Source organism: Schistocerca cancellata, chromosome 3 (assembly GCF_023864275.1).
Source record: "Schistocerca cancellata isolate TAMUIC-IGC-003103 chromosome 3, iqSchCanc2.1, whole genome shotgun sequence".
Classification (NCBI taxonomy): Eukaryota; Metazoa; Arthropoda; class Insecta; order Orthoptera; family Acrididae; genus Schistocerca; species Schistocerca cancellata.
In genome coordinates, this window is record NC_064628.1 from 457,031,209 (window position 1) to 457,175,387 (window position 144,179).

General features: G+C 39.9%; 1 protein-coding gene across 1 annotated transcript; it reads left to right on the forward strand.

Moving 5' to 3' along the window:
* The first annotated feature begins 26,769 nt into the window (after nt 1-26,769).
* LOC126175226 (lariat debranching enzyme) lies at nt 26,770-112,781 on the forward strand. Its single transcript, XM_049921858.1, has 10 exons — nt 26,770-26,951; nt 40,743-40,941; nt 62,031-62,322; nt 78,803-78,903; nt 88,071-88,197; nt 94,638-94,715; nt 98,066-98,208; nt 109,100-109,472; nt 109,792-110,038; nt 112,124-112,781. The coding sequence occupies exons 2-10, from the start codon at nt 40,745-40,747 to the stop codon at nt 112,237-112,239; spliced, it is 1,674 nt and encodes a 557-aa protein (XP_049777815.1). The 5' UTR covers nt 26,770-26,951; nt 40,743-40,744; the 3' UTR covers nt 112,240-112,781.
* Nucleotides 112,782-144,179: the final 31,398 nt, after the last annotated feature.

The following is a 144,179-nucleotide window of genomic DNA, read 5'->3' on the forward strand; positions in this document are numbered from 1 at the left end:
ACTGTTTCTGGTCTGGTCCTGCTTCCCTGCTCGCTTTTTTCTACATCCATCTCCAGACTCTGGGATTACAAGAACAAATATTTTTTCGTATGGTTTGTACACAGCAGTATCCTACCGATTGCTCAAACAACATAATTCTGAAGATGCAGGTTGGGAATTATTTCGCTACAAACCCAAAACTTTAGCTACGTGGAGTATGCTCTAGACCATTCAGTAACTAGAAACTTATGGTTCAAATGGCTCTGAGCACTATGTGACTTAACTTCTGAGGTCATCAGTCGCCTAGAACTTAGAACTAATTAAACCTAACTAACCTAAGGACATCACACACATTCATGCCTGAGGCAGGATTCGAACCTGCAAGCATAGCGGTCGCTCGGTTCAAGACTGTAGCACCTAGAACTGCACGGCCACTCCGGCAGGCACTAGAAACTTATCCCGTCAGTGAAGACCTTTACTTGCCAACTCGAAACAAAAAGAGGAAACTGATATTTCCACTCTCGAATACCGATGTCAGTGATGTAGTAGATTCCAAATCATTCCTATAATATACAAGGTCTACTAAAGTGTTTCTCAAGACTAGAGAACTGGCAAATATGTCTTCCACATGCTAGATGAAGGCACCACAATCGATGTTCTCTCAGCTAAATAAAGGCGTGAAATGTGCAGAAGCAATCAACCAAACAAATTAAATGGGTGGGAATAATGATATAGCACAAATGCACCTCCATATTCATTCTCAAATTTCCATGCGTTCACGAAAGCTTTCCAACACATATTAACTATTAGTTTGCTATTTGGTCGTCTAGAGGACAACACGGTTAATTCATATACATTCCTACACACCAACAGGCATCTCCAGTGAGACAGCTCCTACCGTTAATGGGAAACATGAATCATCCCAGCACAGTTCACCAGTGCTGCAGGCCTAGCACGTACAGGTAGAATGTTTAAATGGCTCTGAGCACTATGGGACTCAACATCTTAGGTCATCAGTCCCCTAGAACTTAGAACTACTTAAACCTAACTAACCTAAGCACATCACACACATCCATGTCCGAGGCAGGAGTAGAATGTTTATCCTAAGAAATCGGTCACATATATATTTTATCCCTGTACATACAACTAAATGTTATGATCGCAGTCTCAGCTGAACGACATTCGACAATGAGCGAAGTATCGGAAATACGCTCTGTTGACAGCTGTGGCTTTGGAAATACCAGTACCATTCTTATGACTTGACATACTATTCCCATGCCATCACAGTACTCCACGTCAAACCCATACCTTCCTTACGACTGGACATAGTCATTTCCTTTACACATGTCAGAACACAAACACATACTTTATAAGGCTGAAGCTCAAATGCGAACATATCATGCTACCCCTACTACTAAGTATAGTACTTCGTCAATAACTGATTACCTACGATACAAAATAATACTGAGAGAAAATCAGCCATGAGTGGACATGTCTCATACGTTTTCTTGTGAATGCCACCACCGTGTCCTAGAAAGAGAGGTTTAACCACCATATGTTAAAAAAAACTCGATTGCAACAATTACAGTGTGTTACTGTCACAAGAGGTCATGGTTCTACAGGTGAACACAAGTATCCATGTTAAAAGCTATACTGGCATTATAAATCGAGGTACGACATTACCTCTGAATAAGGTGGATTTTTGTCCGGACAAATACCATGACAGCGATCGCAGGAGTATATAGTAACAGACCAGCACTCCAATTACACCTCGCCTACGGTGCAACCTCCTAATAAAATCGCTGAATTTTGAAAGTGATTCAGCTACGGAACATGGTATGTAAGAGGTATTTGCGACTTCCCCACGCTGCCCCAGTTAAATATTTCTATAGTACTTGTAACAATTTCTGTCTCGATACCATATCAGAGTTATGGCGATATATCCACTGAGCTATAGGTGATGACTGATTGAGAAGGATCACAAACAGTAGTAGTAGATGATGTGCTGATTGACGTCATATTATACATCGATGGTGTATTTTCCATCCCACCCATCCACTGGTACGATGTTGATTACCACATAATGACTGACATCACTTGTTTGAGATGGAGAAACAATCTGGTGGAGGGTCATCTGGGGACGGTCAGCAGAGTCTCCAGCAGTAGCAAATGTAAACGAAGCCCATTCACCGTTTCAGGAAAGTGATGAACACTTTCTGCTTTCTCTCTCTCTCTCTCTCTCTCTCTCTCTCTCTCTCTCTCTCTGGCAGTGTCTTCAAATGAACTGCTAAAACTCGAAAAGTGGCGAGTGTCCTGTTTGTAGAGTTACAGAAATATTTATTTCGACTTTAAGTTTTGACGTGTAAAATCAGATATTGCAGCTGATATCGGTTTCTGGATCAGTTTCCCACAAAAGCGTGTGAAGTGTCTCAGGGAGGTCTCACAAGTGTTTTGCGATAGTTTTAGAGTCCACTATCGAATGTGGCGGTATACATCGCAAAATGGAAGAAACCTACTGTACATGGATCTTTTTGAAGGTGCTTTTAGAGACATTTTCAGTTTGATATAGTAACTCCTGAAGCAGTTCGTGCTCAAAGCACAAAAATTGCGGGAAGCGTATAAGGAACGGTTTCACAAGCGTGTCGCGATATGTTTCTAGAGTTCAATTGCGAGTTTTGCGGCATGCATCACAAAATTGAGGTAAAGTACTGTGCATCGATCTTTTTGAAGCGTATTTACAGACGTATTCAGTTGGACTTAGTAATTCCTGAAGCAGTTGTTGCTCAAAGAAAAGTGTACTTCCTACAAAAGCGAGCGAAGGTCTCTGGGATGGTTTCACAACTGTGTAGCTATCTTTTTCTTTTAGAGTCCGTGTTCAAGAGTGGCGTTATTCCTCAGAATAAAACGCGTAATTGTTTAAATATTCTCGCGTCATCTGCAAAGTGCTCCCTCTCTTTCTCTCTCTCTCTGTGCAGTGACACTTTCAGTTCATGTGATGTCTTCAAGTAATGTATACGACAATATTCCTCAACACCAGATGCAATAACTCCTGAAGCAGTTCGTGTTCACTGACAAAGGGTATCCGTGCGCCAGTGATGAGGACGAGGAGGAAGGCCTCGGGAATAACAACGCGACAGAAAGTGCTTAACAGCTACTGCGTGACCATGCCATTAGCTGGCACGCTCCCTGGCCGCAGCGTGAGCCTGCACGGAGACTTGGGGCAGGGACGCAGGCACGTTGCCTCTCTTGCAGCAGGGTGCAGAAACTCTGGGGTGAACGTCTTGCATCTTGGGTTTCGGCTGGACTTTTATCGAATGATCTACATTTTTACAGCGCACACATTTATCAATATGAGTTGCGAAGCATAACTTAGCCCATATTCGTCATCACCAAATGTCAATGCTACTAGACTTTTATCGAATGATCTACATTGATAGCACACGCATTTAACAATATCAACTGCGAAGCGTAACTTAGCCCATAGTCTTCTTCACTAAATATCAATGCTATCGACACAATCCTCAGAAGCTAATATACTCCTCCTTCTCCAGCACAGATGTCTTGTCTGTTGAACAGAGTCGTCCGTCCACCCAGTCCGGCAGCTAGACACACACTGAGTCCTTTTCCCGTCAATCCCTCCACAGACCGCCATCTTGGATTATGTCACAGGAGGAGAGAGGGGGAGAGACGGCAGCACCCTCAGGTAGTGGGGTTGTGAACTAAGTCAGTTGGACTCTGGATCTCATGGTGAACACCTTGGATTGAACTGCTTTCTAGAACAACTCAAAACATTTCAATAAACAATGCATGCAAAATAATGACTTACATCCTTCCTACCCAGCAGCCCAGCACAGACTGAGTCCTTTTCCCGCCTATTTCGAGATTGGGGAGGGGAGCAATGCATACAAAATAAAGACTTACATTCATCCTATCTGGCAACTCAGCACAGATTGAGGCCTTTTCCCACCAAAGAGAGGGAAGCGAGGTGTGGAGAGGAGGGGAAGGAATGGGAGGGTTTGGTAGTGGGGAGGGAGTGGTGGGTAATGGGTGGAGGGGAGGTGGTTAGGTTGGTGGACATAGCCCAATTGACCTATTTTCCCGCCAAAATTGGAACTTCCCGATATGATGTTTATTTATTTATTTATTTATTTATTGTTCCGTGAGACCAAATTAAGGAGAAGTCTCCATGGTCATGGAACGAGTCAACACATGAAATTATAACACGATATTAGAAACAGATAAAATGAAATATAAAAAAAAAACATATTCAGGTGACAAGTCGTAAGTTTAAATGAAGACAATCAACAATGTAACACTGGAATTTGCTTAATTTTTTAGCTCTTCCAGGAGCTCCTCGACAGAATAGGAGTAAGCCATAAGGAAACTTTTCAGCTTAGACCTAAAAGTGTTTGGGCTACTGCTAAGATTTTTGAGTTCTTGTGGTAGCTTATTGAAAATGGATACAGCAGAATACTGCACTCCTTTCTGCACAAGAGTCAAGGAAGTGCATTCTACATGCAAATTTGATTTCTGCCTAGTATTAACTGAGTGAAAGCTGCTAACTCTTGGGAATAGGCTAATATTGCTAGCAACAAACGACATTAAAGAAAATATATACTGTGAGGGCAATGTCAGAATTCCCAGATTTTTGAATAGGGGTCGACAAGAGGTTCTCGAACTTACACCACATATAGCTCGAACAGCCCGTTTTTGAGCCAAAAATACCCTTTTTGAATCAGAAGAATTACCCCAAATAATAATACCATACGACATAAGCGTATGAAAATATGCGAAGTAGACTACCTTTCGTGTTGAAGTGTCACTTATTTCAGATACTGTTCTAATGGTAAATAAAGCAGCATTTAGCTTCTGAACAAGATCCTGGACATGGGCTTTCCACAACAGCTTACTATCTATCCGAACGCCTAGGAATTTGAACTGTTCCGTCTCGCTTATAATATGCCCCTTCTGTCTGATCAAAATATCGGTTCTTGTTGAATTGTGAGTTAGAAACTGTAAAAACTGAGTCTTACTGTGATTTAGCATCAAATTATTTTCCACAAGCCATGAACTTATTTCATGAACTACATTATTTGTTACTGTTTCAATATTACACACAAGATCCTTCACTATCAAGCTGGTGTCATCAGCAAACAGAAATATTTTTGAATCACCTGTAATACTAGAAGGCATATCATTTATATAAATACGAAACAGCAGTGGCCCCAGCACCGACCCTTGGGGAATGCCCCACTTAACAGTGCCCCATTGGGACTGAACATCACTACCACTCTCAATATTGCGGAGAATTACCCTCTGCTTTCTGTTCTTAAAGTAAGAGGCGAACCAATTGTAAGCTACTCTGCTTACTCCATAATGGTCCAACTTCTGCAGTAATATTTTGTGGTCAACACAGTCAAAAGCCTTCGTTAAATCAAAGAAAACACCTAGCGTTCGGAACCTTTTATTTAATCCGTCCAAAACCTCACAGAGAAAAGAGAATATAGCATTTTCAGTTGTTAAACCATTTCTAAAACCAAACTGAACATTTGACAGCAAATTATGCGAATTTAAATGCTCCAGTAACCTTGTATATACAACCTTCTCGATAACTTTAGCAAACACCGATGGCATAGAAATAGGTCTAAAATTGTCAACATTATCAATGTCTCCCTTTTTATAAAGTGGCTTCACTACCGAGTACTTTAATCGGTCAGGAAACCGACCACTCCTAAAGGAAAAGTTACAGATATGGCTCAGAAGTGGGCTAACATACATAGAACAATACTTCAGTATTCTGCTAGATACCCCGTCATATCCATGAGAGTTCTTGGTCTTTAGTGATTTAATTATTAACTCAATCGCCCTCTTGTCAGTATCATGGAGGAGCATTTCAGGTAACAGTCTCGGAACACTTTTTTCTAAGAGCGCTATATGATTCCCTGTTGGGACTAGGTTTCTATTTAGTTCACCTGCTATATTCAGAAAGTGATTATTAAATACTGTACATATATGCGACTTATCAGTAACACGGACATTCCCACTACCCACTGATTCTATATCCTCGACCTGTCTCTGCAGACCAGCCACTTCCTTTACAACTGACCATATGGTTTTAATTTTATCCTGAGACTTAGCTATTCTATCTGCATACCACATACTTTTTGCCTTCCTAATAACATTTTTAAGCACCATACAATACTGTTTGTAATGGGCTGCTGCATTTAGATTTTGACTGTTTCTAACGTTTTGATATAATTGCCACTTTGTTCTACAAGATATTCTTATCCCTCTAGTCAGCCACCCAGGCTGCCTGTTTGTGCTAGTACCCTGTTTTAAACGTTCTAACGGAAAGCAACTTTCAAAGAGCATGAGAAAAGTCTTGAGAAAAGCATTATATTTATCGTCTACTGTATCAGCGCTATAAACATCTTGCCACTCTTGTTCCTTTATAAGGTTTACAAAGGTCTCTACAGCAACTGGATCAGCTTTCCTGAACAGCTGATGACTATATTTAACACGTGTTGCAGCATAAAAATCTTTTAAAGTTAAAATTTGCGCATCATGATCTGAAAGGCCATTCACCTTTTTGCTAACAGAATGTCGTTCTAGTAATGAGGAATGAACAAAAATGTTGTCTATGGTTGTTCTACTGTTTCCTTGCACTCTCTTTGGAAAGAATACGGTTTGCATAAGATTATATGAATTAAAGAAGTCTACCAGCATCCTCTTCCTTGCACAATCACTTATACAATTAATATTGAAGTCACCACATATAAAATCAAGTGGCTCTGAGCACTATGGGACTCAACTGCTGAGGTCATTAGTCCCCTAGAACTTAGAACTACTTAAACCTAACTAACCTAAAGACATCACAAACATCCATGCCCAAGGCAGGATTCGAACCTGCGACCGTAGCGGTCTTGCGGTTCCAGACTGCAGCGCCTTTAACCGCATGGCCACTTCGGCCGGCTCACCACATATAACTAACTTTTTGTATTTCCTATAAAGTGAACCAAGAACCTCCTCTAGCTTTAGCAAAAATGTTGTGAAATCGGAGTCTGGGGATCTATAAATAACAACAGTTACAAGTTTAGCTCCGTTAAATTTAACCACACCTGCACAACATTCAAACACCTTTTCAGTGCAGCACTTTGAAACATCAATTGACTCAAATGCGATGCCGTTTTTCACATACATGGCTACTCCCCCACACCGCAAAGAGCTCCTCGAAAAGCAGCCAGCCAACCTGTATCCTGGTAAAGGAAGCCTCTGAATTATCTCCTTATTTAAGAAGTGTTCAGATATACCAATAAATTCAGAGTCAACATCTATAAGCAGTTCACTAACTTTATCTCTAATACCTTGTATATTTTGATGAAATATACTAATTCCCTCATTACTCGGATACCTAAGCTTTGTCAAAAGTGATTCCCTTGTTAGAGAGACTTCCCTTAAGCAGGAATACCTATCAGCTGACTTCAATCTAAAAAAGGTGCTGCTCTAACACCCTCTACTGCAGGAATTTTCCCATGAGTGATCCCACCAACCCCACCTATGCTGTCACCTATAAGCTTTGCCAACCTCCCCTCCCATACCTGTTGAGGTGCAGGCCGTGTCTATTGAAACCCGTCCTGCTGATAGACTCCACCGACACCACTGAAATGTGACCCATGCTTTCTGTCATCAGCGCACCCCCAAGTCTCATGTTATTACGCCTGATGGCTGTATTAAGATGAGGTCGATCATGATGCTGAAACAGTTCCACGAAATGCACATTCGTGTTGCCAGTCTGAGTGGCTATCTTTTCCAGGTCACCATCTATGTTATACTCCCCATCCCTATCAATACTATTACCAGCCACAATCACTACCTGATCCTCTTTAGTAAAATCCCTACATAACCCCCCTATGTTAACAGTCACCTGAGCCAACCCTGCATTAGGCTTCACAATGCTGGTGACCTGGTACTCACTCCCCAGCACTTCCTGCAACTGCTGGCCTACACCTCTGCCATGAGAACTACCTAACAGCAGAACCTTCTTCTTCCTTTTCGACTTTGCAACTGTTCTAGGCACAGTAACTACTGAGGTCTGCTGCATACTTCCTACATCTACAGCTACTAGAGATTCCTCTCCATTAGACTCTGACAGTTGGTCATATCTATTGTAAACACCAATAGTAAAACTATCTGAAAATCTTCTTCTGCTAGCAGATCTCTTGCCAACAGCCAGCTCCCATTTCCCAACCCCCTTCTCCCTCCTCATCCTATCTAGCTCCTCCTGTGCGTTTTTCAGCTGCACCTGAAGGGCACAGATCTTACGCTCCTGGTCCTCTATCAACTTACTCTTGCTACATAACCTGCAGTTCCAGGAGAGGATCTCACCAGAATGCCCACTGGCTTCCCCACTGCATTCCCCCCAGTGAAAATACTTCGAACAAGTCTCACACCGCAATCCACTACTCACGAACCTACGGCAAAGCCCACACTTCTCACTCATGGTAAAATTTTACTTTTGCTAAGTTCCACTACTACAATAAGAAGATGTTAAAAACCTGACTACAATAATCACAAACTTACTCCACAAGGGAAGTAACCACTATTATTAACAGTATTAATAAACAACAAATGTGAATATAACAAAAGACTAATACAGAAAGAGAATCAAACGTCTAATGACACAGTAACGAAGCTGTAAACAGTTCCCAAAAGGTTCTTCTGAAATTATTTCACCAGAAAACACCAAGAACACCGGTTGAAGACTACTAAAGTTCCTAAATAAACCACTATACACAAACAATTAAATAGTACTTAGCTTTCGATGCGCCGCTACAGCTGCAACTGGTCAGCGCGGAATGTAAACACAGGCAAGAGGTTAAGTTGCTCGATACGAAACACTCACAAATATCAGGTCACAACACAAGAAAGGCAGAGATGAATGAAGAAACCACTAATACGTCACTTATATAGTAAATATTATCACAACAACCGTTAAAATATGTATCTGAAACCTAATCATATATGAAAACTTAGAGAGCGATCTCACACGCAGTCACTCGCTTATGACGTCACACCAAAGATTTTCAAATGTGATTGCAACATTGCCACATCTGTAGCCCCCATCTGGAATCCGCTATCTTGAATAAATTTGACAATAATGCAACGTGAGGTGACGTCCTTGTTCCCCTGCTACTTAATGGTTGGCAGCCACATCCCCCTAACAGCAATACCAACAGGAGCAAATTTGATGAAGGAAAGGTACAAAATTCTATCGAGGGAACAAAAATAGCCAAATAAATTCAAGAAAGCCTTCAAAAACAATAACCAAGGACAGAATTTCAATCGGTCAGGATTTAATGGCCAGAGAGCAATAGTCAGAAAAGTACGATGCGCCGCCGGCGACTGGCGACTGGCAAGCGCAAGCGCAGAACGCAAACGAGCGACAAAACAATCCGCCGCCGCCTGGCCATAATCAGTACAATCAAAACTACGTTTAGAATAGCGGCCAGGTACAACAAAATTTCGAATCGAGAACCGTGCGAGATACTAACTGGCGAAACCAGACACACAATGTGTACATAGTTGAGGAGGTCTGTGCTCAAGGTAATTCGCAAAACTCGAATCAGACTCGATAGGTCCCCAGTCATGACCAGTATTAGGGGTGGATGTAATTAAAAATGTTTTCTTAGGTACAGCTGCGGTGATATAAAAGCCGACCGCGGTGGCCGAGCGGTTCTAGGCGCTTCAGTCCAGAACCGCGTGACTGCTACAGTCGCAGGTTCGAATCCTGCCTCAGGCATGGATGTGTGTGATGTCCTTAGGTTAATTAGGTTTAAGTAGTTCTAAGTTCTAAGGGACTGATGACTTCAAATGTTAAGTCTCATTGTGCTCAGAGCCATTTGAACCATTTTTTTTATATCAAAGATAATCTTTGTCAGGAAGATATTGTAACTGTGTAGATGAAAATGAAGAGTCAGTACAAGCAGTAATTAGTGCACAAAAACCTGGTTTAATGGTATCCATAGTATTAGACACTTGAGCTACCACGAATATAATTTCACAGGGACTGTTTGACCAATTACAGAAACGAGGACACAATCCGACGCTTCCAGTCCAAAATTATAAAATTCAAACAGGTGTAGGTGGTAAGTCTAAAGGCATAAAATTGCAGGCATGGGTTCCTATTCATATTGATAGCCTCTATTTACAATGCATTTTTCTTGTGCCTGAAAGGCTAACAGTGTACTGCCTTATCGGCATGGACACCATTATGATGTATCAAGCACAAATTGACATTGGTAATGGGAAGTGTCCTTTCGTTGTGGACAGTCAACAATATTTAGTAGACCTAGTCAAGTCAAATGCCAGAGAAACCAAACCAAAACGCACTGCTGATGTTCGAATACAATTCTTCTATCCTACGTCTTGTTTGTAAACACACGAGGATTTTAGCAATCACAGGAAGAGGAAATTGGCCCTGAGATCGTATGCGCCAAGGTAAATGTGTCAGCTTGTCTTATAGAAGAACAAAAGGAAGAACTGCAGGAGCTTTTAATATGTTATGCTCATATTTTTGAACAGCGCCCTGGCATAATCAAAGGATCCAAATAAAAAACTGGAAGTGTACCCATATGAACCCTTTTGCTTTTCGTCTTGCTATATTTCATGGTCCAAGAAAGAGGCTGTTAGGAGAAAGGTCAATAGAATGTTAAACGGGGAAATAATTCAGTCATCCTTATCTCCACTATGTAGCTCCATTTTGGTCATTAGCAAATCAGATGGCAGTGTCTGCCTCGTGCTCAACGCCCGAGGAATAAACAAAATTATTGTTCCTGCCAAGATGCAGCCTGACAACCTGGGAGAACAACTTACGAAATTCCATAACGTTAAGTACCTCGCCATAAAAGATCTCCGAGCCTCATACTGACAAATTGCACTACATGAAGATAGCTGTAACTAAACAGCCTTTGCATGTCAGTACAGATGCTATGAGTTCTGAGTTCTCCCTTTTGGTTTAAATGTCAGTGCAGGCGCATTTATTCCTGCTTTATATCGAGTCTTAAGAACTTAATTTTTTAAGAAGAGTCAATGTGTATGTTGATGATTTACTTTCTGCTAGCGCCATGGGATCACAACACTCAAGGCTCTTGGCTCAAGTCTAGTGTAGGTTTTCAGAATACGGAGTCACAGCCAACCTAATGAAGTCACATTTCGGTAAAAAAAGGGTTACATTGCTTGCACACATAATATCACCTCAACACATACTTCCAGATCCTTAGACATTCGATGTTCACAGACGCTGCCCTGTGCCTCAAAATAAGAAACAATTGAAGGGATATCCTGGATTAGTAACTTTCTTCAGAAAATTTATACCACAGCAGCTTTTAAACAGTGATGCTCTATTGAATCTTCTACAGAAGACCCACCCTTGGTTATGAACCAAGCAATGCCAAACTCATTTTGACAACATTAAAGAAGCTCTTTTGAATGAACATCTTACATCATCCTTACATGACCCAGGATTTTTGTCTGTGTAGGAGACGCATCTTCGCAAGGACTCAGTGCTTGGTTATTCCAAACCACTGACACAAATGTGGAGCTTAATTTTGTTAGTAGGATCCTATCTGAAGCTGAACGATCATATTCTGTGACCGTGTTGGAAGCTCTCGCACTAATATGGGCTTTCAAAAAGTTCCAATATTACCTGTGAGGAAAGTATACCAGCGTGTATTGCTACCATCAGTCTTTCTCCTTCCTTCTCACTTGTAAATTCTTATACAGGAGGATCGCTAGGTTTCGTTTGTACAGGGCGACAATAACTACATGAAAAAAAAGTAAACTAGTTACAAATTACGGCATCCACACACTTTACTCAACATGCAAACGTCACTACAAATATTCGGATTTTGGTTATGATATGTTCGATATGCCTGCCATCGTCGGCGGTGATGTGGCGCAAAGGAATAGCGAAATTCTGCTTGACCTGCTGAAGTTTCGGAACATCGATGCTGTCGGTGACCTCCTGAATGACTGTTTTCATCTCAGCAATGGCTTGAGGATTATTGAGTACACCTTGTTTTTAATATAGCCCCACAAAAACGAGTCGCATATGTTCAGATCCGGAGAATATGGCGGCCAATTTCGGCCATGCCAGCGAAATTTGGGTACCGCAGAGCCAGAATGCGCTCCCCAAAGTGCTCCTCCAGGACAACAAACCTTACTAAAAGAGCAGAAAAAGGAACAACTGAAATAAAGAACTTAATCTGGAAACAATAACAAACTTATTCTCAACATTTGATCCATCAGCTGCCACCTTTAATTTATCATCAAGCTAAACTAGAATCCCTTCACTATTTTGAGTTACAGTGTCATGGATTAATATTATCTGAAAAAATTAAATTTAACCTTTCACAATGAATTTAAAGGTCCATTAGGCAAAGGCAGTTAATGAAATAACATTCATCTTCATCTCAGTTTTTATTTTAATACTATTTAACAACTTCATAGGATTATTTGGATATACTTTTACTAGAACTGGACACCTTGCATTAACATTCACAATCCTATACGATTAAGATTTATAAGATTTGGATGAATTAATCACATCAATGACATATCATGCACATAGTTCCCCAAGATGCACCTCCTGCACTAAAATCATTTATAGTTCTAATTTAAACAATTAGAAATGTCATCAAACCAGGAACATTAGCAGTATGATTAGCCATAAATATACCTACTGAACACTTATTTCTAACATTATTGTGAAATATAGGATCCTCTACTAATTATTGGACAAATGCTATTATTAGTTTTAGAATAAACAATTCCAATAATCCAAGTTTATGTCTTCTCAGATCTGAGAATCCTATATTTTAGAGGATTATATTAAACTTACATTAACAGCTACTCAAACCATCTTTTTCACTTAGTACATTATAGATCATGACCATAAACAGGAGCAATTGGTGTAATAGTTCTGGTATCCATATTAGTAAAATATATTCACTTATTTAATATTAATCTATTCATTATTGGAACTGGAACTGCATTACTTAAAATAATTCAATGATACTAATATGTTGTCTGAAAAGGTACAAAATTAATTTCAATTGGATTACATTGAGGAATAATTTTATTTTTAATTATTGCATCAGAAGTTTTCTTCTTTGTATCATTCTTCTGAGCTTTTATTTAAGACATCACTTTGGATTTGAAATTGCAGCATGATAATGACATTTTGTAAATGTAACTTGATTGTTTCTATATATCTCAAATTACTGATGAGTTAATAATTGTTTTCCTTGTGTAAATAGTACATTGGACTCCCAATCAAAAACATTGATTATCAATCAAGTAATACAATTCGAGTCTTATCTACTGTGTCATTGCCTTATATATTGTGTTATTGTTCCAATAATTGTTATAATTCTTGCAGAAATTCTTTCAAAAATTAATTAATGGCTCATGAAAAAGGTCACCATTTGACTGCAGGTTTGACCCAAAAAGATCAGCACAAATACCTTTCGATCTTCGATTCTTTTCACTGCCATAATCTTCTTGACCTTTGATAAAGAAACTGCATTAATTTTATCAATCATAATCATTACAAAATAGTCAAAAATTATAATCTGAACAGTATCAATACTATCATCTTTTTTAGTTCTTCTAGGAGGATTATATGAAAGAGTTATAGTTAAGTGTAACATTTGAGTTGCATTCAAAAAGTAGATATTAGTCGACCGACCTCATATACAGGGTGGTCCATTGATAGTGACTGGGCCAAATATCACACGAAATAAGTATCAAACGAAAAAACTACAAAGAATGAAACTCATCTACCTTGAAGGGGGGAACCAGATGGCGCTATGGTTGGCCCGCTAGATGGCGCTGCCATAGGTCAAACGGATATCAACTTAGTTTTTTTTAAATAGGAACCCCCATTTTTCATTACATATTCGTGTAGTACGTAAAGAAATATGAATGTTTTAGTTGGACCACTTTTTTCACTTTGATGGCACTGTAATAGTCACAAACGTATAAGTATGTGGTATCACGTAACATTCCGCCAGTGTGGACGGTATTTGCTTCGTGATACATTACCCATGTTAAAATAGACTGTATATCAATTGCGGAAAAGGTCGATATCGTGTTGATGTATGGTTATTGTGATCAAAATGCCGAATGGGCGTGTACTATGTGTGCTGCTCGGTATCCTGGACGACATCATCCAAGTGTCCGGACCGTTCGCCGGATAGTTACGTTTTTTTAAGGAAACAGGAAGTGTTCAGCCACATGTGCAATGGCGACCACGACCTGCAACAAATGATGATGCCCAAGTAGGTGTTTTAGCTGCTGTCGCGGCTAATCCGCACATCAGTAGCAGACAATTGTGCGAGAATCAGGAATCTCAAAAACGTTGGTGTTGAGAATGCTACATCAACATCGATTGCACCTGTACCATATTTCTATGCACCAGGAATTGCATGGCAACGACTTTCAACGTCATGTGCAGTTCTCCCACTGGGCACAAAAGAAATTATGGGATGAAGACAGATTTTTTGCATGCATTCTATTTAGCGACGAAGCGTCATTCATCAACAGTGGTAACATAAACCGGCATAATATGCACTATTGGGCAACGGAAAATCCACGATGGCTGCGACAAGCGGAACATCAGCGACCTTGGCGGGTTAATGTATGGTGCAGCATTATGGGAGGAAGGATAATTGGCCCCCATTTTATCGATGGAAATCCAAATAGTGCAATGTATGCTGATTTCCTACGTAATGTTCTACCGATGTTTCTCCAAGATGACAGAATGGCAATGTACTTCCAACATGATAGATGTCCGGCACATAGCTCACGTGCAGTTGAAGCGGTATTGAATAGCATATTTCATGATTGGTGGATTGGTCGTCGAAGCACCGTACCACTGCCCGCACGTTCACCGGATCTGACGTCCCAGGATTTCTTTCTGTGGGGAAAGTTGTAGGATATTTGCTATCGTGATCCACCGACAACGCCTGACGACACACATCATCGCATTGTCAATGCTTGTGCGAACATAATGGAAGGCGAACTACTCGCTGTTAAAGAGGAATGTCGTTACAGGTATTGCCAAATGCATTGAGGTTGACAGACATAATTTTGAGCATTTATTGCATTAATGTGGTATTTACAGGTAATCACGCTGTAACAGCATGCGTTCTCAGACATGATAAGTTCACTAAAGTACATATATCACATTGGAACAACCGAAATAAAATGTTCCAACGTACCGATATTCTGTATTTTAATTTAAAAAACCTGCCTGCTACCAACTGTTTGTGTAAAATTGAGAGCCATATGTTTGTGACTATTACAGCGCCATCTATCACAAAGCAAAGAAAGTGGTCCAACTAAAACACTCATATTTCTTTACATACTACACGAATATGTAATAAAAAATGGGGGTTCCTGTTTTAAAAAACGTAGTTGATATCCGTTTGGCCTATGGCAGCGCCATCTAGCAGGCCAACCATAGCGCCAGCTGGTTTCCCCCTTCACACTAGACAAGTTTCATTCTTTGTAGTTTTTTCGTTTGATGCTTATTTCATGAGATATTTGGCCCCGTCACGATCAATGGACCACCCTGTAGATTAAGAAGCGAATTATTGCAGTCAGCTTCGATCTAGAAGTTTGGTAAAATATTACAATTATTCTATTTTGATTGAAGGCAAAAAGAGTTGTATTACTGTTAATAATGTAATTGAACTATTAAGTCCTAGTTAAGGAAATATAAAGTCAATATGAAAGCTATTAATTTTTCACATTACTGGTTAAATCAATTTAACATCTCTGACAATTATGTAGTTTAAATAAAACATAACATTTTCACTGTAAAAATAATACATTTATATTTATGAGCACTACCTAAAAATAAAAATATTTCCTTAAGACATTATTAAAATAAAATGTAGCTAAAATAGATGTTAAAAAAATAAAAGTTAAAAATATAAAAAATTACATGAATTAACTACATAAACCCTGACCACCAAATAACTCTCCCCAGCCATAATCAAAAGACTTTATGAAAGATAACCCATCTTTAAAGGAAAATATCTAACAAACTTAGTTGAAAGAAAAGGTGTAGATCATATGGAATCAGCAAATCTAACAAAATGTAGTATTTTCAAGGAAAATTAATCCTACAAAAAATCAAACTTAGAAATAAGGTAATCAAAATAGGAACATAAAACAACAGTAATTGTTAGAAAATTTGAATAAGGAAAAGCAATTATATGAGAAATAGGAAAATCAGCCAAGAGTTGTGAGTTGCATCAGCACAGCTGTTGCAAGCATGATCGTTGTCAGCTGGATGGTGCATTACCTGAAGACAGCCTACCACTTGAAGTTGAAATCAGTCATATTTGTAATAAACGACTGTGGAAGTGAGATGGTTTTTTACCTGTTCGTTATTTGGCTTATTTGTCTGGTTGTTCCTGGTACCTCATCGAATGTATTACATTGCTTTGATTAATTTTTTGTAGTAAACAATCCATAACGAATGTTTTTTTTTTTTACTGAGTCGTAAGCAGGAGATTCAGAGCTAGAATCCTGGTTCGGTAAACATTTTCGCTCGATGTCCCTGATTCTGTTTAATGTCCTGCTGCAGCTGACAGCAGTCATCCCTCTTCCATTTACATATAGTATTTCAAAGCTGTGGGATCTGCATGGTGTCTTTTCCTTCAAAGGAACAGACATCACGTATTCATATAGCTAACAATCCTGGCTGAGCGACCGATCCAGTTTCTTCAGTGCAAATGCATGAAAGACGTCCGGCCTCCTGTGGGAATATCTGAGGAGTGAATGGGAGTATAAGAGCAGGGACTGCTGAGGTGGCGCTTGGTGGGAGTGTGGATTGCCCTTGAGTTGTACCGAGATAGTCCATACAGTTGTGATGATGCTGTGTCCTGGATGTCCCAGTGGTTACCGCACCTGCCTAGTAAACAGGACATCCAGGGTTCGAAGCCCAGTCCAGTGCACATATTCAGTCGACGCCACTGATACGGCTTAATGTCCCACTTCAGCTGACGGCAGTGATCCCATTCAATTTACATACAGATTTGCAGTCCATTGCAGTCCACATGATGCGATTGGTTTGTGTAGATGTGATTTGCACCCAAAGATTTGAGCAATTCCACTAAAACCTACAGTTCCTACTGACACATGTGCACACAATTCACATTTTCATAAATTTCTGGTGCACACGCTATGGTTTGTTTGCACAGATGTGATGTGGGATGACATTTTCTCAGACAAATCATTGTGTACTTTAAGTTAAATGGCTTTTTAACCTTTCTGACTGTCAGGGCAGCTGACATGACAGTAAAACATCATGTGTTTCCACTGGCCACTTGACCGGCAGGAGCAGTGGTAGGGATGAAAGTACAAGCATAGTTCAATAAATGAAGTCATTACACTGCCTGGTGCGAAAGTTTTTACCATTTGACAGCTGGAGGGGCACTAGCACACCAAGTGGTGACAAGACAGATAGTTACATACATGGAAAGGATAATGTTTGTTTTTCAATTATTTTCTATTTAATTAATGAAATGTGTGTTCCTAAAGTTAGTAAATTGCCAAGAGAACTGAATTACTGTGAAATACATGTAAAACCACCCGAATCAGATAGATTCAATGACATAAGATACAGCTTAATCATGAAAAGCTGCTTTCGCATATGTGTATGTTTGCAGCTTACTCCACTGAAAGCAAGAGAATATATGTTTATATTTCATGCATGTGAAACCTATATTTCTATTGTTGTCTGTAGTTATTATCATTTGTAAATGTAATTATCTTTTGATTTAGAAATGAATGTTTTGAAAATAGCTCAAATTTAGCAACAATTGTGGAATTGGTTTATCTGTCTTGGGAAAGTTTTTTGCTTTTGACGGTTTATTATCATGTCTGTGTTGTTTTCTCTTAAGCTACAGATGTGGTGGCTTAGTTTGTACATTAAATAATGTATTACATTCTCTGTAGGTCTGCTATCACCCCAAATCCATTGATGTTGGCTGAAAGTGTAATGAACAAAACTCCACTTTGTTTGGTAGATAGGCTATGTCATCCTGCAAAAGATCATCTCTTCCAGTGCTTATCAGCAATTTTTTGTTTTGAAAGCAAAACGACATTATTCACGAAATATCTATACGTTACAAGAGAATAAAAAAAACTTTTCTATAATGTACTTTCCAGGGTCCTTAAGAAACTAAAGAATGACAAATGTGGAGTCATTGTGTAGTTACTGTCGATTTTTATAGCAGTAAATAGACTACCTATTGTAAAAACTATGTTACAAATCAATATAAATCTTTAGTATTCGCACTCATCTGCTATTTTATTAGAAGTGCTGCTTGCTTGCTACTTGGAGCACTGTTATTGTTGTAGGTAACAAGACCAATACAGAGTGTCACTACTCTTATGTCTTTTTTTGCTTTTGTTTTTTTTCACTTTTTTATTAGTTTCTAGCATATAAACTTTTTATCCATCACAATTTAAATATATTGGTACACAAACACATGGCAAGCTAACATTTGTCTTCAAATCGAAATTGTTCTACTTATATCACAAAGACACAGCTGATAGCTAACCACTTAGTGATTAATTCAGTCCTTTATTTAAGTTCAGTAGTCACAATTCCGTTTAAATTTTTGTCTTTTTTAGCTATAAATCTGGATATCGCGTCGTAGGTTCTCCTGGCTGTATCTCTGGGAACTGTAACCGTACAAAGTGACTGCCAGAGACCAAGTTCTAAGTGTTCCTTTAAAAAGTTAACTCTGCCTTTCTCATAGCTTCTACGCTGAATAAGATGCGGTTTATATCACTAATTGTTTCTTCTTCACACTGATGGCTAGGTTGTCTCCGATACGCTGATTTTATATATATGGGTAGGGAAAAATCCATGATCGAGATGCATTCTCACACTGGGTGTTATAATTTTCCTTGAATGTTTGAATTTCGCAAACCATGGCTGTCTTGTTGTGAGAGTCTGTATATGTGCACGGGTTTTACCTCTTTTTTGTTGACTTTCATTCCATTCTTCCTGCTATGAGAGAAGCTCTTGTGCTCTTATTACAGGCAGTATTCGGTGTATGGGAATTTAATATTCATAGGTGTTCCGCTGCTAATAGCATCATTCGCTAGTTGATCGGATTTATCATTGTATCGAATCCCAGAATGTGATTTGACCCATAAATATCCTGTAATTTGATCAGTCTTCTTAACTTTGTGGTAATGATCCACTATGTCGAGAATGGATTTATTAGTTCTTTTTTCCCAGTTCTTGTAACTAATTGCTTTCAGAACGCTTTGAGAATCGGTAATTATTACTGCTTTGGGTGCTTTGAGAGACCTTGCATATTTGATTGCCTCTATAATAGTGAAGGTTTCAGTTAGAAATATGGAATTGTCTCCTGGTAATTGAAACTTTCTTCCTTCTGTAGATTTTGGGGAGAAGAAGACGCATCCAATATGATTTTCCATCATCATTTTTGTGCCATCTGTATAGAATTGAAGATATCCTGCCCATTGTTTTGCCAGGTATGAAGTGGGTGAAAACTGCCCATATCCTTTTTCTTTGGTGGAACAGTCGACGTATGTTACAGGTAACTGTATAGGAACGTTAGGAGACCCTCACTTAGGTCTATTTTATTTGTAGGTATTTCCTGTGTTCGTACTGATCATAGAAATAAAACTGCTGTTTCCTCATGTTTTGTTACTCCCTATTTGGGAGAGCGTTTTCCAACCTTTATCAGTGAATGTCTAGTGTCCTCAGTTCGCTGTAATATATAACGATCACACAGGATTGTTCCGCGAATACGTAAAGGCATTTCTGATGCTTCCTGGAGAAGGTCATTTGTGGGAGAAGAATGCATAGCTCCAAGACAGAGGCTTAAGCTTCTGTACTGTAGTTTATCCAGCAACGCTAGGTACTTGGTAGAAGCAATGTGATAGACTGTGCATCCATAGTCTATACAGGAATAAATCAAGATGTGATATAGAGTGAGCAGAGTGCTGGAGTGAGCTCCCCACCATACTCTTGTCACCGATTTGATAAGATTCAATGCTTTTTTGCACATACTGACGATACTTTTAATATGAGGGACCCAACTCACTCTGGAATCGAAGAGAACACTAATAATCCTTGTCTGAGAGTTTAGTGGTATTTTATGTCCAGGTAGCCTTGCATGGTTCAAACCTCTTGGTATAGCTTGGTTTGTGAAAGGGACAACTACCGATTTTTCTCGTGAAATATGTAACCCACATGTATATCATGTTTGATCCAGTGCGCCCACCCCTTTAATAGCTCACATACAGCCTGATTCATCCCACGGGATGACACATACAAAAAATATCATTTGCATACTGGAGGGGTTTAACTGGAGAAGGGATAATTCTCTTCAGCTCCTTAGTATATAGTGAACAGAGTAAGCAGCTGAGGACAGCTCCTTGTGGAAGACCTTTTTAAGACAACATGGTCCAATTACTTTATTTCGGAAAGTGCCTTTCAGCAAGGAAGGTGCTGATTCTATAAACCCTTTGTGGTGGAATTCCAATGGATTCCAATTCCATAACAACACAGGTACATGAACATTATCATACGCTCCAGCTATATCCAGAAAGATAGTGGTTACATTCTCTTTTCTTGTTGTTGCGTCATAAATATGTGGGGTTACGAAATTAAAATTATCTATTGTTCCCTTGCCTTTTCTAAACTTATATTAATTCGATGACGGTACCTGATTTGATTCTAACCACCATTCCAAGACGACTGTTTAACAGGTGCTCTAAGGTTTTGCCAATATGGGAAGATAGAGCAATAGGTCTAGATGGGTCGACCTGCTCTTCATCTTTATGCAGTTTTGGTGTAGGTTCCACTACTTTGAGTTGCCCAATCTTCTGTTAGTGTGTTGTTCATCCATATTTATTTATTTATTTATTTGTCCATATAAATCTCTTTTTCAGTACGTATATTGTACACAGGATCTTGGACAGAAAACCTTTTTAGCTAATGGTTTTTCAAATGTCAAACATACATTATTTAATTTTTTATGACAAATTGGATCTATACAGTTAATAATTACAAAATTCTGAAACACTGTATATTTATAACTTATTTCTACAATTAAAGATGCAAATTACATTTTTTCTTGCATAAGATACTGTGAGATTGAACAGTAGCAGTTTTTCAGAAGATAGGCTGTCACAGATTTTTTAAAGCTTTGTAGTTCAGGAAGAGATTTTATATGTCCTGATAATCTGTTGTAAATTTTTGTTTCTGCATGATATACACCTTTTTGGCATAATGTTGTGTTACAATGATTAACATGTATGTCACTATCTGACCTGGTACTGTAATCATGGACACTTTTGTTTTGAGGAAAAAGGTTTTCCTTCTTCAGTATGCGTTTTTTGAAATGCATGACTACTTCCAGTATATAAATGCAGGGAAGGGGTAGGATCTTTAGATCTTTAAAGAAAGGTTTGCATGGTTTTCTGCTGCTCACTCGTTTCATTATTCTTATAATAGCCTTTTGTTTCCTGAAAACTGTTATGGCCTGGTGTACATTTCCCCAGAAAATAATACCGTACTTCAGTATTGAATGTACACGAGCAAAGTATACAGCCCTAACTGTTTCTACACTAGTATTGTTGCAGATAATTCTTACTACATACCACATTTTTGCTAGTTTTGTGTTTAGGAATGTGACATGAGTGTTCCATTTCAGATTCTCCTGGATATGAATCCCAAGAAATTTAGTTTCATTGACAGCACTAATGTTTTGGTTATCTATAAATATTACAGGTAGCGCCGGATTTTTAGGGTGTTGTGTCGTCCTAATCATCATCATTTCATCCCCATCGATGCGCAAGTTGCCGAAGTGGCGTCAAATCGAAAGACTTGCACCAGGCGAACGGTCTACCTGATGGGAGGCCCTCGTCACACGACATTTCATTTCATTTCAGTGTGCAAATTCATGAGTACCGTTTTTTGGGGACTAACTCAGCCTGTTTCTGGTAAAACATTCAGACACTCTTTTTGTAAAATATGTTGCAGATACAGTAAGATTTTCTTCTTTATTCCCTTCAATCAATAGACTGGTGTCATCTGCAAACAGTACTGGTTCAGAATCCCTAAGGTGTGATGGGAAATCATTAATGTAGGCCAAAAAAAGGAAGGGACCTAAAATGGAGCCCTGTGGAACACTATGACTTAGTCCACATGGTTCTGAAAGGTGTACCTGGAGTTCATTTCCTTCCATGTACTTAATTTCAGTTACCTGAGAGCGATATTCCAAATATGATTCAATCCACTGATTTGGCATACCTCTTACACCATACCATTCAAGCTTCCTCAGGGGTATAGAATGATCAATCACATCAAACGCTTTTGTTAGGTCCAAGAATGAACCTGAGATATTTCTGTGGTTGTCCACTGCATTTAAGACATGGTTTATCAGATTGAAAGTGGCTGTTTCAATTGATCACTGTGGTCTGAAGCCATGTTGACATCCAGAAATAATATTATTCTTGTCGAAGAGTGTAATTAGTTTTGAAAGGAACACTTTTTCATTAATTTTCGAAAACGCAGACAATAGAGAAACAGGCGTATAGTTACCCATACATTGATGATCACCTTTTTTATATAGGGGTATTACTTTTGACATTTTCAGTTGCTGAGAGAAGACACTGCATGATAAGGATGAATTGCATATGTCCAATAAAGGCGAAAGCATTTGTCTTGCTGTTATTTTTATAATATAATCTGGAATATCATCAATACCAGTTGAATACTTACTCTTCAGTGAATTAATGGTATTTAGGAGCTCTGTTGGGCTTACTGGACTGAGGAAGATGGATATATTATTTATTTTGATAGATTAAAGTTGCATAATAAGAATTGAAACTATTTGCAACTGCTCTAGGGTCAATGACATTCTTGCCATCATGTGATATTTTTGTCAGTTGTCTTCTTCCCCATAAGATCCTGCACAGTGTTCCACATGGACTTACTTTTATTGGGTGACTTCATATTATATTCGTCATTTTTCTTAGTTTTTGCCTCTTTTATAACCCCCTTCAAAACTAACTTGTATTTTTTGAAATAATTAATAAATTCTGGATTGCTGTGAGTTTTTGACTACAGAAAAAGTTACCGCTTCCTCTTACGAGATACTCTAATGCCTGATGTAATCCAGTTTTTGAATCTGTCTGTGCTTTTGGAAATCACTTTCTTTTGTGGAAAGGTTATGTCAAAGTTATGCTTGAAAATGTTCAAAAAATTTTCCATCTTTTCGTTGGTACTAGAGGTATCATATACTTCTCTCCAAGATTTTTTCGCTGATTAGGTACTGGAAGTATTCAATATTTTTCCTACTATAAATTCTGTTATGGATGACGTTTTCTATACTGGTCGAAATGTGATTTACACATATGGTCAGTAATTGCGAAAGGTGGTCACTATAGCTGGTATCAAAGTTGTCTGATGTACACTTGTCCGTGTTTACACATACCTGATCAGGGAGAGGGAAACTAGTTTTTGTTACATGTGTTGGGGAGCTAACAGTCAGACAAAGATTGTAGGCTTTTATAATATTTAAAAACGTTTCCCTGTGAGGGTTAAATGTCTGTAACAGTTTTCTGAGTGCCACGTCTTGGATATTTTCTACCATCTGGTAGTGTTTGAAGACTGTGGTACAAGTATATAGAAATTTTCATTGCCTTTGGAAATAGGACTATATCACAGTCTAACATAACAGTTGCGACACTCACTGCTGTAATAGTTGTTACCATTTGACAGCAGGAGCGACACTAGCGCTCCAAGTGGCAAGAAAGGAGAACGCCAGATGCATCGTAATCATAATGTTGCATCTCTTTCCCACGTCATATACGAAATATTTGGATTATTTTTTTGCCTCCAAGAGTTTGCGTAATATCAGAAGACGTAGATGTTTTTAAACATGACTCTAAAATGAGCACAAGTAGGGATAAAAATCATGAATCCAGTGGCAAATTAAGACACGTTCTTGAAGAAACACTTGTGACGTTGGATAGAACTACAGCTCACCAAGTTGATATCAACGGATTATAAACACATATATTCACACGTAAGAAGCACAGACATTTACCTCCATGTGCAAAAGGAATCGACGCACCGTTTGTCATTCCGTAGGCCTACTGTCTTTTAGCCATTGTTGCTTGTCGCCACAAGTACGACCTTCACCTTTTATTATTCAAAGTCAGACAAGCAACTGCCAAACAGTGGGAGAAATATGCTGTGAGTGTAATCCCCTAGTCCTCAAAGCCAATAACACTGTGAGAAGTGCTGTACCTTCTGCTTTAAAAGGTGGAACATATTGTCATTTATCACTTAGCGCAAACAGCTTATTTTCTTCTTTCCATCTCGCAGATGGCACCTTAATCTGGCTTAACAAGTCAAGGGCATCTTTTTTTAAATGCCGAGGTCCTATAGTCTTCAAATTTTTTTTGTGCTTCTTCACTTGATCCTTCTGATACAGTTTCTATTGCTATCTATACTTAGACTGAAAGATACTTTTCTTGTCCCGTAATAGTTTTGCACGAGGTATAGCGATCTGCATATTCCGATACTCCACTCGCTTTTTCTAGACACGAATAACTGTACTTAATTCTTCCACTTCATCATCAAAGCAGGTCTGTGTTGACGATTCAGATGAATCTGGCACTGATATGTGCGGAGTTGAGCTGGCTGCCACTGTGCCATAGGAGTGTTTTACAGCTTTAGATTGTCGAACTTTTATGGCAGTTTCCAATTCATCGTCAGTTAAGGTGGCTTATTTGGGATGTCAAACAGTGTGGTTACTGCATTCCACATGAGTTTATTATTTCTGCATTCATGAACTGGCTTTCTTCGACCTGTAGCGAACAAAACTTAACATTATTATCAAATTAAATAAGGTCTTTTTCATAAGATCCTCTCGTCTGCTATTCTCTAGACGTTTTATGCTCCTAAAACGAAACATTAATCATCGTTATACATATAGTTTGCAAGCGAATCTTGACCATACAATTTAGTAACGTGATGGTATAGACCACAGTCTAACATTATAGTCGCGACACTCACTGCTGTAAAAGTTGTTGCCGTTTGACAGATGGAGAGACACTAGCGCTCAAAGCGGCAGGTAAGGTGAACGTCAGACGCGTTGTAAGCATAATGTTTGTTTACATCCATTTCCTACGTAATTTCCGAATTATTCGAGTTATTTTCTTGCCTCCAAGAGTTTGTTTAGTATCGGAAGGCATATATGTTTCTATTAATGATTCTAAAATAAGCGCAAGTATGGACAAAAACCATGAATAGAGTGGCAAGCTACAACACATTCGTGAAGAAACACTTGTGACATTGGACAGAATTGCAGCTTACCACGTTGATATCAAAAGAATATAAACACAGATTCACATGTAAGAAGCACAGACATGTACCTCTACATCCAAAAGCGATCGACAGCTCGTTTATCGTTCTGTAGGCCTACTGTGTGTGTGTCATTGTTGCCTGTTGCCACAAGTAGGACCTTAATCTTTATATTATTCAAAGTGGGTAAAGCCACTGCCAAATAGTGGCAGAAATATGCTGAAAACATTATAATGAGCTGATTACATTACATTTCACGAAAAACCAAATATTTGAATAATTTTCAAACAATCTGTCTGTAGGCACTTTCCTTGTCCCGTAATAGTTTCGATCGATCTGCACGATCTGACACTTCACACACTTTTGTAAGACATGAACAGCTGCATGTAATCTAACCACTTTATCGTCAAAGCACGTTTGTGGTGACGATTCGCACGAATCTGGCACTGATACATGGAGAGCTGAACTGGCTGCTTCTGTGTCATCGACTGTTTTACAGCTTTAGATTGACTGTCGAATCTTTGTGGCAGTTTCCTCTTCATCGTCAGTTGACGTGGCTTATTTAGGATGTCAAATAGTGTGGGTACTGCATTCCACACAAGTTTGTTATTGTCTGCGTTCATGAACTGGTTTTCTTCGAAATGTAGTGGACAAAAGCTAATATTATTATACAGGTAAACTGGGTCTTTCTTCATAAGGTCTTCTCGTCTGCTATTAACAAGCCATTTTCTGCTCCTAAAACGATACATTCATCGTTTATACACATATAGTTTGCAAGTGAATCCTGACGATACAGTTTAGTAACATGATGGTATATACCTCTCACGATCCTTAGGAAACCTAAAAAGAGACAGCTGTGGTGTCTTCTTCCTGTTGTTGCTGCAATTTATTGCGCTACAAACGCTCCCGATGGTATAAACCATTGTATAAAACAAAATAATCAATCACTATTCGCTTTCACTATCGCGCCGAACTTACAGTTCAATCTACCAGCCGCTTGGGGGCGCTGCTGGCGCTGTAGGCAACAAAATCGTGGCGAAGTGTCGCGACTGTTATGTTAGACTGTGGTATAGACCTTCCAGGGTCGATAGGAAACCTAAAAAAAAGAGACAGATGTGGTATCTCCTTCTTGTTGTTGTTGCAATTTATTGCGCTACGCTACGCTCCCATTTGTAAAAACTAGTGTACAAACCACAGTAAACAATCACTATTTGCCTTCGCTTTCACGATCGTGCCGAACTCAACACTTTTACTAACTGGGCGCTTGGCGCGCTGCTGGCGCAGTAGACAGCAAAATCGAAGCGAAGTGTCGCGACTATACTCTCGATAACACTTTTGACCTGACGATGCTTAACTGTTCTCTCTTTAGCGTCTAGCGATGAGAAGTGCATTGGAATTACGAAAAGTGAAGAGTTTTATTGTGCAGAGTTGGACGAAGATGAGGTTAGCTGTTATGTGGTTATGACGCAGGTGGACATAAAAAACCATTTAATGGTTTTGTTTAATCTATATCAACAAAATTCATATGCATAAGGTAGGCAGACCACGCTATGCGATTAATTCTCGTGGAAAAATAGATTCATTTTGAAGGTAGCAGCTACAGTTTGGTATTGGTTTCGGAGGGAAGTTTACAGTATTTGTGTCTTGGTCTTAATTTCAGTTGGACATTTAGCGTATTTGTATTTTCGTCTTGGATTCGGTTTACCGTATTTGAAGCAGTCCGGACGCTCCACGGCTAAGGACTTAATTTGTCATTTCTTTTTGTTTACAGTGGTGTAGTATTTTCAGTATTGTAGAAGAGAAAATGCAATAAGTGGGTTTACATAATAGGACATTGACTCCATATTTTTAGTAAACGTAAAACTGTTTTTATTGAATATTTACCATGCGTGGCCCCATGTATGGTATGATAAACATTGTGACACTGAAACATTATTAAACACACCCTCTTCAGTTTTCAGTTAATTTGCAACAAATTACGATTTTCAATTCTTATTCTTCCGGACTCTTGTGTAGATATATTTTATCCGACATATTTGCCCTTGAGATATATATATTGTTTACATAGTTGTCATTCTTATTGAAGTTGACACTGCAATTTCCTTTCTTTAATCAAAAATTTAGGTTGTTATTGTTTATTGACACATACCTGTGGAATTAATTTGCTTTCTTCTACATACGTTCACTAGGATATTATCTCTCTGTCCCAATTTATCCGAAAAGTTGTTGATGTACTAAGAGTAGCATTGGTTCAAATATTGGTAAATCCATGATTGAGCAGTGACAATAATATGTAAAGGATAGATTTTTACTCACCATATAGTGCAGGTGAATTGCAATCAGGGATAACAAAAGGGCTGCTAAACAAGTGACCTTTCAGTCAGAAGGCTTTCTTCTGAAGTGAATAACACCACCACACACACATTCACGTGAGTGAGTGTCCACGTGCATGACCACTGTCTCTGGACACGTGAGCGCTGAGGCCTTGGTGAGCGACAATGTGCTTGTGAGTTGCGCATGCATGAATCTCTCTCTCTCTCTCTCTCTCTCTCTCTCTCTCTCTCTCTCTCTCTCTCGTTTAGCAGTCGTTTTGTTGTGCCTGTCTGCTACTTGATATCTCCATTATATGATGATTAGCAATGTATCCTTTCCACAATACTGTCATTGGTCCAAAATAATTTGTAGAATGTATGGTTAATTATACTGATTCAGATTGATGGCCAAAAGTAACAACCTGAGTGACACCATAAGTATGACTTAAGATTTTTAAAAAGCCTTCAAAATCTCGTAATGGATTTTATACTTTCAGCAAATCTGCTGAAATGCTTTAAGCTTATGCAGTACTTGTTTTTCTAAAACATCCCAGTATTATTAAGGGGAATGCGAATGCTGATGCTTTTGTGTTGGACCCCTTATGCATTAATTTGTGCACCCTGTTATCATTAGAAGTCACTTTACTTTTGTGGGACAGCAACATTTTACCTACAGCAGTTAATTTTGACAACTTAGAGTCAAAAATATATTCGCTTGATACTTTTTGTTAAGTGTGATGTAGGTCATATATCACTGTGCACAATATACAGCTGAGGGTGGGAGGAGAATTGTATCTCACTACAAAATGGAGTAAATATAATTTACATAGCTGCAGCACAGCTTTGTGCGCCACAGCTGAAGTTGTCCCAGGGCACGAGCTCTATCCTAAATTCGTTTACTCATTTACTTGTTTACTGACTTCACAGTTTTGTGTGTGTGGGGGGGGGGGGGGGGGGTAGAGACACTTCCTTCATGAGTGACTGTAAGGTTTTAATTTTATTCCTAGGAATTACCTATTCTATTTGCATACCACATGCTTTGTGCCTTCCTAATAACATTTTTAGAAACCTTACAATACTGTCTGTAATAGGGTATTGCAGCTCAGTTGTGATTACTTGTAACTTTTTTATGTAATACCCTTGATATCCGTATATCGTTAGTTAGCCACCCAGGTTGCCAGTTGGTGCTAGCTCCTTGTTCTAAACATTCTAATGGAAAGCAACTTCAAAGGAACACAATAAATGTGTTGAGGGAAACATTATAAGTATTGTCTGCATTATCAGCACTATAAACATCCTGCCATTCTTTTCCTTTAATGAGGTTTAAAGAAGTCGGTGTTGCCATGTGATTAATATTTCTAAATAGTTTGTAATTATATTCAATGCATGTGTGGTGGTTCATGGTGTGGGTTCCTGTAGTCATGTCCTAGTTCATGAACCATGGGCAACGTATGAGTGGCCAAGTAAGTGGTCCCGGCAGTCGGGATACCAGTTACTTTGGAATAAGGCTGGGCATCTCGGACATATTCTGAGTCGTGGTCACCTTTGTGCTCATACGGCAAAGACTACCAAATCCACCGGTTAGTCCCTCAGCCGTTAGGGGTATAACCCAGTGGGACTCGGGGCAAGTAAGGCTAGCAACCTGATTCCCTGGTACTTTAAATATGATGCTGGCAACAATCAGAGCAAAATGCCTCGGACCTTTGGAGGTGACGGAGTCCCACCTCTAACTGACAAACCAGGGACTCCTAAGATACGACTTGGCAAACAAAAGGTAATGAGATGGGGAGCTATTAATATCAATGGGGGCTACTCTGGGAAGAAGGTAGAGCTGGCAGAGGCTGCAAATAAGATGGGGCTGGACATTTTAGCTGTTAGTGACATTCGGGTAACGGGTGAGAAAGAAGAGGAAGTGGGAGAATACAAGGTCTACCTGTCAGGAGTCAAACCAGGAATAGCACAATGGGGTGTAGGGCTTTACATCAGGAAAGAAATGGAACCCAGCGTAGTTGCAATAAGGTATGTAAACGAACGACTGATGTGGGTAGATTTGACAGTGTCTAGCAAGAAAATTAGGATTGTGTCAGTATATTCACATTGTGAAGGGACAGATCAAGATAAGATGGATAGTTTTTATGAGGCACTCAGTGATGTAATTGTTAGAGTAAAGGACAAGGACAGTGTTCTGCTCATGGGTGATTTTAACACCAGGATTGGAAATCGAACAGAAGGGTATGAAAAGGTTATGGGTAAATTTGGAGAGGATATGGAGGCCAACAGGAACGGGAAACAACTCTTGGATTTCTGTGCCAGTATGGGCTTAGTAATCACAAACTCCTTTTTTAAACATAAGAACATTCACCGGTATACTTGGGAAGGCAGGGGAACCAGATCTGTCATTGACTATATAATAACAGATCAGGAATTCAGGAAGGCTGTGAGGGACACACGTGTATTCAGGGGATTCTTTGATGACACTGATCATTATTTAATCTGCAGTGAAATTGGGATTGTGAGGCCGAAAGTGCAGGAGGTCAGGTCCATATGTAGGAGGATAAGAGTGGAGAAACTTCAGGATAAGGAAATCTGGCACAAGTACAAAGGTACCAGTTAGTTGAATGTAGTCAATTATAGTCATTGGAAAAGGAATGGACAAGGTACAGGGACACAGTACTAGAAGTGGCTAAAGAAAGTCTTGGAACAGTAGTGTGTAAAAGTAGGATGAAGCAAACAGCTTGGTGGAATGATACAGTCAAGGCAGCCTGTAAAAGCAAAAAGAAGGCGTATCAAAAATGGCTACATGCTAGAACCCTGGTAGACAGAGAATGTTATGTTGAAGAAAGAAACAAAGCCAAACAGATAATTGCAGCATCCAAGAAGAAATCTTGGGAAGACTTTGGAAACAGGTTGGAGACTATGGGTCAAGCTGCTGGAAAACCATTCTGGAGTGTAATTAGCAGTCTTCGAAACGGAGGTAAGAAGGAAATGACAAGTATTTTGGACAGGTCAGGAAAACTGCTGGTGAATCCTGTGGATGCCTTGGGCAGATGGAGGGAATATTTTGAAGAGTTGCTCAATGTAGGTGAAAATGCAATCAGTAATGTTTCAGATTTCGAGGTAGAATTGGATAGGAATGATGATGCAAATAGGATCACATTTGAGGGAGTGGAGAAAATGGTCAATAGATTGCAGTGCAATAAAGCGGCTGGGGTGGATGAAATTAAGTCGGAACTCATCAAATACAGTGGAATGTCAGGTCTTAAATGGCTACACAGGATAATTGAAATGGCCTGGGAGTTGGGACAGGTTCCATCAGACTGGACAAAAGCAGTAATCACACCAATCTTTAAACATGGAAACAGAAAAGATTGTAACAACTACAGAGGTATGTCTTTAATCAGCGTTGTGGGTAAAATTCTCTCAGGTATTGTTGAAAGGAAAGTGCGAGTATTAGTTGAGGACCAATTGGATGAAAATCAGTGTGGGTTTAGGCCTCTTAGAGGTTGTCAGGACCAGATCTTCAGCTTACGGCAAATAATGGAGAAGTGTTATGAGTGGAACAGGGAATTGTATCTATGCTTTATAGAGCTAGAAAAGGCATATGACCGGGTTCCTAGGAGGAAGTTATTGTCTGTTCTACAAGATTATGGAATAGGAGGCAAACTTTTGCAAGCAACTAAAGTTCTTTACATGGATAGTCAGGCAGCAGTTAGAGTTGACGGTAAGTTGAGTTCATGGTTCAGAGTAATTTCAGGGGTAAGACAAGGCTGCAACCTGTCTCCACTGTTGTTTATATTATTTATGGATATATGTTGAAAACAATAGACTGGCTGGGTGAGATTAAGATATGTGAACACAAAATAAGCAGTCTTGCATATGCGGATGACTTAGTTGTGATGGCAGATTCGATTGAAAGTTTGCAGAGTAATATTTCAGAGCTAGATCAGAAATGTAAGGACTATGGTATGAAGATTAGCATCTCCAAAACGAAAGTAATGTCAGTGGGAAAGAAATATAAACGGATTGAGTGCCAAATAGGAGGAACAAAGTTAGAACAGGTGGGCGGTTTCAAGTACTTAGGATGCATGTTCTCACAGGATGGCAACATAGTGAAAGAACTGGAAGCGAGGTGTAGCAAAGCTAATGCAGTGAGCGCTCAGCTACGATCTACTCTCTTCTGCAAGAAGGAAGTCAGTACCAAGACTAAGTTATCTGTGCACCGTTCAATCTTTCGACCAACTTTGTTGTATGGGAGCGAAAGCTGGGTGGATTCATGTTACCTTATCAACAAGGTTGAGGTTACAGATATGAAAGTAGCTAGGATGATTGCAGGTCCTAGTAGATGGGAACAATGGCAGGAGGGTGTCCACAAGGAGGAAATCAAAGAAAAACTGGGAATGAACTCTATAGATGTAGCAGTCAGGGCAAACAGGCTTAGATGGTGGGGTCATGTTACACGCATGGGAGAAGTAAGGTTACCCAAGAGACTCATGGATTCAGCAGTAGAGGGCAGGAGGAGTCGGGGCAGACCGAGGAGAAGGTACCTGGATTCGGTTAAGAATGATTTTGAAGTAATAGGTTTAACATCAGAAGAGGCACCAATGTTAGCACTGAATAGGGGATCATGGAGGAATTGTATAAGGGGGGCTATGCTCCAGACTGAACGCTGAAAGGCATAATCAGTCTTAAATGATGATGATGATGATGATGATGTGGACACAAATTCCTTTTAGTGTTAAAATTTGTACATCATGGTAAGAAAGACCATTTATCTGTTTACTAATGGAATTCCCATCAGGTAAGAGTTAATAAAAATGTTTTGTGTAGTTTTGCTACTCTTACCCTGTCTGTGGGGGTGGTCATAGGGTTTTAATTATCATCTATAAAAAATAAAGTGACATAGTTAAAATTGTTTGTTCGTTTTTAGGTACTGTGTAAAAACTGAAATGTCCACCTCATAGTACTGTAGGACACCACTAGAAGAACCGAAACAAAACAGCACAGCCCATTGTCAAGTAGTGATGGATCGCCTCCTCTAGTGTCATGCCACAGTACTGTAGTATGGGCATTTCACAATGTACCAGGATTGCAGACATGTACTTTCAAAGAGAGAAAAATTAATTATGTGTGTTAATTTTTTGATGTGGTAAAGCTTCGCCTAAGTCATATACAGGGTCAAAAAGGGAAGTGTTAAGAAGGTTGCTTAGCTTTGACATTGGTAGAGAGGGGCGAATTATCAGAACTAATATAGAACTCTTTAGGAAGAGTGCTAGAATTTTTAAGCCAAGTAGAGGGTTCCATGATGTCAGCTGCAATTTAGGCTCTTCGGTGAAGGATCTTGGAAATAATAACAGGAGATAAGGAATAGTTCGGTCCACAATATGAATTGTTCATTTGAGGATGAGTCTTTAGGCACACTGCTGTCAGTGCTCCTCACACTAGTGTGTAGAGTAGAACTGTTTCAGCATTATGCAGGATGGAGCAGTCTTTGGTTTGTGTTAATTCAGAGAGTCAAAAAGCACAATGACTCAAGGGAACAGTCTCACAAGAATGTGCTTGGTATATCATTCCTGAATTGATGAAATGTAACCATTACAGGTTTCAAGTAACAGTAATACAGGACAGTAACCTGCTTTGTAATTCTTAGTTCGTTGATTGGTATAACAATGAATCTATAATGCAGCAATGTGCCAAACATATTTTTTAAAAGACAGAGGGAGCAGAAGTTTTATTGCTCACCTAAAGAAAGAAAGAAAAAAGAAATATTCGAGCCAAATTTTTGCATCCTAATTGAAATTACACCAAAATGTAAATCAGCTTTCGTAATAGATTTAAATGTAGTCCTACTCTTTTCATAGCTGTTTACAATTAGGAAATCTGTTGTCAATTTTAAGATACTTGATGTTAAACATAGAAAAAAATGTTACTTTGTTAGTTTTGGGCACTAATAACTTCATGAATATGTCTGTAGCATAGCTCATAATCCACTATTTTATGACAGTCAGGCAGACAATGCACTGACAAATAATCATGTTGCCAGTGGCCTTTCATAACTACCAATTCCTTGTTAAAATATGGGGAAAATTTGTCCCAACAAAATTTTTATGAAAGTTTGAAGAGAGGATGTGCCTTGGGCATTGCATTCTGATCTTCACTTATATTATTTTTGTAATCTGCACAAAAATCTGATCCAGGATAGTGGGTTGTGTTGTCTTAACTCTTATTAGGTCAGAAAATGTGGTTTGCCAAACATAATTTCTTTCACATATTTCCATTTTGGAAATAGCTGCCCTTATACAAACATCTGTAGTACTTATACCACATTACATATGGGCTAAGATTTTGCAGAAGTCCAAGTAGGATCGTAAAGTTCATTCTGAACACATTTCAACCAAATTGAAGATGGTTGAGTTGGGAGCATATTACAGATTGGGGCACTTGGCGCAGAATGCCTCAGCAGTTACCTATATTTTAGTACAACACAGCTAGTCCAAGTAGGATCGTAAAGTGCGTTCTGAACACATTTCAACCAAATTGAAGATGGTTGAGTTGGGAGCATATTACAGATTGGGGCACTTGGCGCAGAATGCCTCAGCAGTTATCTATATTTTAGTACAACACAGCTAACTTGGGGGCATGGTTCCAGTTGCAGGTTTCCTATGTAATAGTTGACGGAGGCAAGAAAAAGTTTGATTTTCAGTATTTCATGCTGTTATTGACATAATTTAAAATGCAGTCATAAACTAATCATAAACTAATGATCAAGAGGCATAATCTTACGTTAAAGGTTGAACACACAAAGTCTAGCATTACAGTTACAAACTATGTATAAGAGGCAGTAACTGATGGTTCACGAATTACCCAGACTATATTCACCCAATATTAGAGAATAAGAGCACTTGGAGACCTCCAACAAACTGTACACACAATTTCAAACATTTACAAAACTTTTGCTTCCTGACACTCTCCACAGAATGGTGAAAGGAATGAAGTTTATTACGTAATACATTTTTGCTGTTCATGCAGAAATATTGCAACATCAGGCATGACATTTTAATTTATTACTTCTTTGCAATACATTTTACAGACAGTGTCCACATACTGTATATTACTTAGGAACTGCAAAATTATATCATTGTACAACATATAGTTCAGGAGACGCGACTTTTTATACATTGAGTTCTCCATTCTTTAAAGAGTCTCGGGTGTGGGTTTACTTGTTTAATATAACTGAGGAAGCAGCAGTTTTTTTCAAAGGAGCAGCATTTTAGGAATATAGTGATAGTTTATTGTTAATGCACTGTAGTTAGTTCATATGATTCTGATGTTAATGTGTACTTTGACTCTTTCCACCACTCCAAGGTCAACCTTTTTGATGGAATCCATGGACAATATACCTTTTGTCAACAGATGTGTCTAAAATAATATACAAAAAGTGTAGTCCTGTATCTGTTGTAAGCAGGTGATATGCCAACTGATATTGTGAGGAGGTACAAAATACCATAGACATACACATTTTACCTGTCTTAAGGGGAGTTGGAATGCCCTATCTCGCCAATGTTAAATTTGCTAACTTTGTGTACCTTTTTCTTTGGAACTATTATCTTCAGAACTTTGAAATTCTGGCAGAGGTTTTCAGCATATATTGTGAGCCCACTGAACTAGAACCAATGTTTTCTTTTTGTTGGTATAGTATTTATGAATTTTTTACCATTAAGCCATTTTTTATTGGAAAAAGTATAACATAAACTTCCCTAGTTCAGAGAATAAGCCAGTTCTTGTCATGATTCTAGTTCAGTGGCCTCTTTGAACTGTTTTGCAGCATTTCTGAAAATTTGAATGTTGTTGGTTGAGTGGTTTATGAGATAAAGGTACATGTAACACTAAAAATGTCAAATGCCAGAAAATGCGATTAAAGTAATTTATTATGAAAATTCACAAATACCTTTTATTCTATTATCAAAAGTGTCCAGCAGAGTAATCAGGGTCATCTTCTAGTTCTTCTTCTTCACCTAGAAGCTTTCTTCTCCTTGCTGCCCTTGCTTTTTTTGTATTAAATTCAGCTGCATACTGAGCCTTCCTTACTCGCACGCTGTCCAGAAGCTGAAGACCTCTGATGGTGTTGATACCAGGAGCAATGCCGAGCCTTGCCATGACCTTTAGCCTACCCATATGACCATCATTGAATGAAATAACAGCATCACTGACTCCCCATTTCAATGTTTTTATCCCAACAAATACATTCTTAGGTACACGAGTCCAAATGAGGTTGTTGAACGACTCGTTTTGATTCTGGGTACAACCATGAAGACATTTTCGCAGAAGATCAGGATGCCCCAAGTCTCTATATATTGGTTTAATTACTTCCATAACAGCCAATGGAATATAATTTTTATGGTGATAAGGATCCCCAGTAGCTTGAGATTTTCTATAATTGCACCATGACTGAGGACCATCTGGACAAGCAAAATGTTGAGGATTATCATCAGTTGATGATCGATGTAAATATGTGGCCCATACAGCTTGTCTCATTTCCTGCAAATTATTTGCATTATTTCTTATTGCCATACCATAGTATTGTTGTAATTCATTTATAATTTTATCTGACAGGCGACCTCTAATGGTTTTACCATCTGACAAAATTTTGTCCTTCAGATTCTGTTTCAGTTTCCTTAGACGAGTGCCCATTCGTTTCTGAACATGACCGACACATTCTAGTTTAGTTATTGTCTTATTGACATATGGCATGGATTCTGTAACACTTTTGTATGCCTTGGAGTCCCCATCTCCAAGGAATTTTGTGTAAAATACTCCCCGTTCTTTTTCTGATCTGCTAAACATTTTCACAGCAGCGGCAGCCTCCATGCCTCCACTCGTACCTTCATAATTCTTGCTACATATGTGAGCTGCTTCTATCTTACCAGATGCACAATGGTAACAATGTTTAGTGAGCACTTCATAGTCCAAAACTTTACCGCTGTCCACACTAGTAACAGTAGCAACAGCATTTTTGGATGTGTGACCCCTTTTCTGCCAGGTTCCATCAAAAGCAACAGGGATATCTGGGTTTCCTTCATTTATATATTTTGCTTCACTGGCAGCAGCTTTCATTGATAAATCTGCTACAGACTGAACAGCATCTCCTATCACTTCAGTGTAATTGTCAATTTTAGCAGGTGGAGGTGGAAGATTCATTATGGCACAAAATGTTTGAGCAGCAGTATGTCCTTTACCAATTGCTCTCATTGCATACATTAGCCTGATATTACTCTCAAACAAATTGCTACTGCATGTTTTAGAGCTCCAAAAACAGGTCTCATTTTCACAACTGGCACAAACTATAGCAATTTTGCAGGAAAGTCCTATAGATTTTGTTATGTTCATATCAAAAGAACCTCCACAAAGATTACAACACAAACATTTCTTCATAACTCAGTAAAAACAGGAAAGTCGACTAAAACATATTGTTCATTAGAAGCTTCATCTGTAATTTCACTTGCACAGTTTGATAACTTCTTTTTTGATGCACTGGTGGGCGTGTCTCCTTCACACATCTCAGCTGTACAAACGTCAGAACTTTCACCAGCATCAACAGGTGCTGAAGCAGAATCACTTGAACAAACGTTATTTGTAAATCTATTACCGCGAAACTTTCGCTTTTTAAATAATGATGCACTCCTAGGCATCGTAGAAACTACGCACTCACCACTGAAAGTCAAAACAAGACAGATAACAAACTCCAAATGAGCGACAAACTAAACTCGAGGCTCAAAACAAACACTCACAGATCAAAAACTGAACAATAAACACAGCTAGTCGTAAAAACAATGGTACCTATGGAAGGATCAAAGATTCTACAACTGAAGAGTGAAATCCACAGCCTTCTATATGTAATGTTTTCGGAAATGCGAAGATTTAAATGTGTACAAATCACAAGATGGGTAACTTTGCTGGGCGCACATGTAATTTTGAAAAATTAAATAAAAATACTTCCAATTGGAATTTCTTAACAAATTTTGCACCATTTTAAGCAGAAAATTTCAAATTAAGTTATAAGGTTAAAAACTGAAAATGTGAATTTTTTCCATTTTCCGGCATTCCAACTCCCCTTAAATAACACAGTTTGACGTTTATAGTCCGTATCATATTGAGATACAGTTTTTGGTAGACCTAGCACATAAACAGCAATAGCTCAAATTAATAGCTGATGAATAGCCTCTCACAGTGTACTTTTTGCATGTTTTAAAATTTTCTGCAATGTTATGAAAAGGATAGTTGCTACTCACCACATAGCGGAGATGCTGAGTCGCAGATAGGCACAATAAAAAGACTGTCACAAAATAAGCTTCAGCCAGCAAGGCCTTTGTCGAAAATGGACACACACACACACACACACACACACACACACACACACACACACACACACACGACCGCAGTCCATATCAGCCGAGCCAGACTACGAACAGCAGAACAGGGGCATATGATGGGACAGGCAGCCGGTTGGGTATACAGAAGAGGTCGGGGCAGTGGGGGGGGGGGGGGGGGGGGGGGATAGTAAAGTGCTGCTGGGGGAGCATGCAGGGACGAGGTGGAGATATGGTAGGGCAGCTAGGTACAGTTGGGAGTTTAGATGGAGTGCAGGGTAGAGGGGGGGGGGGGGGGGAGGAAGTGGAAAAGAAGTTAAAAGACTGAGTGCATTGGTGGAATAGAGGGCTGTGCAGTGCTGGAATGGAAATGGGGAAGGGGATAGATCGGTTAGGACAATGACTAATGAAGGGTGAGGCCAGTAGGGGTATGGGAATGTAGGATATATTGCAGGGAGAGTTCCCACCTACACAGTTCAGAAACGCTGGTATTGGTGGGGAGGATCCAGGTGCTATGGGGCACCTTCATGGCACCACCCTATGCCAGCCTATTCATGGGTCATCTACAGGAATCTTCTCTAAACACCCTGAATCCTAAACCCCTCATCCAGTTCAGATTCGTTGATGACACCTTCATGATGTGGATTGAGGGTGAGGACACCCTATCCACATTCCTCCAGAACCGCAACGCCTTCTCCCCCATTTGCTTCACCTGGTTCTACTTAACCCACAAGCCACCTGCCTCGGTGTTGACTTCCACCTCGAAGATGGCTACATCAGTACGCCTGTCCATATCAAACCAACCAACTGCCAGTAATACCACCACTTTGACAGCTGCCACCCATTCCAAACTAAGAAGTCCCTTCCATACAGCCTAGCCACCCATGGCCATCGCATCTACAGTGATAAGTGGTCCCTCTCAAAATACACAGAGAGTGTCACTGAGACCTTACAGACCATAATTCTCCCCTGCCCCTCTCCACCTTCTACAAAAACAGATTTCCCTGACCTTATCTTTTCAGTCATCCACCACCTCCCAAAGTACCACCATCTGGCTACAGAGGCGCATTCCCCTCATGTCTCAGCACCACCCAGGACTGGAGCAACTGCATTACATTCCCCACCATGTTTTCGACTACCTCTCGTTATACCCCAAAATGATAAATATACTATCCACTATCCCACCCCCCCCCCCCCCCCCCCCCCCCCCCCCCCCCCAACAGTGGCATTTCACCAAACAGTGGCATTTCACCAGCCACTGAACCTAAAAAATATCCTCTTCCATCCCTACACTACCCCTGCTCCCAACCTCTTGGCTCATATCCCTGTAATAGACCTAGATGCCAGACATGTCCCATACATCCTCCCACCATTACCTACTCTAGTCCAGTCACAAACATCACCTATCCCATCAAAGGCAGGGCTACCTGTGAAACTAGTCAGGTATTCTACAAGCTAAGCTGCAACCACTCCGCTGCATTCTATGTGGGCATGGTGTCTGGTCCTCATGAATGGCCACTGACAAACTGCAGCAAAAAAACAACTGGACCACTCTGTTGCTGAGCAAGCCACCCAACATGGCATATTTCATTTCAGTGGCTGCTTCACAGCCTGTGCCATCTGGATCCTTCCCATCAACAGTGGGGCTTTTCTGAAATGCGCAGGTGGGAACTCGCCCTGCAATATATCCTATGTTCAAGTAACTCACCTGGCCTCAACCTCCATTAGGCATTGTTCTTACCAATCTAACCCATTCTCTGTTTGCATTTCAGTACTACAAAGCCACACTGGACTCGCATTCGGGAGGACGACGGTTCAATCCCGCGTCCGGCCATCCTGATTTAGGTTTTCCGTGATTTCCCTAAATCGCACCAGGCAAATGCCGGGATGGTTCCTTTGAAAGGGCACGGCCGACTTCCTTCCCCATCCTTCCGTAATCCGATGGGACCGATGACCTCGCTGTCTGGTCTCCTTCCCCAAAGAACCCAATCCCAACTACAAAGCCCTCTATTCTCTCCTTTTCCACTACCTCTATCCCCCTCCCCTCCCCCCCTTTCTGCACTGCCCTCCATCCAACCTCCGGACTGCACCTAGCTGTGTACCCTCTCTCCATCTCGTCCCTATATGCTCCCGCATCAGCACTTTACTGTCCGCAACCCTTATCCTGATATCCCTCCCTGTCCCTGCCCCAGCTTCTTCCTTACCCCCGTCAGTTGTCTCTCCTATCACACGCTGTTGTTATAATCTGGCTTCAGCTGCCAGAGACTGTGGTCTGTGTGTGTGTGTGTGTGTGTGTGTGTGTGTGTGTGTGTGTGTGTGTGTGATATCCATTTTTGGCAAAGGCCTTGTTGGCTGAAAGCTTATTTTGTGACAGTCTTTTTGTTGTACATATCTGCAACTCAGCTTCTCCACTGTGTGGTAAGTAACAACTATCATTTTCATAATATTGTTGCATTCCATCGTGGTCTTCCCATTGTTTGTTTAAATTTTTTGTTGTAGCTGACTTTATTTTGGAAATATTCTACATTTCTAGCTAACTTGAGTGCTCAGTGCCGCGAGTAGGCTGGAAATACTGTGTTGTGATATTTTTGTTTAAGGCAACACATAGTGTTGACATGTTTTAATTAAGTTCAGGAATTTGGTTTACAGATATGAAGATAGCAGTAGAAGGTTGTGCTCATGGAGAATTAGAAAAAATTTATGAAGCAATTGAGCATCTACAGGAAAAAGAAAATGTGAAGATTGACCTCTTAATATGCTGTGGAGATTTTCAAGCTACAAGAAATGCTGAAGACTTGCAGTGCATGGCTGTGCCACGAAAGTATCAATCAATGTGTTCATTTTACAAGTAAGTTTGTAATGTGACTGCTGCTGTCTTGGTATTGTAAGGGACATTCAAATGAAACCCGGTCACTAGTGTAAAATAACGGTAATGATTTTATTAACTCAAAAATGTAGTTATACACAATCCATATATACTCAAAAATAGTCACCAAAACTGTTGGCACGTTTATCCCATTGCAACACTAGCTGGTTGATTCCATCCTTGAAGAAGCTAGTAGGCTGCTGTCAGATCCAGGCCTGGACCCAGTCAAACACTTTGTTGTCCATTGCAAATCAATGTCCTCGAGTAACTTGTTTTAGAGGTCCAAACCTATGAAAATCACACGGTGAAAGGTCGGGACTGTACAATGGATGCTCCAGCAGTTTCCCACCAAAACTACTCCAATATCGTCTTCACTGCATTGGGCGTGTGTGGGTGGACATTATCAAGCAGGAGGATGACGCCATTGGACAACATGCTTTGGTATTTTGACTTGATGGCTCTTCTAAGATTCTGTAAAGTGGCTTGATAGTGATGGGCATTGATAGTGGTTCCCTGTTCCAGGAACTCGACAAGCAGAGTGCCCTTGCAGCCAAAAAAAGGTGGACATCATGACCTTACCAGAATTGGTATGCACAGCCTTTGATTTCTTTGTAGGTGAAGAAGTCGCATGTTTCCACTGCTTGCTCTGACACTTTATTTCTGGTTCAAAATGGTGACACCATGTTTCGTCACCTGTGACAACACGGGGCATAAAGCCGTATTCCTTCTCATAATAATGTTGCAGATGACTCAAAGACAGTGCCATTCGAGTATTGCGCTGTTCAGTGGTCAGTTGGTGGGGAACCCACTGCGCACAGATTTTTCAAAAGTTCAAGTATTGATGCATTATGGTGTGGGCGGTGCCAGGCTAGTACCCAGTAACTGACCAATCTCGTCCACAGTGATTCTGCTGTTGTCTAAGACTAAAGCATTCACTTCCGCAACCATTTAAGGTGTGATGACACGATGAGCCTGTCCTGGACAAGCATCATCTTCCAGTGACTTGTGCCTCTCAAGGAATCGTTTGCGCCATTTCACAATGCGTGTACAACTCAAGACTGTACTTACCATACACAGCCTTCATCTGTCGACACATTTCACAGCCTCCAACTCTCGCTGCCACCAAAAATCGAATCTCTCCTTGTTGTTCCTGCTTACTCGACTGCATGTTTGGTGGTAGACGACAACTTGTGTGACCACCTTCCCTTTGGCATCAGACCACACTGGCGCTATACAACATCAAACAGTGCGCACACATCAGTCTCTCTACCAATAGATGGTGGCACCATACCTAAAATTATGTGGTGCCACCATACGTGTGAGGCAAAGGTAGACACACTGACCAGGTTTTGTTTGAATAAACTCATATATAATACATTTGCTGTAGCACTCCTTCCATGGAATTTTCATTTCACCTCTGGTGGTTTTCAAGGGATAGTGCCATCTGGAATCAAAAATTTGTTAACTTTCACATTTCCTCTGAGTAGGGCCTAAATATGCTCACCCCAGGCAGCTCAGCGAGTATTTGTCACATGCAAGTGTGACAAATCCAGGTTTTGTGTCACAGCTAGACACAGACTAAAGTCCATGTGACAAAAGGTGACCCTGAGAGTCAATGTGGACTTGGCACAGCTGTTTTGCATGTCAGTCACCTAATTTGAATTTGTATACATCGCTACAATAATACCTGTTCTGCAGCTCTGTAGACAAGTTGTATCCAGTTGCACAGCTTCCATATCACTAGCAGCATTTTGTGCATCACAGTTGAAAACTGACGACAACAATGCGAGCCATCTTTCACTATACAAAGTTTATGCTAGTCATTGCCAGAAACTAAATTCAGCACTAAGTTCGTGGCTGAAAACATAGCAGGAACAAATCTTAAGACTGGAACAGGGTGTATACGACCCGGGACAACCGGGAGATCCGGGAAAAACCCAGGAATTTTTTCATCCAGGAGAAAACTGGGAAAAACCCGGGAATTTTTTTAGAATTCCGGGAATTTTTCATTGTTTTAGTTTTCAGTTAAATTTTTGTAATTTTGACTGGTAAGAACCGCTACTCTAACAAAGGATATTACTGTATCCCGCTACTGCAGAATAATACTTCAACAATAAAACATAAACGAGAGAAAAAAAATTGTAAAGGAAATGCGCCATATACAACGACGACACATAGTCCTCATGCAAGTGTCTGCCAACAGCAAATGTTTCAAAGGCTTTACGAAGATTATGCAGTACTTCATAACAACAAATTCCCTCCGATGAGCGTGAAGTCACAACTGTTTACATTTGATTCATGTTAGCAGTTACGAGCGGGCTCATGCGCATGCGCAGTTGAGTCGCGTTTTAGTAGTAGATCCTCCCGCTTCTGGCTACAGGAATGTGGCTGTTGGCTGTGCAAGCAGTGGCAGCAAGCGGCTAGATGCTGCCGGGAAAAGGGGCGCCAAATTCATATTCTCGGGGGAAAAAAAACTTGTTTCACAAAACGCCTAACATCCAGCGCACGTTGATCTATCGATCATTTATATGATTTTGAAATGCATCCCTGTTGGTTTATGAATCATAAGTTGATTTTTGAATGCGTGCATAGTGTACGTGATGTCTCTGTCAGGAGAATCCTCGTCGCATCTAGAAATAAACTTTCCGCAGACAAAAGGAGATGGGGCTATATGAGCTGAGCGGAGTAAAGCCGAACGGATGAATGTCAATCGCTGTCGTATTATGTACTTGATTGGGTTTTCGATTGATCAGCGTTGTTATAATTACTAGCGAAATCAATAGATTCAGTCTACCAGAATTGAACTAAACGACTACAGGAATAACAAGTGAGAAAGATTACGTATTATCTTCTCATTGTATCCAAGAAAATGAAATTTTGGCAGAAAATTTTTGGCCAGATCGCTACACTAGTAAGGACCAGTTGTACAGTCCCCGGCTAGCAGCCGCTTAAGTTCTATTTTGGAAGTAACAGAGAAAACGTTTTGTACGAATATGTAACAACGCTTCACCGCAGAATAATCGCGGGGTAACTAAAGCAGTGATTCTGGCAGGGTTAGTGAAGTTAATAGGCAAACAAATTTTCACTGTGGCGGGAATAGCTACAGAATTGGTGATGACACGATTGTTTGTTAGAATGAGGAAGCAGATGAAACGGGGACATCACACAAATTATAGAAGAATAAGACAATTCCAAATTTATATAAAAATTTCGTAATACTACTTTTCGATCTCATGCTTGAGAAACTGGTGCGTATGAATGAAATGTGAAACTATTTCCTAACATAAAGTTTTTTGCTTGTAGTATGCCTAATACGCATTTGGTATTGTTATTCCGTGAATTATATTCTGTCGTGTTATAAAAATGACCATTTGTGCCAATACAGTCTTGCTTATTTGGTGTGTGTTACTAAATTGCTGCAATATTAGAAAGACCTATTTTGTTTTATCTAGCATACAGTGACAAAATAGACATAATCAGATCGAGAAACCACGCCACCCTAGGGTATTATTAATGTTAACAGCTTTTTCAGTATCAGATGACGAAATTTCGATTTTTCATGTAGCAAAATGTTTGACGAACTTTGGTGAGGTAATAGATTAATGCGTAGAAAGGAAAGCACGCCATGTAAAGCTGTAGCAAGATTAGAGAGAAAAAACTGCTAGGAGGTAAGGATTGAAGAAGTGTGTACTTTCTTGCTTGTCTCTTGCCTCTATTGGTTTTTTGTATCCTGTATTTAATTTTATGTCACACAAAACAGCAAGTTATCTGCTAACAGACAATAAAGAGTGCAAATTTTCTGAAGATTTCATGTACTCCCGATTACAAATAATCCCATCCGCTATTAATGAAGAGTTTTTAAAAAAATAATAATAAAAAAGAGGGGCAGGTTGTCAAACCGTCTGACTGGGAGCAGGAGAGGCACCACAGAACATTTCAATTTCCACTGTCCTGAATACAGTTTGATGGCATCGCTTACAAAATATACACCTTCCAATTTCACAGAGCGAAATACAGTGACGTGTGATGGAAGAATGCTGTATGAAGAGGCGTGGCACTGCACTTTGGCACACTTAAGACCAAATAACAAGTCATACGTTTTCTCAAACACACGTTTTATGTTTCAAACTTTTCAGAATGATGTGCCTTACAAGATGCGCATATTTTCGAAAATTTGATTTTTTTAAATGTTGACCCGGTTCGCAAATATCGTAGATTCGGGGCTGATGCGCAGAGCAGCCTAGAGTTATAGTGGGTAGTCTCCACATGACCCGTGTTTACGTTTAGTAATTTTGCTGTTTCCCCTTCATTTACTCTCACGTCAAATGAAAACAAAACGGATATCTGTGGCCGGGAGATATCAAGTGAATTATAATACATCCACATAATTACGAAAGGCTTAAATATTTAATAAGTTTAAGATTTTATTTTATTTCCACCTTTCGGGCAGTCAAGCATTATTCGCCTTGCGGAACAATGAAGTTATTTTTGTCTGTTTGTTAAAGAAATTGGGCTTTTATTAACCTTTTCCGCAGCGGCAGTCAATGTATTTGAAACGAAATTTTTAATTCCACAGTACTGGCTAATTTCAACTGTTTGCTGTGTTTCAAGTGCATGTTTTCATCTTCTAGCACATATGGCATTATGCCATAATAAAGAACCAAACATGATGTAATACAGTACTGGTGCTCCAAGAAATTTTACACCCCGAAAACCACACTGAAAAGCTTAATATCAGGTCGAGGTCTACTTCATTGGAAATATGGACATACGAATGTGTACTTTAAGTTGCAGTTTAAATGTGCACGTTTTAGTATGGTTCACGAAATTCTGATGCTCTTGGAGTACCCTGTGATGTCTTGCTGCTTTTATAACTGAATGTAAGATCTTTTAATGTTTTACATGTACGTAAATACGGGCTTCCTACGTTATGGTAGCTGCGCAAGCGTGGTGTCACCTGTCACCTGGCGCTCCATGGAAACTACTGAAACGAACCTATTTCTAACAGGTCGTGGAAAAATATTGGGAATGCTGGTTTGAAAAGCGTTACTTTCAAAGTAAATATCCTTTAACATAAGTTGGACTATGCGCGAGAATGTACCATGAATTTCTTAAATTACAGAGCGTTTGAGTCTCATTTAAAAATCAACTCTTTGATGACGAGCCATTTAGAAGAATTTCGAACCCTGAAGATCAGACATTTATGTCATTATTAAAAATTTTACTGGCACATTTGTGTGATATACCTTCAAGTGTAACACGCGCAAAAAAATCAACATTATATGCGAATTAGCTTCTCTTGCAGCTTATTAACCTTAGAGACCAATATTATATGTGAAAGCTTTGCTTTTCTTGTAGCAACACGGTGTATATTAATTTAAACCAATAACTTGTGTGTTCGTGCTACTTAACAATGATGTTGCTATTGGCTGACTACATCATGCGCCCTATGCTCTAAATATTCGCTGTCATCAGCTGGCGAGATCACATGACATGAGCTAACTGTCTTACAAAAGCACATCGCAATCTCGATTTCAGTGATTCGGAAAGTAACATGCGGTGTTTGTTGTAATTCCGATGTATACTTTCGTAATATGAAAATACGCAGCGTGCATGTTGTTGTACATCAAAGATATTTCCGAAACTTGTCTTTTTCCCTGAGTTTCATTTTATAAAGTGCCGGAAAATTCTACGTCCGTGTCCAAAACCATAACCATTCAAAGAATTGGTAAGTTTTTGCAGTTCCAAAGGAAAATATACTGTTACTTAGGACGGAAAAAGTGTGTTTTTACCCGGGGGAAAGTTTATTTTTAACCGAAAAATGCAGGAATTTTTTTTCCTTGTCCGCATATACTCCCTGTGGAAGTAAAGTGAACTCTAAACAGAACCAAAGAATAAATTCATTATTATGTTAAACACAAGGCACAATGATAATTGCAATTTAGAGTCCTGATCAGAAAATGAGGTAGCTGTTGTATTTTGGGGTTGGCGAACAGAACAGATTTGAGGAGGCAGTTAAACTTCTGAGCCGGTCATCTACTTCTAATAGCGAACAAATGACTCTACATATGAGAAGAGTTTGCCATGACCTCTGAAGTTGTGGTTGTTGTTGCAAACATAAATATCTGGTAAACAGATATTCGCCAATTCTGCGAATTAGTTTCCATATTGCTGGATTTGTGAGGTATTGGTTTCCATATTGCTGGTGTTATGGGGTAATCGGTCCCTTCTCCATATAGTCAGCCAGTATGGGCTGAAGAGCTCCTAGTGGGCTATGTCTCACGTAGTGGGGACGGTTGTATCTGTGCTGTGGAGGGGTGGGGGCAAGGATCCTCGATGGGTAGTATCGTTTAGCTGTTGTGGCCAGTGAAATATCTCAGGGCTTCCTCAGAGTCACTTAACTGTTATCTTGTTCATTTAGGTCTTGGAACATTGACTAACTTCTCTGCTAATGTGAATATAATAGAGGGAAATATTCCACATGGGAAAAATATATCTAAAAACAAAGATGATGTGACTTACCCTGTACTTCCGCCTCGACTGACATCTCTGCCCAAACTCTTTGCTTTTACAAATGTCTGCTTGTGTCTGTGTATGTGCAGATGGATATGTGGGTGTGTGTGCGAGTGTATACCTGTCCTTCCTTCCTTCCTTTTTTCCCCCAAAGGTAAGTCTTTCCGCTTCCGGGATTGGAATGACTCCTTACCCTCTCCCTTAAAACCCACATCCTTTCGTCTTTCCCTCTCCTTCCCTCTTTCCTGACGAAGCAGCCGTTGGTTGCGAAAGCTTGAATTTTGTGTGTATGTTTGTTTGTGTTTGTTTGTGTGTCTATCAATATGCCAGCGCTTTCGTTTGGTAAGTCACATCATCTTTGTTTTAGATATATTTTTCTCTGCTAATGTGTTTGATGTAGGATGATGAGCAGTGGTAAGCTCCCATAATAGTAATTTCTCAAAAAAACAGTGTTCGTCATGGTAATTGTTGCTGTATATTGTCTAGTAAGTTCAATTTGGATTCCATAGAAATGTTGGAACACGAGAGCCAATTCTCACCCTGCGACTTATCTTAGAAGATAGATTCAGGAAAGGTAGACCAGGGTGTATATGGCCCGGGACAACCAGGAGATCCGTGAAAAGCCCGGGAATTTTTTCAACCGGGAAAACGTGGGAATTTTTTAGAATTCCAGGAGTTTTTCATTGTTTCAGTTTCCTGTTAAATTTTTGTAATTTTGACTGGTAAGAACCGATGCTCTAACAAATGATATTACTGTATTCTGCTTTGCAGAATAATACTTCAACAATAAAACATAAACAAGAGAAAAAAATGAAAATAACTTAAATTGCAAAGGAAATGCTCTGTATACGACAACACACGCAGTGCTCATCCAAATGTTTGCTGACAGAAAAATGTGTCAAAGGCTTTAGGAAGACTATAGTTGAGTTGTGTTTGAGTAGTTTTGGTCTGTAATTATTCATATGATTTTGAAACGCATCCCTATTGGGTTTTGAACATTTTTGAACACATTTTAAGTTTATTTCTGAATGAATCAGAAGTTGATTCTGAATGTGTGCATAGTGTATGTGATGTCTCCGTCAGGAGAATCCTCGTCACATCTAGAAATAAACTTTCCGCAGACAAAAGGAGACGGGGCTATATGAGCTGAGCGGAGTAAAGCTGATCGGATGAATGTCAATCGCTGTCTGATTGTATGGTTGATAGGGTTTGCGAATGATCAACGTCGTTATAATTACTAGCGAAATCCATAGACTCGGACTGTTGTTGTTGTGGTCTTCAGTCCTGAGACTAGTTTGATGCAGCTCTCCATGCTACTCTATCCTGTGCAAGCTTCTTCATCTCCCAGTACCTACTGCAACCTACATCCTTCTGAATCTGCTTAGTGTATTCATCTCTTGGTCTCCCCCTATGATTTTTACCCTCCACGCTGCCTTCCAATACTAAATTGGTGATCCCTTGATGCCTCAGAACATGTCCTACCAACCTATCCCTTCTTCTGGTCAAGTTGTGCCACAAACTTCTCTTCTCCCCAATCCTATTCAATACTTCCTCATTAGTTATGTGATCTACCCATCTAACCTTCAGCATTCTTCTGTAGCACCACATTTCAAAAGCTTCTATTCTCTTCTTGTCCAAACTATTTACCGTCCATGTTTCACTTCCATACATGGCTACACTCCATACAAATACTTTCAGAAATGACTTCTTGACACTTAAATCTATACTCGATGTTAACAAATTTCTCTTCTTCAGAAACGCTTTCCTTGCCATTGCCAGTCTACATTTTATATCCTCTCTACTTCGACCATCATCAGTTATTTTGCTCCCCAAATAGCAAAACTCCTTTACTACTTTAAGTGTCTCATTTCCTAATCTAATACCCTCAGCATCACCCGACTTAATTCGACTACATTCCATTATCCTCGTTTTGCTTTTGTTTATGTTCATCTTATATCCTCCTTTCAAGACGCTATCCATTCCATTCAACTGCTCTTCCAAGTCCTTTGCTGTCTCTGACAGAATTACAATGTCATCGGCAAACCTCAAAGTTTTTATTTCTTCTCCATGGATTTTAATACCTACTCCAAATTTTTCTTTTGTTTCCTTTACTACTTGCTCAATATACAGATTGAATAACATCGGGGAGAGGCTACAACCCTGTCTCACTCCCTTCCAAACCGCTGCTTCCCTCTCATGCCCCTCGACTCTTATAACTGCCATCTGGTTTCTGTACAAATTGTAAATAGCCTTTCGCTCCCTGTATTTTACCCCTGCCACCTTTAGAATTTGAAAGAGAGTATTCCAGTCAACATTGTTAAAAGCTTTCTCTAAGTCTACAAATGCTAGAAACGTAGGTTTGCCTTTCCTTAATCTTTCTTCTAAGATAAGTCGTAATGTCACTATTGCCTCACGTGTTCCAGTATTTCTACGGAATCCAAACTGATCTTCCCCAAGGTCGGCTTCTACTAGTTTTTCCATTCGTCTGTAAAGAATTCGTGTTAGTGCTTTGCAGCTGTGGCTTATTAAACTGATTGTTCGGTAATTTTCACATCTGTCAACACCTGCTTTCTTTGGGATTGGAATTATTATATTCTTCTTGAAGTCTGAAGGTATTTCGCCTATTTCATACATCTTGCTCACCAGATGGTAGAGTTTTGTCAGGACTGGCTCTCCCAAGGCCGTCAGTAGTTCCAATGAAATGTTGTCTACTCCGGGGGCCTTGTTTCGACTCAGGTCTTTCAGTGCTCTGTCAAACTCTTCACACAGTATCGTATCTCCCATTTCATCTTCATCTACATCCTCTTCCATTTCCATAATATTGTCCTTAAGTACATCGCCCTTGTATAGACCCTCTATATACTCCTTCCACCTTTCTGCTGTCCCTTCTTTGCTTAGAACTGGGTTTCCATCTGAGCTCTTGATGTTCATGCAAGTGGTTCTCTTATCTCCAAAGGTCTCTTTAATTTTCCTGTAGGCAGTATCTATCTTACCCCTAGTGAGATAAGCCTCTACATCCTTACATTTGTCCTGTAGCCATCCCTGTTTAGCCATTTTGCACTTCCTGTCGATCTCATTTTTGAGACGTTTGTATTCCTTTTTGCCTGCTTCATTTACTGCATTTTTATATTTTCTCCTTTCATCAATTAAATTCAATATTTCTTCTGTTACCCAAGGATTTCTACTAGCCCTCATCTTTTTACCTACTTGATCCTCTGCTGCCTTCACTACTTCATCCCTCAAAGCTACCCATTCTTCTTCTACTGTATTTCTTTCCCCCATTCCTGTCAATTGTTCCCTTATGCTCTCCCTGAAACTCTGTACAACCTCTGGTTCTTTCAGTTTATCCAGGTCCCATCTCCTTAAATTCCCACCTTTTTGCAGTTTCTTCAGTTTTAATCTACAGTTCATAACCAATAGATTGTGGTCAGAGTCCACATCTGCCCCTGGAAATGTCTTACAATTTAAAACCTGGTTCCTAAATCTCTGTCTTACCATTATATAATCTACCTGATACCTTTTAGTATCTCCAGGGTTCTTCCATGTATACAGCCTTCTACTCAGACAACCAGAATGGAAATAAACGACTAACAGGTGAGAAAGATTACATATTATCTTCTTGGTGTGTCCAAGAAAATGAAATGTTGACAGAAAATTTTTGGCCAGATCGCTACACTAATAAGGACCAGTTGTAAAGTCCCCGGCTAGCAACCACTTAAGTTCTATTCTGGAAGTAACGCGGAAAACGTGTTGTACGAACATGTAACGACGCCTAACCAGTGAATAATTGCGGGATAGCTAAACCTGTGATTCTGGCAGGGTTAGTGAAGTTAATAGGCAAACAAGTTTTGGCAATGGCAGGAATAGCTACAGAATTGGTGATGACGAGATTGTTTGTTAGAACGAGGAAGGAGAAGAAACGGGGACATCACACAAATTATGGAAGAATAATACAATTCCAAATTTATATAAAAATTTCGTAATACTACTTATCCATCTTATGCTTGAGAAACTGGTGCGTATGAATGAAATGTGAAACTATTTCGTAGCGTAAAGCTTTTCGCTTGTAGTAGTCCTAATAGGCATTTGATATTGGTGATATTGGTACTTCGTGATTTGTATTGTCGTGTTATAAAAATGACCATTTGTGCCAAAACAGTCTCGTTTATTTGGTGTGTGTTAATAAACTGCTGCAATATGAAAAAGGGCCTATTTTGTTTTATTTAGCAGACAGTAACAAAATAGATGTAATCAGATCAAGAAACCACACCAGTCTTGGGTATTATTTGTATTAGCAGCTTTTTCAGTATTAGATAACGACATTTCGATTTTTCATGTAGCAAATCATTTGACGAACTTTGATGAGGTAATAGATCCTTTCACAGAAAGGAAAGCACTCCATGTAAAGCTGTAGCAAGATTAGAGAGAAAAAAAATGCTAGGAGCTAAGGATTGAAGAAATGTGTACTTTCTTGCTTGTCTCTTCTCTTTATTGGTTTTATGTATCCTATATTTAATATTATGTCACACAAAACAGCAAGTTATTAGCTAATAGGCAATAAAGAGTGTACATTTTCTGAAGACCTCTTAGTTCTCCCGATTTGAAATAATCCCATTCACTATTAATTGCGAGATTTTTAAAAAAGAGGGGCAGGCTGTCAAACTGACCAACTGGGAGCAGGAGAGGCACCACAGGACATTTAAATTTCCACTGTCCTGAATATAGTTTGATGGCATCCATTACAAAATATACACGTTTCAATTCCACAGAGTGAAATAAAGTGACGTGCGATAGAAGAATGCTGTATGAAGAGGCTTGGCACTGCACTTTGGCACACTTAAGACGAAATAACATCTCTTACTACATTTCCTTTAACACATATGTGTTATGTTTCAGACTTTTCAGAAAGATGTGCGCTACAAGTTGAACATATTTTTGAAAATTTGATTTTTTTTTTAAGTATTGACCTAGTTAGCAAATATCGTAGAACTGGGGCTGATGTGCAAAGCAGTCTTGAGTTGTAGTGGGTCGTCTCCACGTGACCCATGTTTACATTTAGTGATTTTGCTGTTTCCCCTTTGTTTACTCTCACGTCAAATGAAAACAAAACCTATATCTGTGGCTGGGAGCTATCAAGTGAATTAAAATACATTCGTATAATTACGGAAGGCTAAAATATGTTATTAGTTTCAGATTTTATTTTATATCTGCCTTTTTGACAGTCAAGCACCTTGCAGAACAATGAAGTTATTTTTGTCTGTTTGCTAAAGAAATTTGACTTTTATTAACCTTTTCCACAGAGGCAGTCAATGTATTTGAAACAAAGTGTTTAATTCCACAGTAATGGCTAGTTTCAACTGTTCACTGCATTTCAAGTGCACATTAGCACATATGGCATTATGCCATTATAAAGAACCAAACGTGATATAATACAGTCCTGAAAACCACACTCAAAAGCTTAATATCAGGGCGAGGTCTATGTCATTGGGAATCTGGACATATGAATGTGCACTTAAGTATGCACTTTAAATGTGCATGTTTTAGTATGGTTCACGAAGTTCTGATGCTCTTGCAGTAGCCTCTGATGTCTTATTTTGTTTATGACATAATGTATGATCTTCCAATGTTTTACGTACGTACATACGGGCTTCCTACGTCATGGTAGCTGCGCAAGCACTGTGTTGCCTGTTATCTGCACTCTCTGGCAACTGCTGAAACGAACCTATTTCTAACAAGTCACAGGAAAATATTGCATATGGTGGTTGGAAAAGTGTTACTTTCAAAGTAAATATCCTTTTACGTAAGTTGAACTGTGTGCAAGAATGTACCACGAATTTCTTAAATCACAAAGCATTTGACTCTCATTTAAATATCAACGCTTTGATGATGAGCCATTTACAAGAATTTCGAACCCTAAAGGTCAGACGTTTAACATTATTAAGCATTTAACATTATTAAGCATTTAACATTATTAAACATTTAACATTATTAAACATTTAACATTATTAAACATTTAACATTATTAAAAATTTTACTGACACATTTGTGTGATATATCTTAAAGTGTAACACGTGCAAAAAAGATTAACATTATATGTGAAAGCGTAGCTTTTCTTGCAGCTTGTTAGCCTTAAAGATCAATATTATACTTGAAAGCTTTGCTTTTCTGTAGTAACACTATGTATATTAATTTAAACTATTAACTTTCCCTTTTTGTGTGTTCATGCTACTTGACAGTGATGTTGCTGTTGGCTGACTACATCACGTGTCCTATGCTCTGAATATCTGCTGTCATCAGCTGGCGAGATCATGTGACATGAGCTATGACTGGCTTACAAAGCACTCGATTTCATTGTTTTGGAAAGTAACATGCGGTGTTCGGTGGAATTCCAATGTATACTTTTGTAATATGAAAATGCACAGCGTACATGTTTCTGCACATCAAAGATATTTCCAAACATGTCTTTTTCCGTGAGTTTCGTTTTATAAAGTGCCGGGAAATTCTACGCCCATGTATAAAACCATAACCATTCAAAGGATTGATAAGTTTTGCTGTTCCAGTGGAACATATACTGTCACTTAACACGGAAAAAGTGTTTTCACCCGAGAGAAAGTGTATTTTTAACCGGGAAATCTGTGAAATATCCGGGAATGTTTTTTCCTTGTCTGTGTATACACCCTGTAAACGTACGTTTCTAGCATTTGTGGACAATGGACAATGTTGACTGGAATACTCTTTCAAATTCTGAAGGTGGCAGGGGTCAAATAGAGGGAGCGAATAGCTATTTACAATTTGTACAGAAACCAGATGGCAGTTATAAGAGTTGAGGGGCATGAAAGGGAGCAGTGGTTGGGAAGGGAGTGAGACAGGGTTGTGGCCTATTCCCAATGTTATTCAATCTGTATATTGAGCAGACAGTAAAAGAAACAAAAGAAAAATTTAGAGTCGGAATTGAAGTCCACGTAGAAGAAATAAAAACTTTGATGTTTGCCGGTAACATTGTAATTCTACCAGAGACAGCAAAGGACCTGGAAGAGAAGTTGAATGGAATGGACAGTATCTGGAAAGGAGGATATAAGATGAACATCAACGAAAGCAATACGAGGATAATGGAATGTAGTCAAATTAAATCAGGTGATGCCGAGGGAATTAGGTTAGGAAATGACACTTAAAGTAGTAGATGAGTTTTCCTATTTGATGGTCAAAGTAGAGAGGATATAAAATGTAGACTGGGAGTGGCAGGGAAAGTGTTTCTGAAGAAGAGAAATTTGTTAACATCGAGTATAGATTTAAGTGTCAGGAAGTCTATCCTGAAAGTGTTTGTATGGAGTGTAGCCATATTTGGAAGCGAAAAATAGATAATAATTAGTTTAGATAAGATGAGAATAGAGGCTTTCAAAATATGGTGCTACAGAAGAATGCTGAAGAGTATATGGATAGATCATGTAACTAATGAGGAGGTACTGAATAGAATTGGAGAGAAGAGGAATTTGTGGCACAACTTGACTAGAAGAAGCGATCGGTTGGTAGGACAGTATTGGAAGACAATGTGGAGGGTAAAAATTGTTGGGAGAGACCAAGAGATGAATACACTAAGCAGAGTCAGGAGGATGTAGGTTGCATTGGGTACTTCAAGATGAAGCAGCTTGCACAGGATAGGGTAGCATGGAGAGCTGCATCACACCAGTCTCTGGACTGAAGACCACAAGTTCACTTGTGTGGCCAAAAGGCAAAATTAATGGCATGATGTCTGTGACTAGGTGGAATTTTGTTCTGTATAAAAAAAAGAAATTTTTAGATACAGAAAACAATAGCCTGTGCTTCCTTTCCTTTGTGATTATGGTTAACTGTCCTAATTCAAGGACACTATAATTTACTGCTCGAACAGTACACACACATGGAATACAAAGTACAATTAGCAATACCGAAGAGGCTGGTGGAGCCTTGCACTGTGGTCTATATAGACATTAGTTCCAACAGGGGCTGTCATATTATCAGGCCAGGTGACCTCTAGTGGCTGAATCAAGCAAAAATTTCATGCACCAACTATGAAGCAGCATACATATAAAATTTGTAGTTACAGCACTCCTCTTCCTTTGTGAAGAAGTGAGCACTATGCCCACTTCCATTTTTTCCGTGGTTGACTTAGGTTGTTGAGTCATGTGATGTGCTGCTTCTGGTGTGTAGGGTCAGAAGGGGCACTCGCATGGACAGAGGTGGTTCCTGCCCCTTATGAGAAGCCACACGGTTGGACAGGTGATACTGGCACATCTTCCATTTCCACATATGAGTCCGAACCCGGGGAAGGAGGTGGCAGTGTGATAGGCAGCGCCAGCTCCAATGGATGCAGTAAAAGTGGAGGCGTTGGCTGAGACACTGCGGGAGCCGAGGTCTGGCCAAGCCCTCGACAGCTGAAGTGGGCACACACACCATAGGAGACAGCTGTGGAAATGTCAGCAACAGTGGTGAAGAAGGTGAAGGCACGTGCCACAATGTGGGAGGCAGACGGGCTGGCAGAGGTTGTGAGGGTGCCAGAGGCACACCCAAGGTGCAGCTGCTCATGTGAGGTCATAGCTGGTCGGTGTGTCACGATGTGCTTGCTCCCCTCAGCCAAGCAGATGACGCAGAAGTGTTAGCCACAAGTGCTTCCAATTCTGGACTGCTGTCAGACGAGTGGCGGACCACTGAAACGTTAATCCCTTTTTTCCAGTTATGGTTGAAAGGATATGGTATCTGTGCAGCATTTGGCATAAATTTTCCATAGTGCTTTATCTGTGGCACAGGGAGATTATCCATTGTTTCAGTGTCATGTATGTGATACCATCTTTGCTTAGTATGCGGCTGAGGTACTGAATACTTCATTGAAAAAACTTCACTAAAAAATTTGAATTTGATCCAAAAACTCAATCTGTTAAATAGCTGTTAAATTTTTTAAGGTTTTGCTTCATGGGAGAAATATAGTCTAAATAATTTGTTGTGTGTGGTATCCTGTAGATAAGCTGCTTGTGTTTCTGAAATATTGTGGGGAGCACTTGCAACAGCAAACTGATACTGAATGAGATTTTCACTCTGCAGCGGAGTGTGTGCTGATAAGAAACTTCCTGGCAGATTAAAACTGTGTGCCCGACCGAGACTCGAACTCGGGACCTTTGCCTTTCGCGGGCAAGTGCTCTACCATCTGAGCTACCGAAGCACGACTCAAGCCCGGTACTCACAACTTTACTTCTGCCAGTATCTCGTCTCCTACCTTCCAAACTTTACAGAAGCTCTCCTGCGGACCTTGCAGAACTAGCACTCCTGAAAGAAAGGATACTGCAGAGACATGGCTTAGCCACAGCCTGGGGGATGTTTCCAGAATGAGATTTTCACTCTGCAGCGGAGTGTGCGCTGATATGGAACTTCCTGGCAGATTAAAACTGTGTGCCCGACCAAGACTCGAACTCGGGACCTTTGCCTTTCGCGGGCACGTGCTGTACCATCTGAGCTACCGAAGCGCGACTCACGCCCGGTACTCACAGCTTTACTTCTGCTAGTATCTCGTCTCCAGTGAGGTCATAGCTTAGAGTGGTGCTTTGGTATTGGCTAGTAACACCAGCGTGATGTGCAGTAATATTGCACCTTTTCATGGGCTATGGTCAACTTTGACAGATTGTGGCCACATGCTCACATGTATTGCAAGCAATAAATGTAGCTGTGTGATGTGGGTAGTTAAGTTGCTTGTCACTGCTGAAACATGTAGAACAGGATTTTCTCTCCTTTTTTTTTACAACCATAGGACAAAGCCAGGATCCTGTTAAACTCAACACATACAATCTAATTTTAGATTGATAAAAGTGAGGAAACTATTGTATTTTATAATCGACATACAATGACTTCAACAGCAAGAAGCGAACTATCAACCCAGCTGGTGGGCCAAGTATTTATTTCCTGTGGCAGACCAATGGACTCGTGTGACATGTAAGCCATGACCTCAAGAATCTCAACTGCCACAAGAAAAACTATCTGCTATACAGATACTAAGTGCACACTTCAACTCAGCCTCTGTTACAGAGGGTGTTCACAATCGGGAGGACGACGGTTCAATCCCACGTCCGGCCGTCCTGATTTGGGTTTTCCGCGATTTCCCTAAGTCGCTCCAGGCAAATGCCGGGATGGTTCCTTTGAAAGGGCACGGCAGACTTCCTTCCCCGTCCTTCCCTAATCCTATGAGACCGATGACCTCGCTGTTTGGTCTCTTCCCCCCAAAAAAACAAACAAAACAGAGGGTGCTGGGAAAAGCTTGCAATCGGCTCATTGTCATTGGCTGCTGGGACAAGTTCTGCCTTGTTCTCCCAAAGCAGCTAGCTTATAGTTTGTAAAAGAAACAAACGTGTAATGGGTCAGTGTGTACAGAAGTGACAGGAAATTTATGATGAGCTGCTGGCAGGATCAGATACATCACCTTGGCTATTTTTCTGAATAATAATAGTGAGCGCTGCACGCAATACTTCACATGACTCAACACTATTTTCATATTTTCACAATGACTATTATTGCTGTGGTGCACAATGTTATGTGCCTAATGTTAGCAATGAGCATAAACATTCCAGAGGGGGGTATGATGTCAGCTTTGACAATGTGCGTAAACATTTCCAGAGTGGCATGAAGTCAGCTGACCTTCTCCATTCAGAGTGGGGTCAGGTTAAGGTGTGTGATTAATATTATTGCCACCCCTACTTGAGTTAGTTTCTGTGCCTCTGTCTTGGTGGATATTAGACAGATCTACTGAACTTGCTACTCATCTGAATGGTCTGTCTGCTGTTATTATAAAATTAGTACATGGTTCAGTGAGAGTAGTGCGTATTTTTAAATATGAAGTGCAATTGCTTTAGTTTCTGGTTGCCACCATGGTAATTGGAGACTTATAATGATCTATTTAATGACTTGTCCTGTCACTTTGCTTGAAGTTGGTTAAGAAAAAAGTTGGAAGATCTAATTCAGGATAGCGAGAGATTAAAACTCTGCCCCATCCTAACCCTTCCCTCCCGTTTTCTGACCATGAGTACATTGGCTACTGCTACAGCCAGTGTGTAAGAGCTACACAGCATTTGGAAATGTGATCAAGCTGTTCATAAAGACTTAATGCAATATACATTAATGTAAATTTGCTCAGACAGCCATGCTGTGCATAGATCATCTCGTAACAGTAAATAGCGTTTAGTTTTTTTTATTCCTTCTGTTATGCTGATTTTGTTGTATGTACTGCACTCCAAATTCTAGCCGTAACACATCAGTTGTATTATAGAGATAACTTTATTAGTGTTAAACACAGAGAGAAATTACAGAGCATGTAAATATGATCTCTGCAACATAATTATTTTTGTGTCTTGTATTACACAAATAATAGCCTTGAATACAATGACTAAAATAAGCTTACCTTCAGAAGCTACAGTTCCCAATACTGTTAGTAGAAACACTTAAAGTAGAGATTAATATACCCTGCTTTTTGGGTCAGTACAAAACTTTCCCGGTGAGCAAAGAGGCATTGATAGTGGAAGGCTAGAAAGGAAAGGATAGGAAAGGAAGAAGGGGGAAGGGTAACAAGTTTCTCAGATCCTAGCGTAAGATGGACCCACTTATTATGAGGAAGTGACCATGTGCATGTGATGTGTTTGAACGTAAGTTTTCTGCTTCTGAAGAATAACTTCATCTGTAAGCTGAAATATTTTTGGCATTCTTTCTCGTTGTGCCTCATCTGTGGTGCAACAACTTCCCTATGTGGTTAATGGCGATCCATCCTTTTTCATATTGTTGTTAAAATAAAAATAAGAACATTTAGGTAGGGGGAAAAGGAAATAAGTATGCTGCAAAGGGCAAGAAGGGGACACAAGGTCCCAACAGGTGGTATGAGGAGTATATGTAAGACATGATACCATTTCAGTGCTTGATTTGTGAAAGTTTTAGATAGACTAATCTGGTGAGGTGAGAGAGTTGTCCCGTACTTACCTTCAGGAGATGAAATGTGTAGTGCTGCTCATAAACACAGATAAAAGTAAAAGTGATACACTGGGACAGTTGGGGAAGGTTTATTCATCTGTCCTCCCTGATGAGAAATAGATAATGCGCCACCTATAAGTGTTTCTATCGGCAGTATTACAAATTTTGCCTCTTGAAGATTGGTATTGGCCAGGAATTCTGTCTTATAAATTATTATTATTATTATTATTATTATTATTATTATTGGTTGAATTTTTCTTTGATGTGAGTAATCTGTTGAGGCATTAAAGGCCTAAATAATGCTCTTTTGATTATAGCAACAGTCTTGCCAAATGTTTGAAATTGCTCTCATATCTATCTTGAGAACATCTGGTACCCAGTTTCTGAGTATGTCCCCAATTGTGACTCAAGAGACCTGAATACCTATCATTCTAACCCCCCCCCCCCCCCATTTCCCTGCCCATCTGCTCCTTTCCCCCTCTATCCATCTCTCCCTCCTCTAAGTCAGTCTCCTCCTCCTCCTCTCTCTCTCTCTCTCTCTCTCTCTCTCTCTCTCTCTCTCTCTCTCTCTCTCTCTCTGCCTCTGCCCGTCTCTCTTTCTGCCTCTGCCCATCTCTCTCTCTGTCTGTCTCTTTCTGTCTGTCTCTTTCTCTCTCTGTCTGTCTCTTTCTCTCTCTGTCTGTCTCTTTCTCTCTCTGTCTGTCTCTTTCTCTCTCTGTCTCTCTCTTTCTCTCCCTGTCTCTCTCTTTCTCTCTCTGTCTGTCTCTTTCTCTCTCTGTCTGTCTCTTTCTCTCTCTGTCTGTCTCTTTCTCTCTCTGTCTGTCTCTTTCTCTCTCTGTCTGTCTTTTTCTCCCTCTGTCTCTCTCTCTGTCTCTCTCTCTCTCTCTCTCTCTGTCTGTCTGTCTGTCTCTTTCTCTTCCTCTCTCTCTCTCTCTGTCTGTCTCTTTCTCTTCCTCTCTCTCTCTGTCTGTCTCTCTCTCTCTCTCTCTCTCTCTCTCTCTCTCTCTCTCTCTGCCCGTCTCCCCCGCCCCCCCCCTCTCTCTCTGCCCATCTCTCTCTGCCCGTCTCTCCTCCTCTCTCTCTCTCTCTGCTCATCTCTCCTCTTCTCTGTCCATTTTCTCCTCTTTCCATCCCCCCCCCCCTTCTTTATCCATCTGATCCTCTTTACTTTCTGTCCATTTTCCCTTTTTTGTCGGTCCTTTTCCTCCCCCATCTGTTCTTTCTGTCCAACTCCTCGCATCTCTCTCCGCCTGTTTCCTCCTCTCCTCTCTATTTGTCTGTCTGTCTGTCCTTGTTCTCTGTACATCTCCTCCTCTCTGACTGTCTTCCCGGCATCTGTCCTCCTCTCCCCTCTGTCCATCTGTCTCCTCCTCTTCCCTTTGTCTGACCATCTCATCCTCTCCCCTCCATGTGCACATCTCCTCCTCTTCCCTTTCTATTTCCCCCTGTCTTTGTCCATCTTCTCCCCCCCCCTCCCCCACACACACATACACCTATGTCCATCACCTCCTTCCCTCTCTCTTCCCCTCCATCTCCTCCTCCAATTTCATTCTTCATGTTATTAATTCTACTCCAATAGGAGGTTACTGGTTCTTATCTCCAGAGTATTTCTCTTCATATAGTTCATATAGTTAGCAATTTGTGTAGCAAGTATGGTTGAAATTGATCCAGCAGTTTATGAGGAACTTTTTACGGATGTTTGTGCCTTCGTATGCAAATGTCACATATATGTAACATATTTCACACATATTTGGACCCTTAATTCAGCTGTATTTGTAGCGAACTTTGCCCTGCAGTTTTGCTTTGGTGCAGCTCAGGTTTATAATGCAATATCTCCTGAGCCATGTATCATACAATGATGTAATTTTGTAGATATATTTAGTGCCATTTGTGGACACTGTCTGCAAAATGTGTTGTGAATAGAGTTGATAACATAAAAGTAATAAATTGAAAATTTTTTTTCCTTTCACCATTTTGTGGGGGTTGTCACAGAGAAATTTTTTTGCAAAGGTTTGAAATTATATGTAATGATAGTTGCAAGTCACAAAGCGTGCTCTCATTCTCAAATACTGCCCTGCCCAACCTTTAGTAAGTTGGTGGTCCACAGTAAATGATACATGTAACAAGTTTGGTTGAGATCAGTGCAGTGGTTTCTCTTGCAGTCCACCTTTACATTGTGCTCTGTCCCTTCCGTTATGTCTGAATTCAAGCTTGCCTAATGCTTACTGATGTACTGTCTTTAACTTCCTCCGCTCTCTGACACATTACCTTTATTTTTGCATTTCTTCTTCATCATAACAGGTGGGTCCTTCTTACGCTATGGCCTGTGTCCATGAAGAAGGGAACATCTTGTTCTGAAAACAAAGCACTTTTTCTGTTTTAAGTGGGTAGTTCATCCCGCAAATGCAGAAACTGGCCAATCTTGTAGTCTCTCTCTGATTTTGATAATTTTCTACTTTCTAAATTTAATTTTCTATGTTGTAAACTTTTATTAATGTTATGTTTTATAATCACTGAGCATCTGGTTGACAGATCAAAGAGCTTTATTATGAGCCAATAATCAGAAATTACATGTTTCACAGATATTATGCAGGTGAAAAAGTGGCACCTATATTGACTATTTTTATTGGTGGTAACCATGAGGCATCTAACCATCTCCAAGAGCTACCGTATGGAGGGTGGGTAGCTCCAAACATTTACTACTTAGGTTATGCCAGTGTTGTAAATGTTGCTGGAGTTCGAATAGGTGGTTTGTCTGGCATATATAAAGGTCATGATTATATGAAAGGACATTTTGAGAAACCTCCTTACACTGAAGAGACAAAACGAAGTGTGTACCATATAAGAAACTTAGAAGTTTTTCGCTTAAAACAGGTAAGAATTATCAGGTTTTTTTTTTCTCATCTTTAGTAAGTTTACTCTTGTAAGACTTTATTAAGGTACTGTGCGTGAATGTTTGATAGAATTGGGTTATTATCTTTCAAGTAACCTAACTGCGGATTTTAATTTTATCTATTGTTATGAGTAGCTACAAACACACAATGTCTGTGGATGTTTATGTGTGAAAGGAAATGTTATCATATAGAGTACTTGCACAAGTCAGTAAGTTTTAAATTTTAGAGATTTCTCTAAATAAGCAATTAGTTTTAATAATACTTGCCTTCCAGCATGACATTTGCGGGGAGGGGGGGGGGGGGGGGGTGCTGTGCGTGTGGAGTTAGTGCTCAGTCCATCTTTACATGCCCAAATTATTTGCTGAAGAGTCTGTAGGTGAGTAGGTATAGTGATGTGAATCCATTTTTGGTGTGTTTCGTGCTAATCATATAACTACTTTTTCTGAAAAAGATATATTTGTCTATTCTAAATCCAAGTACTTAAAAACAACAAGCAATTATTTTGTGCTGTTAATCTGTCTAAATATAGTACAGCCCCACTTTTACTTTCCTGGAATGAACATTTTACTATCATTTACAGTATTATTTATTGCTCCCATTAAATTTCCTTTGTTAACAAGGTTAATTCTCACTAGTGTGTGTTAACGTATCATTTACAGTTTTCTCATGGTTTATGCTTTATGAAATAGTGTTAGTAGAGAAAAAAATCTGATGTAATTGACATCAAATGGTACTGGCATGTGGTTGGCCTTAAAGCCAAGCAGTATTTACAAATGTTACGCAATTAACTTTGTTGAGCCCTGGATGTCCTTTTTCCCAGTAGACTTGAATCTGTAAAAGTTGGAACAGTTTGCTAGTGCTTCGTCCCCGGCCCCTTCCAAGTTGTACTCAGCTTGGTGTCTGATGCGAGTAACTGTTTCTATAGAGGTCTGAAGAAGGTGTGACGTGACATGAACATTTACTTGTTTCTTGTCACTGCCAACCTTAGCTTTAATGCTGTGAGCTGCACAAAAAGTAGTATGCTGACATTATTGTAGCTGTATTGTTTCAGTCCCAACTTTGCCCTGCGATGATGATCATATGCAAAGGATGTTAACTTTCCAGTATTTGTAACTACCAGTATAATTTTGTTTACAGTTCATATATCCAGTGAAGACAGTGTCATATGCTAGCTAAGGCTGACTGTGTTGGTTGTGCCAATGAACCTGTCATTACAGACTGAGGCAAGTCAAACTGAATGAGTTGGCATAGTGGTTAGCACACCAGACACGCGTTCAGGACAGCCAACTCCATTCCCCATGCTTGACGCAATCTGTGCTTGGGCTCCGTCTCTAATGACCTCAGTGTCGGCGGGATGTTAAACCCAATCTTCCTTTTGAGGCAAGTCGATATCAGTCCACAGCTACTCCCATAGCCACCGTGCCAACAGTTAATTGTGACTCCCATAACCACTGTGCCAACGGTTAATTGTGTTTATCTCCATCTGTATGATTACTCTAACAATGGAAAATCCAGGATGGAGTGTAACAATACCAGAGAAGGAAAGTTGCTATTCATCATATAGCAGAGATGCTGAGTCGCGATGGGCACAATAAAATGATTAAAAGATTCACACAATTAAAGCTTCGGTTGTTAAGGCCTTTTTCAGCAGTAGACGCGTGCGCACACACACACACACACACACACATACACACACACACACACACACACACACACACACACACACACAACACAAACACAAACACAAGTTGCACATACGTCTGCAGTCTCAGAGAGCTGACACCACACTGCAAACAGCAGCACCAGTGCATGATGGGAGTGGCGACTGGGTGGGGGTAAGGAGGCTGGGGCGGGGAGGGGGAGGGATAGTATGGTGGGAGTGGCAGACAGTCAAGTGTTGCAGTTTAGACGGAGGGCAGAAGAGAAGGTGGGGAGGGGGTAAGTAGCAGAAAGAAGAGAATTAAAAGACTGGGTGTGGCGGTGAAATGATGGTTGTGTAGTGCTGGAATGGGAACAGGGAGGGGTCTGGATGGGTTAGGACAGTGACTAACGAAAGTAGAGGCCAGGAGGGTTACAGGAACATAGGATGTATTGCAGGGAAAGTTCCCACCTGCGCAATTCAGAAAAGCAGGTGTTGTTGGGAAAGATCCATATGGCACAGGCTGTGAAGCAGTCATTAAGATGAGGGATATCATGTTTGGCAGCGTTTTCAGCAACAGGGTGGTCCACTTGTTTCTTGGCCACAGTTTGTCGGTGGCCATTCATGCGGACAGACGGCTTGTTGGTTGTCATGCCTACATAGAATGCAGCACAGAGGTTGCAGCTTAGCTTGTAAATCACATGACTGGTTTCACAGGTACCGTATTCACTCGATCTAAGCCGCACTTTTTTTCCGGTTTTTGTAATCCATAAAACCGCCTGCGGCTTAGAATTGAGTGTAAAGTAAGTGGAAGTTCTGAAAAATTGTTGGTAGGTGCCGCCACAACTAACTTCTGCCGTCGAATATATGTAGCGCTACATAGGCATGCTTTGCAGGCACAAAGATAAATACTGGCGCCAAAACCTCTGCGTCAGTAAATAAATTTAAAAAAAAAGTGGTGGAAGACGGGCTTTTTCCTCCGCCCCGATTTTCGACTACTGCATTTTCATACATTATCCAACGAAGTAAATACAAATTCCGTATTGTTCATCTTCGAATGTAGCAGCATTTCAATGTACTACGAAAATCCGACTGGCAAGACTGTTTGGGATGTTTGTCAATATGGCCAACTCTATGTTCTGAATTTTTTCCTACCTGTGAGAAGAGAAGGTTATTAATAGGAATTTTTATGAATTGTGAATCACATGCAGTGTTCTTTTCACCATAAGAATAATACAAATATAAACATTTTGCCATGTATTCTTTCGTGTTTGCTGCTATCTCATTTAAATCCTGTCTGCCTAATAAACTACGAAACTAGAGTAAGACAACAGCAAACGCGGAAGAATATTCATATCGTGTCATGTTTATATTCGTATTATTCTTATGCCTAATAGTGATACAGTCAGAAGTGAAGCACGGCAATTGACTAGATTTTTAAATCTAAGAAGACTTATTTCTGTGCAGAATGTAATGGACTAAAGAGGTGTCTGCAAAGATTTTCAAACGGAGAAAAATTTTCGCTAAACTCTCGTTCAGAACATCTTCTATCATACACAATCTATTATTTGGTTCGTGTTGATCATTATCAAAGAAAGCAGCAGTGTAAATATCAACAAATAGCAGGCTCTTGCCATTGTTTCACTAATGAGACAATTCCTCTCTTTTTTTTTTTAATTGTAAGCGTGGCAGCGCGCAAAAAGCAAGCCGTGCTGCAAGCGGCAACAGGTCATAAACCCTCATTATCATAATGCGACAAACCATGCATGACACAATACAGTAATGCATTTTCTGCTTAGAGTGACGTAAACACCTATAACAAAGAGAATGGCACTTATCAGATCAAAGAAAAATAAGCAATCAATTCAAACCAGACGAAGTAGGTGAAAAAGGAAGGGTACCCGTATAAATACGGACGGGGCGCCTGATGCATAGCAGTGGCTACCTGGTAAAGCTCAACTGCTAAGCTTACGATTTGAACCAAAGTACTATAGCTGTATCGTCATTCATTCGACCTAAATTGTGTCTCATATTACAATAGACCAACTTTGTTTCTATTTGGAGGTGCGGCCTAAAACTTTTCTCTCCCCTCGAATTTCGAGTCTCAAATTTCAGGTGCAGCTTAGATTCGGGAAATTTTTTTCCCCTTGATTTCGAGTCTCATTTTTCAGGTGTGGCTTAGATTTGAGTGCAGCTTAGATTTGAGTAAATATGGTAGCCCTGCCTTTGATGGGGTAGGTGATGTTAGTGACTGGACTGGAGTAGGTGGTGGTAGTTGGATGTATGGGACAGGTCTTGCATCTAGGTCTGTTACAGGGGTATGAGCCATGAGGTAAGGGATTTGGAGCAGGGGTTGTGTAAGGATGGAAGAGTATATTGTGTTCGGTGGACGGCAGAATACCACAGTAGGAGGGGTGGAAAGGATAGTGGACAGGACATTTCTCATTTCAGGGCATGACGAGAGGTAATCGGAACCCTGGCAGAGAATGTAATTCAGTTGCTTCAGTCCCGGATGGTACTGAGTTAAGAGGGGAATGCTCCTCTGTGGCCAGACCGTGGGACTTTGTGAGGTGGTGGGAGACTGGAAAGATAAGGGACAGGAGATTTGTTTTTGTACAAGGATGGGAGGATAATTACAGTCAGTGAAGGCTTCAGTGAGACCCTCGGTGTATTTTGAGAGGGATTGCTCGTCACTGCAGATGCGACGACCACTGGTGGCTACGCTCTACGGAAGGGACTTCTTGGTATGGAATGGGTGGCAGCTGTCGAAGTGGAGGTATTGCTGGTGGTTAGTAGGTTTGATGTGGACGGAGGAACTGATGTAGCCATCTCTGAGGTGAAGGTCAACATCTAGGAAGGTGGCTTGTTGGGTTGAGTAGGACCAGGTGAAGTAAATGGGGGAGAAGTTGCTGAGGTTCTGGAGGAATGTGAGTAAGGTGTCCTCACCTTCAATCCAGATACCAAAGATGTCATCAGTGAATCTGAGTTTTTAGGAAGGATTCCTCTAGATGGCCCATGAATAGGTTAGCATAGGATGGCGCTATGTGGGTGCCTATAGCCGTACCGCAGATTTGTTTTTAGGTAATGCCTGCAAAGGAGAAGTAATTGTGGGTGAGGATATAGTTGGTCATGGAGACTAGGTAGGAGGTTGTTGGTTTGGAATCCATAGGGTGTCTGGAAAGGTAGTGTTCGACAGCAATAAGGCCATGGGCATTATGATGTTAGTGTACAGGGAGGTGGCATCATTAGTGATGAGCAGGGCACCGTGTGGTAAAGGGACAGGAACTGTGGAGAGTCGGTCAAGGAAATGGTTGGTATCTTTTATATAGGAGGATAGGTTCCGGGTAATAGGTTGAAGGTGTTGGTCTAGAAGAGCAGAGATTCTCTCAGTGGGGGCACAGTAACCGGCCACAATGGGGCGTCCTTGGTGGTTGGGTTTATGGACTTTGGGAAGCACGTAGAAGGTTGGAGGGGTAAGTAGAGAGATGGACTCTGGGGAGTGTTTCTGAGATGGGCCTAAGGATTTGAGTAGTGACTAGAGATCCTGCTGGATTACTGGAGTGGGATCACTATGGCATGATTTGTAGGTGGAAGTATCTGACAACTGACGGGAGTCCTTCTGCCACGTAATCCTTGCGGTTGAAAACAATGGTGGGGGAGCATTTGTCAGCAGGTAGGATTGTAAAGCCAGGAGCAGTTTTTAGATGGTGGGCTGCGGTTCCTTTTGCAGATGTAAGGTTGGTTTGCATGTTGAGGGATTTGGCGAATGACGCTGAGGCAAGGTTGGAGGTTAAGAAATTCTCGAAAGTTAACAGGGGGTGCTTTGGAGGCAGTGGGGGTGGATCACCGTTGGGTGGAGGAGTGAACTGAGTTAGGCAAGGTTCAAGGGTTGGTAGCAAAAAAGTGTTTTCACTGTAGGGATCGAGAGAAGGTCTTTAACTAGTCTTGCATGGTTGAATTTGGGAGAGGGGCAAAAGGTGAGGAGGCCTTTGGAAAGTACTGATATTTCTGTGGGACTAAGGCTTCTGGAGGAAAGAGTCATAACTGTGTTGTGGGTCTGTTTAGGTTCTGGGTTCTGTGTGGTGGTGGGAGGGAGTTTTGGAGGGTGGGGTAAATATAGTAGGTCTGTGAGACAGGGTTTGTCAGCTATGAGGGGGTGTGGGGTAGGTTTGGAGGAGGTTGTAGAAGTGGTGGACAGTGGTACTCCGAGGCGGGAGTAGGAAGTGAGTAGGATGGAGAGCATATAAGGTCGCGCTTGGCACCTTGTCGTCAGTCTTGTGACTCGCTCTGAAGATGTCCGGACGATACGCGGCCGAAATATCAGTAGAAGAAATTTTATTTGCGCGGCTGCATGCCCGAAATTTAATGAATTGTTAGAAGTTGCTTATGAGGAAATGTATCAAAAGCCTTCTGGAAATCTAAAAGTATGGTATCAATATGAGCTTCACTGTCAATCACACTCATTACTTTGTGAGAATAAAGAGCTGGTTGTGTTTCACAAGAATGATATTTTCTGAATTTTTAGTAAGTGATTTAAGCTGTTTCTCTAAACCAAGCCTATCTACTTCTAAATTACTCATGTTGTTAGTTGTTCTCGATTTGAATTTGGGAATATTTATTTTGTCTCCTTTGCTTAAGGAATGTAGAAAACTGTTTAGTAACTCTGCTTCAGTGGCACTGTCATCAATAACATCACCATTGTTATTGCGCAGTGAAGGTATTGATCATGTCTTACCACTGGTGTCCTTCACGTATGACCAAAATCTCTGTGGGTTTTCTGCCAGATCTCGAGACAAGAGATTTGTTATGGAAACTATTAAAACCATCTTGTACCGAAGTTCACCAAAATCAAATACGTGTAAAATGCAGCCAATCTTGAGGGTTTTGCATTCTTTTAAAATTGACATGCTTTTTTGTTGCTTCTGCAACAGTGTTCTGACCTGGTCTGTATACCATGGGGGATCAGTACCATCTCTTATTAATTTATTTGGTATATGTCTCTAGATAGCCGTCAGTCACATTTCCTTGAATTTGTACCACACCTGGTGCACGCTTGCATAGTCGAATATGAAGGAGTTGATACTCTTTCATAGCAAGGCACCAGGCAAATTTTTATGTACTTTTTTAAACAGTGGAAAATCCAGGACGAAATGTAACAATATTTTGAAAAGGAAAGTTGCTACTCACCTGCGGAGATACTGAGTTGCAGTTAGGCACAACAAAAAGACTGTCACAAATATAGCTTTTGGCCAGTAAGGCCTTCGTCAGAATTATACAGCAAACACACACACACACACACACACACACACACACACACACACACACACACACACACACACACACGCAAAGGCAACTCACACACACGACTGCAGTCTCAGGCAACTGAGGCCACACTGCGAGCATCAACACCAATGCATGATGGGAGTCCCTCCGTCTAACCTCCTGACTGCACATAGCCGCCCTACCCTCTTTCTGTCTCGTCCCTCCGCACTCCCCGAGAGCATGTCACTGTCCACCACAGCTACCGTACTCTCTCACCCCCTCCCCGCCCCAGCCTCCTGGTTACCCCCACCCAGTTGCCACTCCCATCATGCACCAGTTCTGCAGCTCACAGTGTGGCCTCAGTAGTCTGAGACTGCAGTCATATGTGTGTGAGTTGTGTTTGCATGAGTGTGTATGTGTGTGTGTGGGCCGTCTAATGCTGACGAAGGCCTTACTGGCTGAAAACTATATTTGTGACAGTATTTTTGTTGTGCCTATCTGCGACTCAGCATCTCCACTATATGGTGAGTAGCAACTTTCCGTTTCATAATATTGTTGTATCTACTTTTTTAAAAAGATATATGTTGTGTTTATTTGTGATGGATTTAGATGTCACGGTATTGAGTCTCACTGCATCTACATCTACATCTACATCTATACTCTGCAAACCACCATGAGGTGCATGGCGGAGAGTACGACCCATTGTACTGATTATTAGGGTTTCTTCCCATTCATGTATGGAGTGAGGGAAGAATGCTTGTTTGAGTGCTTCTGTGTGTGCAGTAGTTATTCTAATCTTATCTTCACAATCCCTATGTGGGCAATACCTAGGGGGTTGTAGTGTATTCCTAGAACAATCATTTAAAGCTGTTCTTGAAGCTTTAATAGACTTTCTTTGGATAGTTGATATCCATCTTCGATAATCCATAGAACTGGGCACGGTTTTTTATTCTAGGAATCTATTTAGGATTACAGTTAGAAGAGGGACTAACTCAGCTGCAAACTCAGTATAGAATCTAACTGGGATTCCATTAGGCCAGGGCTTAACAACTGGCCGGTTTTGAGCGCGAGTACTCGCGTCTGCTCAGGCATGTGCTAGCGAGCAGGTGCAAGGTTGCGGAGTAGGGAGGGAGGGGAAATGCGCACATGTATGAATAGGACTGCAGCATGCCTATTGAATTCGCGCCGACTGTGTAACGTTAAAAGTACTATGATCAGCTCTAACAGTCACTTCGCTGGTTAAGAATCATGTAAAGTCGCCGTTGTGTAACCCCAACCATGCTTTCGCAGTTCAACCCCCATTGGGAGGAATTGTATCTGTTTACAGAAAAAGATTGTGTTGCAAAATGTTTAGTGTGTCACAAAATGCTGAATTCTTTTAGGAAATTTAATTTGCAGTGACATTATATGTTGTACCACGCGAAAGACTACGGAAGTGGAAAATGTGATGGACCAGATCGTGTGCAGGAAATTATTAAACTTAAAAGGAAGCTATCCGAAGAAGATCTGGATGACGAAGAAAAATCAACTGAGGCAGCTCTCAGAGTGAGCTACAAAATTGCTTTGTTTTTAGCAAAATCCCTGTGCCCCTTCACTGACGGCAATTTAATAAAAGATGTTTGGTAGTTGCAGCGGAACATTTGTGTCCATCTCAAGTTGAACAGTTTCGGATTGTGCCATTAGCTGACATGACCATTATGCGTCGCATACAGGACATGGCAGACGACGTCCAGAGCCAGCTTGCAAATATCTATAAAGATTTTATGGCGTATTCTCTACCTCTGGACGAAAGTGTTGATATATCTGGAACAGCGCAGCTTTCCATATTTATTAGAGGTGTTAATAGAGATATTCAGGTGAGGAAGGAGCTCCTCGATGTAGTAGCCATAAAGAACACTACAACCGGAGGTGATATTTTAAGTAGTGTTGAAGAAAGTGTTGAAAATATAGGATTGTCATGGAATTCTTTAGTTTCAGTGTCTACAGACAGTGCACCAGCGATGACAGGGAAAAAATTAGGTTTCGTTGCGCTGTTGAAGGAGAAAATGCAAAAACTGCCCGTGCCGAATGAAATAAGGGGCGTTCACTGTGTGATCCACCAGGAAAACTTATGTGCAAGGAGTATCACTCTAAAAAATGTGATGAGTGTTGTTGTTCGTACAACCAATTATATAAGGAAGCATGGGCTACAACACAGACAATTTAAAAGCTTTCATGAGGATGTAGAAAGCCAGTATGGTAGCCTGCCTTATTACAGCGAGGTCCGCTGGCTTAGTTGTGGCGAATTATTAAATTGAATTTTTGCCTATTAGATGAGATAAATATGTTCATGGAAATAAATAACATGTGAGTTCCTGAATTGAAAGAGCCTTCATGGAAATGTGATCTTGCGTTCTTAGTAGATTTAACTAGCCATCTGAATGCTTTGAACATTTCACTACAAGGTAAAGATCTGCTAATTACTCATTTCATAGATCAAATACGAGCTTTTAAAATTAAATTGACACTTTGGGTGAGTCAACTGGAAACAGGAAATCTAGCTCATTTTCCTAAATTATCATCCATGCAAGATGTTCACAAAGACTGTGAACGTTATTCACATAGTTTAGTTGCCCTTAAGGAAGAATTTGATCAACGCTTTCAAGATCTGACAGCACTAGACAGTGATTCTGATCTGTTCTCCTCTCCATATTCAGCGAATATTGAAGAGATTTGTCCTGAGCTGCAACTAGAAATTATTGACCTGCAGTGTGACAGAGGATACAGAGAAATTTCAGAACAAGAAAAACATTTTGGAATTTTACAGACACTTCCCTCAGGATAGATTTCCTCATTTGCACAACTGGCAGCTACAATAATATCAATGTTTGGTTCCATGTATGTTTGTGAATAACTGTTCTCTGCAATGAAGTGTAACAAGACGCGCCTGAGAAATGCATTGTCTCATCGAAATTTAAACTGCACGCTGCGCCTACGATGCACAAGAACAATTACTCCTAACATAGACGCAATTATAAAGGGCAAAAAGTACAAGATAACAGAGAATCCCACACTTCAGTGACACCTTCTATTGTGTAACAGTTCACAAATTAATACGAATGTAGAGGCATACACTAAGCTAATAAAATTATGTGGCACGTGTACATTCTCCTTTCTTTGTTTCATTTGTCACAGTAATAATTCGTGAGTGATATCCCTGCAGGTGGCCGCGGATTTACATTGACTGGCAGCAGCTGTTGTGTGCCCCACGTGACTCTCCCCACTCTCCGCTCTGGTCCGGTAGTGGGGGTAGCGTGCTCGCGCTGCTCCATGCTCGCGCCTTGCTGCTCACAGCTTGCTCCGCGAGCACGTATGTTGTGAAGCCTGCATTAGGCCCTGGAGCTTTGTTCAATTTTAATGATTTCAGCTGTTTCTCAACACCACTGACACATACTTATTTGTCATCTTTTCAGTGGTACAAGGGTTAAATTGAGGCAGTTGTCCTGGGTTTTCCTTTGTAAAGGGACATTTGAAAACTGGGTTAGACATTTCAGCTTTCGTTTTGCTACACACGATTTCAATTCCTATCTCTTTCACTAGGAACAGGACACTAACTTTGTTGCCACTAACCGCCTTCACATATGACCAGAATTTCTTTGGTTTCTGTGAAAGATCACTGGACAATATTCTGATACAGTATTCATTGAAGGAATTAAGCATTGCTCTCTTGACAGCCAAAGTGTTTCATTCAACATCTCTATCTATAGCCCTACACTTTGTTTCACACCTATTATGCAGTAATCTCTGTTTCTTTAGAAGTTTCTTTACAGTGACTATATACCATGGAGATTCCCTCCCGTTAAGAACTCTTCTACTGCGTACATTTCTATCCAGCGCATGGTCAACTGTTGTTTTAAACTTCAGCCATGGTTCCTCTACACACATTTGCCATGTACTGAAAGTATAAAGTTCCTCATAGAGATATAGATAATGATGACTTCATGCTTCATTGTGGGAAAAGCTGCAGCTGGAATATCCAGTGCAGTATTTCCTACACGTGGACAGCAGTTATCACTGTTGAGAAAGTTTCATGTACAATCTGCCACGACAGCCGAGCGTGTTAACCCACTGCTTCCAGGACATGAGGAGGTGAGCGTGACCCACCCTTGGGTTTATCTTGAGGATTAACAACAAGGACTGGTGAGCTGGCAGCCTGTATGTGGTTTTTAGCTGGTTTCCTACATCTTACTAGGTAAATGCCGGGTTGATAACCACATTCTGTCTCAGATACAGGCTCCACAAGTATTTAGAAAACGTTCTCACATTAACATATTAGATTTACTTGAAACACAAACAGGTGGTGTGTGTCACAGATTCCATCCTGGAAGACGAATAAGAGATCGATGTTATATATATTAAAAACAAAGATTCCATGACTTACCAAACTGGAAAGTGCTGGTAGATAGGCACAATAAAATAACACACAAACACACACACAAAATTTCAAGCTTTCGCAACCCACGGTTGCTTCGTCAGGAAAGAGGGAAGGAGAGGGAAAGATGAAGGATGTGGGTTTTAAGGGAGAGGGTAAGGAGTCATTCCAATCCCGGGTGCAGAAAGACTTACCTTAGGACAGGTATACACTTGCGCGCGCGCGCGCGCGCGCGCGCGCGCGCGCGCGCGCGCGCACACACACACACACACACACACACACACACACATATCTGTCCACATGTGGACGGATATGTGTGTGTGTGCGCGAGTGTACACATGTCCTTTTTTCCCCCTAAGGTAAGTCTTTCCGCTCCCGGGATTGGAATGACTCCTTACCCTCTCCCTTAAAACCCACATCCTTTCATCTTTACCTCTCCTTCCCTCTTTCCTGACAAAGCAACTGTGGGTTGCGAAAGATTGAAATTTTGTGTGTGTGTTTGTGTGTTTTTTTATTGTGTCTATCTACCAGCGCTTTCCCGTTTGGTAAGTCATTATATATATATAATAGAAGGAAACATTCCACGTGGGAAAAAATATATATCCGGGACTAGATCAGACTCTGAATGTGGCTCTCCAGCAGGGATACGACTTCCTCAAATCCTGCCCTGAAATGAGATCCATCCTTCATGAAATCCTCCCCACTCCACCAAGAGTGTCTTTCCACCGTCCACCTAACCTTCGTAACCTCTTAGTTCATCCCTATGAAATCATCAAACCACCTTCCCTATCCTCTGGCTCCTACCCTTGTAACCGCCCCCGGTGTAAAACCTGTCCCATGCACCCTCCCACCACCACCTACTCCAGTCCTGTAACCCGGAAGGTGTACACGATCAAAGGCAGAGCCACGTGTGAAAGCACCCACGTGATCTACCAACTGACCTGCCTACACTGTGACGCATTCTATGTGGGAATGACCAGCAACAAACTGTCCATTCGCATGAATGGACACAGGCAGACAGTGTTTGTTGGTAATAAGGATCACCCTGTGGCTAAACATGCCTTGGTGCACGGCCAGCACATCTTGGCACAGTGTTACGCCGTCCGGGTTATCTGGATACTTCCCACTAACACCAACCTATCCGAACTCTGGAGATGGGAACTTGCTCTTCAATATATCCTCTCTTCCCGTTATCCACCAGGCCTCAATCTCCGCTAATTTCAAGTTGCGGCCACTCATACCTCACCTGTCATTTAACAACATCTTTGCCTCTGCACTTCCATCTCGACTGACATCTCTGCCCAAACTCTTTGCCTCTGTATATGTCTGCTTGTGTCTGTATATGTGTGGATGGATATGTGTGTGTGTGCGAGTGTATACCCGTCCTTTTTTCCCCCTAAGGTAAATCTTTCCGCTCCCGGGATTGGAATGACTCCTTACCCTCTCCCTTAAAACCCAAATCCTTTCGTCTTTCCCTCTCCTTCCCTCTTTCCTGACGAGGCAACCATTGGTTGCGAAAGCTAGAATTTTGTGTGTATGTTTGTGTTTGTTTGTGTGTCTATCGACGTGCCAGCGCTTTCAACAAAAGCGCTGCCAGGTCGATAGACACACAAACATACACACAAAATTCAAGCTTTCGCAACAAACGGTTGCTTTGTTAGGAAAGAGGGAAGGAGAGGGAAAGACGAAAGGATGTGGGTTTTAAGGGAGAGTGTAAGGAGTCATTCCAATCCCGGGTGCGGAGGGTATCTCAGGTGTGACTAATCTGCTATGTTCAACAATTCGTTGCTCTATTGCTACACTTGCCATTTTTCCAGCAAAACAAAAACAACAGCTATAGATACATGAAGGCCACAACAACACTGATTTGTCTACAGACACCAGAGATGCCTCATTCAACTGAGAAGGCTTCGTGCTTCACACTTCACAGCTATTGGTCATTTATCTTTGGCACATGTGTACTTACTCAGTGACAGTGTCAGTCCCATTATTTTATATACGCACCTCACAAGTGTGTACCTTATAATGCAAATATAATTTTAATGGTGCAGTGAAAATGATGCCTCATTGTTGCAGTTGTTTATATCTTCATCTATCTACAGCCATACTCCGCAAGCCACCTGACGGTGTGTGGCGGAGGGTACCTTGAGTACCTCTATCGGTTCTCCCTTCTATTCCAGTCTCGTATCGTTCGTGGAAAGAAGGATTGTCGGTATGCCTCTGTGTGGGCTCTAATCTCTCTGATTTTATCCTCATGGGCTCTTCGCGAGATATACGTAGGAGGGAGCAATATACTGCTTGACTCTTCGGTGAAGGTATGTTCTCGAAACTTTGGCAAAAGCCCGTACCGAGCTACTGAGCGTCTCTCCTGCAGAGTCTTCCACTGGAGTTTACCTAACATCTCCATAACGCTTTCGCGATTACTAAATGATCCTGTAACGAAGCACGCTGCTCTCTGTTGGATCTTCTCTATCTCTTCTATCAACCCTATCTGGCACGGATCCCACACTGCTGAGCAGTATTCAAGCAGTAGGCGAACAAGCGTACTGTAACCTACTTCCTTTGTTTTCGGATTGCATTTCCTTAGGATTCTTCCAATGAATCTCAGTCTGGCATCTGCTTTACCGACGATCAACATTATATGATCATTCCATTTTAAATCACTCCTAATGCGTACTCCCAGATAATTTATGGTATTAACTGCTTCCAGTTGCTGACCTGCTATTTTGTAGCTAAATGATAAAGGATCTATCTTTCTGTGTATTCGCAGCACATTACACTTGTCTACATTGAGATTCAATTGCCATTCCCTGCACCATGCGTCAATTCGCTGCAGATCCTCCTGCATTTCAGTACAATTTTCCATTGTTACAACCTCTCGATACACCACAGCATCATCTGCAAAAAGCCTCAGTGAACTTCCGATGTCATCCACCAGGTCATTTATGTACATTGTGAATAGCAACGGTCCTATGACACTCCCCTGCGGCACACCTGAAATCACTCTTACTTCAGAAGACTTCTCTCCATTGAGAATAACATGCTGCATCCTGTTATCTAGGAACTCCTCAATCCAATCACACAATTGGTCTGATAGTCCATATGCTCTTACTTTGTTCATTAAACGACTGTGGGGAACTGTATCGAACGGCTTGCGGAAGTCAAGAAACACGGCATCTACCTGTGAACCCGTGTCTATGGCCCTCTGAGTCTCGTGGACGAATAGTGCGAGCTGGGTTTCACATGACCTTCTTTTTCAAAACCCATGCTGATTCCTACAGAGTAGATGTCTAGTCTCCAGAAAAGTCATTATACTCGAACACAATACGTGTTCCAAAATTCTACAACTGATCGACGTTAGAGATATAGACCTATTAGTTCTGCACATCTGTTCGACGTCCCTTCTTGAAAACGGGGATGACCTATGCCCTTTTCCAATCCTTTGGAACGCTACGCTCTTCTAGAGACCTACGGTACACCGCTGCAAGAAGGGGGGCAAGTTCTTTCGCGTACTCTGTGTAAAATTGAACTGGTATCCCATCAGGTCCAGAGGCCTTTCCTCTTTTAAGCGATTTTAATTGTTTCTCTATCCCTCTGTCGTCTATTTCGATATCTACCATTTTGTCATCTGTGCGACAATCTAGAGAAGGAACTACAGTGCAGTCTTCCTCTGTGAAACAACTTTGGAAAAAGACATTTAGTATTTCGGCCTTTAGTCTGTCATCCTCTGTTTTAGTACCATTTTGGTCACAGAGTGTCTGGACATTTTGTTTTGATCCACCTACCGCTTTGACATAAGACCAGAATTTCTTAGGATTTTCTGCCAAGTCAGTACATAGAACTTTACTTTCGAATTCATTGAACGCCTCTCGCATAGCGCTCCTCACACTACATTTCGCTTTGCGTAATTTTTGTTTGTCTGCAAGGCTTTGGCTATGTTTATGTTTGCTGTGAAGTTCCCTTTGCTCGGTAGTTTGCCAGTGTTTGTCTAAATTACTGTCACGAGTATATTGTAGTCCCATTTTCATATACTATTCATAAAACTGCCTGCTTATTTATGGTTTGTAAAATCATCAATTTGTGCATTCCTTTTATCTTATGTAATGCTGTATTTTACTTTTCTCACATTCACTATTTCAGGGATGGACTTCCTTCAGTATGAGGGAGCAAAAGTGACAGAAGAGCTCCAGCTACAGTTAACACAAGGGGTATTCAATAAGTAGTGCAACTCATTTTATCTCAGAAAATTAGGTTAATAAAGTTTCAATATGTGGCGGCGATATACATAGCCTCAAAGCAGCATGTGTAATGGTGATGTGTTCCAAGCAGAGAGTTGAAATTGAGTTTCTTTTGACGGAAAACCAGAGCTTCTCAGATATTCATAGGCACTTGCAGAATGTGTACAGACACGTGGCAGTGAACAAAATCATGATGAGGCATTGGGCAAGGTGTAGGTCGTCGTCGCAATAAGGTCGACCAATGTGACCGATCACCCTCATGCCAGCCAGCTGTGACTCCTGCAATGTTGGAACATGAGAGTACTCATTTGAGGTGATTGAATCACAATCAAACACCTTGTTGCTCAACTGAATGCCCCTGTTGGTAGTGCTGACACACTCATTCACCTGTTGATATACAAAGGAGGTATGTGCCCTGTTGGTTCCTTGTCATCCAACTGAAGACTGTAAAGGGCCTCCATCTGTTTGGCTCAATGAAGGATGCACTCCATGGGGAGCGGCATGTGGTTGATGGGGAGGTTACTGATGCAGGAAGACGTTGTCTCCGACATCAACCAGTAGAGTTGTACCATGCAGGTACATAGGCCCTCCCAGTAAGGTGGTGTAATGCCATCACATTGAATAGAGAATATGTTGAAAAATAGGGTTTTGTAGCCAAAAGAATGGTGAATAATGTGACGTATTGGAATCCTGAATAAAACCATCCTGCTTTCTGTAAAAAGGTGTTGCATTACTTACTGAATGCCCCTTGCATGTTAGATAACATGTGGTGCATTTATAGCTGCAGATATGTTTTTGTTCTAATTACTTTACACATAATCACATTCATTTATTTTTGGTTAGTTATGAGTTTACATTTGCTAATAGTTTTTCATATTTTCTTATGTGTTGCTCATGTTGTTTGTTTCAGTTGCAGGAACCGATAGATATATTTCTGTCACATGATTGGCCAAGGGGTATTTACCAACATGGTGACACAAAGGAACTCCTTAAACGTAAGCCATTTTTTAGGTAAGATGATTAACATGCTTTCAGAACCTGTTACATTTATAATAAATGAGAGGTGTATTTTCTTCTCCAGGAAGTAAAATGTAGTATTATATAATTATGTTCTATACTTCAGCCATTTAACTAGGACAGTCAAGTGGGAAAAAATGTATTTTGCTGTGCTTACAAGTCACCAAAATTATTGGCCATTATTATTAAGGAGATGAAAACTAGAAAAATGTCTTTTATCAATGAAAGCATGACACTTGCAAATGTTTTAGAGCATTCATAATACTGCAAGTGGAAGATCATCTTTTGATGTAATAAATACTGTTCATCTTTGTGAATGCTTTCTTTTCATTCACAATTAAAAGCCTATTCTACCCATAAGAGAAGAAATATATAGATAATTTAAGGGTCTCTTGTAGTGTTTTATCTCATATGAAGAAAAACTGTAGGAGGTTCGTGACTGGGACAGACAGGTAAGATGCAGTGAAGTCTTCTGCGCTGACAGTTGTCAGATAATGACAGGTTTTTGCTGCTGAGTTGTTGGAAGATGTGTTGAGAGATTTACAGTTTTGGTTATATCACCTAACATGAGTGAATTTAAATTATGTTGATCCTTGGTGCTTTAATTGCAAAAAATCTGTTGCTGAAATAGGCACATCAACTTTATTAAGTTATAGAGAAATTGTTAAATTAGTTACAGCACTTCAGGGTACACAAAGATTATAGTAATGCATCGGCATGTGCCAACTTCTTGCAATACGAAATTAAAAACTGTAAAAAAATGGGACCAAGTCATACAGTGATGAATAACAACTGAATTATAACTGACTATTCATTCACAGAAAAAAGTCAAATTCTACTTATCATATACGTTTTAAATATGTTTCTTGTATCAAAGGAAAATTCAGTTGAGAAAAATATTCTATTGTGATATATAAAGGGGAAATGTTATTAACAAAAATCTCAAATTTCTTGACCAAATTACTTCTGATTTTTACATGATACTTGAATAAACATTTGGACAGTCATAGACTATTGTTTCGTCAAACACCAATGTGCAGCCTTTCTTTTAAAATTGACCATGAGAAATAAAATGCTGTGCTGTGCAAATGTGCAGTTTCACTTTCTTCCTTGCAGTCAATTTATCAGAAAATCTGTATACTAGGAAGTGGTTATTTATGGCTTATTGGTTTATGATTAGTATACTTCTAAGCAATCTGAATCGTCCAAAACTTTGTAATGCTACCCATTCACAGATTAAAACTATGCAAAATAATGTCATTGAAGCTACTATCCTCACAGATCCAGCAGCTGGAGAAATCTCTCTCATACTCTGTTTACCAGCTAGTTTACCCATTCAGTGTAAGGAACTCAGAGTTTTGTTTCCAGTAACAGTAAAGAAGGCTCTTGGTCAGACATTCAAATAAGTTGGAAATGATGTAAGATCATAGTGTTTTCCACATCGCCAGTTGTATTTTGCCATTTCCTGTACTGGTAGTACAGAAAAGTATTTCGTACACTTATCACACAGTACCCAGAAAATGAAAAAGTATTCTGAAGTTTAGTAATTGTACTGTGTGGGAAAAGGAGGCGGACTATAAAAATACATCTGTTTCATTTGTATTCTACATGATTTATTACAGTTCACATTCCACACTTTCAAAGTGGGCAAAGTTGCAATGAGGAGCTGAAATTTGCATCCAGACGCAGTTCCCTGGCATAACCAGATTAGGATGTATATCTAATTGCCATTCATATTTTGCAATTGTGAAGCTTTGTTGGGTTCACTAGTAAGTTGTAAGGCAGAATTACTGGCCTGTCTTTCTGTCAGGAGGTGATATGTGTAGTACCACACATTGGAAATGAGGAAGAGAGCAAACAGATATCTTTGTCTGTTGACACTGCAATAATGTCTAGAAGAAGTGTAGGCACTCGATAGGTTTCGGCATACCTGCCGCTAGGTGGCTCTACTGACACTTAGCGCTGGGCGAAGAACATTTCAATGTATGTACTAGTCAGATCTTACACAGTTTTAAAATGCTGTATTTGACAAGAGAAGTTAACTATGCCATCTGCGTAGAAAGTATAAAACATTAATGTCCTTAAAGGCAATTACGAAACATTGAGTCACGTATGTTGAGCAAATAAAATATACTGTCGAATATTGAAATGCAGCTTAGCATGCAAAAATTCATCTATAGAGGCACATACCAATCAGTAGTACAGACTAAAACATAGGAGATAAAGATAATATAAACTCACCCATATAATTTGTAGCTGTTAGTTGTCAGAAACTTTGAAAAGCTGGCATGATGACTTCGCAGTCTTTGCTGCCAAAAGCTCTTTGCAGATTTCTTTCGTGCGAAAGAAAAAGCAACACCTCATGAAATAAAAAATTAATTTACCGGTAAGATCACGTTTATGTATCACACGTCATCCTAAATCACCTGTTCCTAAAACAGTTATGTTAGTGCTGTATAAACACTCATGAAATATGTCACCCCATAGATTTGAAATGGAAGGCAGTTTCTGTTCACGAACTACTTCAAGCTGTAAAAGAATGTTGAAAATGCTTTCGAACAAGTAGGTTAAATAAGAAAGGCCACTTATCGAGCCAAAGTCTTTTATGGCAGTGAAGGTTGCAGCTATTGTGTCAGACGGCCTTTCAAACACAAGGGTTTGAGGACAGTTCACACAGTTGCTCTGTTTACTAAGCTTTTTAACAATCTAACCTGCTATGGGATGTTGCCTTTAGATGGAATAGAAAGATCATTCTCCCAGTCTGCTACCACAATGTTCTCCTTAATTTTGTCTTCAGCGGAAAAGTTAATGTGTTTCTTCCGTACCTCCCTTTCTTTAGCACATACACACATCAGATTAACAAATGACGTAAGAGGTGGCACTGAACTTGGTTTACAATTCGCGGATTTAGATATAGACGTCCTAACAGGGACATACATGCTCTGTAACATATGTTATTTTAGAAAATCTACAGCTGATCTTTGGTCGTCACAACTTACAGACCTCATAATTCCGAAATGATGTTTCAGAGGGTCTTTGTTGAATTTTCCTGTCATTACATACTTAAAATCTTTGGACCAAAAATACTGAGAAAATTCCAATATATTCTTTAACGTGTCTCTGAGAGATTCCATTGTTCCGTTTCAGGAAAAGTGTTGTTTACTAAGCAAATGGTTTCTTGAAAGTCACCTAATATTTTGTGTGAACAGGAATCTTTGTAGAGTGAATTGTTTGGTATTCTAGAGTTGGGCACATCTGATATGTTAATCACATTGCTCATGAACAGTTCCTTGTTTTTAATACTGCTAAAATTCTTGGGATTAGTTTTCCGGAAATTTTTAATTGCATTTGCAGTTGAGTAATTGAATAATTGAATATCCAGCTTCACATTCATTTTTTGGAAAGACATGAGCTCTATAAGTCAATTTTGGACAAGCTCCAAGGCCTACAAATTTATGAGACAAGTCCAAAGCATACACATGTCTATAGAAATTAAAATCTGTTTCTTGGTTTTTGTACAGCAACCTACTTTTCTCGTGAAAATAATTTCTCATACATTTAAATGTGTGTATGTAGTCCGAAAGGGCCCAAAGTTTTCTGTCCCGATGAACTGGATTTTAAATACTACATTTAACATTTCCTGGTTTGCCAGTAATTCCTAGATTAATTGCAGCCTTTTTGTTTGATTGACTTGCAACACTTGTGAACCTTATGACGCTTGCTCCAGCTTGTTCTGGCTGTATGATTAGCCGTATCAATATTTTAGCTGGGATATCAACAAAAATTGCATTTTTCCATGCATAAACAGCAACCAGCTGGATCTACTTATAAAGGAGAAGAATAAACTTGAGTACCAATGCGTGGTTCACCAAAATGTTCCTTCTCTCTCTCTCTCTCTCTCTCTCTCTCTTTCTCGCTCTCTGGAGTTGAATCACCCAAGTCTACAAAACCATCCACTTTGAGCGAGAATCAAACTGAATGACTTTCCTTACTTACTTACAATTCCTAAATGTTTATTTTCATCTAGATCATTTCTAAATACTTCTCTGATAGTATTTATGGCATGTGTGCTGACACCATATGAGCATTTAAATCCCTTGCAGAGCTTTCTTTAACACATTCAACACTGCCCTCTTTACACCCGGCACTTGGCTGTGAACTGGCATATTTAATGAATGTTTGAAATTAGATTGCAAAGAACAGGAAAATGAAAGGAATATGGTTCTTGCATCATTTAAAAGGAAAAAGTAAGAGCTTCACATGATAGTGAGTTTATTTTACAATATAAAATACAAATGGGTGTTATAATTAAAAAAGAAAACACAAAATATTGTGGATAAAAAAAGTTTTACATGATCTCTATCTTGAGTAATGCCATTATTACTGTATCTAAATTTAAAACAAAATATCACTTGACTGTCTAACTGCCGGTACCTGTAAACTAGAGTATTTTAATAGTTCAGATGTAGTTAGCCTTCGTGTGAAAATCCTGGAAACACTGTGGGACGCAAAGGCCAACGCCACAGTCCTTGCACCACCATCTACTTCCTTCCTGATGCACTTACCCATCCCTTTCTTCCCCCTGTCTGAACATACTTTGCAATACCTAGTAGTATTCACCTTATTTGCAGTGGGTGGGACCTTCTCTGGAAAGTGCCTTGCAAATGTCCTGTGTGAGGATGAAGCGGCTTGTTGCTGAAAAATATTTCCACCCTTCTCAGGCAATTTCTTCCCCACTCTGTGAATAAAGTCTACTAGGAATACATTCTACCTAGTGTTCTCTTTATATAAAATAAAACTGTTGACAGTTGACACTATAAACAAGTGGAAAAACAGCTTTTACCACCACTCAAAGTTTTTCGGGCAAGCGGGCTCTTCACTTTATGAACAATTGAGACATATACATACCTGAATCGTCACTTGTACTTTCGTCTGGAGAGTATGAATCCTCTTTGTCAGAATCATCAACTTCAGATCCTTCATCTCCACAAAGAATACCTAAGATCTCTGCCTCCGCCAACTCGCTGCTCGATATTTTCACGATCGTAAACACCTGTGAATGAACTGCAGGTAACTTCGACGTTGTAGTGCTCACAGCCGCTCCCAGGATGAGATAGCCAATAAGTGCTTGCCTCTTGCGGAAGAAGAACGAAATATGTCCACATTAGTTGACGAAACTGCTTCAGAGAAGCGCTAAACGCGCTTACGGAGCCAAATAAAGGCTCGCCCGTACGGTATACGGGCGCCGTCGCCAACGTCAGGGCGGCCGCGCCCGTCTGGCGTACGGGCGCCATGCTGTAAGTGTTAATAATCTTCAGAGGCAGAGAAAGTAAGTCATGCCTTTGACAATTCATGTAGCACTTACTAGGTACTGCAACTGGTGTACAAATCACTGAAATTTTGGTACATAATAGGACTACTCCCCCCTCCCCCCTCCCTGTTCTGTTTGGAGATTTGCGAGCTTTCAAGTGAGTTGTTAAATAGGTTGGCAACTTAGTAAAAATGTGAGCTGCTGACCCTGGCTTCAAATTCTTCCGTCCGTCCGTCCTACATCTGGACTGAGTGCTATATCTAAATACTATCTAGAAGTCTTTTTTTCATTGCACCTGTCTGATATTCAACACCTGTTCTATGTGGTTGGTAGCGATCTATTCTTGGCGTATTGTTGTTGTTACCATCCTGTTCCTTGTCCAGGTATGGAACGTCTCTCCTCCATTCATCCACGAGCAACAAGGCCTTTTGGCATCTGTGTGAAGCATGTGTTGAACTCATTTGGCATGGGGCAAGTGCAAACCCAAATCCTGGGTTTTAACCGACAGCCACCCTGGTTACTGCAGAGGCCCAGAGTAATTTTAGAATTAATGCGGTACAGGAGAGGCTGCACTGGTGCACGTGTTTTAAATACTTTATTTTATGACATTTTAAGCAAGCAACACAGCTATGTGGTTGTATTTATGGTTTGGTCTAAACATCTCTGTTGCCTGCTCAGTTGTTTATCCTGATGATGTCCTGAAGATCTGACTACCTTAAAACTTCAGTGTCTTCGATGCAGAATTATACATGATCTTGCAGGCACTGGAGCAGATGAGGTGTGCTGCAAATGCTAAATTTCTCTTCTATTCAGACTCCCTGAGTGCCCTTCACTCACTACAACACTTGTACCCAGCAATAAAGTACTCTAGGACACCCTTCTCCACTTATAAAGGCAGGGGCAAGAGGTGTCTTTATGATGGATGCTAGGGCATATGGATATTATGGGTAGCAGCCAAGGAGGCATGTTGGAGTCATTTGATAAATTCATCGTGCCATCCCCCTACATGCTATCGCCTTGCTGTTACCGTGCTGAGTCATGGTTTGATGGGAAGCAGTGTGGCTGGAAGTTATAGACAGTAAGTTGTGTGTGGTAATGCTCACGATGGAGCTGTGGTGTGCCATCTTCCAGTCCCATATTCTGGATGAGGTCTGTGAGGTCCTCCTTACTTGTCTTCACATATGACACACCTCCTGATGCAAGGGTTCTAGCTCCAGTGAGAGGCCTCCAATTTATGGCAGTTTGTGGCTTGCAGATCATGGTGCCGCCACATTTTAGTAGATTGTATCTCTGTATTTTGTATTCAGACAAAAGGGCAGCAGCACATTTACTGAGTTTCCCTCTGTTTTAACTGACAATGACATGAATGCAGTGCATGTTTTAAGATTATGTGAAATGTCCAACTGGTTCCTTAAAATTTTAGGACAACATTTTCAGTGTGTTATAAGGGTGGCTGGCTCATTTATTTTTAAGTGATCAGCTAGCCACATATTTCTATGAATCTTTTTTAGTGTTCTTCTCGTCTTTTGTTTTAATTGACAGTTTTGAACATGTGATCATTTTATCACTATCTTACAAGATGTAAACTAAAGTGATTGTGCTTGTAATGGTAAGTATGATTGGGAGATTGCTTTGTGCTATTTGCCGTAATTTGTGCTTCCATATTACCAACGGAAAGTGCCACATTTTTATAATTTGCCAATAAGTGATAACTCTTTCAGGCATACACACTTGACAGAATACACATTGGGGAAAACACTATCTCCATAATGTAGAGCAGATTGACACTCAAAATAATAAAATCGTGTAATACATATGCAGATTTTAATGCCATGAAACACATAAAGAGATGCTATTTGAAATGTCCAACATTCCTCAACCAATTCTCAGTTTTTGAGTCTCATAAAAGAAAATTGTTATTTATGTGCACAAAATGGTGCTACACAATTAATTTGACAATAGCACCATTGAAAGGGAACTTTATATATTCTGTCTTCAACTTGGTCATGTATTATAAATCAAGTCTTCCCAATTTACCCATTTTTCTTTCTTTTTATCCCGTATATGTCCTTGTTTTCATCATTATAAGTCTCCTCAACTATAGCACTGTTGTTAACATTTCAGACCACTCTTTTTAAGAGCAGTTTATTTAAATTTTATCATCAAGTGACAGTTCATCAACATTGTAACTATTCCCCATATCTCTGTATGATGCTGACCACAGTTTTGTTTCTGCACATTTCTTTTCCTAGCTAATTAGATAGGTGTTTTTTAAAATGGCTTCTGTGTGACCTACGCATATCAAAAAGAGTTTTGCATTACCTCGTTTTAGAGAGTTCCGAAAACTGTACAGAAAATTGGAATAGAGATCAACATAAACATCATTTCCGCCCTTTTTATTGCTCACGAAAACTACACACTGCATGTTGTATCACCATACAGTGAGACCTTCAGAGGTGGTGGTCCAGATTGCTGTACACACCGATACCTATAATACCCAGTAGCACATCGTATCGCATAGATACATACCTGTTTTCGTCGTGGCATACTATCCACAAGTTCATCAAGGCACTGTTGGTCCAGATTGTCCCTCTTCTCAACGGCAGTTCGGCGTAGATCCCTCAGAATGGTTAGTGGGTCACGTCGTCCATAAACAGCCCTTTTCAATCTATCCCAGGCATTGTCGCTAGGGTTCCTGTCTAAAAACATGCTGGCCACTCTGGTCGAGCTATATCGTTATCCTAAAGGAAGTCATTCACAAGATGTGCACGATGGGGGCGCGAATTGTCGTCCATGAAGACGAATGCCTCACCAATATGCTGCTGATATGGTTGCGCTATCAGTCAGAGGATAGCATTCATGTATTGTACAACCGTTACGGTGCCTTCCATGACCAGCAGTGGTGTACGTCGGCCCCACATAATGCCACCTCAAAACAGCAGGGAACCTCCACCTTGCTGCACTCGCTGGACAATGTGTGCGAGACCTTCAACCTGAAGGGGTTGCCTCCAAACACGCCTCCGACAATTACCTGGTTGAAGGCATATGTGACACTCCTCAATGAAGGGAACGTGCTGCCAAACCTGAACAGTTCATTCGGCATGTTGTTGGGCCCATCTGTACCGCACTGCATGGTGTCGTGGTTGCAGAGATGGACCTCGCCATGAACGTTGGGAGTGAAGTTGCGCATCATGCAGCCTACTGTGCACAGTTCGAGTTGTAACATGACGTCCCGTGACTGCACAGAAAGCATTATTCAACATGTCGGCATTGCTGTCAGGGTTCCTCCTAGCTGTAATCCGTATGTAGTTGTCATCCACTGCAGTAGTAGCCCTTGGGCTGCCTGAGTGAGCATGTCATCAACGGTTCCTGTCTGTCTGTATCTGCTCCATGTCCGAACAACATTGCTTTGGTTCACTCCGAGACGCCTGGACATTTCCCCGGTTGAGAGCCCTTCTTGACACAAAGTAACAATGTGGATGGGATCAAACCACAGGATTGACCGTCTAGGCATGGTTGAACTACAGACAACATGAGCCATGTACCTTCTTCCTGGTGGAATGAATGGAACTGATCGGCTGTCGCACCCCCTCTGTCTAATAGGTGCTGCTCATGCATGGTTGTTTACATCTTTGAGCAGGTTTAGTGACATCTCTGAACAGTCAAAGGCACTGTGTCTGTGATACAATATCCACAGTCAACGTCTGTCTTCAGGAGTTCTGGGAACCGGGGTGATGCAAAACTTTTTTTGATGTGTGTATTTTATCCCTTTTTCTCTTCTTACATTATCTTTTCATCTCTGCTTGTTACAGGCACTAATTTTCATCATTTTCTTCTTTCTGAATTACAGCAGTGAGATAGAGTCAAATACACTTGGAAGCAAACCATGTGAGGAGTTATTACGTCATCTAAAGCCGAAATTTTGGTTTGCTGCACACATGCATGTGAAATTTGCTGCTATCTATCCCCACAACACAGTAAGTGAAAGACTTTTGAGGATTTATGAATCTCACATTTTAACTGTGCAATTTTCATTCTTTGTGAAGCACCCAGAGTCAGATATTTAGAACACAGATTTGTTTTTATCTGTCATATTTTTTTGGTTTGTCCATTTTTGTTAGTGCCACAGATATTCCAATTACATTAATTCCATGGATGCTATAGAGTTAGGGGCTAGATTCACTAAACTAATTAAGGCAAATGTCAGGACAATTCCTTAGGGTAACACAGTGCTGATTTCAGTCTTCATCCTAGCCTCATCTGAGGTTGTGCTCTTACTCTGATCATCTCATTGTCAGTGAGACATTAAACTCTAATCTTCCTTCCTTTGTATACATGCCCCAGCCCAAAGCATTGGATACATATAGAAAGCAGGATACATATAGGAGCAGGGTTCTTAACATTGATTGTGAGTGATATTAAATGAAACTTATGACTGTCAGAGTTTCAAAGAGATGATTGATTATTTAGGAGATGCACTAAAAACTGTGCTGCTTCTTGGAGAGTTACTATTATGTTAGACTTACCAAAGCATATTGATTCTTTTCCTAACTACATTTATGGGTGAATTAGAACTTCCAGTGTGAAAAACTGAAATTCTCTGTATAGTTCTCTGTTGCTTTTTCAACACTTTTCCCAGGAAGTAAATTTCCAGCAGATTCATAACAAAATTAAGAGTAATTTTTGTAATAGGAGATTGTGTCAATACCTCTGTATTACCTCCTTTCTCTATTAAAACCAAAGGAATTTCAAATTGATTAAAATATATAAAATGATTGACATGGAATCTGTGTGGTTGAAACTGTTGGGTCAGAGGAAGTGGTCAGATGCCTTGGAAACACTGTGAGTAGCATTCAAGAGTCTGTTATTACAGTAGTAGAGGGGGAGGGGGTGACATGCTGGTGACTTCTGTACACAAGAAGAGTAAAAGAAACAACGCGCAAAATGACAGACCAATATCTTTAACAGCAGTTCGCTGAAGAATATGTGAACATATTCTCAGTTTTTTCTTGAGATGGAAAAGTTTCTATCTACAATCAGCATGATTTTAGAAAGCATTGCTCATGCGAAACTCAGCTTGTCTGTTTCTCACATGATGTCCTGCACACTGTAAATGGAAGGCAACAGGCAGGTTCCACATTCCTAGATTTCTATACAGTATTCGACATGGTGCCACACTACAGTGTACTATCAAAGGTACAATCATACAGAATAGGTTCCCAGATATGAGAGGCACCCGAAGGCTTCCCAAATAACAGAACCCAGTAAGTTGTCCTCTGTGGCTGGTAGGGTATCATCAAGAGGGCCCCAGGAAAGTGTTGTAGGACTGCTGTTCTTTTCTATGTACATTGTATGGCTGACAGTGGAAGCAGCAGTCTGTGGTTGTTTGCTGATGATGGTGTAGTGTATGGAAAGTGTCATCATTGAGTGACTGCAGGAGGATACAAGATGACTTAGACAGACTTTCTAGTTGGTGATATGAATGTCAGTGAGCTCTAAATGTAGAAAAATATAAGTTAATGCAGGGGAGTAGGAAAAACAATATTGTACTGTTCGAATACAGCATAGTAGTGTGCTGCTTGACACAGTCATGTCAGTTAAATATCTAGGCATAACACTGCAAAGGTATGTGAAATGGAATGAGTCTTAAGGATTGTACTAGGGAAAGCGAATGGTCGACTTCAGTTTACTGGAAGAATTTTAGGAAAGTGTGGTTCATCTGTAAAGAAGACCTCATATAGGACACCAGTGCAACCCATTGTTGAGTATTGTTAGAGTGCTTGGGATCCACACTACAGCGGATTAAAGGAAGACATCCAAGTAACTCAGAAGCAGGCTGCTAGATTTGCAGGCTGCTAGATTTGTCAGTTAGGTTTGAACAACACGCAGGTAGTATGTAGGTGTTTCAGGAAATCCAATGGGAATCACTGGAGAGAAGATGAAGTTCTTTTGGAGGAGCAGTTTTGAGAGAATTTAGAGAACCAGCATTTGAAGCAGGCTGCAGAACGATTCTAATGCTGCCAATGTATATGTCACACAATGACTATGAAGATAAGATTAGTCACATAAGGGCTACAAAGATGAGATTAGGGCTCATGTGGAGGCATCTAGATAGACATTTTCCCTCTCTGTATTTGTGAATGGAACGGGAAAGGAAATTCCTGTTCATGGTACAGGGTATGATCTGCAACTCAGACATACAGCGGCTTGCGGATAATGTAGGTGGCAGTAATGTGTCGGGGAAAGATAAATGATTGTAAAAGGAAACAGTGAGTGTAAGTTGTTCAAACAAAGCTCACAGTTCTGTCAGTCCACTTTTGGCTGGTGAGATAAATCAGTTTCCTTGAAGAAACATACTCAAATTAGACCATTGCCTCAGAACATAGTCTTTTCTCATCCTTGGATGGAACCCACCACAGCATTATGCCTCAAGTATGGTATTTTTGATACTGTTTTATATAAGTATTTACACTATGTTTCAGGTGAAAACTTAGATGTGAAGTAGTAACTGTTAAAAAAAAAAAAATCAATTAATTATTTTGTGTAAAGAAAACTTATGTTAAAGTGACACGTTCCACATCATTATGAAATGTCATATTCATGATCTATGGAACAAGGATTACTGTATGTATGTAATCAGGCCTGAGTTGTGTGTGTCAGTTTAACTCATTTGTATTTTGTTTAAGCAATAATGATCTCTTTGTCACAGTTTGCCACTTTTTGTCGAATCCAACTCTCCTGCTTTCTTCATACAGTGTTTAGAAAGAACTAAGTTTAATTAAGTCTTGTGTCCAGATATAAATTGTTAAAGGGTCCCTTAAATCATTTAGGATATACTTGGAATGGGACACAGTAATCCCAACCTCCCTTGTTTTCAGTTCTTTCATATTCATTCCTTTTACTTCCCTTTGCTTCCTTACTAAAATTTTCATGTCATTTACCCAGCAAGGTGGTTCAATGATCAATACATTTACTTTACATTCATGAGAAGTTTAAGGCAAACACTGAGATGTTACATTTGAAAATGAAGTGGTTGATTATGTCCGTTTTTCATTTTATTAGAGAACGCCAAGCTTCACAATCAATTTCTTTGTTATTATTTTCATCTACTCTTCTGGCTTTTTCAAATTTCCCTTTTTTATGGTGTACTTCAGTTCCCATTTCCACCCATACCCTCCACCCATTTCTTCTGTAGGCAATTTTCTGTTAAATTAAGCCCTTCACCTTCTATTAGAATGCAGAAATGGAATATTTGGATTTGTTAACTTTTGATGCCATTTTTATGTAGGATTAATACAGCTAGCCTAATAAAATTTTCTGATCAAAAAACCTGTAATATCATGTGGAGTTGTTGGTGGTGTTTTTGATTTCCTTTTGTTGCTTATCACACACTGAAGTCAGTGATCAGTTCTTGCACACCATTAACACAATGGCATACTGATGTTTATATTGTCAGCACTAGACTGTGCACTTCCTGCTTCATATCATGACGAAATAAAATACAGGATGTTACACCAACAGAAATTTACTGGGGAGTAGTTCTGTATTTTGTTAATGAAATTTTATTGAGAGAATACTGAAGTTACCCTGAAATATTTTTGTGTTTAACATAATCTGATTAGTCAAAATTACAAACTGTTTTATTGTTACGAAGTATATTAATATCTGACAAAAAAGAGAAACACTGTCTATTGTAAACGGTTGTGTTTCTTAGATTGATTATATGATGCTGATACACAAGTAGTTTTTCGTCAAACACCATGGGAAGTAACTGTGCTAGTGTTGTTTTTTATTGTAACATAAGCCCCCACCATCTTCATGATCGTCACACACCAGTCCGTACTTGCCTTTAATTCCATGCTGCATGAAATTGGGAAAGTTTCTTTATCTCCAGCACATTCATTCGGATTATTTTTTGAGTGATTGGCAAGTCTTCACTACGTTTATCTCGCATTTATTGAACAACTTGCTGCTCCACTTCATAAGGGCTTCCCTGTTAGGTCCCCTGAAAGTTTGGCATGTACAGGAGGCTATCTGACACCCCATTTAAACTGTGACACTAAATTTTTTTCTTGCTGCACCGTGTCTTATGACCTTGGCTTCATCAATCACCATGAAATTAAAATTATCGTTGTACCATCTGTGTGAACCAGTTGTGAATCACAAACTCGTAGATTAAGGTTTCTCAACAGAGTCACATCTGTGATGTACCTCCATTGCCAATTACTGCGGTTTACTGTTCAAACAGTATTGACTTATGTCAAAACAGAGTGCGTTCGACTGCTGCCCCAGTCAGCAGTCTCTTTATGCCTAACACATTGAAAATATCTGATCACGGCTGAGAAAGAGTTATGCCACCATTTGGCAGTCATTACATCTGCCGATCTCTAACATAGAGTTGAACCAGTATGGTGTAACATACCCACATCTGTCATCCGAAGTGAATTCAACTCGATGCCTACCCAGGTCAGAGCTGTTGTTGCGGCCAGAATTGGCAGCTCCGTGTCCTAAATTTCAAACCTCGTACCCACAAATTATGTATGAATTGTATTCTTGCATCTATTTTGCTTAGAGAACCCATATTTACAGCAGACTGCAGAATGGTTCTACTGCTGTCGATGTACATTTCGTGAAGTACTGTGAAGATGGGGTAAGAGAAATTAGGGCTTATGTGGAAGCATGTAAACAATCACTTTTCCCTTGCTCCATGTGCACATGGAACAGGAAAGGATATGCCTAGCCGTGATGCAAGGTACCCTGTGCCATGCATCATGCTGCAGAGTATGTATATATGTAGATGTAGACATAGTCAAACTGAAAAATACAATATGTTAATTCTCTCGGCTCCCTAGTGCTTTGTGCTAACAGGGTGCTTCGTCTTTTGTAGCTAAACTGTAAAATCAATAGTGCTGTCAAGCACCATTGCTGAACTATGTTTCATTTGTTGTAGTACGTTTTAGGTATCCTGTACTGTCCTATTTATACTAGAATTAACAAGTCTCTTTGCAGAAATAGATACTATTGCTGAATCCATTTGTATAATCGGTTCAATTCTGACTACATTTGTATTCCGGCAAACTTCAGTTTAAACATAATAGGTGTTCATAAAAAGCGAGGTATGCCAAATGCATTCCCACAGTTGGCAGCATGACACAATTTTGTGCCCACTCATCACTGCCCTTGGTGGATGCTGCCAATCTGATGCCACACTTCTAAAATCACCATATTTTGTGCACATGATCTCTGCTTCCACGAATGCATGATGACCTTTTCATCATGCCAATATACAACATAAAATGTTTATCTCAGCAGCCACAACTTTATCTTGACTGTAACACAACCTTGTACTTTTTGAATGATGAATTTGGGAAGAAACCTTGTCTAATAAGTGGTTAAATACGGTAGTTTCTTGACTTAGGGAAGGTGGAGACTTTGCTACTAGTCTAGTGGGAATGGAGAGGCTGTATATGGTCCTGTAGTTACCATAGTGTTGCAATCAGAAACAGAATAGGCAAGCGGAGAAATCTCTCATTATTTGTAGAGCTTGTATATGTGTTACCTAAAACATGTGGAAGGACAAGTCTTGTATGAATGTCTAAATGAAACACCATAGGATATTCAAAAAGGCTCTTTTTGCTATATGACTCATATGTGGAAGAGAACAGTGAATGTAAAAGGCACAGCATCACAGTTTTTGTTGCCTGAATATTCTTAGTTCCCATCATAAATGGACTTAGCATGTTTAATGCATTTTTACTCTTAAACAGGACTGTATGTTATAGTACCAATTGAAATTTAGTACTAATGATGAGCTACCCAAAAGTTCTGAGAGTCTTAAGTGACTTCAAAGCCGGATTGGTCAGAAACCAGGATTTTTCCCCTTGAAAGATTAAATGTAATTTTTCCGTGATTTGAAACACCAAGGGCTGGAAAATAGTGATAACTTCTTTTAGGTTTGATTATTTTTCTTGTAACCAGACTCTCAACTGTAACCATGTATCTACCCATCTGCCTATCTTATTCTTGAAATTTCAAAATACATAATTTCCTGCCCTGTATTTTCGCTTTCTTGCAACCTGTGACTTTTTCCTGATGCAAAATAAGATATTCCTGTTGAAACTGCACCATTTTGGCGCAGCTGAGGTGGACCGGGTGGAGTCACAGGAGGTAATCAACACAGTCTCACTTCTGAACTTCCAGAGATGAGTGGAATTATGAGAATAACTGTATGTATATCCATAGAGCCTTTGTCGAAGGCACCATCAATAATAAGCCTTAGGGTAAGTACACTTGTAGATGATTGAACTGGCGGGACTCTTTGAGTAGTTCTTGTTGTAGCTGATCAAATTAAATTTCTGTATACTATAACAGTTCTTCAGCTGTGCAGTATTGCTTATATAGTTCATTTTCTCTTCAGGTCGCTGAGGAAAATGAAGAGAAGATAACAAAGTTTTTAGCTCTGGATAAGTGTCTTCCTAGACGGCAGTTCCTACAGGTAAACATCTGTTGTGTTAATGTGAAGCTACCTGTAAACAAAACCATATCAAAAACGAGTGTGAGTATTTTAACCATGTAAGTTGAAAGGTTGAAATTCGCATGGATGACGTCACAGTATATTCTGTCTCTTACCTGCTGCCAGGCAAACAAAATTAACCACAGCTTCATTAGCCAACAGTTGCTTGAAAATGCAAATGATGTCACTTTTGCTGAAGAGCAACTTGATCAAATATGAAGGAATATGTGAATGGATGCAATATGAAAATGGAGATTCAGTTAGAGCATTGGATAGGGAAAGTTTATCCTTATATTGATCCAATATCAAGTTGCTGACGATTGTGATCTTCTGTTGGAACCACAGTGTGCACCATTGTTTATAACCTGTGACTATACACTAATCAGAGAAATGTGTGAAAAGGTTTTAATGTGCTTTACCAAAAAGCCGTATTCTAAAGAGGCCTGTACTGTGGGAAACACTAATTGTGGATGTTAATATAACAACAGAATAATCAATTATTGATAATACAATGTAAATGCATAGATAAAAAATCGACTCGCCAAGTGGTGGAATGGGAACACACACACATAACAGGATTTAACATTCACAAACTTTCGGAGCAACAGAGCCAGTGGCTCCATAACCCCGGGTCAGGGAAGACTTACTGGGCAGGATGAGAAGGATGGGTGACTTTCCTGTACTGTACCGCTTTCCCTAAATCTCCCCAGTCCTTTTCCTTCACCCCTCTTCCCTCCCCTTCAACTCTTCTGCCAGAAGAAGGAGCCACTGGCTCCATTTCTGCGAAAGTTTGTAACGTTAAATACTATTTGGTGTGTGTGTGTGTGTGTGTGTGTGTGTGTGTGTGTGTGTGTGTGTGTGTTTTCCCCTACCACCGCTTGGTGAGTAGATATTTTATCTATCCATTTACATTTAATTGTGGATGTTGTGTCATTACAGTGTACTAGCTTACATATTATTTAGTACATGTAACACAACATTAGTGTGTACACTCTCTTTAAAAAAAGTAAATAAATAATATAAAATACACTATGAAGGAATTATCTGAATGGGACTGAAATTGGGAGATGTGATGTACATGTACAGAAAAACAAATGGTTGCAGTTTTAGAAAAATTGAGTGATCTATTCAAGAGAAAGAGCTTCACTAATTGAGCAAGTCAATAATATGTTGGTCCACTTCTGGCCCTTATTTAGATAGTTAATCTACTGGGCATTGATTAGTAGAGTTGTGGATGACCTGAGGGATATTGTGCCAAATTCTGTGCAGTTGGCCTGTTAGATCGTCAGAATCGTGTGATATTTGGAGGTCACTCCCCATAACATTCCAAACGTTCACATTGGGTGAGACACACAAACCTTGCTTGCCAATGTAGGATTTGGCAAGCACAAAGACAAGCATTAGAAACTCTCACCATGTGCAGGTGGGCGTTATTGTGCTGAAGTGTAGGCCCAGGATGGCTTTCCATGAAGGGAAACAAAACATGGCATAGAATATTGCCAGTGTACCGCTGTGCTGTAAGGTTGCTGTGGATGGCAACAAAAGGGGTGAAATGAAATGATAACCCAGACCCTCACTCCTGATTGTTGAGCCATATGGCGGATGACAATCAGGCTGGTAGCCTACCGCTGCCCAGGGCATCTACAGACACATCTTTGCTGGGTCATCAGGGCTCAGTTTGAAGTGGGACTCATCAGTGAAGAGAATTCCACCTCAATCAGTGATATTCCATGCCAAGGGATATTCCATGCCAAATATGTGTCTGGAGGTGCCTCGGACTGCAGTGTCGACTGGCTTGTGGCCTGACGACCAGAATTGATGGTCTGGGGAGCCATTTCATTTATAGCAAGACCCTTTTGATTGTCATCCACAGCACCCTTTCAGCACAGCGGTACATAGACAATATTCTACGGCCATTTCTGTTGGGTGTCATGACAAGCCGTCCTGGGCCTACATTTCAGTAAGGTATTGCCCTCCTGCAATTGATGAGAATTTCTACTGCTTGTCTTCGTGCTTGCCAAACCCTGTCTTGGCCAGCAAGGTTGACATGTCCGCAGCTCGTGATCTAGTGGCTAGCATTGCTGCCTCTGGATCACGGGGTCCCGGGTTCAATTCCCTGCCGGGTTGGGGATTTTCTCTGCCCCAAGAACTGTGTGTTGTGTTGTCCTCATCATTTAAGCATCATCATCATAATCATCATCTGTGACAGTTGCTAAATTGGACTGTGTAAAAATTTGTACTTTTTACGGGCGCTGATGACAGTGTAGTTGAGCGCCCCGCAGACCAAACATCATCATCAAGTTTGACAGATCTCTCCCCAGTTGAGAATGTTTGGAACATTATGGGCAGGGCCCTCCAACCATCTTGGGATTGTGACAATCTAACTTGCCAATTGAACAGAATTTGGAACGACATGTCTCAGGAGGACATCCAACAACTCTGTGAATCGTTGCCAAGTCGAATAACTGCTTGCAAAAGGACCAGAGGTGGACCAATGTGTTCTTGAGTTGCTCAATTTGTGGTGCTCTTTCTCTTGTATAAATCATCCAATTTTTCTGAAATTGTAATTATTTGTTTTTATGCAGTTGTACATAACATTTACCAATTTGCATCCCATTTTTGGATAATTCCTTTGTGGCACATCTTTTGTTACATAAAACTTGGTACAAACACATGAAATAAATGGCCATCATAGACCTGAAAATTGGTGGGTGCATCATAGGCTAAGGCAGGCAAGTCATGAGAAGAAAAACATTCACAGTCCAATGAGTCTAGTGGCAGCAGATACAGGCAAACTCCGATGAGCAAAGCAAACACAGTCCTGAGTACTGCTCCACCCATTATTAAGTGTCCACTGAATATAACAGTAAGACACAGGTATTCATAAACACTGAAGTGTTTTGTTATAGGCTGTGACTCACATGGTACACAGCCATGCGTCTTTGACACACACCATAGCAGTTAGAACATGTGTTTTCTGTATCATTGTCACAATATATTACTTAACATTACTTTTGGCTTGCGTTTATTTTACAAAACCTTACTCAGCTGCTTTACTTCACAAGACAGACATGAAGTGTTAGTATACAACTCAGGCCGAATTGAAAATTGAATACTGTTTAAAATCTTTTGCACTCTATTATCAGCTCATTGGAGAAGAAATGCAAAATAATGAGGAACAATAATACCATTAGCATACTCCACCTCAATTAGTATAAGCTGCATCATTGTCCCTCCAGGCAAACATTTAACATGGCTGATCTGTAAGTATGTGCTTATTTATTTGTGCTTTATGCTGAATGTAGAAAATCACTTGGTGCTTTGAATTTAAGGTCTTGGACATCCCTCATGACACCAACAAGCCTGTGGAACTAGAATATGACCTTGAATGGCTGACTATCCTTCATGCTACAAATCATCTGTTAAGTGTAAAAAAGGGCATACATTATATGCCAGGACCTGGAAATAATGAAAGGTATATATGAAATTCAAGAGGAAATGATTTGTATCTATTCACTATATTCAATCTCGTATATCTTAGAAACTTATCAAAGGGATAGAAGAGTAGTATAGAAGATTAATTTGTTGGTGCCTCTTCTGTCTATTAATTCCCCTGTGCAGCATTTCTTTCGTCCTTTCTCCCCATTTAAGGCTTCAGGCTGTTACGCATCTGCAATTTTGAATAAAAATTAATGTTATCCTACTAAGTGGTTCTGTAAGCTATATGGGAAATTAAATGAAAGTGCCAGCGATTCACATTATGATTAACCAACTAATGTACCATAATGAAACTTCCTGGCAGATTAAAACTGTGCCAAGCTGTAGTTTCTGTGCAGTTTAGAAAGTAGGAGAGAGATAATGACAGAAGCATTGCATGCAAAAGGCAAGGTTCCCAATTACAGGCTTGACCCAGCACAGTTTTTACCTTCCAGAAAGTTCCAAGCAATTAACAGTCTGCTGCAGGATGAATGTGTGTGTGTGTGTGTGTGTGTGTGTGTGTGTGTGGCTTTTTTTAACAAAATACTGAGACTTGTTTAAATGTGGCTTTGGGTTGTGTCCTTATTTTACTAAACCATTCAAATCACTGGCATTTAACTAAGTCCATTGTGCTTCTCCATTGTGTAATATGAGCATATTTGAAATCAAATTGAGAGCAGAGGTGCATGGTAATGAAACTGGAACAGTAGTGTGAGCTGTGTAGAAGCTAGAAAACAAAATATTTGGATGTAGTTTACTATCATGTTCTACAAAAATGACAGATAAATTAATTTGTTCCCTTAAAAGTTAATGAAATACGATTCATGTTACATAAAAAGTAAACACTTTTAGTTGTATGTCAATCATATTATCTGCAATACATTTCACTTTATTGCAAATTTCATCCACAAAATATCTTAAAAGATACTTCTTCCAGTGTATTTTAGCACTTTGTCTATTAGCAAAACTGTATCTGTAAAAGAATCCAGAAAAATGGAAGTTAATAATAACTTCACAGCAAACAGTCCAGTGAAAATAAAATAAAAAAAAAAACCTCTCAACAGCACATGAAATTCTTTTGGGCTGGGTAAGTAATGACTTGAGCAATACATTGTTGATGGCGAAAGATGACTCCCTTTTAAATCAGATACTGACTGTGTAATCTGTTATGTTTCAGGAATCACATATAATACAAATGTGGCCCTATTTTATTGTTGGTGTTATATAACACGTTCGTTGTGGCATCTGAACACATTACTTCTTTCAGATTGCTGGGAGCAGGTTACCACCATCTCCAAATACTGGAGAAAGGATTCAGAGAATTATAGGAGATATGGAAAAAGTCAATTGTATTGTGTTTTGGAATATGCTCAGCCACAAGATGGTTTAGTTGGGCTTAAAACAGTTTTCCAGTGGCCATACAAGCAAATAGGTGTTGTTTGGTATATTAGCCAAAAATATTAGAGGAATAAAAATTAACTTTTTGTATTCTTAGGTGGATGATGGATTTACATTTTGGGAGGGATGGGAAGGCTTGTGAGGATTTTCCTCATTTTGGGTTATAACAAATGGTAGCCAAATCCCCATGATGCTATGGGAGGCTGGGAGAGAAATGGCATAGCTAATTGCATTAGTGTCGTCTGTTTACAAGCAATCACCCAAAGTAAAGTAACTAACACCTGGGACCATATCTGGCACACAATACACATCTGTGGTGACAACATAAGCATGGCACCCGAGGGAGAAGGGCCATTGTCAGTTGCCAGAGCTGAATGTTCCATCGACTGAAACAAAACGACAGTACAGTCAGGCAATTTGCAAACAAGAGCCTTAGAAGCTGTAGACAAATTGTTAATTACTGTAACACAAATGTTGAGCATACTAAAAACACTGTACATAAAATGACTAAAAATAACCTCTGAAGAAGAAACAACTAAATAAAACTGATGAGCACGTGTTGCATAACCATTGGCACCTGATACTGAAGAATAGAAAAACCACATAAGAGTCATTTCACAATAATTTCCAAAAGCTCAGTGCAGGGTGTGTGAATATACTGAACTGGATCACTAAACTACTAGACAAAATGATCCTGCAAAAAACGAAACATGCTGTGTGACAGGGAGGGCTGGACGTTACCAGAACTTGCAGCTAAATTACCATGAAGGTGCAACTCATGGCCCAGAAAGCCCATGTGAGCAGCAGTAACACAAACCAAAGATCTACAAGGTGCTACTGTAGGTGCATAAGTTGCTAATGGCTGCAGATACCCAGGAGAGGCAGAGAGAGCTGAGCGGGGCACATACTGCAGCCGAAAACTCCTGGTGTGCTGGAGAAAGACAGGAACAACCGGTGGGTAGTGCAGGCAGTGAGGGGTGCAGTACTTCTACCACCACCAAGTCCCCAGAGTGCACGTACACATCAGGCACTGGGGGCAACAAGGACAAGGTAAGAGGAGAAGTGTCCATGGGAACCTGAGGAAGGGATGACAAATGGGATTGGTGGCTCCAGTGGGAATGGTGATATTGGCAGTAGGGCTGGTGGTGATGGCGGGAGTGATCGCAGGGGCAGCAGTGGTGCACCAGCAAGTTGCCCGTGGAGGCGGTAGCAGTGGGTAGGCCAGTGTCAAGAGGGCTGCAACAGGGCCAGTGTTAATGGTGTCCAGTACAAAAGCTGGGCCGAAACCATAGGGACTCCCGCCATATAACTCTGTGAACGGGAAACGAGTGTTGCCAGGCATGACGAGATTGCAAACAAACTGACTCGAGGTGGCCCATCTTGCCAATTACAAAATACCTGGATGTTAAGCCTGAAACACTGTTCATGATCACGCTCACATGAACACTGGGTAAGATTGTCTTGTCAGTAGCCAAGGATGTGATGCACATACGGGTCGGTTGGAGGTAACTGTCACTGCAAAAATGGTCATCCAACTGTTCCACTAAAAGTCATAGTCTATGTCCTCCAGATGGGAGTCTTCAAAAACTGACAACATTAATGAAAGATTTCTGCATATGCACTTGAAGTAAAGTGAACACTGCGCTGCATACCTAGTAGGTTGCATGCTGTGAAGTGCATCTTCAGTTGCTTACAGTATATGACCCAGTGCTCTTTCTGGCCATGAAACTCAATCTTCAATGGGTTGCTGAGTTGCAGCCGCATTAGTAAGCATCTGAGGAAACTGAGCAATGTTTCTTTATAGTTGAAGTTACTGACACCAGAACAGTATAACAGTAACTGAGTGAGCTAAGTGATGCCTTGCAACAGCCCCTGGATTTTGAGTCAGAGAGAGCTCCATTTTTTGTACAGACATAAACAGCTTCTGAATTTGAAACAGATAGCTTCAGTAATTGAACAGCCATTATAATTCAAAAGAGACTCTGTTCAATGCAATAACACACTGCAGTGAACTGGAAACTGAACTTTCACTGAATTATGAGGATGCACCAATTAACCTAAAACAACCATGGGAACATAGTGCTTGAAATACGCAGAAAGAAAAAATGCCAAGCAAGTTATATCACAAACCTGCATCTACTAAGAAAACTGATACACCATGTTCAACGAACACTTACCAAATATCAATACAACCAAAATCGACACATGAGTTTAATATAGTTACTGAGTCCAGCATAAGAACGGTTCTCGTCCGGTGCCCAGTTGGTCACACTATGGTAATGCATTAAGTCATTGTCCGGTACATAACTGGTCAGATGATATGTTTCCTTCTGTATTTGATAAATGTTCATATGGGGAGGAACTTTTGTGTCATAATTAGGGTGCTGTGGTGTAAAGATTTTCAGTTCTTAAATCTTAGCATTAATATCTTTCTTTTTCTTTCTAGATGCCTTGAACAATTTGTCTATACTATTTTCTGTTTTATTACTTAATTCATGTCTTAATTCATCACTAGATGTTTTAAAGTCATCTTTTAAATTATATTTTAATTATGTCTTTACAGCATCTGTTTTGATATTCAGTTTTCATCTAATTTAATATTCAAAACTTTTAAATCATCTGGGATGTTGGCATCTATGTTACTTGTACCAATAGGCATTCAGTGATAAAAGACAATAACTTATAACTAGTCTAAAGCACATATTCACTGTTACAGTCTCAAATGTCCTATAGAAATACAAAAATTGCTCTCCATACCCGTGCCACACACAACAGTACCGCGGTTTCCACGAAAGAAAGAAAACAATAAAGACTTCGCTCAACATTGCAGTGACTGCGTGCTAGGCAAGCTGTTGTGACACACGACAATAATGGGCACTGGTTTTTGTAACCTTTTTGTTGGTAGACTAAAACACGACAGCGCAGTGTACAATCACAAAAATGCTCAAATGCGATACAAGACTAGTAGCATAGCAACATCCAAGTCTCGAAGGCTGCACAATAAATAATAGTGCACAGCACAGCTTTGACTGAAGGCAGGGTGCTCTTATTGGCCTAGATATAGACAATTGAAGACAGCAATGATGTTGGTGGCACTAGTTTTGAGGTGGGGCATACGACGGTGTTGTAGACTTGTGCTGTAGGTCAACAGTGGAACCTCTGATGTATGTCACCGATCAACTGATAGCAAGCCTTAGCTTAGTGCATCGCGTAATGTCTGTAGTGTGCTGACGTGGCCATTTGCATGTGCGTCCAGTGCAGCCACGAGGCTGACAGCTTAAGATGGTAGTAACTGTGTGTTTACCACATGCGTGCCTTCGCTGAAGGGGAGTGTGTGGATGCTGGATGAGATGAGCTGGTGACAGAACAGCAGTCAGCTGCACTTATAATCAGGGAAATATGGCCAATATAATGTTTATTTTAGAATTATTCTCCTTTGTAAATCGAGTTTCTAAATTTGCATTTGGTTTCACAAACAATTAATTCTTGTTATTTTCATCAGTGTCAGTGCTAAAACAGCTTATGTATTGCTGCAAAGCTGGTTGTTGATCTTGTTGTTCTGGACAACCATGATCAGTCTTTTGAAATTTTTCGATGAAAATTTCAATTTATTTTTATTATTTTCTCGTTAATTTTCTCTCCAACAGTGAAATGTGTAATGTCCCGTCATGGTCGACAAATGGGATGATTCCTGTTGTATCTGATGAGTGTTCAGAGGGGAGAGAACTTCGTGTAATAATTACAATGCTGTGGTGTACAGATTTGGAATTATTGACTTGTTTATTTGGAGTATGTTCCAGTATCTGGATCTTCTTTCTGTGGACTTCGTCTCCTATGCAGTGTGGTTTGCGCTGGAGATGGAATTTGTATTTATTTAGATTCAACAAGCTACCAAACAATTGAAGTCTCTTTTTGAAGACTTGTATCTTTTCTTCCAACTTATACAGCTTTAGAGACTCCCATACACTATTTTCTGTAGATTAGCTTTGACAGTTAGATTGAGTGTTAACAGAATTATTGAAAACCCTGTGTCCACACTCCTGCAGATTTTTTCATGGACTCCAGTGGAATTCACTCTTCTTCTTTTTTTTTTCCTTGTGACGTAGGCACATGCTGCACAGAATAAGTGCCAAATCAGCAGGTGTAGGAAAGCTTGACCAAATTGCAAAGCCACCCTCTTCTTATAGAAACACTGCTTCCATCGCATTTTTTAACATGCACAAACCCAGTATATGTCTCCAGAGGTCCTTAAAACTACTAATAAAAATTAACTGCGTGTCTGGCGAGCATCATTTGTTTATACTGTTAAAATAGAAGTGATATGTTACACCTCACACAGTACCCCATTATGACAAACTATTAACACACGCAGATATTTAGTTGTTTGAAACCCCTCACAAATAATTTAGAAGAAACAAACCAATACCCCTGTTAGAATCAGCTTGTTGCCATTTCTCTGTTGGTTGCTGAGTGATACAACAGGCCAGAATCAAAATACACACATAACAATAACAACTCTTCATTTATTAACTATGAGCAAAACTCAATACAGGTTTAGAGAACGAATGTCTAAACTGCTTGATACAGCTGAAATGTCAGTTCTTGATGGTGTCTAGAGGATGCTGACTTTGAGAAGTCCACAAATGTCACAATAGACAAGGAGCAGGGACATGCCATGGAGGAATAGTGGCATGGTCCCAAGGGGCATTTAGCTCATCAGCGGTCAACGAAAGAGAAGCAAGGTGCTGTAGTGACCCAACCTATGAGCTCACAGTCTCGTCAACACGCAAGTCTACTGAAGCAGTAGACGACACAGTCCCACGAGGCTGTGATCTCATAGACAGTCAAAATGCAACTCCATTTAAGCGATGCCTGAGGAGTGGCTGATGGAAGTCCAGCATCGTACGGTGAGGACAAGACGATAGCAACTAATGGGCAGCAGGAAAAGCAGCGATGGCAGGCATTGAGTCAGCAGCATAGACTTGAGGGCGGCTGACACAAGTCCAGAGCCTGGAGTGTAACTGTAGGCCAAGTGGATGGGCAGCGATCTAAATAACTGACAGTGGGGAATACTATTGCTGTGTCACATGAATGTCTGACTGAGCAGAAACAAATTGATACTTGTGACTACAGCAGTGTAAGTGTTGGAGCCGTGTATGTGGGGGTGCAGCCCTGCACTCGCCTCACAATATTTATGGTGTTTCGAATAGTAATGTTCTCTTTTTACTATCAGAAAATTAGAAAATTATGAGGTGCATTGGGTTCACCAGTGAGTGAGGTCAGCTAGAGAATTAGAACCAGTGAAGTGGAAATAATTAAATGCAAGATTAAACAGGATAAAAAAGTAACTTTTTAGTATCAAAAATATAAATTTAATAGCAGTGAACAAATCTTACCACACAGCTAAACATGCAAAATGTGAAAATTTAATTGAATATTAATGAAAGCAAGCTTTCTTCAAAAAGCAACAATTATATTGAGGAAGACGACAGCAAGAAGAAGACCGCAAACATTTCCACTCTTATAGTGTATTGTACAATCCAAAGTAAATGGGTTCATAATACATGGATTGGAGGAGAATGGGGGATGGCGATCCGTTGGAATTTTATTACTTAGTGATAGAGAAGTTAGTGTGGCATATTATAATACTTGTGGAAGCTAATCAAATGATAAGAATTACGACATTGGGTTTTTATGGGTAGGGTTTGTCGTACCTGAAATTGCAGTACATACAATCTATAACAGTACCACATTGGCGGATGTGCGAAAGACGTGGCAATGAAACCCAGTTGAATTATAAGCCTTAGAGTGGGTTGATAATAGTGATGCAAGCTTAAGATACAAGTTACCTCATCTGCGTATCAATTATGAATCCCATAGAATTTCTTCTGGAATAACTGTATAGCCCTAGAGCATTAGAGAGATGTGCTTCTATAGGCCAGTTGTGTCTGCAGTACTGTAGATCGAATGCACACATCTATTTGCATAGGGTATTTTAGACAGCAATCCAACGATATGTCTAGTTACATTGGGTTTGGTAACACAGGCTGATACATCCCAGTTGGAAACAGATTGTCTTTTCTGGTAGGTCTCATTTAATTTTAGGCCACAATGATCACCTAGTACACGTATTGCGCCCCGGCAAGAAAAGTGACCCAAGATGAAAAATGTAAAATACGTGTGAATGCCCCAACATGCACAAAAAATATCATGGAATTTACTGTCAATGATACTTACTTGAAATTTAAAGGAAGCTTTTACTATTTCATTATAAGTTTTATAGGAATAATCCTCTAAGTCGAGTTTTCTTAAGTGTCGTATTTTTCTGAGTTGTGACACTGTTCTTGCCGGGGTGCAAAATGAGATAGGGTAGTGAACCTGTCCCGCATTTTACTAGACAAATTCTTGGCATTATGTCTTGTGGTAATATCAGTATCGTGAACAGTGTGTCCTGAGTTTCGAATAGCATATACATTGCTGGCCATTAAAATTGCAACACTACAAAGGTAGCATGCAACAAACGTCAAATTGTGTGAAGTGTACTACATATTTAGCTACACTGATCAACCTTGAACATTATGACACTGAGCTGCTATTGATACAAACCTTTCTAGGGGGCTAGCAGTGTCAGCTGTTGAGAATGAGTGGTAGTCACACACACGTACGGTGGATGTAGTATCAGTGAGCATGTTGTCCATGTGTAGAATGGGGAAGGTGTGATCTGTCTGAGTTTTACCGAGGGCAGATTATGATGGTCTGGAGGATCAGCATGAGCATTTCGGAAACTGTATAACTGATAGGGTTTTCAAAGAGTGCTGTGATTAATGTCTTCAACACGTGGTGAAACCACGTTCAGATGTCATGGGGTTGGGCGGCCATCTCTAGTTACTGCTGTCAGGCATTGTAGGCTGGGCAGACTGGTAGAACAGGACAGGTGACAGACTTTGGTGGAACTAACATCAGATTTTAATGCCAGGCAGAGTACAAGTGTGTCTAATGATGGGCCTCCTCAGCCAACGAGCCGTGCATATGTCAATGTTAACATCATGACGTCAGCAACTACAACTAAAATGGGCAGGTGACTGTTGGCACAGTGGCAGAGTGTTGCATGGTCTGATAAATCCTGATATCTTCTTCCTCACGGTAATGGGAGGGTGCAAATCTGTCATCTGCCAAGGAAACAGCTCCCTGCCACCTGTACTATGGGATGGAGATGAGCAGATTGCTTCTCCATTATGCTCTGAGTGACATTCACAAGAGCATCTGTGAGTCAGTGGAGCTTGTGGGAGGCACCATGATGGGCAAGAAGTATTGTACACTGGTTGCAGACCATATACACGGCTTTATGGTAATTGTTTCCCACTGACAGTGGTATTTTTCATCAAGATAATGTGCCATGTCATAAGGCCAGGAGTGTGATGGAGTGGTTCGAGGAATACGTGGTGAGTCCCAATTGATGAGCTGCCTCCCCCCTCCCAACTCAACGGATCTCAACCACATCAAACAAATCCGGAATGTGACTGAACAAGTCGCCACAGCTCATTGCTCCCCTCCCCGGAATTTATGAGAATTAGGTGATTTGTTTGTGCAGATCCGGTGCCAGCTCTCACCAGTGGCATACCAAGGCCTCATTGTTTCCATGCAATGTGCTGCTGCTGTTATCTATGTCGAAGGTAGACCTACGGGCTATTATGTATGTGGTCATAATGTTCTGGCTGATTAGTGTGTATACAAATAATTAACATTTAAGCACAACTGCACAGAATAAGTGAAAGTAATGCCATTTACATTCTGTGTACAAGAAAAAATTACACTATAGGTTTCGCATTTGGAAGTTGCTTTTTTGTGACATGATGATAATAGGCATCGTGTAAGAAGGCGAAACAAATACCTGCATATGCTGGAAATGGGAACATGACTGTTTATCATCCTGTGATATTAGGAAGGTTGTGTGCATTGTCACATAGGATCTCAATGCTCTCATGCAACAAGTGCCTGGGAGGACAGACTTATTGTTCACTCAGTCATGCAGGATCATGCAGCTACATCATGTTCCTTGATTCAGGAAATGGGCATGTTTCTTAGCAAGACAAGTATCTACACTGACAGTGCTGTGATGTCTGGAACACCACAGACTTTCAGCACACTGACCATTGTTGTGGCTTTGCAAAAGAGTGAGGCTGACCAACAGTAATAGGTAACACTGGTCACAGAAATGGTACCAGATCATCTTTTCAGATGAATTCCAGTTTTGCATACAATATCAACATGACTGTATCCATGTGTAGAGTCCATGTGGAGAACAAATGTTACCATATTGCTTTTGTCATCACCTCCTAGGGGCCCAGCACCTGGTTTGAGGGTATTGGATGCCATTGGGTACATAACATGCTCTCCTTGGGTTCACGTAGGTGGTAATTTGGACAGCAGATATTACATTTTAAGGCTAGTAGCTGTGCTCTGTCTTTGAAGCCCCCTCTGATGTTATCTGTCAACAAGATAAGGCAAGACCATATGTTGCACATGCTGTCCTGACCTGCCTCAGCACAGTGTGTGTTTGACTATTGCCTTGACCAGAATGTTCAAATCTCTTAATCAGTGAGAACACCTGGTCATGGTTGGTGAGAGATTGGCACATCATGACTCACTAACCACTACAGTTGATGAACTTCTGAGTTGAAGCAGCATGGAGTGAATTACCCTTATCTGTCCCCCAAGCTCAGTTCAATTTCATGCCCAATCAGGTTACAACTGTTGTTGCCACCATAGGTGACAGCACTGTGTACCAATTTCCACATCTTCTACGCCCCGAAATTACCTACAAATTTAATCAAGTAGTCTTCCCACTGTACTACAGTAAGTAAAATTTTGTTATTTGTTGTCTTTCCTGTTGCCATTTTAAGGGCTGGCAGTGTATTCTACAATTTTGCCTAAGTAGCAGGTATAGTGGAAAATTATGCCCTTCATCCTATTCAGTCCCTGGGTGGTATTCCAACAGAACACTTTTCGTCTCCAAGGTCAAGAATAAGAAGCTGCTCTCAGCAAGACAGATACCACACCATTGTTAATAAATTGTGCTAGTTATCAGTCAGTGAACAGTGAAATCCCAAACACATTCTGTGATTCATTGTTCCGTGATTTTGATGTTACATTCAAATATCAGCCACTATGGTTGAACTTGGATGTGGATGAAATCTGCATAGGAACCCATTCGACAGAGTGCATTAATCTTGAATCCTTCTTGTTCCAGTTCCATTGTGTAGAGAGGTTCTCATCGCATTATGTTATTATTTCATCATGCACTGACTTGGAGTCATCCTAGCTTGCAAAAACATTGTAATACAGTCCATTCATTTATTTCTAGTTTGCTGGCTGAGTAAATTTAACTAATTTCTCATGATTCATTCTTGATGCTGCAACTGTCAGTGATTTATCTTATCTTAGTCTGTTAGTGGTACATCGACTAAACCGTAATTGCAATGTTTCTTTAGGTGGACTTTTGCTCCCACTACTGAAGAAAAGGATCTGATTCAAAGAAAATTTGACAGTAATCTTCGTATCCCATCAAACTTTTGCCGTACAGTAATTCCATTTGATGGCAATACATTGTCAACATCTAACAATAGTCAGCAACCATGTGCACGTGTAAACCCACAGACAACAGAGTTCTGTGAAAAAGTGGGAATAGATGATCCGTTGGCTATATTGTTGATGGCTAGTGATGGTGTGTTATGTGGAACAGATTTATACAGTCCAAATAACAGCCAGCATTCTATTTCTTCACTACCAAGTTTCTTAACACCTGAGAAGCCAGGCGATCTCACACAGGTGTCATTATCACCAGGCAGTGAAGACCTTACACAAGTAAGAGAATTTTAAAATTTAATTTGATAGAGTATATATATTCTCTCTCTCTCTCTCTCTCTCTCTCTCTCACACACACACACACACACACACACACACACACACACACACACCTACATTTTGCTGATGAGTTGTGACTTTTTTCCTTAAAATTAATTATATTCCACCAAAGACTTGCAATACCACATTTATAGCCCCTGATGTAGCCTCTTTTTATCTTTAAATTGTAATTTTTTGGGATTTCCATATTAGTTTCTGAAAGAACTACTTTTTATGTTTACTGTATTTTTATACTTATAGTTCTTTTTTCAATTTACAGGATACTTTGTCACCAAGACCTGCTCGCCTGAGTCTGGTGTTGCCGAGTCCCCGGCACATTGATGCTAACGAAATAATGGCAGATGCAGATGCAGAAACTGTGCAAAACAATGGGAGTTGTTCTGTACATACTGTAGTGAAACGTGCCAGTTTAATTCTTCCCAGTCCTCTTAGCAGTGATGCAGAAGAGAAAAACCGTGATAACTGTGGGAAGAGTCCAGAGGCTGACCGTGACAGTTTGTCTAAAGGTATGACCCTTAACTGCAGGTACCGAACTCATATAACAACAGAAAAATTCTGTATTAAACCCATACAGTAAGAATGAGTAAAGATATTCACCATTTGTGTTGGCACCTACTGATCAATGTGGCAACTATAATGTCTGTTGTTATTTTGGAATTATGAATGCAGTATTTATAGTTAGGAGTTGTTTATTGATAATTTTATTTCCCAAACCTAGATGTCAGTGTCTCTCTCGATTTTTTGTTATCATTTTTGTGGCTACCTGATGAGATAACATAAGTATTCTACACTTAATGGTTAAGAACATTAGTTGCTGCAAGATTGATAGTAACCAGCAAACTAGTTTCTTCGTGATTTCTTTTATGTTTGTAAATGGATACTTTGTTCCGAGCACCTGATATGGAAACATGCCAATTATTTTATCCATAAAAGTTACATATCCATTCTCAGAAGGAAGCAAGTGACAGTAAGAACTAAAGTATCCATGGGTATGAATCTACCTATAGCCTTATTGAGCATTCAAAAACCAAAAAACTACTATCTTAAAGAGTTCAGAAAATCTCAATATCAGTTGTCTCTATTTGACTAAACTTTGTCCGGGAGAGCGGTGTGCTGACCACATGCCCCTCCATATCTGCGTCCGGTGACACTGTGGGCTGAGGACGAGATGGCGGTCAGTCAGTACCTCTGGGTCCGCCAGGTCCTGTGGATTGAGTTTACATTTGTCGTTGGAATTATTACAAATTGTTTCAGTATAACATACTACCTCATTCACTCTGTCACCTGCAGGAATGTCTTACCTGTCACAGTCCACCCCCCCCCCCCCCCCCCCCCCCCCCCCCCCCCCCCCCCCCCCCCCCCCCCCCCCCCCCCCCACCCCCCCCATTCAGTTACTCATATATGAATCAAGTTTGGTTGCAATTATTCCAAATTTACATTGGAAAACAGGCCTATGTATAACTATCAACTGCATATTTAAGAGTCTTTAAGAGGAAATTCTTTAAAATGCAGTTAACCTCGCTACAAGACTCTTCGTCATATCATTGTTTCAGAAGGATCTTCTGAGGGCAGCACTGTTAATGTTTTCTCTGGCATCTTGAGTTAGAACAATAAGCACCCTTAAGATGCCTGTAGAATCACTTAATACAGCATGGAGAATAAGTGTTGGGTAATTCTATAACGTGTGTGTCAACGTATTAGTTGAAATGCATTGTTTAAGTACATTGTAACAACTTGTGATAGCAAGTACATCATTTGTTTGTCAGATTTAAAGTTGAAGTCTTAAAAAGATAATAATAAAGTAGCAGTTGGTTCTTCTTTCTGTCTCCAGACATGGAAGAGTGAAAAAAGGCTGAAATGAGGCTACTCTTTTGCTAAGTGTTTTCCTATACAAAGTGCCCATTGGATAGTAATGCAACACTCCTTACAGAAAAAAGAACAGTATTAGCCTTATATTTCTGTAGAAGCATCTAGCATTCCCAAAGAGCAGGAAAATTAAATTTATATACACAGAATTGTTTGGCTTGACCTGAGGTACTGGTGTGCTCTGTGAGCTTTGTGCAAAATGAGTGACATGGGGCACGACAGTTGATACCTGTCTTGGTATTTCAGCAGTTCTACATTATCTTAAGTTGTGGGTAAGTGTTTTTATACATGTATAATCAGAATGGGTTCGCCATTTATTGCCATAATTTTAATGATGGTAAAATGAACACAGGACCTTCAGAAGCATAAAAGGACATAAATAGTAGTGTTGACATTAAATACCTCCTGTTACACAGTTACATTTTATTTTGTGATGTACTTAGAGGAATAGATCCAAAGTTTTCGTTTTGACTGTTATGTTCGTATTCTTTATATGTGTGCAGTGACCTGTTCAAATAATTTGAACAGTTTTTACAGTGTAATACACTTAGGACTCTTTGAGCGACATATCATTCAAAATATGTAGGTGTGATATTTATGTCTCCTATTGTCCAGATGACTCATTTTGATGGAGATGAAATCGATCATATTTTTAATGTTGTAATTTTGAGTACACGAGATGTGACAAATGCTTGAAAGGGTCAATATTTTTGTTTCTTTTTCAGATATCCTGCATGAAAAAAGCACTGCAGATGAGGGCACAGAGAAATCACCTAAACAAGTGAAAAAGTTTAAGCGCCGAAATGAAGCTTTTTATGTTAGTAATGTGGATGATGAATAATAGTGTACACTTAGAATAATATGTTTTATATATGACATGAAAGTACAAAAGAAATTGTGGTTTTAAAAAGATTTTTGTAGTATCCTAAAAATATTTTATTGTACTTCTTTTTATCTTCAGTCATGCCATAGCTAATATGTCATTTAATGTGTACTGAATGAAAAGCATGTTTTGAATTAAGGGGAAGCACTGATCTCCAAAATGACCATGAACGTTATAGTGGTGTCATTACATTTGTATATTTTTTTTGCAAATGGAGAATTTGCGATTGAAAAATTTAAAACAAATTACTTGTTTTTTAATTGTTTTAAGACTTTTGTTTACTTTTCTGCACTATAGTTGATGAAATGTTCTCCAGTACTGTAAGTATACTTGGAGTTTAAAAAATTGTAATTAATTGATAAGTTTACAAAAGTGTAATTAATTGATAGAAGCTGAATGACTCATTCAGTATTCCTTGAATTTTTTATTGCTGCCAGCTGTACCTACCAAACTCTGTGTTGAGTGCATCTAACATGACAATACACAAATCGATTTCAGAACTGTTGCATTAACATTTTGTTGATTGTTAATTTTGGATGTCACTTACACTGTTGTCGATGCCAGTCTGCAAAACACATTGTTATCTGTTATACGTGGCGACAAGGCAAACCTTGGAGGATGGCGGAGAAGTACAAAATGAGCATCATAAAGAATGTAGGTCCAGAAGCTCCACAAGTTTACGTTAAAATAGTTGTCGAAAGTTGGTAGAATGTAACACAAGTTCGAGAGCAGGCAACCTTGTTAGCACACAGAGGGATGTGGAAGTTTGGCAGCAGTTTGACTACTTTTTCGCCCAGCACCTTTGCCAGACTGCAGTCATCTCATTACCGTGTGTCACTAACAATATGTGCCTACAGATGACAAGGCTGTCAGTAGAAAGCTGGTATTGGTGGGAAGAATCTAGAGGGTACAGGCTGTGAAGCAGTCATTGAAATGAAGGTCGCGGTGTGCTCAGCAACAGAGTGGTCCAGTTGTTTTTCGGCCACAGGTTGTCTGTGGCCATTCATGTGGAAAGACAGCTTGTTGGTTGTCGTGCTCACATAGAATGCAGCACAGTGGTTGCAGCTTAGTTTGTAGATCATACGACTGGTTTTACAGGTAGTGCTACCTCTGATGGGATAGGTGATGTTTGTGATGGGACTAGAGTAGGTGGGATTGGAGGATGTATGTGACAGGTCTTGCATCTTGGTCTATTACAGGGGCTTGAGCCATGAGATAAGGGTTTGGGAGCAGGGGTTGTGTAGGGATGGACGAGCACGCTATGTAGGTTCAGTGGGCAGCGGAATACCACAGTGGGAGGGGTGGGAAGGATAGTGGGCAGGACATTACAGGGCACATTGAGAGGTAATTAAAACCCTGGTGGAGAATGTAATGCAGTTGCTCCTGTACTGGGTGGCACTGAGTCATTAGGGGAATCGTCCTCTGTGGCTGAATGGTGGGGCTTTAAGAGGTGTTGGGTGATGGGAAAGATAAGGCATGGGAGATGCCTTTTTGTACAAGGTTGGAAAGGTAATTACAGTTTTGTAAAGGCCTCAGTAAGACCCTCTGTGTATTTCAAGAGGGATCGCTCGTCACTACAGATGCGATGGCCATGGATGGATAGGCTGTATGGAAGGGACTTCGTGGTAAGGAAAGGGTGGCAGCTGTTGAAGTGGAGCTGTTGCTGGTGTTTGGTGGGCTTGATATGGACAGAGGTACTGATATAGGTGGAGATCAACACTGAGGAAGATGGCTTAATGTGTTGAGCAGGACCAGGTGAAGCGAATGGGGGAGGGTGTCGAGGTTCTGGAGGAATGTGGATAGGGTGTCCTCACTCTTGATCCAGACCATGAAGATGTCATCATTAAATCTGAACCAGGTAAGGGGTTTGGGATTCTAGGTGTTTAGGAAGGATACCTCTAGATGGCCAATGAATAGATTGGCATAAGATGGTGCCATACAGGTGCCCATAGCTGTACTCTGGATTTGTTTGTAGGTAATGTCTTCAAAGGAGAAGTAATTGTGGATGATGATATAGTTGGCCATGGCGACTAGGAAGGAGGTTGTTGGTTCGGAATCTGTCAGGCGTTGGGAAAGGTAGGATTCAATAGTGGTAAGGCCATGGGTGTTAGGGATGTTAGTGTAAAGAGAGGTGGCATCAATAGTGATGAGCAGAGCTTTGTGTGCTAAAGGGATAGGAACTGTGAAGAGTCGGTGGAGGAAATGGTTGATACCTTTTATGTCGGAGGGTAGGTTGTGGATAATAGGCTGAAGGTGTTGGTCTATGAGAGCAGAGATTCTGTCAGTGGGGGGGGGGGGGGGGGGGGGGGGGCGGCACAGTAAACCTGCCACAATGAGTGTCCTGGGTGATTGTGTTTATGGACTTTAGGAAGCATGTAGAAGGTAGGAGTGCAGGGAATGGTAGGGGGTGAAGAGAGAGATGGACTTCAGGAAGAGGTTCTGTGATACACCTTAGTATTTGAGGAGAGACTAGAGATCCTGCTGGATGTCTGGAATGGGGTCACTGTGGCAGGGTTTGTAGGTGCTCCAATCTGATAGCTGGCTCAAGTCCTTCTGCCAGGTAATCCTTTCAGTTCAAAAACACAGTGATGGAACCTTTATCAGCAGGTCAGATTATAAAGTCAGGGTCAGTTTTTAGGTGGTGGACTGTGGATCTTTCTGCAGATGTAAGGTTGGTTTGCAAGTTGAGGGAGTTGGGGAATCGTGATGAGACAAGGTTCGAGGTTAAGAAATTCTGGAAAGTTTCCAGGGAATAATTTTGGGCAGTGGTGGTGGATGGAGGAGTGAACTGAGTTGAACTGAGTCAGGTAGGGTTCGATTTTGGTCTTTGGTTGAGTCTGGTTGGTAGGGTTGGTGGTGAAAAAGTGTTACCACTGAAGGGACCAGGAAATGGAGAGAAGGTCTTTAATGAGACCTGCATGACTGAATTTGGGGGTGAGGCAAAAGGTGAGGCCACCCCAAAGGGCCCTATCTGCTAAGGTACTTTACCAGGGTGTCAGAAAAAGGTGTTTGACATTTCCTACAGTACGACTTTGCCACAGTTTCACCATTGCAGAAAATCCTAAAATTGACCCTAACAAATTCCTGTGAAATGCAATAGAAAGTGAAGTATTTTCAAGTAAGTCATCACCAAACTTTAATGTCAGTCTGTTCGTTTGTCAACACACTATAGAGGTGATACCTCAATAGTTCTGACTGGTGTCCCCTCTAAAAATCACATATAAACCCAACCATAGTATTCTTCTTTATTCAGTTTTATAAAGTGTATAAAACTGATAACATTTTACTTGCAATTCTTACTTGGTCTTTTTACTACATTCATAGTTTATTGAAAGCATCTTGTCATTGCTGTTTCACTTTTCTATATGTTTTATAGTACTGTCATTTGAGAATAAAACTAAAGTCCTTATTCTTAGTTTTTTGTGTACCACATGTAAATGGTAACATGCAATTAAATAAATGGCATGGAAATATTAACTGTCATATATTCGTGTTTGGAGAAAAGAGAACCACTTGCATGAATATCAAGAGCTCAGATGGAAACCCAGTTCTAAACAAAGAAGGGGAAGCAGAAAGGTGGAAGGAGTATATAGAGGGTCTATACAAGGGCGACGTACTTGAGGAAAATATTCTAGAAATAGAAGAGAATGTAGATGACTACGAAATTGGAGATAGGATACTACGTGAAGAGTTTGACAGAGCAGTGAAAGACCTGAGTCGAAACAAGGCCCCGGGAGTAGACAACATTCCATTGGAACTACTGACGGCCTTGGGGGAGCCAGTCCTGACAAAACTCTACCATCTGGTGAGCAAGATGTATGAGACAGGCGAAATACCCTCAGAATTCAAGAAGAATATAATAATTCCAATCCCAAAGAAATCAGGTGTTGACAGATGTGAAAATTACTGAACAATCTGTTTAATAAGCCACAGCTGCAAAAATACTAACACGAATTCTTTACAGACGAATGGAAAAACTAGTAGAAGCCGACCTTGGGGAAGATCAGTTTGGATTCCGTAGAAATATTGGAACACGTGAGGCAATACTGACCTTACGACTTATCTTAGAAGCTAGATTAAGGAAAGGCAAACCTACATTTCTAGCATTTGTAGACTTAGAGAAAGCTTTTGACAATGTTGACTGGAATATTCTCTTTCAAATTCTAAAGGTGGCAGGGGTAAAATAGAGGGAGCAAAAGGCTATTTACAATTTGTACAGAAACCAGATGGCACTTATAAGAGTCGAGGGGCATGAAAGGAAAGCAGTGGTTGGGAAGGGAGTGAGACAGGGTTGTAGCCTCTCCCCAATGTTATTCAATCTGTATATTGAGCAAGCAGTAAAGGAAACAAAAGAAAAATTTGGAATAGGTATTAAAATCCATGGAGAAGAAATAAAAACTTTGAGGTTCACCGATGACATTGCAATTCCGTCAGAGACAGCAAAGGATTTGGAAGAGCAGTTGAACGGAATGGACAATGTCTTGAAAGGAGGATATAAGATGAACATCAACAAAAGCAAAACGAGGATAATGGAATGTAGTTGAATTAAGTCGGGTGATGCTGAGGGAATTAGATGAGGAAATGAGACACTTAAAGTAGTAAAGGAGTTTTGCTATTTGGGGAGCAAAATAACTGAAGATGGTCGAAGTAGAGAGGATATAAAATGTATACTGGCAATGGCAAGGAAAGCGTTTCTGAAGAGAAATTTGTTAACATCGTGTATAGATTTAAGTGTCAGGAAGTCGTTTCTGAAAGTATTTGTATGGAGTGTAGCCATGTATGGAAGTGAAACGTGGACAATAAATAGTTTGGACAAGAAGAGAATAGAAGCTTTCGAAATGTGGTGCTACAGAAGAATGTTGAAGATTAGGTGGGTAGATCACGTAACTAATGAGGAGGTATTGAATAGGATTGGGGAGAAGAGAAGTTTGTGGCACAACTTGACTAGAAGAAGGGATCGGTTGGTAGGACATGTCCTGAGGCATCAAGGGATCACAAATTTAGCATTGGAGGGCAGCGTGGACGGTAAAAATCGTAGAGGGAGACCAAGAGATGAATACACTAAGCAGATTCAGAAGGATGTAGGTTGCAGTAGGCACTGGGAGATGAAGGAGCTTGCACAGGATAGATTAGCATGGAGAGCTGCATCAAACCAGTCTCAGGACTGAAGACCACAACAACATATTCATGCTAAATTTAATCTATGGCACAGTTAAGTTTATGGACTAACTGAATGTCTGTTATTTAAATAGCATTTCAATAGCCAAAAACAAGCACTAAACGCTACTTGTCCAGCTGTTGTAGACATAGTGGCTAGCTGAGTCCCTCTTTGTTTTCTTGCAGTTACTTTTTATGTAAGAAGTGATAGTAGAAGGTATTACTTTATTAAAAGATAACAGGATAGCCGAAGAAGAAAGAAATTGTCTCTGGGAAAAGTAAAAAGAGATAAACTGAAACAATTTAATGTGGACAGCTGGTGCTTGTCAATCCACTGAATTCCCAAAGGAGGTGAACTTTCTTGGGGCCTTGAATATTTGTGTATCTATACTGTTCAGTCCTTTATTCTGTCTTGTGTCAGGGCCTACCAAGTATACTGCTTTGAGATGTGATATGTCTTGCACTTCGAATGGTCCTCTGAAACAAGGGAAAAATTTGTCTCCCTCTTTAAGTTTGAGCTATGACGAAAATCATACACTAATATCAGATCATTTATTTGAAAACTAGGTGTAACAGCTTTTATCATTAAAGGTCTTTGTTCTTTTCTGTGCCTGTGTATCCAAATTCTCCTGCATCCTCACTTGCAATTTTTCTAAGTCAGACTCTGGTGGTAATGCCCAGGTAAACATTTTCGATAAGGGGCCTCTTGTAAATGTTTTATTCAGAATCTCTACTGGAGCTAATCTCGTTGACATGCGGTAGTTCGTTTAGGATTACCTGATACTCTGGGACCAGTTGTGCCCATGTAGTACGTTTCTTTGAATTTTAGGTTCTACACACTCATCCTAATTCCTTTTGTTGTTTTGCTACATCTTCCTTAGAATGAGTGCTAGTGTTAGTTAACTGTATGATTTACAAATTCTTATAATTGTTCCTGCAAATTAGGTAAAGCCTGATATGTTCTGATTATTTTCCCAAATTCTTTGCGTTTTCCCAATGTCACAACATGCACTTTCGTCTCTGAGATTTGATCCTTAACCTGTTTTATTTCTTTACAACAGCCTGACCTACATTACTAATCTTGCCATTTAATTCTTGCAACTGCTCTTTGACTTTGTCTTGAACTAAATTACATAGTTGTCTATTTCATCCTTCAACTCCTTAGGTAACTTCGTCAAAGTGTTTTCCAAAATCATTAACATAATTTCTACTGTATTCGTTAATTCTTCCTTAGTGGACTCTTTTAACTTGGTGCTCACATACTTAATTTGCTGCGTCGAGACTTGTAGCCAGTTGGGAGCCTCTGCAGCTGAGCTCCATTAGATTACTGGCATATAATGCAAATATACCCTTTTGTTTTGTTCACCTTCTACTCTCTTAGGTAAATTGGCTCCTCACAAGGTTTACACTAACACTATAACACAGAAAACAGTGTCGTACTATCATCACAAAATGTTTTACAGATTTAAATTTTAACAGCTCGCCCTTTCCATTGAACTACATCCTCAGGTTGAATAGCCATACAACAGCTTCTATGATGTGATGCACTGTTGTATTGTACTGCCAGGAACAACCATTGTCTTGAAAGAAATGACTCGAAGACTGCAGTGTGGCATACCGTGACACCCCCGCAGAGTTGCTCATCTACTAGTTCGTCACCACTGTTGTCAGGATTCGAAATCTTCTCCTCAAAACCTGCCGAAAATTGTTTATAGTGTAGTTAAAAAAAGCTTAAATACACCAAGTGTCAGCATTATTTTCGGAACATGTTAATTTGATTTCAGTTGACATATTTGCTTGTCAACATCTGTAGAACTGTGGATTACTTTCAGATTTCATTAGTTGTCAAGAATATATTGGTTCACTTTCTTCATACTGTTTTGTAAATAGATTCTTTGCAGTATGTCTGTGTACATCCACCTATATCTTATTAGTTTTTTTCCCTATTGGCAACATAGTAATCCATCAATTGTTAATCTTCAAATCTTGCAAATTTGCACTTCATGCCTTCTTTATCTTCTTCCTTTCTCACCAGTGCTACATGTCCTGATCCCTGAAAGCCAAAATGAATTGTTCTTGGCCCTCTTCTTATGTATTTAATACAGAGTCAGAACACTCACATTTGATTTTCACCAAAGGTATTGTGTGTTAATTTGCCTGAAATGTAACTTGGTCACTATTAATTATTGTCTTTTTGTGGAGGTCCTGCACAGCAATATCTCTGCAGAACTGTGTGTAGCACTGGAAAGACTTGAACTCTTCTCCTTTGCAGCTTTTGTTGGTGGGAGGAAAAATGATCTCTACTCTAATTAGGAAATGATATCTAATATTTCTTCATTGACTGTCTTGTATTTGTTTCTAGGGGCATACAGATCATGATTACTTTGTAACTTGGAACAGATACAATATAAATTAAATACAAATCTGTGTTGAAGGCTTGACAAGAAGTTACCTTTCACTTCAGAGCTTCTTTAGTTTGTTACTGTTTTCATTCTTGGAGAGGGTGTCTGCTCCTTGACAATCGAGGTACATGGCGAGCTGCACTGACAAAACATAAAAGGCCCCGCCCACAGCATATGAAGATGTTTACTCGGCATCACGCCTTGCCGTTTACTCGAACCGCACACCTCTCCCTTCAACTCTGCACAAATATGAAACAAAAGGACTGCGTACAGTATGTGGTTAGTGACTTATCCTCTACCTAGTACTACTTTACTCTTTTGTCATGATCATCTTTCCTTGTCAGAAATAGGGAGTGGGAAATGTCATTTACCTAAACAGCATGTAACACTAAATTTGCTGTCTGTTGTGCAGTGAATGGTGCTTTGAAATCCCGAAAGTGGTAGGCCACAGAAAAAGAGCAGTGCAAGCGCTGTTTCCTCTACTGGTAAACATAGATGTATGCTTTCATCTAATACCTATACAAAGGAAGAGCTGTTACAGATTTTCTCAATGCTCCTGATGGTGAATTGCCTGATTGTTCTGATTTGAGCAAAGACGATGATGATAACTCGTTTCTCGATGAAACTTCCTCACACACAGAACATTTGTCGGACAATGAAAGTGACATGGAACTGGGAAAAGATAATGAGCCGTCCATTATACAGTGTATCTATCCTCAATTTCTAGAAGGAAGTGAAGCTGAATATTGGGCCAAAGTGGACTGCAGCATGCTGAGGAACATTTGCTTCAAAAGTATGGTAACTTATGAATATAATGATCCAGGTTCCCTAATAATAGGAAGGCTCTGAAATCTAGTCTTCAGGGTTTTCATTGGGGATGGTATTTTAGTATTAATTGTTAATGAATCAAATAGAAATGCCACCCAGTTCTCGGCTACTGCTCAGCCTCGGAGTACAGCAAGAGCTACAACTTGGAATGAAACAAACACTGACAAGATGCTCAAGTTCTTTGGCGTGACTATCTACATGGAGCTAGTTCACTACCCACATATTGCTGTCTATAAGAGCACAGGTGTACTCTGCAGGAACAATCCAGTTTCTAGAAATATGTCCTGTAATCAGTTTCAACTGCTGTTGAGGTTCATTCATTTTGAGCACAATGCAACTGCAGACAAAGTTGGTTGTGTATTCAAGATCCAAAAACTACTTGATATGCTCCAGAGTACATTTTGCTTACAGTCTGAACCAGGAGAGGCATTAGCAGTGGATGAGTCAATGGTGCTCTCTTGTGGACGACTTTTATGTAGTCAGTATTTCCTCAGCAAAGCATATAAAAATGGAATCAATGTCTTCAGACTATGTAACCAATCTGGCTATACACTGAGGATGATTGTTTACACAGGAGGGGACTATACATTTTCAGTAAAAATCTTGCAGGAAAATTACACAGGCAAAAGATGGAAAATCTTTTTTCCTGAAAATGCCTTATTCTTATGTTTTTCAGGGTGGGAAATCCAACTATGAAACTTAAAAAGCTGTATTACTCACCATTTCTTCACATTTTACAGTTAAATTTATTAAATTAAGTGATTTTTTAAAGAATTTGACAGCTTTTATATAATTAAAATAATTTAAAAAGGAGTTGTAATGAATGTAGATGATGTTGGTAGCACTGCTGAAAAACATTTGCTGGCAAAAAAAGGTCAATTCTATTTTTGTGTTAACAGATGGTGTTTTGTTTACTGTCAACCTAACCTCACTTTCCGTTTCTTGTACATGTGCTCAGTACAATGTCTAATCGTGATTGTAAAAACTCTACTGACAGTTTTTGTTATATTTGTGGTGAATTTGTGATTAAAAAACACCAAAGAAACATCACAGACTTTGTGAAAAAGGTTTATCTATCATACTTTAGATCTAAACTTGGTGATCAAGATAAATCTTGGGCGCCGCATAGGTATGTTATGTGTATGTGGAAGATCTGAAAAAATGGTGCAAAAAGGGGAAAAAAGCATTTACATTTGCTGTTCCTATGATATTGAGGGAGCCAAAAAATCAGTCCAATGATTGCTACTTTTGCAGTGTTCATATTACTGGTCATAATTCAAAAAAACAAGAAGGTAATAAGCTACCCTATCCTTCAGTCGGCCATCCGACCAGTAGGGCATGGTGTAGATTTGCTGGTTCTTGAACCACCAGATGATTTAAATTCTATTCAAACAGAAGTATTTTCTGATGTACAATGTGATTTAGATGAACCAGATGAGAATGAATTCCATTGTAATACAGAAAGTCTAGAGCCCAAATTGTTTACTGAGACTGAACTTAACGATTTGGTTAGGGATCTGGACTTAACAAAAGGAAAAAGATGAATTACTTGGCTCTAGATTAAAAGAAAAGAACTTTGTCAGCTGGAACCAACATATACATTTATAGAAAGAGAGAACAGCAATTTTTCAAGTTGATTTAGTGTACTGCTCAGACATACCCAGTCCGATGAATGAGTTTGGTATTGAATACAAAAAGGAAGACTGGAGGTTGTTTATTGATTCATACAAAACTAGTTTAAAGGCTGTTTTATTACGCAATGGTGACATGTATGAATCTATACCAGATCCAGAAAACGCACTCCTACCATTTCTACATATAAAGTTAGGCCTAATGAAACAGTTTGTAAAGGCTTTGCCTGAAGATGGACCATGTTTTCAGTATCTCTTCCAAAAGTTTCCACACCTTTCAGTAGCTAAACTAATAGAAGGCATCTTTGTCAGACCTGACATTAGAAAATTGATGTTTGATGTTAGCTTTGAATCCACAATGACCTTAAATGAGAAAGAAGCTTGAGTATCGTTCAAGCAAGTTGTTACAAAATTCTTAGGACATGAAAAAGACCCAGAATATGTTTCTATTATAGCTACAATGTTAAAGAAGTTTAAAACTTTAGGATGTTTAATGAGCCTGAAAGTTCACTTTTTAGTCACCTTGATTACTTCTCAGACAATATGGAAGATGTTAGTGAGGAGCAAGGAGAGCATTTTCACCAGGACATTAAAGTGATGGAAAAACGCTACCAAGGCCGCTGGAACACCAACATGGTGGGGGCTACTGTTGGTCACTTCACGGAGAAGCTCAGCAAGTGATTCATGGTAGAAAAAACTACAGAAGAACCTTCAAAGAAAAGAAGAGAAAGAAAATATACAAACCAATTCCAGCTGACAAGTGAAACCTCTATTAACACATATCATTTTTTTAAGTAGCTTACTGTAAATACAAACCATGCTTATGTTGTAACAAAACGTTTCATTATTTTCCCCATTTACTATAGGATTTTTGTACTATATAATAAAAAGCATATTGCGTGAAAACTGTGGGTAATACAAAAAACTAAGGCTACATTTGGATTCAGCTCGTAAAAATCTAAATATCAGCTATCAAAGTTAAAAAAAAAAAATGTTTTTCAAAAAAATTTTTTCATTGGCCTGTGCTATTTTTGGACTTAATGGAAAAATGTATAGGCAAGGGGCACACTGTTGTCACTGACAGTTATTACATAAGCTTGTCATTACCTCGCCATATGCTGAATAGAAATACCAACATTGTAGGTACCCTGCAAAAAAATCAGAAAGCATTTGCCCCGTGTCACCACAAAGTCACAAATGGGAAAAGGTGAAGTAATTGGGAGTCTAATGGACAGCAGTAACAACATGGCAGGGCAAAAGAGATATGGCATATCTCACTACTAAGCATGGCATTGAAATGCGAACCAGTGGGAGGAAAAGCAGAAAACAGGCAAGGAAATATTTGAATCCACAGCCATTTTTAATTATAATGCTGCAAAGCGAGGAATCGATATTTCAGACCAGTTGTCAAGTTTTTTGCCATTGAGGAAAACAGTAAGATGGTACCACAAATTTAGCAGTTCAAATTACGAGGGCCGTTCAGAAAGTAACCTCCGGTTGATTTAAAAAAATACACCAAGTTAAATAAAAATATTTTAATATATACATCTTACAACTACATCTTTGCACTATTTTTCTACATAGTCTCCATAGTGATTGAGGCACTTATCGTATCTCTTCACAAGCTTTGAAATTCCTTCTGCATAAAAATCACCCGCTTGTGCCTGGAGCCAGCCTGTGACCGCATCTTTGAGCTCTTCGTCGTCATCAAACCGCTGTGACCCGAGCCATTTCTTCAAATGCATGAAGAGGTGATAATCACTTGGCTCCAGGTCTGGGCTGTAAGGTGGATGGTTGATAACGTCCCACTTGAAGGACTCAAGAAGGGCTGTTGTTCTGCGAGCAGAGTGAGGACGGGCGTTATCGTGCAAAAAAACGATACCGGAAGTCAGCATACCACGGCGTTTGTTCTGTATAGCCCGTTGTAACTTTTTTATTGTTTCACAGTACACGTCTTGATTAATGGTCGTACCACGTTCCACGAATTCAACCAACAACACCCCTTTGGCATCCCAAAACACTGTTGCCATCAGTTTTCTGGCAGAAAAATCTTGCGAGGCTTTTCTTGGTTTGGTAGGCGAATTTGAATGTGCCCACATCTTTGATTGTTCTTTTGTCTCAGGGTTCACGTACTTAATCCAGGTTTCGTCACCGATCACGATTCTGTTTAACAATGGTTCTCCTTCGTCCTCATAACGTGACAGAAAGTCTAATGCAGAGGCCATTCTTTGAGTTTTGTGGTGGTCGGTAAGAATTTTGGGCACCCATCGTGCACAGAACTTACGGTAACCCAATCTTGCTGTCACTATCTCGTACAAAAGAGTCTTAGAAATCTGTGGAAAACCAGTAGACAACTCCGACATTGAGAAACGTCGATTTTCACGAACTTTTGCGTCAACTGTGTGAACGAGTTCGTCAGTCACCAATGATGGTCTACCACTCCTCTCTTCATCATGAACGTTTTCTTGTCCACTTTTAAATAAACGTACCCATTCACGGACAACTCCTTCACTCATAACTCTTGGTCCGTACACGGCACAAAGCTCACTATGAATAGCTGCTGCAGAATATCCTTTGGCTGTAAAAAACCTTATGACAGCACGCACTTCACATTTGGCGGGGTTTTCTATTGCAGCACACATTTCAAACTGCCACAAAAACTAAACTAGCGCAGGTATGACGTTTACTCGACCACGGCTTGATGCAGACTGACCTGTTGAGTGCGTGAACGCACAGATGGCGTCGCTACTCCCCCCACAACCCGCACTGTGACCGATCGGAGGTTACTTTCTGAACCGCCCTCGTATGTTCAATACGACAGTATTTTCTTTTTTTTTTTTCTTTCAGAATGTTGAATGAGATAAACATTTCTGTCAAGAATTTTAGGAAGGGAAATGATTATGAGCCTCTTGGACGCCATTATCAATATGCCGACTCCCAACTGACTTTCTAAGAGTGTCAAGAACCATACCCCAGGAGGAACCATGTAGGAGTACAAGTGAAACAGAAAAATCCTGAAGTAGTACGGAAATTGCTACTTGAAGATTTCAACAGAGAAAGGGAGAAATGAAGTACAAAAGCTTTAACAAATATAACAACAATCTGTAAAGAATGTAATTCATTTGTCAGCATTTCTTGTTTTTAAAAAACTCAATTTCTAAGAAAAACACTTGTTCCTTTTTTATATTACCGATACTTGTAGTATATTGTTTGTTACATACATTTAATAAATAGCTTTCAAATGGGCACTTTTCAGATAATTTACGCCCTGATTCTTTATCAAGACATATAAGAAAGCGAGGTAGCCGGCATCCTCGTGGCCCTTAACGACAACCTCTTTGAAGGTAGTTCCACTCAGAGTCATGAGGACACCAACTATCTCAACAATTTAAACTCTCTTTTGAATGTTTGGGGCAGGTGCTGCATAAGGCTGAACCAGTGGACCAGGGTATTGTAGATTGGATAGGCTGCAGAGTACCCTATTCAGATAGTTTGGAAGGATGTTCAACAATGCAGGAAAAGATAGATTGCTGTACACCATAAAGATGAGACGTTAAGTTGCATACAAGCACAATTAAAAGACCTGTACTCAAAACTTTGGTCACAGCCTTCACCAGAAAAAGAAAAGCACACATCATCCATTCACAAGCAAGCACACGTCACTGATGTCCGAGCTGTGGAGTTGGTGGTCATTTGTGCATGAGGGATGCTTGATTGTGTGTATGAATGATGTATGTTTCTCTTTTTCTTATGAAGGCTGTGGTCAACAGCTTTGTGTGTCTTTTTAATTGTCCAGGTCTGCAACTTAGTGTGCCATCTTTACGGTAAGTAGCAATCTGTCTTTTCCTACATTGTTGATATTCCTACTTGGAAGGATGTTTCTCATTTCAGAGTATTAATAAAGGTAGTCAAATGCCTGGTGAAGGATCTTGTTGGGTCAACTCTGAAGAAAGGCATTGTCTGGAAATCCAGCAATGTTTTCAGCCTTGTGTGTGCGCCTGTGGACCACTCAATCTTTACCCCTGCCATTATTTGTATTTAACCTAGGAATGCCTTTCTTAGCCACATCTGAATCCCCTACTTACCACATTGTATGTATATTTGGAAAACCTCTTTTCCTCCATGGTACACAAAAAACTGTTGACATATTAGGCCAATGCCTCTGCCATCTGCAAGATTACATCACAACCATCAAACAGATGGTTTCTCACATTGTAAGTGTTAGGTGTTGCAAAATGGTATATTGCCTTATCCTCCCAAATATGTAGAACACATTGAGAGGGTTCCACAGCAAGATGATTTGTAATAACTATTCCATGAATTTTGAAGACTTACCAGTTCATTAAGAACAGGAGCACTGTGATATAACTAGACTTGCTGTGTTGATTAGTATCTTTTCCTTGTGCAGTTCCATATTTTGTCACTAAACAACTGTCAATATTCATTGGGAGCATGTTAAAGAGAGTGATTGTAACATTAATAACAAGGGCATGCTAGGCCAATATAATCAGCCACAAAAGTTCACAAACGGGAGCCTAAATAGAAGTTTCACTGGAGTGTAGCGCCAGTTGCTACCTTTCTACTTATACTCCTGTGTTGTTGACAACAGCCACAGTTACTTCCTACAATGTTGATAGAAATGAATATGCTCCACTATACTATATGATGACTAAGGAAATTAATCTACATATCTTACAGTAAGTGGAAAAGCTACATCTTTGATCTCATTCAGACATTTAGTGAAACAGTGCTATGAAAACAGTTTCACTGAGAGAGCACTGCTAAAATATCACATATGAACTTTTAGTGTGCTGACCAACAAAAGCAGCCAGTTTAACATCACTGGAAAAAGTCATCGTAATGAGGTTCACATGATGTACAACTGGCACATTGGGAGAAATCAGCTTTCAACATGACATCATTGCTGCCAATTATTAAAGATTGTCTGCAGTTGTGGCTTTATCACTTTAATTATGGAGTTACGGGAAGTCAGTAAAAAATTTCAGAAATAGACATCTTACAATTTTATATTAACAAAATTGAAAAAGGTACTGTTTGCATTTTACTATTCACTTGCTAATAAAATGTTTTCTACATTGCAATGATTTTCCGAATATGCAGTAAACCTGTTTACAAATGATTTTGTCACCAAGGCGTATTAGAGGCATCTTCCTACTCAGGTTGAAACATGTTCTGCAATATTCTTCATGGCTAGTAAGGACTACTCGAAGACGGCTTCCTTATTTCAGTCGAACTTGATTGGTTTCATACTTCATGTAGAGCAGTGGCTCTTGTTATGCAGTCTGATTAGACTTTGCTAAGGAACTACAAGATTTAAAGGAAGAACAAAGTGGTACTGAAAGAGCAGAGTGGCTTGGTTTATAAGTAACGTAACACTCTTTACTCATTACACACAGCTGTAAGTGCATGTTTCCTTTGGTATAATAAAGAGCGTATCTGGTTAAGCCAGGTTGTCACAGATTTTATTGAAGAGATATCCTCTCCCTGCTGCTATCACTATTAATTTTTTGTGTCCCTCGACACATTGATGCAACCACTAGAGCAACACACACTTTAGGAGGGAATTCAAAACACCCAAATGGGAATTTGTGTCAGTGCTCATCATTAGCTCTTTCTACTGGAATTTGAAAGCAGTTATTTCATTAACTACTTCAGTTGGCAAATATCAGTGTATGCTTGGAAATCACCTTAGCCATTAGACATTCTCAAACGGAAATGACACCAGGAAGGTGTTGGGGATCATTCAGCTTATTTGATGTTCTTTTCTCTGTAACTTATCTCTAATTATGTGTCATTGGATGGTGACTTGGGCTTAAGTTCTAAATTTTAAAGTGTGTAGATGTATAACTCTGATATTAGTGTTGCATTTTTATAGAACGAATTTGGTAGAACATAATATTTTCGTAAAGCATGGGTGTAAATGGTGAAATGAACTTTCATTAAAAGGAACAAATTTTTGGGTTAAATTATTTGTTCTCCTGTCTTGCTAGGTTTAAAGGTCTCAAACTTTCGATGCATCATCCTCCACCAGTGCCATAAACTGTATTATTGAAAGAACCTTTGTGCCTTCCCAGTTTTTGCCATTCGCCATCACAAAAAGATAAAAGTGAAGGGGAAGAGCAACTACTAGTTTTCTACAACTCATACATACTCACAAGCCACCATACAGTGCATGGTGTTGGGTACTGTGTACCAATACTAGTCATTTTCTTTCCTGTTCTGCTCACAAATAGAGCGAGAGGAAAATGACTGTCTATATGCCTCCGTACAAGCCTTAATCTCTCTAATCTTATCTTCATCTTATTTTAAACAATATGTAACAGATTTTTGTGCCTAATATAACAGAAATATCAGTACAGCAGTATCTTTATAGCACTTGGAGATAAATGTGAATCACTAAAATTGCTTTTGACAATTCAGGATTGTATGTTAGGAGATGCTTATGTAGATTTGAGGATATTTATGGTATTCTGTCAGTTTCAGCAAATTAAAGATGATGATGAAAAACTACTTAAGGTCAAGTATAGGTGAAACAGGTTATCAAATTCAGCCCTCTTGTCAATAGAATATGACACAGATGCTAAATATGACTTCAATGATGTTATCAATGAGTTTTCTGCATCCAAAGCAAGTAAATGGAAAGTAAAATTAGAACAGCACAATTCTTGGAAAAGAGTGTGTTCACAACAAACAATTATGTCGCTGTCTTTAGCTACTTCCAATTTATGATTCATGCACCGTTAATAATTTAATAGGAGCAAATAAAATTGTTCTTTTTTAATTCGTCCTGATATAATCAATGTGCAGTAACTACCACAAACAGTAAGAAATAAATTTTGTTTCAATTTAGGTACTTTTCTAAGTTGGTACAATTTGTAATTTAATTACTACAGTGATACATTCAATTTTTTCTGTACTATATTCTTCATCTATGCAGATGATTGAAGTAATATTTTCCAATAACACTTCATTTTTACTAAACCTATCTTACAAATTATAAAATTTCCTATATCTGTGTAGAAGAAAATTGCAGAATGGCAGATTTGCTTGAGGGGTAGGCGCAGTTTTGGCAGTTCCACAGGCATAGGATCTCTTCAGTATGGTTCTGGCTATGGGTCCAAGCTGGTTGGCTCCAAACATTGTGGTGAAGTAGACCTGTGGACAGGTGGGCAATATGATGAGCGAGACAGTAGGGATCACTGGGATGCAGCGAGAGGGGGGTATGGGTGAGCTGGTCCATCCAGCAGACCTGCCTGATGTACCCCAAGCTATGCTACGTTGAAGGTTGAGATGGAGAAAGGACAACAGCGTGGTCATGTCACACTGACTGCAGTTTTTGGATCTGGGGGTGTGGAGTGAGTACAGGCCTTCTGCCGCTGGCCCTCAGCATTGGGTGGTGAAAGGAAAGCTGTAACACACAATTTCTGGTGGGGCCGGGCCCCTCTGGCCACTAAGAATGAGCTGCCCATGCGTACAAGGCTACATTCCAATCAAATACCTTCATAAAAAACTTCCTAACACTTAAATTTATATTAGGTGTAAACAAATTCTCATTTTCAGAACAGAGAGGAATGAAAGACCATTCGTCTTTCAGATTCTTACTCTGACGTCAGCTGCTGCTCTTCCATCTTCAGTAACTATACTCCTTAGCTACATGAACTTATTTATCTTTTCAACTGTAGTGTTACATGCCATTTAGGCAAATGATATTTCTTACTTCCTATTCGTGACAAGGAGAGATGGTCATGACAAAATAATGAAGTAGGATTAGATAGGGAATAAGTCACGAAACATGTAGCACATGCGGTCATTTTGTTTCACAATAGTGGAGAGGTGTATGTATGTCTTGAGTAATCAGTGAGATGTGATGACGAGTAACTATCTTCACCTGTTGTGGGTGGGCCTTTTATGTTTCGATGTCATGACGTGACAGTATCTTGACTGTCAAGGAGCAGATACTGTCTCCAAGAATGAAAATAGCAGTGAACAAAAGAAGCTCTAAAATGGAAGATCATTTCTTGTTGAGTCTTCGTGGCAGATGTTATATTTAATTTATATTGTATCTACTCCAAATTAAAAAGTAATCATGATCTATACACCCATTGAAACAAATATAAGACAGTCAATGAAGAAATGTTGACATCATTATATATATTGTTTTTTCTGTCCATCAGTAAAAGTTGCAAAGGAGAAGAGTTGAAATATTTTCAGGGCTACACACGGTTCTACGGAGATACTACTGTGCAGGGCCTTCCGCATAAAGAAGCTAATTAATGGTGAGCAATTAAAGGTAAATTAACACACGATACTTTGGGTGACAGATCAAATATATACATATACAGGGTGTCCCATTTATCTTGACAAACCTAAATAACTGTTTGTCCAGATGCAAATTACAAAATGTTTTAAGCAAATGTTCTTTAGCCGTCAGGGGGACATCAATCAGCATGATTGCCTTCATTGTGTCTTTGTTTTTTACAAAGGTATGAAAAGCAGGATGACTTTTTTAAATGGCACCCTATATTTTTTATTTGGTACTTCATTTCCTCTCCTACCTAAGACCTATTGAAAAATGCCAGACCGAGACTCAAACTCGGGACCTTTGCCTTTCGCGGGCAAATGCGCTACTGGTGGAATTAAAGCTGTGAGGAGAGGTCATGAGTCATGCTTGGGTAGCTCAGTTGGTAGAGCCCTTGCCCGTGAAAGGCAAAGGTCCTGAGTTCGAGTCTTGGTCCGGCGCACAGTTTTAATCTGCCAGGAAGTTTCATATCAATGCACACTCCACTGTCAAGCGAAAATTTCATTCTAGATACATAACACAACATTGACATTGATGCTCCCAGCACATAGCGCAGGTACTCAGGGTAATGGAACACATCCACATGCTGATGTTGACAGAGAACAAATGTAAACATAAGTAGAATGCACACCCGTCTTTCCGTCAACCATCATCGGTTGAAGAGTTATGTGTGAAGAATGTACACCAATGAAGAGAAGGTAGAAATGATACTCATCTATGAGGAACGCAAGTTAGCAGAACAGTAATTACAATACTGTTTCCTTATGTACAGGTACATTTAGCACAGTAGTTTAGTCCTTTCAAATACTGTTGTGTAGCGTAAGCATACAGTAAAGGCTGTTCTTCGTACAAACTGCATCAACATAACGTTTCTTTTATTATTGTTGGTGTTGTTGTTGAAGGTAGGCGAAATGTTACACAGGCAGCGGAATTGTACAGAGGGCGATATCCTGACAAGAACCCACCTTCCTGGTGGATGTTTTATTGTCTTGTTGCGATGCTTCAGGAAACGAGAAGTTTCAACCCACGACAACGCAATTGTCGTTGCACTCGCACAGACGAAGCTGCCCAAGTTACTGATCTTGCTTCCGTTGCTATGAATCCACATGTGAGCGCACGACAGCTTGAACAAGAGATTGGCATTCCTAAAACCAGTGTACATCGTATTTTTACACTTCACTGGTTCCTTCCTTACCACGTACACCTACATCAAGAATTGCATGGGAATGATTTCCAGAGTCGTTTAAAGTTCTGTCAGTGGGCACAGCAGCTAATCCTCAGCAGCCAAAACTTCTTCTCCAATGTTCTATTTAGCGAGGAATGTTCCTTCTCAAACAAAGGACAGGTAAATACAAAGAACACGCATTATTGGTCTAGCGACAACCCACGATGCCTTAGACAGGTGACAAATTCTTCCTCCTCAACTGGATGAAGTGCCGCTAAGAACCAGAATATTTATGTGGTATCAACACAATGGATGTCCAGCACATAATGCCTTGCGCACACGTCGTGTTCTGAACCAAAGGTATCCTGCCAGATGGATTGGTCAAGGAGGACCACTTGGCCTGGCTGGTCTCCTGATTTAAATCCTCTGAACTTTTTTCGTTGGGGGATGCATTAAAGACGTTGTCTATCATGATATTCCCACAACTCCAGAGGACATGTAGGAACATATTGTGCTTACTTGTAATACTCTTCAGCAGGCAGCACTGGAAGCAATAAATAATTCTTTCATTCAACAAGTGTATCGGTGTCTAGAGTCACTACTTTGAGCAACTTTGAATGTTCTACTCCTGGGCAATGATACAGGAGAGTCAAAGTCAATTTTGTGTTATTTTTTTACGTGGTTTTCATTTGTTTTCTGACAACTCCAGCAAGTGGACAAGTTTGTGATCCCCGGCTCAAAGTCAATGTCTTGTTATGTAATTAATAACGGTGTGTTTCAGTGAATGGTACACTGTGATACATTTTTGAATAGCTCTTTAGGAGAGGAAATGAATTACCAAATAAAAAATACAGGTTGCCATTTAAAAAAAGTCGTACCGCTGTTCACACCTTTGTAAAAAGCAAAAATACAACAAAGGCAGTCATGCTGATTGATGTTCCCCTGATGGCTAAAGAACATTTGCTTGACACATGTTGTAATTTGCATCTGTACAAACAGTTATTTAGGATGGTCAAGATAAATGGGACACCCTAAAATTTTGATTGGGTTTGGAGAAGAAAAGAGCAGTGACACGGTAGTAGCTGACAACACTGTGGGGGTGTTGCAGTATGCCACATTACAGCCTTTGAATCACTTCTTTCGAGACATCGGCTGTGCCAGGCTGTAGAACACGTCATGGTGCATTGCTTCAATACACACTGTTGCATTGGTTATGCACCCCAAGGAGGTAATTTGACAGAAAGGATGAGCTCTTACAATTCAAATCTGTAAAGCATTTTGTGGAGATATTGTAACATTGTTTTTGTGTTACCATGTTTGTGTGAACTGTGTGAGGTGACAGTTTACCAAATATACATGCATACTAAGTTGACACTCGGCATGATGGCTGATGGGAGCAACCACAAAGGTATTTTCCATTCGTAGAATCTCTCCCATCAGCCACCATGCCAAGTGTAGACTTAGAATGCGCGAATCGTAAGTCAAGTTGAAGGCCGAAAAAGGGGGTATAGTTATGTTATATGCCAGTAAAAAATGTATGGAAAGCCAGTAGATATTTATATCGATTCTGGTTGTGGAGCTTCAGCAATTTCATGAGAATTAGTGCCAACTATGCGAAATAAATCTCTTTCCAATATTGCCAGAACCAAAGGTAAGCATGGAACAAGAGTAACTATAACTATAGGGGAACAGGAATGGATGCAAACTTTATTAACAGTTGCTGTTATATATTTACCAGTGTTACTTGATAAGGAATGACTGCTAAAGCATAGTGTAGTTGTAAATTTTGGTAACGAAGCACTGTTTTGTACTTTTAATGAAAATAGTAGTACAATACCATTTAAGCCAGACACCAAGGTAAATCCAACTCTTGTTTTAAGTAGTAAATTGAGTTTGCTCAATTAGTGTATGACAAAATAACTTCAAATGAGATGTCAAATAGTGAATATCTAATATATAGTAAGGTGTATGAATAACCCTTATTAACTGCAGAACAACAATAAGCATTAACGATCTAAATGTAAAGAAGTGTTTTCTGACAAACCAGGAATCTTCGGAGATTATATATGTAAATTTAAGATAACGGATCTTTTGTAAAACATACTCAGTACCTTTAAGTTTAAGACAACAATCCAGAAAGAAATTAACAAAATGGCAGATAACCAAGTTATTGAGTGAAGCCTGAGTGTATGTAACAACCCATTACTTGTTGGGGAAAAAGCTACAGAAGGAGTACATTTGGTGTTGAATGCTTGTTCATGAAATAAGCATATTGAAACAGAAAGGGAACAATTATTAACCAGATCTGAAAAGGCCAAATACTTCAGCTCAACAGATTTGATGACTAGTTACTAGAAAGCCAAGTTACACTGTCCTGTACTGTATTTCTATTTGACGGAAAATCTTACCAATTTTCAGTGTTGCCTTTTGGATCAAATATTTCTGTGTCAGTCTTTATATGAGTGATCAACGAAGCATTAGGTAATGAACCGTTATAAAAACTGATTAGCTATATAGATGACATACTTGCAGTGTCAAAAACTTGGGAAGAACATTGTCATTTACTAATGGATTTTTTTTTTTAATCTATGAAAAGGGGATCGCAATTAAGCTGTCAAAATCACAATTTGCACGGGAGGAATTAAAATTTCTAGGACACTGGTTGAGGGTGAGTGGTATAAAACCAGGCCCAGAGGGAATAAGAGCTATCAAGGAGTTTCCAGAACCTCAGAATGTACAACAGATGCATTCGTTTTTAGGATTAGTGGGATTCTTCTTTTGATATATTCAAGGGCAAGCCTGGAATGATCCACGATTACTAAATCTTTTAAAACAAAGGTCTGTGTGGTCACAGCATTTTCAAATATTAAACAGGCACTAGCAGGTGCTCCTCTTTTGAAGTATCCTTTACTGAATGAACTGTTTAAGTTGGCAACAGATGTGTTGGAATACAGAGTCACTGCAGAATTATTCCAAGGGAAATGAAATCCCGAAGTGTGGGAACATAAGACAATAGCTTTCACTAGTAGAAGCGTAATGAAGCACAAAATTAGTTACATGACCACAGAGAAAGAACTGTTAGAGATTGTATGGAGTATCCGAAAATTTCAAACACTGATATGAGATTCACAAATTATTATCTATGTAGACCGTCATGCATTGTCATTTTTGATGGAAAGCCAGTTATTGCATCACCCACTAATGTGTTGGGCTGTACTCTTACAGGAATACAATTAATAAATTAATTATATAGAAGGATCATGGAATGTAGTGCCAAATGCATTGCCTCTAGGTATAAATAAAGTAAAAAGAATTGACGGACTGGGAGTGATTTTTGCAATACAATTTTTGGGTTTAAGCTATTTAGCTTTAAGAAGAAAACAAGACATGAAGGTAGATCATGATCATTATTTTAGTGATAAGTATAATAGATGTAAACAACCAGCTGTACCTCAGACTGACTTAGAAAAATTGCAAGAGAGAGTGCAGGAGAATCTGCATACAAAGGCACAGAAAAGAACCAAGAATTTTAATGATAAATCTGTTACACCTAGCTTTCAAATAGATGATCTGGCATTCGTCCATTATTTTTGTCATAGTTAAAACTAAAAGAGGGAGACAAATAAATTTTTTCCTTGTTACAGAGGACCATTCAAAGTGCAAGACATCTCACACCCGAAAGCAGTATACTTGGTAGGCCCTGACACAAGACAGAATAAAAGATTGAACAATATACATACACTTCAAAGATTCAAGGCCCCAGGAAAATTCACATCCTTCTTAAATTCAGTGGATTGACAACCACCAGATGTCCCAGTTAAATTGTTTCTGTATTTCTCTTTTTAGTTTTCCTAAACACAGTTTATTTCTTATTTGACTATCTTGGTATCTTGTATTAAAACAATATCTTCTATCACTTCTTCTGTAAAAATAACTGTAAGGAACCAAAAAGGGACTGAGCGCATTGAGTGCTTGTTTTGTGACTATTGAAACACTACATTAAGATAATAGATGATCAATTAGTCCAAAAACTTAACTGTAGCACATATTACATTTATTATGAATATATGACAGTTAATATTTATTTAATGGAGGAAAAGCTAAAAGAAAGAGGCCACTGGAATGGCCAAGAATGAGTTGGAAGGATAATGCCATGGGAGACGTGCAGATATTGGGTCTGGGATGATGATGATGATGATGATGTTTGGTTTGTGGGGCGCTCAACTGCGTGGTTATCAGCGCCCGTACAATTACCCAATCTTTGCTCAGTCCAATTTCGCCACTTTCCTGGATGATGATGAAATGATGAGGACAACACAAACACCCAGTCATCTCGAGGCAGGTGAAAATTCCTGACCCCGCCGGGAATCGAACCCGGGACCCCGTGCTCGGGAAGCGAGAACGCTACCGCGAGACCACGAGCGGCGGACTTGGGTCTGGGAGATGAAGATGCAGATGACAGGAAAGTGTGGAAGGCTGGACTGAGTGAGGCCAAGGACTGGCTGCAGTTTGTATGGCCGGTATAAGTAAGTAAGTAATATTTATTTAAGTGCTTGTTGTCATGTACATGTGGTACACAAAAAACTAAGAATAAGAACAATTTTAGTTTTCGTCGCATATGATAGTATTAGTAGTTGGAGGACTGTATAGTAATATAAAATGTGTAGGAAAGTGACAATGACAATATGCTTCTGGTAAACTATGAATCTAGTAAAAAGACTATGTGAGATTTACGAGTAGAATTGTATTGGTTTTATACTTTTTTTTGTTTTAGGTGGAGGTTTGTCAGGAATAGTGAAGTATCACCTTTATAGATTACTGACAGATGAATAGACCTACTTTAATTATTATAGTGACAGTTTAATGATGACTTACATGAAAACACTTACCTTTCTATTGCATTTCGCAGGGGTTTGTTAGGGCCGATGTTCGGATTTTCTGTGACGGTGAAACTGTGACAAAGCCGTTCTGTAGGAAATGCTGAACACTTTCATCTTCTGTCACCAAAGTAAAGTACGTTCGTAGATAGGGTCCTTGGAGTGGGACTGGTAACAATTCTATCCTGCCTGTGTCCATATGCAAAGTTCATATTGCAGGATCCCTTCTCTTTACAGTCCACATAATTGAAGTTACAATCTACAGCAGTAGGGTTGCACTGTAGAGCATTTCACATAAGATGACAACAACAGCCTGACAGAATTTTATGGAGTATTGATTACATGACACATTTAGTCACACCATGTGAGCAGAGTCCATGGATGATGAAGAAGGCCAGGAAAATTAATGGGGTGCTAGTATGCATAACAGACCAAGAGATAGCACACTAAAAAATCAACAAGCTAACGAGATGGTGTGCTAACTTACCTTCAACAAGAAGTATGGTATGGAGGACAGGAGTTAGAACATCCGCGTATCTGCACAATGAAGGCTTTTATATGGAACAGGATCTGAGATGCTAATGTTCTCCTAGTATATTAAAAAGAAGTACATTGAATATACTCAAATGGCCATGTGTTGCCTACGTCTAGTAGACATAAGAGAGTGAAAGATAAAAAAAAATATATGTATCATAAGTAAAAGCAGAACACATAGAAACTTATAATTTAAAGTGAGTAATGATTGTAGAAAAAGGCTAGTAGCTGTGTTTACTGATGAAGTTGCGAAATAGGTGGTGCAGAAGAGAAAGATACGTGGATCTGTAGGAGGAATGGTCCAGGCCTTTGTCAGGTGAATCCATCTGAGGAATGACCTGTGCCAATTTATGTAGGTAGATGTAAGGATAGAGGAACCCATGGAAGGGATGATCTGTACCTTTGTCAGGTGAATCCACTGGAGAAATGACCTGTACCACATTTTTTTCATGTGTATGAATAGAAAAAGGGGAACACCCACACCTATAATGATATAGAGGTTTGACTCAGTGTCTGCCCTTAGAACAAGTGTAAGTACAGTTAATACAAAAGTAAAAAGTTGTACAGCAACTAATGGTCTTGATATGGCAGTTTACTCCAAATCAGTTATGAAATTGAATAGACTTACATGATAGCTAAGATGAAAGATGGTTTTGATGAGTAGAATTACTTGATAGCCAAGACAAAGAATGGTTTGGAGCAGACATATTCCACACAACTGGACAAGGGCATGTACTGATATTTGACTCTAGAGATTGTATAGTAGACATATAACCAACAGGCAACTCCTCAGGTAACAACAACAGAAGAAAATGTTGAAAACTATGTTCAGACTCACAAATGCATATGCTTACACATACTTATTTCAAACAAAATAAGTATATAGTACTCAAGTAATAGATAAACAAGAAGAAATCTAAATGGTGTATTAGATTAAAGCCAATACAGTAGCTGATAGCATAAACAAAGAAAAAACAAGAAAGTTTTAACGATTTTTTTATTTAAATCTTGTCAAGAAGATCTGTGCAGAAAGACTGGTCATTACATAAAAGTTACTGCAGTAGATAAACAGAATGTGAAGTATGTAAAACAAATGCTCTTAAGGTAACCCTGCATAGCAGAATCTGCCTGAAACTAAATAAAAGATTTATCTTTTCTTAAAAGGTTAAAACTGAAAGGACAGTACCAAAAATAGTGTTAAGAACTGCAAATGGCTGGCACTATACAAGACTTGAGCCTTGTTATTAAAGAAGAAGTATTTTCTCATTAACAAAAGGTCAATTCGCATTAAGTAATTATGTGTTTCATACTTTTATGTTATGAGAATTCATTTGTAACCAGCACATTAAAGAGTTGTCCCAACATCTGTCCTGTAAAGGGGTGAATCTGTAAGGTTACATGCTGTTTAGCTAAATGACATTTCTCACTCCCTATATATGACAAGGAAAGATTATCGTGAGAAAATAATGAAGTAGTATTAGGTAGGGAATAAGTTGCAAAACATATACCATGTGCAGTTGTTTTGTTTCACATTTGTGCAGAGTTGAATGGAGAGGTGTGCAATTCAAGTAATCGGCAATGTGCAACGGCGAGTAAATGGCCCCCTACTGCAGGAGGCACCTTTCATGTTTTGACACATCATGGCTTGGCAGTGTCTTGGCTGTCAAGGAGTAGATACCCTTTCCAAAAATGAAATCAGCAATAAACAAAAGAAGTTCTAAAATGAAAGCCCTTACTTCTTGTTGGGCCTTCAAGACAGATGTTGTGTTTAATTTAAATTTTATCTGCTCCAATGAAGTAATCATGAACTGTACACCTGCTGAAACAAATATAAGACTGTCAATGAATAAATGTTGATGTCGCCTTGTAATGAGAGTGTGTATTGTTTTTTTCCTTCCACCAATAACAGCTGCAAAGGAGAAGAGTTGAAATATTTCCAGGGCTACACATGCTTCTAAGGAGATACTGCTTTGCGGGACCTCCACATAAAGAAGATAATTAATGACAACTGAGTTACATTAAAGGTAAATTAATATACACTACTTCTACATCTACAAGCTAAGCTGGAACCACTGGGCTGCACTCTATGTGGGCATGACAACCAACAAGCTGCCTGTCCGCATGAATGGCCATCGATAAACTGTGGCCAAGAAACAAGTGGACCACCCTGTTGCTGAACATGATATCCTTCATTTCAATGATTGCTTCACAGTCTGTGCCATAAGGATCCTTCCCACCAACATCAGCTTTTCTGAATTGTGCAGGTGGGAACTTTCCCTGCAATAAACCCTATGTTCCCGAAACCCTCCTGGCCTCAACTTTCATTAGTCACTGTCCTCACCCATCCAGCCCCTTCACTGTTCTCATTTCAGCACTACACAGCCATAATTTCACAGTCACACCCAGTCTTTTCATTTCTCTCCTTTTCCACTACTTCCTCCCTCCCCCACCCCCCACCCCCACCTTTCCCCTGCCCTCCATCTAATCTGCAGCACTTCACTGTCCACTACCCCCACCATACTATCCCTCCCCCTCGCCACCCCAGCCTCCTCCTTACCCCCACCCGGTAGCAACTTCCATCATGCACTGTTGCTGCTGCTTGCAGGCTTGCAGAGTGGATTCAGTTGCCTGAGACCGCAGTCATGTGTGTGTGTGTGTGTATGTGTGTGTGTGATCTATTGTTGATGAAGGTGTTAATGGCTGAAACCTTTAATTGAGAGAGTCTTTTTGTTGTGCCTATCTGCAACTCAGCTTCTCCTCTATATGGTGAGTAGCAACTTTCTTTTTCATAATATTGATACACTACGTTGGGTGACACATCAAGTGTGAGTGCTCTGACTCAGTTTCAGTCACATAAGAAGAGGGTCAAGAACAATTCACAACGTCCTCATGTTCACTCTCAGCTTTCTCAAATCCCTTATACTGATTTTCATAATCTTCATCTTGGTGGTATTTACTTTTAGCCCAACAACTTTGGCTTTGTGCTCGAGGTCCTGCAGCTTTCCTTCCATGTCAACACTGTTCTACGAGAGAGGCAGATGTCATCAACAAACTCAAGATCTACCAGTTGCTCAGTCAGTCCACTCTGTCCCCCTCTCTTCTTCTTCTCCACCTCTTCCCTCAGCACTCCATCCAGACAGACTGCAGACAAAACACATCCTTGGCAAACTACAGACTTAAGTGATCTGTAACTTTACCCTCATGGATGACTGGGCATGTGTAGTTATTGTAAGGTTCTCTGGTAACCCTCACTACCTTCCCTGGCATCACATACTTATTCAAAGATTTTGCATATGACTTCTAATGGAGTCAAAGGCCTTTTCAATGTAAAAAAAAAAAAAAAAAAAAAAAAAAAAAAAAAAAAAAAAAAAAAAAAAAAAAAAAAAAAAAAAAAAAAACGGGTGTGAAAACCACTGATGAATTGTGAATTGGTTTGTTCCTTGCGTATCTGCAGCTCAACTTGCACCTTGATTCTATTAACAATTATTCACACCAACACTGTGCTTGGAATTATAAGTCAAGTGATTCCCTTCCAGTTATAACAGTTGATGATGTCTCCTTTTTTATGCCATTTGATGAGTCCTTCTCTCCAATCCTATGAAATGCTCTTAAAGTTCTAGATCTTTATCAAAAGAGGGTGGTGAAGATAGGTGGCTGTGTCTACGATAGGTGGCTGTGTCTAGGCCAGTGGTCAGAAGTTCTGATGCAGTGTTATCTGCCCCTGGGAGCTTTCGTTCTTTAGCTGCATGATTGCTGTCTTGATCTCTTGCTTTGAGGGTGGCTCTAAAGTAATCATATTTTCCACCATTTAAAAATCACCTTCATCTTCAGGTTTTCTTTCTTGTTCAGACTCTCCATCACCATCTCAATTCAGCACCTCCATAAAGTTTTCACACCATCCTGAAAGTTATGCATCATCATTGGAAAGATGTCCCTGTTCGCTCCTCACAGGTCAACTATGAGCAACTGTCTTTTTTGTGAGGCTTCTTGTGAAGTCATAGAGCTCCTTCATGTTGCCAGCACCTGCTGCCATGTCTGCCATCTCAGCCAATTCTGAGACCCACTTCCTGCAATCAGCATTAACACTCCTTTTCATCTCCATGTTTTAGCTTTATATTCCTCCTGCAGTTTAATCTTTTGAAGCCACATCTTGCTACTGTTCAGTTCTGGTTTTACTTCTCACAGTTGTTCAATACAATTCCAAGCTGTGTTTGACATACATTCCTTTCTTCTTGGGTTCCTGAAGCCAACAATTTTTTTCAGTTGTGGTTGTAAAGGCTATTTTCACGCCTCCCAGTGTTCATTAAGGCACTCATCTTCATCTGTCCAGAGGCCCTTGATCCCAGATTTATCCATTATGAAGGGCAAGAGACATTTCCAAACCAACTAAAAAACAAATATTTAGAACAAATGTGAAAGCAGTGTCACTTTACAGATGTGAAACCTCTGTGATCATCAAAAGTTTGCAGGTCTTCCTCTATAGATGTCATAGGAAACTTCTGAAAAACTTGTAACCAAATGTGATATCTGACAAAAACTTTTGGAGCAGACCTAGAGAAAAACCTATTGCCATCCAAATCAAAAGAAGGAAGTGGCACTGGATTGGGCACACTCTCTAAAAAAGCCAGCATGCTAGAGAGACAAGCTCTCTGTTGGAACCCGCTTGGTAAGATTAATGAGGAAGACCAAAGACATCATGAGGAGGACAGTACAGGAAGAGGCCAAGAAAGAGGGGAAAACATTTGCAGAGTTGAAATTCTCACCACAAATAGTGTGTGCTGGCGGAGCTACGTCAAAGCTCTATACACTGCATAAGAGCAACAGGAAATAAGAAAGTAAGTTTCATGCTATAGCCAGTGTGCAATTATATTTCCTGTACTTTGGCGATCATCAGCTACTTTGCTGCTCAAATAGCAAAATACATCTACTGCTCTTAGTGTCACATTTCCTAATCTACAAGGGGCATTCAATAAGTAATGTAACACAGTTTTTTCTTGGGCAGTTTGGTTGAAAAAATGCAGAATTTGCTGTGGGACATCACAGAATATTCCTGCTTCAGCTCTATAGTATGCTGAAGTTCCAATAGTTGGTGGCACTATATGCAGTCTTCAAAATGGTTTGTGTAAAGGAGTTGCATTCCATGCAGAGAGCTGTCATTGAACCAGAGAATTGCAGGTATTCACAGGTGCTTGCAGAGTATCTACAGAGACCTGGCAGTGAGCAATGACACTCCGAGTCATTGGGCAAGGCAAGGTGTCTGACATCATCGAAACAGGGTCTCGCAAAACTGTCCAATCTTCTGCATGCTGTCCAGTTGCGCACAGCTGACACAGGCCACTCTCATTTGAGGTGATCGACGGATCACAATCAAACACCTCTCGGCACAACTGGATGTCTCTGTTGGTAGTAGTCCACTAGTTGGTGTACTCTTAAGATGTGTGCCAGCTGGTCCCTTGTCACCTAACAGAAGACCAATGAAGAGCAATCAAGGACCTTTGCATAGATTGCTTGTGCATTACGGGGCTGATCTTGACCATTTTTTGTCAAACGTCATCACAGGTGATGAAACAGGAGTTCATCACTTTGAACAGGAAACAAACTTGTAATACATATAGTGACACCACACCACCTCTCCTGCGAAGAAAAAATTCAAAGCCACACCCTCAGCCAGTAAAGTCATGGCAACTGTCTTCTGGGACTCTGGATACGTTATTTTATGTCCTCCATCATGGTGCAACAATCAACTCTGAAATGTATGGTACTACCCTAAAGAAATTGAAGAAATGACTTCAGCGTGTTTGTCGCCACAAAACTGCAAACGAACATCTCCATGACAATACAAGGTCTCACACATGTCTGCGCACTCAAGAGGAGTTCACAAACCTTCATTAGACTGTTCTTCCTCATTTACCCTACAGCCTGGATCTCACACCTTCTGACTTCCATACGCTTGGCACAATGAAGGATGCACTGTGCAGGAAGCAGTATGTGGATGATGGGGAGGTTAGTGATGCAGCAAGGCATTGGCTCCAACATCAACCAGTAGAATGGTACCATGCAGCATACAGGCCCTCCCGGTAAGGTCACATTGAACAGAGATTATGTTAAAAAACAGGGTTTTGTAATCAAAAGAATGAGGTGTGATATGGTATATTGGAATACTGAATAAAACCAACTTACCGTATTTTCAGAAAAAAAAAAGTGTTGCATTACTTATTGAACATCCCTCGTAATTCCTTTGGCATCATTTGATTTAATTCAACAATATCCCATTACCTATACTTTACTTTTGTTGACTTGTTTAACTTTCTAACTGTTGCTATGCTGTGATCAGACTTAACTACCATCAAAAGTATCTACCAATAGGACTGTATCTGAGCACAACTCGAACCTTTCAAACAGTTTATGTCACAGTTCAGGAAATCTTGGCTTCTGCCTGATCTTTCAATCACCTTGCAATCTAGCAATGTCTTCCAGAACTATCTCCATGACATGTCTTAAAGGCCCTCATATACAATAAGTCTTCTTTGTCAAATTCGTTCTTATCCAGTCATGGATTTTTCAATCAAGCCCATACACATATCATCAAAGCTTGCCAATTTAACCTCACATTTGAAGGAGACAGTGTCCCTGTATGCTGGATTTTGACACTTGTGGGAATGGCTACAAATGAAGATAAAGCATTTCTAACACTGGTTCTGGCACTGTGTTTAAAGAATAAGAACAAGAAGGAAACAAGACAGTTATCCAGGAAATGGTTTGAAACAAGAGAGAAATATACACATGAAAACCTGTTAAAGGAAATGTTAAACTCAGAATGTGGAAATTACAACTTTCTGTGAATGGACAGTGAAACTTTTAGAGTTACTTCACCCTCACACTGAAGAAGAAGATGCAAAAAATTATTCTCTTCTACTTGTGGCTCTCATGGCAGTTCATCGTTCATGGAAAAACTGGAGTACTTTGATTTTTTTTTATTTTATT

What these genes read in the sequence shown, in the direction of transcription:
- LOC126175226 (XM_049921858.1), top strand. Translation starts at nt 40,745, where the DNA reads ATGAAGATAGCAGTAGAAGGTTGTGCTCATGGAGAATTAGAAAAAATT. An exon ending in AAGTTTTTCGCTTAAAACAG is followed by an intron (nt 62,323 to 78,802) that starts GTAAGAATTATC and finishes TGTTTGTTTCAG; the next exon opens with TTGCAGGAACCGATAGATAT. An exon ending in AAACGTAAGCCATTTTTTAG is followed by an intron (nt 78,904 to 88,070) that starts GTAAGATGATTA and finishes TCTGAATTACAG; the next exon opens with CAGTGAGATAGAGTCAAATA.